General features: G+C 35.2%; 4 protein-coding genes and 1 long non-coding RNA gene across 24 annotated transcripts; all 5 read left to right on the forward strand.

The window, feature by feature from the left end:
- The first annotated feature begins 14,682 nt into the window (after positions 1-14,682).
- LOC18447863 (ABC transporter G family member 34-like) lies at positions 14,683-31,744 on the forward strand. 4 transcript variants are annotated; one of them, XM_088846249.1, is made up of 17 exons: positions 14,683-15,382; positions 15,709-15,799; positions 16,667-16,967; positions 21,275-21,636; positions 22,119-22,355; positions 23,335-23,495; positions 23,619-23,722; positions 23,986-24,151; positions 24,979-25,163; positions 25,250-25,582; positions 27,019-27,309; positions 27,402-27,485; positions 29,537-29,670; positions 29,739-29,966; positions 30,131-30,302; positions 31,019-31,273; positions 31,375-31,744. In XM_088846249.1, exons 3-17 carry the CDS (start codon positions 16,749-16,751, stop codon positions 31,642-31,644), a joined length of 3,201 nt encoding a protein of 1,066 aa, XP_088702375.1. In that variant the 5' UTR covers positions 14,683-15,382; positions 15,709-15,799; positions 16,667-16,748; the 3' UTR covers positions 31,645-31,744. The 4 variants fall into 4 exon arrangements, with proteins under 4 accessions (XP_088702375.1, XP_088702377.1, XP_088702376.1 ...); XM_088846250.1 differs by lacking the exon at positions 14,683-15,382 and adding an exon at positions 15,483-15,502; XM_088846248.1 differs by lacking the exons at positions 14,683-15,382; positions 15,709-15,799; positions 27,402-27,485 and having other exon boundaries at positions 16,725-16,967.
- A 7,990-nt stretch (positions 31,745-39,734) lies between these two features.
- LOC18447859 (ABC transporter G family member 39) lies at positions 39,735-60,745 on the forward strand. Of its 15 annotated transcripts, none has more exons than XR_016040404.1 (26): positions 39,735-39,853; positions 40,834-40,861; positions 44,281-44,496; positions 44,715-44,835; positions 44,972-45,060; positions 45,174-45,258; positions 45,571-45,730; positions 49,338-49,414; positions 49,527-49,580; positions 49,786-49,876; positions 51,504-51,805; positions 52,793-53,154; positions 53,720-53,956; positions 54,492-54,652; positions 54,812-54,915; positions 55,218-55,383; positions 56,192-56,376; positions 56,473-56,640; positions 56,735-56,802; positions 57,040-57,330; positions 57,432-57,515; positions 58,609-58,742; positions 58,844-59,071; positions 59,220-59,391; positions 60,119-60,373; positions 60,462-60,745. XR_016040404.1 is itself a non-coding variant. In XM_088846258.1 (26 exons), the coding sequence occupies exons 3-26, from the start codon at positions 44,306-44,308 to the stop codon at positions 60,729-60,731; spliced, it is 4,032 nt and encodes a 1,343-aa protein (XP_088702384.1). In that variant the 5' UTR covers positions 39,735-39,853; positions 40,834-40,861; positions 44,281-44,305; the 3' UTR covers positions 60,732-60,745. The 15 variants fall into 15 exon arrangements, 13 of the variants coding, with proteins under 13 accessions (XP_088702384.1, XP_011628423.2, XP_020531339.2 ...); XM_088846258.1 differs by having other exon boundaries at positions 56,192-56,353; XM_088846252.1 differs by adding an exon at positions 43,802-43,891 and having other exon boundaries at positions 39,749-39,853; positions 56,473-56,802.
- Positions 60,746-65,474: 4,729 nt separating this feature from the next.
- On the forward strand, positions 65,475-77,562 carry PRH75 (DEAD box RNA helicase (PRH75)). 2 transcript variants are annotated; one of them, XM_006857944.4, is made up of 14 exons: positions 65,475-66,219; positions 67,239-67,373; positions 67,521-67,661; positions 67,972-68,083; positions 71,299-71,369; positions 71,540-71,694; positions 72,082-72,193; positions 73,820-73,921; positions 74,024-74,084; positions 74,169-74,340; positions 75,187-75,283; positions 75,368-75,462; positions 75,897-76,030; positions 77,121-77,562. In XM_006857944.4, exons 1-14 carry the CDS (start codon positions 65,668-65,670, stop codon positions 77,348-77,350), a joined length of 2,169 nt encoding a protein of 722 aa, XP_006858006.1. In that variant the 5' UTR covers positions 65,475-65,667; the 3' UTR covers positions 77,351-77,562. The 2 variants fall into 2 exon arrangements, with proteins under 2 accessions (XP_006858006.1, XP_088702388.1); XM_088846262.1 differs by lacking the exon at positions 67,972-68,083.
- A 3,611-nt stretch (positions 77,563-81,173) lies between these two features.
- Positions 81,174-88,347, forward strand: LOC18447857 (obscurin-like protein). 2 transcript variants are annotated; one of them, XR_002283323.2, is made up of 7 exons: positions 81,234-81,251; positions 81,378-83,042; positions 83,181-83,331; positions 84,055-84,202; positions 84,449-84,502; positions 84,594-84,694; positions 87,858-88,347. XR_002283323.2 is itself a non-coding variant. In XM_006857943.4 (6 exons), exons 2-6 carry the CDS (start codon positions 81,389-81,391, stop codon positions 88,164-88,166), a joined length of 2,508 nt encoding a protein of 835 aa, XP_006858005.2. In that variant the 5' UTR covers positions 81,174-81,251; positions 81,378-81,388; the 3' UTR covers positions 88,167-88,347. The 2 variants fall into 2 exon arrangements, 1 of the variants encoding a protein (XP_006858005.2); XM_006857943.4 differs by having other exon boundaries at positions 81,174-81,251; positions 84,449-84,694.
- Positions 88,348-92,560: 4,213 nt separating this feature from the next.
- Positions 92,561-95,687, forward strand: LOC148780664 (uncharacterized). The gene is made up of 3 exons (XR_016040406.1): positions 92,561-94,540; positions 94,667-94,711; positions 95,436-95,687. It is a non-coding gene; the product is annotated as an uncharacterized LOC148780664 (long non-coding RNA).
- Positions 95,688-101,278: the final 5,591 nt, after the last annotated feature.

Consider the following 101,278-nt stretch of genomic DNA (forward strand, 5'->3'; position numbering starts at 1 on the left):
ATAACGGGGAAAGTTTGTTGGGTAACTGGGCGATCCAAACTGACCAGATCGGTTGGTCCCCCTACACACTTATTTTTATTATTTATTTGTTTATTATTTTTTTAAAGATTTTTTTGGTACTGTTTCTCAAAGCAAAGAATTGATTTAATTTGCCAATCTAAATTGGTTTAATGGATCGCCGAGCTGATCCAATTTTCTAAACACTGACCAAGAGTATCAGTAGTCTCATTGTACACAATCACATTGCTGCCACAGGTGTATTTCGTAACGTGCCGAGAGAAAAGTTGCAATTATTAGATGGCGGAGGTTTTTAACTTTTTGAATGTGGGACATTATTTGGTAAGGCTGCGGCAGCATATAGTTGTGACTGAAATTTCACTTGAAATACTAGTCATGGTGCCATAAACTTTGCAAATCCATTATCTCTACCTTGAAAAACATGGTTAAGCAAAAAAACCAAATATATATATATATATATATATATATATATATATATATATATATATATATATATAAATAAATAAAATAAAATCTGGCTATAAGAATGGTTTGTATTACACGTCTTATTTGGATGATCTATTTCAAGTTTTCACATACCTGCCAAATCTAAACCATTTCTGATTTCCAACTTCTATAGTTTGTGCAAAATAGATTTGCATGCCACCGCATTGTTTTCCAGCACCAAGTATGAATTTACAAGAAGGGTTTTGAGATGAGGCAACATACAGCCGCGGCCCTACCAAAGACATTGCAGCATTCCTAGTGGTACTTGTTCTAGAAGAGTTGAAGCCTTTAACCTTATTTTATCTTTTTACTTGTTCTCCTCTCAATGAATGTAATCATACGTATGGTACGTTGCCTCTATTCTTGCCCTTTAAGAATGTTGGGGATTTAGTTAACAGCTCCATGTGAGGTAACTATTTGCCATCTAATAATTTCTCTTGACCTTTATTAATGGTAGTTTACATTTTAAGTTTTAAGGAAACTTATGCATGCACCCAATTAATTCTAGGGATTGTATAATGGTCCATGTTTTAGGACATTTTATTTGAGGTCTAAAATTTTTGAATTTTTTGTCGTCATTTTATTTCAGACATGCCAATATGCAAGAAAAACCTTAATATTTGTATGGTTCTAAATTTTGACTTCTTAATATCTCAAAACATATAAAAAAAATGTTTGGGTAGTTTGAAAGTTGGACTTTCAAACTACCCAAACACAAAAAAGATTAAGTAGTTGGATGGCTCGAATGTTGGACTTGTGAACTACTTTAATGTTTGAATTTAGGCAGTTTAAGAGTTAAACATTTGAATTACCCAAACACTTCGGGCGTGTTTTATTGCTGGAATATAAATGTTCCTTGAAAACATGAAGTTTTTCTTTGCTGAGAAGTGAAATGCTATTTCTAAAAAGTTTAAAGAAATTACGGGTTCATGTGTTTGGTAACTTGCCAAAGTGTTAAAGAAGTTTTGGGTACTTGTGTTTAATTCACCCTACAACTTTTGAACCATAAATACGTTAATGACCTAGTTTGAACCGTTTGTTCTTTTTTTTTTTTAGTGATATAAGACTGATATGTCATGTATGAAGGAGATAGTTATGACATTTCTAATATTAAACGTATCCAATGAAATGACGTTCCAGATGTAGTGTATAACGAGTTTGTTGTGCTCTCCCTCTCCCACTCCCAAAAACGATGCCTTTATAATGTGGCCTTTATACAATACATGGCATTGAAAGGATGATAGGTTTTACTCTTGTAAATTTTTTTTTTGTGAATGACAAAAAATTGATAATGTGATAACAACCATGAACTGTCAACTCATGTTACCATAACAAAAGCCTCAATGTTGTTTGTTAATAATATGATGAAATACTTAATCTTCATTTCCTTTCCAATATGACATTTATTTAGTCATTTTTTACTAAGTTGATATTAATCTCAATATATTGGAAATGTCTCGAATACTTTTATTTTTATTTTTTATAGCTCATCGAAAATGTCTCAAATCTTATAAGAGCGCACTATTTTCAAATGAGGCTCTAAACCATCAAAGTAAGGTGCGCCTTCAAATAGGGTATCATTTTAATACTGGAAATCTTTGTGATGGCTTGAAAATATATTTCATATCTAATTACAGAATTTAAAACTTATCGAACAGATCTATTAATACTTGAAAATTGACAGTCCAAAACTACATTACAAGATTCACTATTTCCAAGACTTGAAATCGATTTTTTTGTCTTGTCCATAAATATTGAGGTTGAGATGATCAATTTGAGGAAATTTGGGCTTAGAAATAACCTTTTCTAATGAATTTTTGAGGTGCGCTTTAATTTGATTGTTTAGAGCATCGCCCTTGTATACTTTTTTTCCATATATGTGTGTGTGTATGTATTCGGGTCGGGTCCTATTCGAGTCGACTTGGACCTGGATTCGACAAGAGTCCTCCAAACCTCGATCGGGGTTGACCCGCCAAGTCGTTGGGTCGACCAACTGAATTGCCACTCCTAAGTAAAGGCAGAGTCGGTGGGCTCAACTGGATCGACCCAACCCGCTTGCACCCCCTCCCTAGAGCCCAGATTTTGTTAAAGTGAAGCATCTTACGACATTATTGTTAGTGATGTTATGACATTTTGTGAGCCGTGGGATTCGAACCTAAGCCGTTGAGGCATTTACCATTCACTGAACCGTCCATTATGCATCTAATTTTATCAAATTTACTTTTGGAAAGTCCTACCATGGAAGGCAACCAAGTGGGAAATTAACTTTATATTCATCCACTCCCCTAAAAAAGCGATCTCACATTTACGGAAAAAGACTGTATAAGGTTGCAACTTTAAAATATAGAATTATGGTGCACCTAAAAAATCCATCATACAATGTTGTTTTGATGTTGAAAAACTCTCTAATTGATCATCTCGACATCGCGATTTATGAAAATATGAAAAGAAAAAAAGATTTCGAGTCCTAAAAATAGTGTATTTTGCAACACATTATTTGGACCGTTCATTTTCGAGGTTTTAAGATGTTCATAGATCTACTTGATGAAACACATTTAGAGTTTAAATTTTGTTAATTAGATATGAAATAGATTGTCAAGCCAATCCTATAAAGTTTTTACACTAAAATTATATTTATAATAAAATCTGGAGCTGCGCCTTAATCTGATTGTTCAAGTTGCAACCTAATACAAACCACACCACACATTGACAACATTTTAAATTTGTGATAGGGCCTCTAACCACCTAATTTACGAAAGGAAACATGTATTTATAAACCAATTGCATGAGGGATTAATACTCAAACCCAAGATTCCCACCTTAAAGAGCCCACACGGGAAAAGTATACAATAGAATTATCGGAAATTTATCCAACTACCTATAGAGATGCAATATTTATCATTTTACATATTTGCAACTATTCCAACTCATAATCATTTATTTTTTTATGAGTATTTTGAAATTAATCGAACTATATTCGTAAAATGGTGAACAGTCAATCTCTCATGTGTATTTTGATGAATTTCCCCTAGAATTAGTTGCCTTCAGTCAACAAGGAATCTATAGTCACCCTTGGCATTAGAAGGAAAATCAGGTGGTTGGAGGTGTGCTATTACCGGATTCAAAATCCAAACGAAAATCTAAAACTTGTAACACATTCCCATTGTTAAATTTTCAATTTGATATAGTGATGGGTAATGATGATTGTGAGTACCAAAGATAAAGGGATTTCTATGGTATACAATCAAAAGAAACTAATGTTTAAAAAAGCAAATCGGTGACTTGGATCAACCATCCCAAAAACCAGTCGCAATTGGCAATTTGGATTGGTGGATCAGCCTGATCTGGTCTAAAAAAATTTCAAGAAGATATTAAAAATTGTTATAAATATTATATTTTGAGTTTCTAAAAATATGGTGGTTGTGCAATATGGACTTTCAATATTTTGCAAAAGTGTTTCTTGTATGAGTGTCTATTGAAAGTAATTTTGATACTAATTTTTTATATAGTACTTGTACAAAACATTTACACTCATCTTGTGATTTTTTAGTGAGGAAATGAGGAAAAAAGTGATCTCTTCAGATACTAATTTCGTGGTACTGGTTGTTATATTTTGTGTGGTTTCTCTCTCTCACATACTCATGTACAAAGACATTGGGCATCTCTCTCTCTTGCACAAAAACACATTGGACACATCTGTCTCACACAAACCATCCATTTCACTTTTGAAGCTTCATTTAGGAAGAGGTCATATTTTTTTTTTACTAGAATTTAGGAAGAGGTCATATTGATATAGGAATCTTTGTCAAATTACCATATAGATGATGACTGGACCATTTTGCCCAATGGCAAGGGAAATTAAATCAAAAGATACAGGTAAAATGTTAAATTATTCATCTCTTGTGACTAATTCGATAAATTTCCCTTCATTTTTTTAGCAAATTGATAAGAATATCAAAGTAACGCCCATTTTTAGATCAAGGCACATGCAATGGGTTGGGTTGAGTCTGGGTCTGGCCGGACCCAAACTTGACCCAAAAATATATTGTGAGACCCCGGACTTAGATCCGAATAGTATTTTTGGACACAAACCAGACCTGCCGGATCCATTTTTTGGACCCATACCCGAAGCCGGATCGGTTCTACCCCTCGGGACCCAGGTCGGGTCCGGGTCCATTGCTATCCTTACATGCAATAAGCGGCATTTTGCATTCTATTTGGAAAGGACGACGGCACACGCAATAAGCTGCAATTTGCATTCTATTTGGATTACGGAGCCCTGCAAAACAAGACATTTGCCATTAAATCTAGAAAATTTTTTATATAGAGCCGAGGTTCTAAACAATCAAATTAGAGTGCACATCAAAAATTTCACTAGAAGGGGTTGTTTTGATGCGCAAATATCTTCAAATTGATCATCTCGACATCAAGATGCATCGATATAGAAAAAAATGGATTTCAAGTTTTGAAAATAATGCATTTTACAGCGCATTTTTGGACCGTCAATTTTCAAGATATTCAAGCTTTCATAGATCTGTTCAATCTACACTATTTTTAAAGCTTTAAATTTTATAAATAAAGATAAAACTATATTTTAAAGCTGTCACAAAGATTTTCAGTATTGAAACCACATTTCTTGACACTATTAGAAGGTGTGCTGTATTTTGATTATTTAGAGTCCAGACTCTATATAAGCTGTACCCTTCATTTATTTTCTTCTTTGTTTCTAACATTTTCAAGCCCGTCAATTTTTTAGGTGCACTCTAATTTGATGTGTTATCTAATTAATATCAAATTCGCTTCGTTTTGGCCTCTAACACAAGAACAATGTTATGTGTTATCTATACAAACCGTCAATTTTCAAGATTTTCAAGCTTTCATAGATCTACTCAGTCTACAATATTTTTAAAGCTTTAAATTTTATAAATAAAGATAAAATTATATTTTAAAACTATCATAAAGATTTAGCCACATTGATCGTTTAGAGTTGAGGCTCTATACGAACCGCACCCTTCATTTATTTTCTTCTTTGTTTCTAACATTTTCTTGTGACTTTGGTATTTTCTCATTTACTGCTGTCCCACTATTATTGACTTCTCAAGGCTACTTTCGAATCGAAGAAACAACTGTAATAGTAGTCAATAATATTGTGCGCACTTTGACTAAAATGGCAGCATTTGGATAACTATAACCGGTGCAGGTGGCATCGGAGGCTTATTTGGTTTGGTTAGAAAAAGGAAGCAATTGGTTGCTTTGGCCGATTTGGGATAAGACTTTCGAATTTTTTAAAAAAATTAATATGGAATAATATACATTACAATAATAAAAATTTAAAAATAAAAAATTATGTGCTTCGGCCAAATAGGTGGAAGTGGCCTAAAGCAGGTCAAAGTAGATGCACCAGAGCTGCTTTTTCCCTCGATCTAAGGCAAAAATTTGAAGAGCTTGGCCTTTTCGGCCAAAACGAAGCGAATCTAATAACAAATAACATTGTTCTCGTGTTTTATTTTCACATTATTTATATAGATAGTTCGTGTTATATTTCCTTTATGGGGATTATAGGCCCCCCTATTTCAAATAGGGAAAATTGCGATAATTCTTGAACTTGTATTTTCTAGACAACCTCCCCAACCAATTTTTTTATTACAATTTTTACTCCAAAACATACTTTGCTAGCAAATACCCTTCAAATAAAAAATCATAGTTATTTAGACCAAAATGCCCATATTCACACAAGCTCACATCACATCCCTGTAGGATGCATAATGACCAAAGGTTAACTGTTGGACTGCGGTAAAAAACCGTTGGATCGATATAATAAAACTACTGTTGGTCCCCAATGCGCAGTTGCTGGACCGTGTGAACAATATGCCGGACCATAGTAAACAACTGTCGAATCGATACCCATGTCAAAAGACCAGTCCCTAATACAACCAATTCCAGTAGGTTAAGTGCCGGACCGATGTCACCTTGTGTTAGGCCGAGGTAAAAACACTATCGGACCCCATTGCATATTTGTCAGACCGAGGGTACCTTGGGCCTGACAGCGTGCACACTATGCCGGCAAAGAATACAATGCCAGAACGACAATTGGAAGTGCCTGACCAAGTGTACCTCATGCCGGGCTGCCTTTCCTATTGCCGGACCGACAGCCTAAACAAAAAGACCATGGCTGGACAGACATTTGGTAGTGTATGGACAATGGCATTTTGGTCCAAATAACTATGATATTTTTACTTGAGGAGTATTTGTTAAAAAAATGGGTCTTGGGGTAACAGTTGCAATTAAAAAGTTAGTTGGGAAGAGATTGTAAACGAAAGATGAGTCAATGGGATTTTTTGATAATTTTTCATTTCAAATATGTTTTCGTAATAAGACAAACCGCAAAACTAGTTAGGTCAAAGATAAAATCGGTCCAACATTTGGTCTTGGTTAGATTGTATTTTAGAAAAATAAAGAATTTAGTAAAAGGATTAGCTTAAAATATAAAATATGTTGACAAATAAAATTGCCCAACAATAGTTAAACCCATCTTTGAAAGCCATTCCAATTAGCTGAAATCGGTCACATATTCAACCAAGCTTGAATTTTGCTTTAGACCATACTTCATAACACCAATTGGTGGTCCCACCTGCTTCTCTCTACTCTCTCAAGGCACCAATTGGTGGTCAAGACCAGCTTCTCTCTCTCATAAATTAAATCTTCCCCGCATGTTAATTGCTCTACTTATGCATTTGTGTAAAATTGACACAAGTGAGATGGCTCCAAGAAGAGCCTATCCAAATGCATTAACTCTTCATTATGAAAAGTGAACATGCATTGCTACACATATGCTGATTCAAAATTTCTCTCTCATTGTGATATATTAGAAAAGATTAAGAGAGAGAGAGAAACTTTTTTTTTATTGCAGAAGATTGTTTGAAAGTTCAGTGCTCAGTAGAATAATGGATGAGCAAGGTAGATACAGGGCAAGTAGAGACATTGTTAGCCCCAGTAGTTCCTTTGGTGGTGAACAGCAGGTTGTGGAGCACGTCGATGTCACCCGCTGCATTCGTCGCGAGGAGAGGCTAGTGCACGGATTGCTGAGGGCAGACCATGGATCACTTCTTCGCGAAAAGAGGAGAAGGATTGACAGGCAAGAGAGAGAGAGAGAGAGAGAGGAGGAGGAAAGGGGGTCAGTGTATATGTTCTACTCATTGAGGAAGAGAGGGGCTCACTGTATGTTTCACTCATATAAGAGAGAGATCTACTCGAGAGAGGAACTGTTTATATCACTGTTAGAGGTCTCGCCCGATCTATTAGGACGCGGTCTAGTAATTAGGCCTCACCGTATGAGTAAGCCGAGCAACCTTGAGTTGTGTGTAGAATTAGATTATATAAGAATTTTAAAAAAAAACTAAAAAAATTGTAAAAAGTGGAGGATTGTTCTATAAATCTTTTGTATATGATATAGATGTTTTTGGTAAAGATTGGTAAGTTTTTTTGTCATCATCTCTTCTTCTTTTTCTTTTTTTTTTTATGGTTTTTTTTAAAATATTTCCAACTATAAATTAATTTAATTCTTATATACTTTTTTAAGCTTATTTGGATTTTTAAGGCATTTTATTTTAATTTTACTACATCTTTTATGTTTCTTATTTTTTAAAAATTTATCTATGAACAAGATTTGGCCAAATAACTCGCCTCAGCCAAGGGCTATATCCCTTGGAAGAGGTGAGTTCCTAAACTCTGGTTTATATATGGGGGAAGAGCGGGGAGGGACTGCGTATGTTTCACTCAAGCACACTGGTTTATATATGGGGAAGAGCAGGGGGAGGGACTGCACATGTTTCACTCAAGGAGAGAGAGAGAGAGTATACATGAGTATGGACATGATTTTGAGAGAGAGAGTGTACATGTGTATGGATATGATGTTAATGTTCTCATGTGGAGACCTTGCGATTGCATGCAATGAGGCCATTTATATCTGAGACAAGGTGGTCGCAATTACTTATAACTATTCGATGTAAAATTTGATAGCTTGGGTATATCATAAAGTTTGAGAAAATTCTCGATTTCACATCCAATGGTCAAAATTAATTGTGACCACTTTGTAGTAAAGGTAAATGGCATATATATATATATATATATATATATATATATATATATATATATATATATATATATAAGTAAATCTTACAATAGTTGGACAACTATAATGAATAGTAATATAGGTGGAATGGGAGCCGTCATGTGGTTCAAAATACATATTACTGTATGAATTTTAATATTTTTTCTAGAAATCCGATCATAATGAAATTTTAGACGTGTGTACTAAAAAATAAGGTGCACAATTAAAAAATATGTAAATTTTTTTTTAAAAAATATAAAATGATCGAAATACCCATGAAAAATGACAAGGGTAATTTGATCATTTTAAATTATTGAAAATAATATTTTTATGTTTTTATATGGTGTGCAATAGTGTTAGGTATACACATTCAAAATTTCATCTTAATCAAATTTATAGAAAAAAAATTAAAATTAAAATAATGAAATGTATTTTGAACCACTCGATGAAGATCTGACAACTGAGATTCCACCTATATTATTACTAATCATTATAGCTATTCAGCTATTGTATGTGTTTGTATGTATGCGCATTTTGTACTTATATTACCTTGGCATATTGCTTGTGTAGGGTGGGAGTCAATATTCCTAAAATTGAGGTTCGCTTTGGACAATTATGTGTAGAGGCTAATGCACACATGGGGAGAAGGGCTCTTCCCACATTAGTGAATGCCACAATCAATACCTTGGAGGTCTTTTTTTCTCTTTTGAATTGAAATAATGTCCTTTATTTTTTTCATATAAATCACATATTCTGTTTGAAATCTTATTTCTTTTAAAAACTTTCATGTTTATAATATCGTGTATGATATTTGTATTATTAGGACATGTTAAGCTTTATTGGCCTCTCAACCTCAAAAAAAACAAAATTTAATATTCTCAAAGGGGTAAGCGGTATTGTAAAGCCCTCAAGGTATGTTCTATTACAGTTTCTTATTTTTCATTTTTGTCTTAGTATTTCCAATAATGGTGATGAATTCTTTGCTATAATCACATTTTCTATTTGTCCATTACCTAATTTTAGGATGACTCTTGTCCTTGGGCCTCCAAGCTCTGGTAAGACAACATTGCTACTTGCCCTTGCTGGAAAACTTGATCCTGGGTTAAAGGTTAGTATGCTTATTATGATTAAAGTATGACTAAAGTTTATGTCAAATGGATGGGGAATCAGTTTGGGTTGACTCGAAATCACCCGAGTCAACTCGGATCTAGGACATCTTGATTTTAGATAATCTCGAACAGGGGAACCACCCAGGATGTCTGTAATTGGTCGGTTCACTACAATGAACCGCTTGACTTACAGTAGTGAATCACCTAGTTCATTGTAGGGATTGTGACAGTTCCCCAGTTAGTTATTTAGGTTTTTGTTTTTTGTTGTTTTTTTTAATATTTCTCTTTTTATGATTATTTTCCTTTTTCCCTTTTTCACCATTTAGGCTGACATGCCTGGAATATGTGAACTTAACTTGAAAATTGGCTAGATGACTCAGATCGACAAGTTACCGAGTTGACACTGGGTTCCTGTCTTTTTAACCTTATTTTTAGGGACGCGGTTAGCATGCGGCCAGCCCGCGTATTGTAGAAATGAGGGCTTGGCAATAATTATATTTTTTAAATATAATTGGTTCCTAATTTTTAGAGAATATATGATCTTTAACATCGTGATTGTGAATATGAAAAATAAATAAATTAAAAACTAAAAATAATAATTATATTAAAAAAACATTTGGACTGCTACTTAAAATTGTTCTTAGATGGATCACCTATTTGCATCCATCCATAGTAGAAATGCGATCCAGCCCGCATCAAACAATTGTTCTATTTTTAACTTACTATTTGAAATGTTGATAGGTTAGTGGTAAAGTAGCATATAATGGCAAAGACTTGAAGGATTTCTTCCCGTTAAGGATTTGCTCTTACGTGGGCCAACAAGATCTGCATCTTGGAGAAATGACGGTAAGAGAGACACTGGATTTTTCGTGCCGTTTATTCGGCAACGAGACCAAATCAGGTAATCATATCTTAATACTTCCCTGCAATGATTTAAAAATCGGTGATTGGTATTGGAATCAGAATCGCTTGATCTAGATTGAGAACCAATAGCAGCCTAGTCAATTCTCAATTAAAAATAGGAATCGGCCGGTTGCCCATAAAATCAAATGGTTTTCTTTGACATAATTGTGAAAAAAAAGTATATATCGTCCACCAAATTAATATAGAATGCATATATTGTAATGGATTGTATACAATGAGACCATTTATATTTGTTTCAAGAATGTCGCAATCATTCATATACATGAGAACGGTAGGTACAATATATTGTATTTTGTGGTAAGTTTCGGTATAGTATTGGTGTTTGTAATTTATTTTTATTTTGTCATTTGTATTTATCTATAGAAGATATGTTGGTATATTCATATTGATCAATGACATCGAGAGTCGAGAGAACTAAGACTTCGTCACAAGAACCTACCGGTTCTATTAAGAAATTGGGTGATTGGTCGGGGCAGATGGCCCTTGTCCCACATTTTTTATTTTTTATTTTTTTAACTCCTAAGTTTTATTTCAATTTTTTATTTTTTTGGCCGATTCTCTCGGCCGGATCGGTGCAAACTGATTTTACGTATGGCCAATTCAGTGACATATCTAGGTTTTTAAACAATGCTTTCATGTCGCATACACAATATATGCAATAGTTGGTGTTTTTCGTGAACTTATGTAGTAGTTATGGTTGCAATGATTTTAGGACCTGAACATCTCAAATTACAATAAATCCATTATTTCCCTAAATCTATGAATTTGGAGCTCCATAAATAGTGTAGATTTATGAGAATGAGGTCTAAAAAACAAATAAAAGATAGATGTTCAATATCATCATCTGAACCTTATCCCAACTATTTGGATCAGCTATAAGAATAATGCTCCACTATTTTGCTCTATAAAGGGTCATACCCTCAGGATGGGGCCATAAGTTACCGTATTTTTTCTCATTATTTTCATCTATGTCCTTTTAAGCCTTCTTTTCGCCCTTTTATAGCCTTCCACTTGAACCAAATTCTACCTCCTAACCAATGTTGTATTAGGCCTATTCTATACATAAATTCCCTTGAATATTTGTTCAGATTTCTATTATTTCTTGTCTTGCAACTCATATATATCGACATCTTCATCTTATATACACTCATCCTATATGTATGTTGTTTCTTAACCACCATTATGTCTCATAGAGTATGGTTGGTCTTACAGCTGTCCTATAGAACCTGCCCTTCAGTTTTATTGGTATGTGGTGATCGCATAATAATCCGGGTGGGTATCTCCACTTTGTCCACCTAACTCTAATTTTATGCGCGACATCTTCATCAATCTCACCATTCTACTGATTATACCCGAGATATCGAAAATAATCTCTTGTAGGTATTTCATGGCCATCGATCTTAACTACTTCCTTGTTTCTACTCCTATTATTACTAAACTTGCATTCTATATATTTGTCTTAGTCCTACTAATTTTAAAATCTTTAGATTTACTAAATTTGCATTCTATATATTTTGTCTTAGTCCTATTAATTTTAAAACTTTTATATTTTAGAGTATCCCTCTATAAGTTCTACTTTGCGATAGACAATATGTCAGTTCTGATTTGCAAAGAGTAGTGACACATTCCAATTGTCAATTTCTTTGAATTGGACAGTTGAAAGATGATGTTAGGATCAATATTTAAAAACTCAGATCGGTAGGTCGAACCGGTCACCCATTTGTTTTGGATAGACTAGTTGAATAACTTAGTTGTCTCGGTTGGTCTTTGAAAACAAAAACAAAAAAGAGAAAATAAAGAAAAATAGAAATAGTAAAAATAAAGAATCAAATATTAAAAAACAAATACTTCTTATAAAAGGAGATATAAATCATATCAAAATAAAAAATTAATATAAAAACAATTTGGGAAGAAAATGGCAGAAAATGGCTGGAAGAAAACTAGAAGTAGATCTTTGCGATTTCTGATTTTGATTTAAAGAAACTTTGTTGCGGATTTTGCAAATCAATGTGATAGGAATATTTTGGGATAAATTTCGAATGAATTTGTTGAAACATGAGAGCAAAACCAAAGATTTTTCAAATTTAGGTTTTTAAAACCCTTGGATTTGGAATCTTGATCTTTTTTTATTTTGCTTTGTAATCTAATAAATTGTTGTAAGGTTCTGTTAAGGCCTCTAATAACAACATTCTGAATCAAATTACAAATGATTAGGTTGATGAATGGGTGAGAAATTGCAAGTAGGGCTTATTGGGTTTTAGGGCTAAAAAATGACTAGATTTTCATGAAAACTCTTAACCAAAATGCATTTTTTATCGAAAGAAATAGTTTTTGTCTAAATTGATTAAAATGCATGCAAGTGATAAATTATGGTTTAAAAAATAAAGCAAACAATGGGAGAAATTATTTTTTACCTACTTTTCAAGTGAAAAAGGGGAAGCAAGCGACTCAGCTAGAGCTTGGGTAATTGCCCGGTAGGCTCGAGTCTTGCTAGCATGGTTGCAGTATGAAAAGAGGATGGTAGAGAGGGTATTATTTAGCCAAAAAAATTTATACTCACGTTGGAGTATACTATATATTTACTATCTCAAGTAAAATCCAATATAAGAGTAATTTCGTGACCCTACAATTTGAGAATGTAACCTGTTCGTTCTATAGACTACCTTAGTAAAATAATATTTCCAAATTGAACTCGTACTAGAAAAATATAATGTTTCAAAAACTCAAAATTCAAAATTCAAAATTTTGTTTTTTAAATTATCATCTAATAATTATGTGTGCTTTCCAAAATTTTAGATTGAAAAAATCCTCAGAAGCAGGCATTTGGCTGAGGGATTGTTTGTACTATATGCTCAAGTGGGAGCATATATATGTTCTCGGTGTAGTCTTACGGTCACTTTTTTTTTTTTTTATAGCACAAACTTCACCCTTCCTTATGGAATAAGGTTAACTTAGGAAAAATATACAAAGTGGCCATTTGCTTTTATGGATTGCCATACGAAGTGATTATTTCTTTTTAACACGAGGAGATCGCAATTATTCTTACTCATTAGATGATAAATTAAATGGCTTAAGGTGAACCGAGGTCAAGATTTTTTTTTTTTGGAACTTTGTGCTTAATCAAGGCCACTCTTACATCTACCCATTTGGAAATCTAAAGAACATGAATAATTGTCACCTTCTTATGCAAAAGGTAAATGGTCCCCTTATAGATAATCCCTTACTAATTTGACATCTAATGGATTGTAGAAGTTTGATATTCTTGTACGAAAGATAAATAGTCTGGTAATATACAATCTCACTTACTTGCACTAGATTAGTACGGTGCATCTCAAAAAGTGCATCTCAAAAATATACTTACTTACACTAGAGAAGTACGGTGCATCTCAAAAATATACTTACTTACACTAAAGAAGTATGGCGCATCTCAAAAATCATATAATAGAATATTTCGAAGTTGGAAAGTTTTCTAATTGATCATCTAGATTTCGAATTAGAAAACCTTCCAATTCAGATGATCCCGAGATATATGGATATAAAAAAAATAAAAAATTAAGTTCTAAAAATAATATATAGTGTAACAAATTATTTGGACCATCAGTTGAATGAAGTTTTTATAATGCATAGGCTTTATGAAAACAAAATAATGCCTCATTTCAAATCCTTATCCAAAAAGTACTTTTGGCAAAATAAATTTCCATTATGTTTTAAAACAATTTCCAACATGGACAATAAAATTTGAAACTAAAAAAAGTCCAAATATCTAGTGGATCTATCAACACTTATTTTTAGGGCGACATGGATGTTCTAAATAATTTGTTATAATATACACTACTTTTAGAGCTAAAATTCTAAATTTTTTTCACATGTTAAAAACTGAGATGATCAATATAAAGATTTTCTAATGCCTGAACTGCAGTTTTTAATGAGTTATGAGGTGAGGCTATACTTATTTTCATGGGGCTGCAGCCCTATCGAACTATTTTCCAAGTTTTCAACCATGATCTATTCGCTCTGTACTATTTTTAAAATTTAAAATTCCACCATTGATTTTCTGAACCATGATAATCCTCGGAGCAAAGGACCAGCAATTACAGGCGGGCAAGCTCAACAGAGAGAGAGACGGGGAGAGGGGCGAGAGAGAGATAGAGAGAGTTTAAGGCTGAAGAAATCTGTGGTCATGGAGTTGGGAGTTTGTCCCAGAGATTTATTACTCAGAAGATGTTTCCATACTGATATCAAAATAACGTGCAACCTGAGTAGCACCTCACTTTACTCAGTTTTCATGTTAATTTGATATTAGTAAGGTTTACCAAGGATTATTTCAATAGAAAACTATGGGGAATCTCAATAATATTAAGAATTTCAGAACTTTTTGGAACCCTAGGATATGAATCCATCGACTGAAATTGAGCTTGAATTACCTCTTTCTTTTCTTGGATCACATTTAGCCTTCTCTGGTTCATCTTAATTGTGTCTGTTTGTTTGTGTGTGTAATAGAGAGAGAGAGAGAGAGAGAGAGAGAGAGAGAGAGAGAGAGAGAGAGAGAGAGAGAGAGAGAGAGAGAGAGAGAGAGAGGCAGCAATGGGTGACATTTATCTGGAAGTCTTCCCCTAAAGCCTCACTCTAATGACTTTATCTGAACTTGTGTGCACTAGAGATGCTAGCTGAGATATGCAGGAGAGAGAAGGCCCTAGGTATCACACCAGACCCAGAGATTGACACATTTATGAAGGTCAGCATTTCTTTATAATTCACTGTTCTTAAGCTTCACTTCTAATTTCAATTGTTCTTTATTTTAATTGAAGAAAAGGTTTTTAAAGTTGAACTTTTATTGATTGATTATATTCTCAAGGTATTGGTCAAGAAGACCACTTCATTCTTTCTAATGGCTCCCATAGTAATCTTTTCAAGAAATGAATAGAAAAACCTATTCTTTATTTTTTGTTCTATGTTTTTATTTCATGTTTTGACAAAAGGGTTCACAAGAAAAAAGCAAAGAAAATGAATTTGATAATCTTTATGTGCTCTAATCGAGATTTTTTTATTGATAAAAAACAGACTCTGGATTTGGAAAATTGTGCTGATACGATAGTGGGTAATGAGATGCGAAGAGGTATTTCTGGAGGCCAAAAGAAAAGGCTTACAATTGGTAAAACCCAAAATTTACTTTAACCACTTCTACACATGCTAAATTCCTGTCTCTTTTGGCTTTGTGTATCTTAAAACTATAAAATTGCTTTTTATAGTGAATTATTGTTTACCATCCAATGACAACGGGATTGTAGTATTGTACACAACCAAAATGTATCAAATTGAGTTGGTGAAAGTTTTGGAACTCCACCAACTGGAAAGCAAAAATAATTTGATATCATTGAAACAGAAATAATATTAGAGCAAGAAAGACTTACATAAATCAGTCTACTTAATTATTGCTGGAACCATAATGGATGTGACTGGGGCATGCTGCTGCTTTTTTCTGATAAGATTTTCTTAGGTAGGTATGTTTGGTTTACATGGAGCACAAATGGTTAAGGATAAGGAATAAAAAGAACGAGAGAAGTATCCACAAGCAAAACTTAAATACCTTATGGAACACAAACAGTACAATTGTAATTAATAGAACATTTATATCTTGATTGTTTATGAAAAGAAATATCAAATAGCTCACCAACTGCCCAACAGGATATTGTGTCGAAATGTGAAAGTATGGGTATGTAGTGTGGCTAGTGCCACGACATGCATGCAATCTATCTAGAAAGTCCAATTAATTACCATGTAATCCTCTTTAATTATGCCATCATCATCTGATCCTTATCACAACTATTTGGGGTTGGCATCCTTTTTAATAATGAAACATTTCACATGAAATGCATCATGAATTCTAGGAAGCATAGCAACACTCATTGCTTGTGCATTTAACAAGTTGGCCTTGACTTTAACTTTTGCATAATCCTTTTCTTTATTTGTAACTTGGCAAAGTTTTTGATTTCAACCTTCCTCATTGAACTCATGGTAGGGGAGATGTTGGTTGGGCCAGCAAGAGTATTTTTCATGGATGAGATATCGACAGGATTAGATAGTTCGACACCTTTCAGATTATGGAGAACTTACATCAACTCGTTCACAATATGGATGTGACGATGGTCATATCGTTGTTGCAACCTACTCCTGAGACGTTCGAACTTTTTGATGAAATCATCCTTATGAGTGAAGGTCAAATTGCTTACCAAGGCCCTCGTGAAAAGATTTTAGATTTCTTCGAGTTTATGGGATTCAGGTGTCCAAATAGAAAAAGCACTGCAGACTTTCTCCAAGAGGTATTGCTGAACCGATCAAGATGTTACAATTGTTTTGAAAATTCTCTTTTAGAATTGGGTCTTTTGTTAGAACTTGGCAAAAGATAATTGGGTGTTTTTTGAACTTAAATATTGATTTTTATTCCCTCTGGAAACATAGTTTCTGTTGATCTGTGAATTGATTGATATAAAGCAATGGGGGATCTTTAAGAGTATCAAGTTGGTTTGGGGAATCTCTAAGAGTGTCAAGTTGGTTTGATTCGTAAATGTGTCAATTAGGTCGGATTTATGATAATTTCTAACATTGCTGTAACATTTGGTCATTTCCTCAAACTTAGGCATGGCTCCCAAATGTTTGGGACTTCTCGATATTTCCGAAATTAGCAGATGCATGTGCACATGATTTCCTAGACAGTCATTTGAAAGTTGGGTGAACTATGTGTTGTATTTCTTCATTCTCTTGACCTTATTGATTATCTTGTCAGATGGCCAAAGCTTAAAATCTAAACATGCCATTTCAGGCCCAATCTTAATTTGCTTATCGGAACTTATCCGAGCATAAAGGAAAATCAAAGTTTCGACTTTGGTTGAATATGAATACAAAACCTTAATATTCATGTCATTTGTGTGTGTGTGTGTCTAGCAATGATTCAAAAAGCGGACCGCCCAATGCTTGGGCGGCCGCCTAGGAGGTCCGAAAGGCTTGGGCGCATCGCCCAGGCCTAGGCGGCCAATCTGGGCGGTCGATCCCTGGGCGGCCGCCTAGGTGGTACGGAACCCGCTTAGGCAGGCGTCCAGCGCTCAGCCCTAGGCAGCAGCCCAAGGCCTGCGCCTTGCCTAGGGGCGGAAATTATTTTCGGTGGGGGCAATTTTGGTTTTTTTTGTTTTTGTTTTTAAGGGCAAAAAATTAGGGCTTAGATTCATTTGAACCCTAAAACTTGTTAGAGCCAATTTTAGAGAGAGAAAGCCCCCAAAAATTTAGTTTTTGATGAATTTTTTAGGATCAGAGGGTTTTTCAAAGTTAGCAAAAATTGATCAAAACATCACCCATTGATATTAAATTTACTTTTTGATGTTTTGCAAAGTTATTAGAGGGTTTTTTAGAAGATTTTGAGTATTTAGAAACATCTTTGAGGTGGAAGTTTGAAGATTGAGCAATCAAACTCAAAGTAAGTGATTTTTTTTATTGTTTTAGTAATTTGCATTAATTTTGAGATGTCTTTTTCGGGATCTAATAGGAGTGGTGATCCCGGTTGGAAATATGACTATAACTTAGATCCTAGTGATAAAAATTGCATAAGATACATAAACCGGTTCAAGAAACATCTTACCGGTATCAGGGGGAATGTTGCCCCATGTAAAGAGACTCCTAATGCTGTTAAAGAGGAAATCAACAATTTTTTAAACATGGTGAAAATGAAAAAAGATGAGAGATTTGCCTCTATAGTAGAGATTAGGTCTGGGGTTCGGGTCAATTTTGATGATGATGATAGTGATGATGAAATGGAGGGATATCAAGAGTCTGAGCAATTCATTATTAAGGGAAAGGGGAAGGGAGTTGTAATTGCTTCTGGTTCTGGAACTAAGAAGTCTCCGATTAGAGGCCCTATGGATAGGTTTTTACCTCGGCCTGACCCTGAGGTTGTAGGAGAGAAAACAAAAAAACAAACCACCATTGAAAATAGAATCAAGAAGGAAGAGAGAGATAGAGCTGCGTATTATCTTGCTACATGATTTTATGAGGCGGGTATTCCTTTCAATACCGCTCGCTTAAGCAGCTTTTATGCTGCGATAGAGGCAGTTGGCCAATTTGGCGCAGGGTAGAAACCCCCAACCCCATATGAGCTTTCAGAGCCTTTTTTAAAAAAGGCAGTGAGTGCCACGAAGGAAGCTGTAGAACTTAAGAAGGATGCATGGGTTCAATATGGGGTTTCTATTATGACTGATGCTTGGAGTAATAGGAAGAGACGAAGTCAGATGAATTTGCTTGTGAATTGTCCTGCAGGGACTGTCTTTTTGAGGTCTATTGATGCCTCTGATCATATCCATCGCATTACATATTTTAAGTGATAGAGAAGGGAATCAAGGAGGTTGGGGAGCATCTTATTGTACAGGTTGTCACATATAATGCTGCTTCTAATGTTGCTGCATCTAATTTGTTGCGTATAGCTTATCCTAGAATCTTTTGGACACCATGTGCAACACATTATATAGACCTTATGCTTGAGGCTCTTGGCGGTTTAACTGAGATATCAGGTGCAGGCCAAGTTAGTTACAAATTTCATTTATAGCCACCATTTCACCCTCAGCATGATGCGTACTTTTACAAGAAGAAAGAGATTGTGGGGCTTGGGGTTACGAGATTTGCTACCTGGTACTTATGTGTAGATAGCATACATTCGAGGAGAGTGCAGTTGAGGCAAATATTTATCTCAGATGAGTGGAGAGCATGCAAGTGGTCTAAGGATCAGGTTGGGAAGAAGGTGAGAGATATTATACTTTCTAAGGCTTTTTGGAGAGGGGTGAAGGGCATTTTGAAGGTATTTTTTCCTCTTGTCAAAGTCATTCGCATGGTTGATAGCGACAAGCTTTCTATGGGCTACATATATGATGCTATGGAGAAATGCAAAAGAGAGATAGCCCAAAATTTCAATGATGAAGAAACTCGCTACAAGCCTGTTTTTGAGATTATTGATGAGAAGTGGGATAGGCAGCTACATTGGCCATTGCATGCAGCTGGTTATTATTTGAACACAGCTTTTTTTATATTGACAAGGATATACAAACAAATTACACAATTATGAATGGATTTAATGAGTGTGTAGGTGCTAGACCCTGATCTTGATATGCAGGATATTATATGCACTGATGAGCGGATAAATTACAAGTGCTCATTAAAGTCTTTTGGAAGTTCAATGGCAATGAGGCAAAGGGCCAAAATTGATCCAGGAATGAATATTATTCTTAAGTTCAAACTGTTCAAGTAATCAAGTAATTCTATTATTTATTTATGATTTTATTCTATATCTTTGCAGTCCATTGGTGGAGCCAACATGGGTTTAGTTCTCCAAATTTACAAAAGTTGGCCATTCGGATCTTAAACCTAACCACTTCTTCATCCGGTTGTGAGCGCAATTGGAGTACTTTTGAAGGGGTAAGGCTGTAAGGGTAGTTTGTATAATTTTATAAATAATACATGAACCATAGATATTATATTTTAATTAGTTTCATTTGATTTTGTTAGATTCATACAAAGAAAAAAACAGGCTTGAATCAAAGAGGCTCAATGACCTAGTCTATGTCAAGTACAATTGATTCTTGAAGGACAAGTTTGCTAAGAGAGATAAGAGAGACCCCATCAGATCAAAAAATGTGGACCATGCTATGGAGTGGTTATTTGATGATGATGAGGTCGAGATGCATGAAGGATTGACATGGGGCATAGTCATGGATGCTTCAGGGACATCAGCTGACCCTCCTAGGGCCATTAGATCTTCTGCACATAGAACAAGGATGGAGGAAGAGGAGGCTGATTCAGAAGAGACGGAGGAGGACGGGGGTGACCAATATATCGAGGAGGGTGACAACTCCGTCGACTCCGATGAATATGATACTAATGCAGTTAACCCAAGATTTTCTGATGATGAATGAATGATGAATGTTGATTGTTGAATAATTATTAAACTTTGAAGTTTGAATTTTGATTGAAGTATTGTGTATTGAACTGTTGAAGATTCTTTTGAGTCTTCAAGTATTACTTTCATAGTTTCATAATTCAATTTTGTTTTCTTCCTCATGGTGGTGTACTGCAGTACTGGTGTGATACTATTTGATAACTTGGTTTGATAATTTGGTTGGTTGGTTGTAAAGTTTAAGTTTTAATTGGATTATAGATATAGAGTATGAACCGACTTATGGATTATGGTTATGGTTATGGAGTGTGTGCTAAATGCTAATATGTAATATAATTTGAATTATGTACTACAATACATATAACTGATACTGACATAACTGCACTGCAGAATCCTTATTTGGATTCAACTGGACCGCCCAAGTTCTGGGCGGCCTGGACCCCCCAGGCCGCCTAGCACTTTTTGAAACACTGGTGTCTAGCATAAGCAATGATCTACTGAAATTTGGCATTTGGAACTTTGTTTTTCCATAAATTTGCAAAATTTTTTAAATGTTGAGACATTATACCATTTGAATTTTATGATGGGATGAAAATTGTTTTCCCTCTTAATTAAATCTTTAGTGTGATAATTATGGGAAAGAATATCAACAGTATTGAACATAATTACACGATCATTGGGTGTTTATATAATCAGGTGATGTCTAAGATGGATCAAGAGCAGTATTGGGCCGACTCAACTTGCCCCTATAAATATGTTCCTGTATCGACGTTTGCAGAGGCCTTCCAATCATTTCACGTGGGAGAGCTTCTAACTGAGGAGTTGCAAAGTCCCTATGACTTTTCAAAAAGCCACCCTTCTGCCCTAGTCTCAGGGAAACATGGCCTTCGGAGGTGGCAGCTCTTTGTTGCATGCTTTTGGAGGGAATGGTTACTAATGAAGAGAAACTCCTTTGTGCACATCTTCAAGATGTTCCAAATCTGTATCATGGCCTCCATTGTTACCACTGTATTCTTGAGGACTGCGATGAAACAAGGTTCCATCACTGATGGCAACAGGTGTAGTTCTTTCTTCTCGAAATTTTATTTAATTTCATTTTTTTCCTTTTGCACTTTCGAGAAAATTTTGATAGGAATTTTCCCTTCACCTTCTTCTTGTTAATTGAAGTAAAATTAAATTCTGCCTCTCAGATCTTTTTTTATTTTTATTTAAAATAAAAAGAAAGGAACTTAGTTTTACCTCAATAGCTAGAGCAAAAATGTGAGGTATAGGAATGAGAAACTATAATTTTGATTATTTGCTTCTTTCTGCAGTTTTTCTTTTTTATTTGCAAATGATAGCCCCCCCCAAGAGAAACGTATGCCTAATGAGAATTTCATTTTTCATAAAGGAGCATCCATAAACTATGTGGCTTAACCAATATTGTTTTTATCAATAGGGCTTCTAAATTGAATCAGACTATCCAAAAGTGTGTAGGTGAAGTTGTGACAAATGGTCGTATACCTTGAAATCTAAACTAATTCAAAATAGTGATTTGCAGGTATCTTGGGGCAATATTTTGTGGAGTGGTGGTTGTCATGTTCAATGGAATGACAGAGCTTACTATGACTGTCTTACGTTTGCCAGTATTTTATAAGCAAAGGGACCTCCAACTTTATCCAGGATGGGTCTTCTTGTTGCCCATCTTTGTGCTTCAGTTGCCTGTCTCATTGGCTGAGTCTGGTATATGGGTTGCCTTGACATATCATGCGATTGGGTTTGCCCCATCTGTTTCTAGGTACAACTCTTGGGGCCTGTTTGGATGACAATTGTGTTTTTTTAGAATAGACAATCTAATCTAAAATTAATATATACTTGACATAATATTATCTTGTTATCTATGTGGTACGTATCTTGTAATATGTATAATGTTATTTAGTTATGTAAATTTTTCGATGATACAACTATTTTTAGCTATTTATGACAAAAACATGTTTCCTCAGTAAATTACTGTGAATAAAGTAAAAACAGGTTTTCATAATGATAAACTTATAAACGTCCTAAAAATAAAAAAGAATACTGCTAAACTTATATATAAAACTGCCTATAAGTTTATCTCAAATAACTTTATAATGAATTCCGCCAAACTAGAAATAATTCTTTGCAAGGAGTAATTTTATTGAAATAGTGAATTGTCAGTGTCAACAAGTATATCCAAACAAACCCTTGGTGGATTTAGAAATACTACCAAACCATCCTTAGACTTGTGCAGATATAATTTATGCTTCTAATCCTACCGTCAAAAGATTGCATCCATCTTAAACAAACAATTTTCTATGAAATGATGGGAGTTAATGCTTTAGGGTGGTTAATGTATGGCAGCAGCCTCATCTAGCCTGGCTTATAATCTTTTGTTTTCGTTCATTTTTTTGGTTGCTTTACCGTGGATTTTGCGTATCATAGATTTCTTTATTGTTGATGTTAATTCTTTAGTCTGTTAGATAGATACATCTAGTTATAGTGTTAGAGAAGTACATTTAGTTATGTGGTTACAATGTTTACCTTTCTCTTTTCCAATAAAGATGATATGTTGCCACTTTGAAACTGTTTCAAAATGCTTTAGGGCCTATGTGTTGACATCCAGGCATTTGGGGGTTTCAGCACAACATACTGGAACGTGCTTCATTTATGTTGATGATTCGTGGGACTTTTCAGCAGTAGCATAAATAAAATTCATGACTTTTGTTGATTCCATTTTGACAACTGTTCTTTTGCAGGTTTTTTCGACAATTTCTTGTATTCTTTTCTATACACCAGATGTCAATAGGACTCTTCCGTTTCATAGCTGCGGTTGGAAGGACACAGGTTGTTGCTAACACATTCGGAACTGCTCTCCTCATTGCAATTTATGTCCTTGGGGGTTTTGTTATATCCAAAGGTCTTCCTCCATCTTATTTTTCCACCCTTCATAAATTTTAGAAAGAAGTGGGTTATAATCACTAAACCATCTCTCTCTCCCCATAATTTTTAATGGATGAGTGCTGTTTTCTTTTTGTCTCAGATACTATTCCTTCATGGTGGGTTTGGGGTTATTGGGTTTCTCCAATGACATATTCCCAGAATGGTGTCGCCCTTAATGAATTCTTGGATGAGAGATGGAGCCTGGTAAGATCCAATGCAATTTCACAGGGTGGTTTGGTGGAAATGCAATTTCTTCTTTTGGGTGATTATGCTAGGACATGATGCGTTACAGTCATATACATCAATCGATAATACCCTGGGGTAGTTTAATGTCTTGAAAGTAAGAGGGATATGTTTGCATAGAGTTTAACTTGTTGCATGCCATATGTACCTCTTTCATAATTTTGATCACTTACAACTTATCACAAGGTCATCGACTAACCATATATGTGTGGTATTTGTCATAGCCAAAGAACGACATGAACATCAATGCAGGCACAGTGGGGAAGGCCTTCCTTAAATCAAGGGGAATGTTTTCTGGGGAATATTGGTTTTGGATATGTGTAGGAGCTCTAGCTGGCTTTTCTTTGCTCTTTAATGTTTTATGTATCCTAGCCTTGGGATATTTTCAAGGTACATCATTGACCCTCTCTCTCACTTTCTTCTCCTTTTTTCCACGTTCCTTTGAATATTTACAGGAGGAACTCTCAGAATATCCGCTGATTATAGCAGAGGCTATCCCATATTTCTATGTACAGAGGAGGACATTTGATACCCAACATGGGTGTCTTTTGGAATCTGATTTTCATTCAGCCCCTTTAATTGTTTCTTTTTTAGACCCATTTTAAGGTACAGAGCTACGAAGGTCTTCGCTGCCTTACAGTTTATCAAGAGCTTAATTTTGCCAAAATTTAACCAAAAATTGGAGGAACTTTTAAATTCCCCCAATAAAATGTGGCATATTTTAAAAATATTATGGTAGTACAAGATCAAACCCATACCCCAGTTAAACTCTCAAGAAATGGTTAGTAAAATTTCTATTTCCAGATGTTCTGATAATCACATAAGAAGTTAAAAGAAAAAGCCACCAATGCCAATTATATACCTGTCTTGCTAGATTTCAAATCAATGACAAAAGGCATCACAATTCCAACAACACCAACCAAACCCACCCCACCCCCTGCCCCCCCAAAAAAAAAAAAAGAAAGGAAAACAGAAGGCCTTTTTGCCTTTTCCCTGCTCCTACTTTGACTATCTTAGATATGTAATAGTTGTCTAAATTTTTAAATTGTTGATTGATTCCCTATAGCTACAAATCTACACCTGAAGAGGAGGGAAACAGCTTTAAATGGAGTAGGGGAGAGTAGATCACTCCTCTTACCTACATAAGTTATTTTAATACAATGATATCCCCTTCACATGCTTTGTGTCATGGCTCACCAGTTATTGAATGGTTTCAGCTCCTCGAAAGCGCCAAGTTAGTGCCCCAGTTCAATCCAATGAAAATGAGGAAAGTCTGTCTTATGGCATATGTGTGGATCATTCAGCAACGACTTTGGGGGCTGGTGAGAGAGGCATGGTGCTACCTTTCCAACCATTCTCCCTCACATTCAACCATATAAATTACTATGTCGACATGCCAGCTGTAAAACCTCTATCTTTCTCCCTCTCCATCTCCCTCCTCCCCAACATGCAATGACACTGAAGCTTACACAAGTTTGTTTATATCAGGAGGTGAAAAAGTATGGGGTTCGGGAGAAAAGATTACAACTGCTCAAGGATGTGAGTGGGTCTTTCAGACCAGGAGTTTTAACAGCATTAATGGGGGTAACTGGTGCAGGCAAAACCACGTTAATGGATGTACTGGCGGGAAGGAAAACTGGGGGTTATATAGAAGGAAACATTAGTATTTCTGGGTACCCAAAAAACCAGGAAACCTTTGCTAGAATTTCTGGCTATTGTGAACAAATCAACATCCATTCTCCATTTGTCACCGTCTACGAATCCTTGCTTTACTCTGCATGGCTTCGTCTCCCTCGACATATTGAACCCTCTACTCAGAATGTAAGTGCACCATTTATGAAATATGAACTTCAAAATTCATTTTAGAATAATGCAAAGAAAAGTGATTTGTGGTCAGGAAACTCCTAAAATGTATATATGTCATGTGCATTTTGTGTGGAAAATGTTGGAGAGAGAGAGAGAGAGAGAGAGAGAGAGAGAGAGAGAGAGAGAGAAAGAGAGAGCATATTTATGGGGAGCATTTTCCCTAGGGTTGGGGACTATCCCGCTCCAGGAACATGGTTCCGTGTTCCTTGAGTTATTCATTCGTGGGAGCTTATTCTTGACTATATGAGACATGGATCCTACTTAGATGGGATCCTGAATCCATTTAATACGGAATTATGATCCATCATGATTAGATATATGACTAGATTATTTGTTTTTTTTCGAGAATATCAGGGGTCAAAACCTATTAGAAAATCATAAAAGGGCTCAATGGATCCCAATTAATTTATTTTTTAATTTTCATTTTATTCAAGTAGCACTAAAAAAAGAAATATGTTTAAAACTGCCCAAATTGCCCGCGTTCAGTATTGGAAATATTGAACAAGCAGGGGAATTTCAGTTATTTGACTTAACTTGAGCAAATAGCGGTACTCTCGTTGTTTGGATGGGGCCTATGAGGTGGGTTAAATTACTAAAATACCCCTGCTTGTTCAGGGTTTGCAAGCTTGAATAGGTACAAGTTAGGCATTTTAGAAAATATTTTTTGAGAAGTTATCTGAGTGAAATGAAAATTAAAAGTCGATCCTCTAACGTTAATTGGTATGTTTTGACTCCTTAAATGGTATTTTCCGTTTTTTTGATAAATGCTATATGATTGGATAAATTGTCAATTCTAACTACAAGAGCACCCCTATTTGACATATTTTCTGAGCTATATTACACAGACACTACATTTTGGTTGAAGCTTCACGTTTTGACACTTTCAAGCATGGGGATATTAAAAAAAATGTTTAGAGCACAAGGGTGGGGTTTGAACCCAAGACATCCAGTGCTAAGTTTATGTGGTCCAATGTTGTGCCAACCACATTTGTGTCATAAATGTGAACCCTTTTTACATATGTCAAGAGTATTATTTTACTATAAAATTCTAACCGCGTGGACGTGTCTTTTTGTATTGGCTTTCTATGCCAAAGTACTAAACACATAAACATGCATTGGATCTGGACGCCCATGTCTATGTCTGGGTAAGTAGGTTTCCTAGTACATATGATATAAAATACATATTTTCTAGGGGTGATGCTAAAGCAATCCTTAAAAGTGATCCCAGGCACTCTTGAGGTAGGCAGGAAAGATCCCCCCCAACCCCCCCTCCCCCAAAAAAAAAAAAAAAGAGAGAGATAGAGAGAGCTCTTTATCAATTTAAAAACTGCCAGGCATTCTCATGGCCTTCCACTAATTGGTTAATTGGTTCTCTCTTTCATCTTACGTAGATGTTCATGGAGGAGGTAATGTGTCTCATGGAATTGAAACCATTAAGGAACTCATTGGTTGGTATCCCTGGACTTTCTGGCCTATCCACTGAGCAGAGGAAAAGGCTGACTATTGCTGTTGAGTTGGTGGCAAACCCTTCGATCATATTCATGGATGAGCCCACATCTGGGCTTGATGCAAGGGCAGCTGCCATTGTTATGAGGACGGTGAGGAACACTGTTGACACAGGCCGCACTGTGGTCTGCACCATACATCAGCCGGGTATTGATATATTTGAAGCTTTCGATGAGGTATATAAAGATGGATAGGGTTGTGTATCATTGATTATTTCCCGATGTTTGTGTTTCATACCTTGGTTTGAAGTTGTAATTTGTTTTTGCAGCTATTACTAATGAGAAAAGGTGGGCAGGTCATATATGGGGGACCCTTGGGTCATTTCTCTCAAAAGCTGATTCATTATTTTGAGGTGCATTCTATCTCACTATAATAAGATCATTTTTTTCAATATTTTAAATATTTCGAATATGATTTCAATGGACCTGGACCTGAATCGGAACCCGATGGGTTGACCCGACCGGGGTCCGGGTCATCATCATCATCATCATTTTACCCTTTTCCCAATTAATTAGGGTCGGTTACATGAATCCTGGTTCTCCATTCTTCTCCATTAAAGGCCATATCCTCAGACAGGCCATAAGTCCCTGTATCTTTTTCGACTACTTCGGGTTCAGATCCAAATCTTGGACCCGAACACTATTTGAGTCTTGGTATGGTTGGGTCCGGGCCCCATATTATATTTTTGGTTCCCAATTTATGAAATATATTTAAAGATATGGATTTTTGAGTTTTGGGTCAGGTCCAAATGGCAGGTCCCACATTAGGGTCTGAATCTGGGTCCAATTCTGGTGACTTTGGGTCCAGTCTAGTCTGGGTCCCATAATATTTTTTGGGATCCAGGTCCGGGTCCGACTGTTTACTTCTACTTCGGTCTGGTTTGGAAGAATGTTCTCTTCATTGTGTTCTAAATATGGAAAATTGAAATTGTTTTAGGTTTTCTAAGTACTTGAAAGATGTTTATTAGTTGGATAAATTGGGGATTCGTTTTAATGTTCAAGGCTAATTTGTATAGTTTGTTGATTTCATTATTAGTTGGATGATCAATAGAGTTATTAGCTTTCCCTCAAAAGAAACCTATTTATTCCTTGAAGTTAATAGGGTGTAAAAATTAGGGTTTGGACTCTATGTATGAAATTAGGGTTTCAAAGGATTTTATTTATGGTTAATTCTAGGGACGACCTTTGGGTTACTTTAAGATTTTAGTGGAATTTTAATGCCAAGTTTTTACTAGTTTGGAAGATTATGAAAAGAACAAAGTTTAAAGAAGAAAAAAAATAGAAAAAATAAGGGAGAAAGAGAACAATAATAAAGGATAAAGGATTCAAAGAAAGAAAAGAAGTAAGAAGGGAAAGAAAATGATAGAAAAGAAGTAAATGGGGAAGAAAATGAAAGAAAAGATAGAAGAAGGGAAAAGTGGAAGAAAAGGGAAGAAATGAGGAGAACAAATGAGAAAGAAGAAAAGAAGAAACGTAAGAGTATCTTGGAAGGGAAGACCCTGGAGGTGCAACCGAGCCACCTCTATGGCTTTCAATCAATTAGTTCAGGAATTTCTTCTCGAGTTATTTATTTATTTTTCACAAAGTTCTAAAAAAGTAAACATCCTAGGAACTGGACATCCTTCTCTCCCCTTTTTAATCAAGTTTTCTCAAGCATAGTGAACTAAAATACCCTAATTAAATAAAATAATAAAGGACTAAACTACCCTAGATTCTTTCCAAGTCTAAAAGACATAAATACCTGGTACAAAATAAATTCATCATCATCATCAGAGCCTTATCCCAACTATTTGGGGTTGGCTATACGAATCATGTTCTGCCATTCTGCTCTAGCAAGGGCTATACCCTCAGTACTTCTATCCATGTCCCCATATTTTTTTTCAGTACTTCCATCCATGTCTTTTTAGTGCCTTCTACTTGAATCAAATCACATCTCCTAACCGGCACTGTAATGGGTCTATGCCGTACATGACCAGCCCACCTATGTCTACTTTCCCTCATCTTGTCACCTATTGAAATCTACTGCATGATACCTTCCACACATTGGAATGTCTTAGTTATAATCTATGATTTGGTGAAAATGGGGAGTATTTTTGGAAATTATTGCTTTCTTGTTTTCAAGGTTTCAACTGAGACATGGAATCATGGTGATCATCCTAGTTTTATTGACAAAATTTTGGTGTAAGATAAAACTACTTTTAGCTTTTGTTCTTTTTTGTTTTTTGAATTTTCCTTTGTACTATAATTTAAGATCCTTTCAATCTCTTGCACTGTGTATGAAAAATTTCTACTATAGAGTCCATGAAGTGAACTTTGTGATGTATTGGGAGAAAATTCCCCATAATAATATATTTCTTTAGACCTGAATCATAAACTTGCTGAAAGTTTTTCAATTTATTTTCAGGCTCTTCCAGGGATTCCTAAGATAAAGGATGGTTACAATCCAGCAGCTTGGATGTTGGACATAACTTCATTTTCCATGGAGACTAATCTTAACGTGGATTTTGCTCAAGTTTACCATAACTCCTGTTTATATGGGTATGTTATTCCTATCTTGAAAATATGTATAGATTCCGAATTCTTATTGACTGTCTTTTGACTGCCAGGAAATACCAGCAAATCATAGAGGGATTGAGTAGGCCTTCAACAGGTTCAAAAGACCTTTGTCTCGATTGCATGCATTCTCACGGCTTCTTGACTCAGTGCATGGCATGCTTATGGAAACAACATTGGTCCTATTGGAGGAACCCTGAACACAATGCCATCCGCTTCCTCATCACAGTCACTGTATCTGTTCTATTTGGAACCATATTTAGGGGTGTTGCTTTGGACCTGTGAGTTTAATTTACCAACACAATACTCGGTGGATTTTAATATTACTTTTACATCAAATGGTTGCTCTTTATTTTAGGTTACACTAACCAATATATCATTGTCCTTTGTTTTTAGGAGTGATTATCATTGTCATATATCATTCTTATTCTTTGTTCATATATAGAAGCAAGCAACAAGATCTCCTGAACACTCTTGGTGCAACATATGCGTCGGCTTTATTCTTAGGCTTCACGAACACTACTGCAGTTCAACCCATAGTCGGGCTGGGGAGAACAGTTTTCTATCGTGAGAGATCAGCCGGAATGTATTCAGCCATGCCTTATACCATTGCTCAGGTATGATCACTTAGAAAATCATTCCTTTGTGATAAAATCAAGAAAGTGCTCAGAGATGTGATTAAATGGGCATGTTTGTCATAGCTTGGGAATCTGAGATGCAAACCACATAAGTGAGGACGGAGCATTATCTCCTTGTTAGAGTTTGACCAATATGCATTTTGCATTTTCTTTTTGGTCAATATGCAGTTTTTTCATTTTACCAAGAATCCTAATCTTATGAAAATGCTTGAGACTGGTAAGTTCTTCATTGTTGAGAAACAACCTGTTTGCCCTTCTTAACAACGAAGAACAACCTGTTTGCCACCTTCCTAGACTTAACCTCATTCCCTCTTCCATCCTCCGTCCTTTAAGATGGGTATTCTCAAGCTCTTATGATTAAATTCTTCTATGATATAGCCTGCAAAATGAAAAAATGAAGCATTTTAAATTCTTTGAATTTAAACCATTGACTATTTTTTTACAAGATATATGGTCATTTCAATTATTTCTGCACATTCTGTAAAACGTGATGGGAACATTGTGTGAAAGCTGTGAACTAGGTGTCTCTATTCCATCAAAGAAGAATTTCGAAGGGATTTGTTTCTATCCATTGTTTCATTGGGTTATTGGCCATGGAATGCATATTAACCTATGCATATTTTGTAATCTTTAGATAGTTTTGAATTTAGAAATTCTAGAATGATCAAGGAGACTAGATTCTTTTGTTTTTGCAGGTGGTCATTGAGATCCCATATATTGTGATCCAAGTTCAAGTCTTTGTCTTGATCATATACCCGTTGATTGGTTTCTCTTGGATGTTGGCAAAGTTCTTATGGTTTACCTTCTTTGTACTACTAAGCGTCTTGTACCTCACTCTTTTTGGGATGACGGCTGTAGCATTAACTCCAACACAAGAGTTGGCCGCCCTGATCTCCTTCTTCTTCTTTATCTTATGGAACATTTTCTCTGGCTTTTTCATTGCGAGGCCTGTAAGTGGTTGTATGTATGTGTGTGCGCGCTCGCGCGCTTGTTTGTGTGGGTGTATTTATTTGTTTTTGAGATTCTTATAATTAGATTGGTCATTTTGCAGATGATTCCTCTGTGGTGGAGATGGTTTTATTGGGTTAATCCTGCAGCTTGGACTGTTTACGGTTTGATGGTTTCTCAGTTGGGAGATCGAACTGAGACAATCAATATACCTGGGCAAGCAAGCCAGAGCGTCAAAGAGTTTCTTGAAGTTTACTTCGGACTTGAAGCTAATTTTCTAGGTATAGCTGTTGCAGTTCAGTTTATCTTTATTTTTCTGTTTTTGTTTGTTTTCTGTTTATGCACCAAATATTTGAATTTCCAGAGGAGGTGATACTTCCTAATCATATTCTTATGAGTTCTACTTCTCTGATGAAGTATACAACTGCTTGTACCTTTACCTTATTCTTAAATTATTAACTTGAGGTTCAACACGCCTTGCAGTTTCTGTATGGCTTACGCTACATATCGGGATATAGCTAATACTAAATTATTTACAATCTGGTTATCAATATGTTGGTGGTGAACCAAATAGCGTTTGCCAGTGCTATCTGCATTGGAATAAGTAATGAAAACCTTTTTACAAGGAAAGATGAGACCCTAATATTTGTAAGGGATTATAGACTATGAGACTATTTATTTTTGATACAAGGAGGTCGCAATCATTTTTAACCATTGGATGTGAAATCCAATCGGTAAAAGTGTATAACATTCAAGAAATTTTATGGACTTTCCGCCTAATCAACAACACATTCTCGATCGCCTGATTTCAAATCTTTTTTCCTTTTATTAGAGAGAAACAATGGAATGAGTAAATGTATCCAAATGATCATGAGAATGTGTTTCATTTAAAAGAGTTGGTTGGTGTTAATTTATAGTGAGAAACAGATAGAACTGAAAATGATTTTTTATAGCTAGAACTCAAAATGTTAGGCTGCAATCTCTGTGATTCTGTGAAGACCTGCAATAAGAAAGAATAGGGGGACCAATATGTGAGAAAAAGATAGTGGTCTAATAGATTGAGGTCTAATAGATTGAGGGAGGTATTACCTACTCTGATTGATTTCAAGCAAGCTACTTTTTTAAAGGGGAGATTGTTCACAGATAATATATTGATGGCCAATGAGCTTATTTCATTATGTTATAAATACTCAATCAATCTTAAGATGTGTTTGTAGTTGGATCTAAGTAGTGCCTATGATCGGGTTTCTTGGGATTTTGTTCTTGCGAAGTTATATGCTTTGGGTTTCCCAGATCTTTTTGTTTCTTGGATTCGTCATTTTATTATTGCTCCTTCATTCTCGGTGTTGCATAATGGTTCCCCAATGGGATATTTTAGAGGAAAACGAGGCTTACGGCAGGAGGACCTTCTATCTCCGTATCTTTTTTTGTTGGTAATGGATTTCATAAGTAAGCAGTTGGATCAGGCAATACTACAAGATACTATTCGTATGGCTTTTCCTTCTGGTTGTGACTATGGGGTATCACATCTATTTTATGCCGATGATGCAGTTATTTTCTGTGAGGCTTCTTTAACAGCTACAAAACAGATGAATTCTATTCTATGTCTGTTTGGAAATACCACATGGCAAAAATTGAATGGAACTAAAAGTAAGGTTTTCTTTTTTGGAGTTTCCATGAATGCAAAACATTTGATCTTGAAGGAATTGGGGTTTGGTGAGGGTTCTCTTCGAGGAAGATACTTGGGAATGCCTCTGTTCCGTAGTAACTTAAAGCACCATAATTGTCAGAATCTCGTGGGGAAATTCATTAACAAGATAGGAACATGGCAGGCTTTATCCCTCTCTTATGCAGGTCAGTTACAATTGTTGAGATCAGTGCTAAGTTCATCAGCCATTTTTTGGGTTATATCATTTATATTGTCAAAGCGCATATGCAGTATGTTAGAGCGGCTTCAGAGAAATTTTTTATGGGCTAGTACAGCTCAAGGGGTTCACCTGGTAAAGTGGAAAAATGTATGTTTGCCAATGAAAGAGGGGGGACTTGGAATTCATGATATTATGAGTTCAATAATGCATGCATGATGAAGTTGGCATGGAGGATTCTGGCTAAGCCGTCTTCTCTTATAGCTCACTTCTTTAGGCACAGGTACTTCAGAAATTGTTCAATTTGGGAAGTTGATAGGAAGTCATGCTCCTATGCATAGAAAGACATTCAAATGGGGTTGTCTCTCTCGCGCTACAATGTTCGACGGATTATTGGGAATGGAAGGACAATTAATTTTTGGACAGATCCATGGTTATCAGAAAAATCCATTTTAGAATCTTATGGTTCTCGTATTCGTAACGACTTGGGAAGTTTTGTCAACTCAAGGGTTGTAGACTACTTAAATGGTTCTCCACAATCCTGGTGTTTCCATACCGCTACACCAGGACCAGCTCTTAGAACCTGGAATCAATAGATCAAAATTTGGAAGGAAGTAGAGGTTGCCTCAATCCCCCTAAAACCTTAACCTGAATTTTTTGGTATGTATTCACTCTGCAAATGGAATGTTTTCTGTTAAAGAGACACGCAATTGATCCGGATCGGTTTTGCATATCGGTTTCCCAGACTACCAGTTCGCCCGGTCGATCTAGGTTTCATGGCACTGTGAAGCATTAACAATTTAAAAAGAATGGCTAATGAAGTATAACAATTTAAAAAGAATGGCTAATAAAAGGTAGATCAGCTGCCATACACTCTAGTCACCAAAGTATGAAAATGCCCTACCCAAAAATTAGCGAGATTTTTTTTCCCCAGGAAAACTTCACCCGAATGACTTGAAACCCATTCTATAGGCAATCGAATAAGATTTTCAATCGTCCATGTCTCACCGCAGATCTTATCAATTGTTTAAAAGTTACATCCATTTTACAATATCGCACCGCAGATCTTATGAATTGTTTAAAAGTTACATCCATTTTATAATATAAAAAAGGGTGTGGTTTGCTTGCAACTTCCACAACCAACTTAAAATGTAGAATTAAGGATGCACCTCAAAAATCTGTAGAAAGAAATTGTTTTAATGTTGAAAAACTCTCTAATTGATCATCGAGATGTATGAATGTGAAAAGGAAAAAAGATTTTGAGTCCTAGAAATAATGCATACAACACTTTATCTAGACCGTCTATTTTCAAGATTTTCATATGTTTATAAATCTACTTAATTTTAACTTTATTTGGAGTTCAAAATTTTATAATTAGATATGAAAATAGATTTTCGGATAACCTTAAGAATTTTTTATGCCAAAATTACATGTTATAATAAAATGTGGAGGTGTGCCTTAATTGGATTGTTTAAGGTTGCAACCTTACAGAAACCACACCCATCAAAGAAATATGCACCTCTAAACTTTATCATGAGATGTAATTTTGGTGTAAAAAATTCTTAAGATGGTGTAAGAATCTATTTTTATCTCTAACTATAAGATTTTAAATTCCAAAACTTGTTCAAATCAAGCATATCTATAAAAGCATCACACTCTTGAAAATGGGTGGTCCAAATAATATGTTGCAAAGGTGCACCATTTTTAGGACTTGAAATCTCTTTTTTACTCCATATTTATAACATTAATTCTACTTTTTAATGATCATCATCATCATCCAAGCCTTATCCCATTCAGCTACATTAATCTTGCTCCTAAAGTAAGAAACAAGTGTATCTGAAAACCAATTTGATCGATGAGACCTAAAACGACTAAGGCTAAAACGAGTGTATCTGAAAACCAATTTGGTTTTTTAGCAGGAAGGTCGACTATTGAGGCTATTTTCCTACTTAAAAAATTGATTGAGAAGTTTAGGGCGAAGGCAAAACATTTACACATGGTCTTTATTGATCTAGAGAAAACTTATGATAGAGTACCTCGAGATTTGATTTGGCAGGTGTGAGAAGAGTAAAGAGTTTTTAAACACTACATCAACTTGGTGAGAGATATGTACAATGAAGCGCTAAATAGTGTATGAACAATTAGTGAAAAACGAATGAGTTTTCCGTAACAATAGGTCTACATCAAGGGTTAGTATGGAGCATGTAACTATTTGTCTTAATGAAGGACGACTTTACTGGACGCCTACAGGATGAGGTACCGTGGTACATGTTGTGCCTAGATGACATAGTTTTGATCGATGAGACTCAAAACGGTTTTTACTACAAAGTTAGAACTTTGGAAGGATGTTCTAAAATCCAAAGGTTTTAAAATTAGCCAAACTAAGAAAGTATATGGAATGCAAGTTTAGTAACAATAGAAGTAGAGACGATGAAGTAGTTAAGATTGACGGTCAGGAAGTACAAAAAAAAATCGCACTTTCAATATGCTAAGTTGATAATCCAGGAAAATGAAAAAATTGGGAAAGATGTCACACATAGAGTTAGAGCTGGGTGGGTGGAGTAGAGATGTGCAATTGGAATTTTATGTGATTGTCATATACCAATGAAGCTGAATGACACATTCTATAGGACATTTGTGAGACCATCTTTGCTCTATAGGTAGATAAAAAACAATATACCCATAAAATGAGTGTAACAGATATGAGGATGTTGAGATGGATGAGTGGCAAGACAAGAAGAGATAGAATTCAAAATGAATCCATTCGAGAGAATTTAGCTGTGGCACCAATAGGTGATAAGATGACTGAGAGAGAGCATACTTAGTTGGGCTGATCATGTGTAGCGCCGACTAAATACAACACTTGTTACAAGGTGCGAGTTAGTTCAAATAGAAGGACTGAAAAGGGAAAGGGGTAGGGGCCAAAAAGACGTGGTTTGAAATAGTCCGAAAAGATATGGGGACTTATGGCCTCACTGAGAGTATGGCCCATAATAGCGCAGAATGGCGGACAATGATTTGTGTAGCCAACCCCAATTAATTGGGAAAAAGTTATAAAATCTTGCTCCTCTATTCTTTTTTAATTCTACTTTTTAATGTGTCAATCTTATATAAACTTTTTTTTATAAAAAAAATACCATGATGCAAATTTGACGAACATGTGCCATATACAGCATATCTTGTGTCAATCAGGGGTATTTTTATCATTTGTCTATTCTACTCACGTAGGGCTAAAGAACCAAAATGCCCCTATTTATTTAGTGTTCTCAATCCTAAACAAAAGCAATTTTGATTTTTTTCATTATATTTATTTTCCACTAAGGTACCTCTTAAAAAGTATGATAAAAAGTGGCCAATTTGTCTCTATCAGCATTAGGAACCTTGAATAAGTATAGTCATTTTGATAATTTATCCCCACTTAAGAGGCCCAAGTTAAATGACAAAAATACCCCTTATTGTTTAAAGTTAGTAGCGAATGACTGTCAATGATGAAAATTGCTCCTAGTTGATCAAGGTTGGCAATACTAAACTCACTCTTTTCATCATAAATCATTATTCTATGTTGCTAACTCTAAACAACCATGGTCCGTCATTGGCTCGAGCCACTAAAGTGGTGTTAAGTTACTAAAATGCCCCTATTTGTTCACGGTTCCTAATTCTTAATATGGGCAATTTGTTTATTTTTACAATATTTTAGGAGTTATTAGTGAAATGGAACTTGAAAAGCTACACTCCTAATATTAAATATGATGATTTGACACATTTAATGATTTTTTAAATTAATTTGACCCTTTGATAGATACTTTACCCCCAAAAAAAAAATTGAACCATGAAATTAGTTTTATCTTGCAACATGTGCTGTGGATTTCCATTTCAAATCCACGAGATCTGCATTATTATTGCCGTTTCAAATTCTTCAATCCAAGACAAAAGTCGATTCGCAGTCAATCACAATGTTTTTTTTAGACCCACAACACCATTTTCCAATGTGGAATAGAGTCGTGGCTTTATTCAAATATCCTAAGGTCAGGGCCCTATAGAAACTGCACCTTATTTTGATCTACTATCAACAATAGTCACATCTAAACCCGCAATTATTCAAGCTCATGGGAGTTTGGAGTCTTTGACCCAACTCTAAACTTCAATTAACCCACATGCTGATATTTCCTTTTGACAAAGAAAAAAAAAAAAACTAAGAAAAAAGAGGAGAATATCTTTGGGTTTGGGAATGGGTCGGATCGACCTATACCTAGGCCCAACTCAACTACGTTTAGGTTGGACCCGACCTAGACAGGACCCAACCCCTGTTTGGGTTCAGATCAAGAAATAAAAAGATATCAAAAAGTTTATTGGATATTTTATAATACTTAAATACTAGGTCGGGTTGAGCCCAGTTGATTGAATACATACGATTATAACAGTACTTAGTCAACTCCTAGGTTGTATACCTCAGTGTTCATATCCTCGTAAACTTACAATAAATTATCTCAAAATGATGCATTTTAATTAATTATTTTTATATTTTTTATTGTTTTATTTTTACCAAACTGCTCTCATTTTTTACTTTCAAAATCTAAAGTCTTAATTCGTATAATAATTTCAAATCCTGAAGAGATGAGAGTGAGCCAGTTGATTGAATGCATTCCATTACATGGGTACTTAGCCTATGCTGTATACCTCAGTGCTCCTATCCAAAAAAACTACATTAAATTATCTCAAAATTTTGTATTTTATGTTGATATCTTTTATTATTTATTTATTTTTTTAATTAATTGCCCTCATTTTGCACTTTTAAGATCTAAAGTCCTCCCTTGGCTTCGGTCTTTGTAAGGAAGGTCTTAAACTCGTGTCACAAAAACTTCAAAAGAAATCATTTATAGCAAGAAACTAACTTTGAGAGAAACCATGAAAGACTTATCCGGAAAGAGACTTCAAAGACTTTTCTTGAGAAAAAGGAAGGCCTAGAAAAGCCTTTTCCTCCTAAAATTGTTTGGCTTTCCCAATTAGAAAGGAGTTATCTCTTTGCCATGATCCACGTATCACTCAACATTTTCGAACAAGATAAAAAGTAACATCAAGCACCGAACTTCTGGCGAAATTCCTGCACAAAGAGACAGTTCCCCAATGAAGTGTAGAAATCTAATCACCCAAAAAAGCTTTCGGAAAATTGTTTCATGGACCACGTTTCTACATTTGCGGTCCCAGAGGTACAAAGCATCCATTTTAAAGATAGATGTAAATAGATGGTCCATATGAAAACAATTGAAACTAACAAGCATCCATTTTAAAGATAGATGTAAATAGATGGTCCATATGAAAACAATTGAAACTAACGGTCCAAATATTTTTTTAATAGAATTATTATTTTTAATTGTCAAATTTTATTTATTTTTTCATATTCATGAACTCCATGTTAGAAATTACATGTCTTTAAAAATTAGATTCAAAAATCCATCTCAAAAATAGATTTCTAATAAATGACTAATTTCTACATGGACTCATAGAAACCGTGTCCTTCTCTAATTTCTCATAAACTCTTCTGCTAAATACCATGTTCCTTATTTTCGAAATCCTTTTGCATACTTGATTGAGGGATTGTGCACTATAAGATCATATGTTACTCATGTTATAAGAGTATTTGCCTTTAACATGCGGAGGCCACAATCATCTCTAGCCAGATATTATAAAATTGGGAAGCTAAGCGTACACATAAACTTCGGATGTGGTCAAATGGAAAATCCCCACCTCTGGTTTCAAATCTGATGGCTGAAGATCTTTAATGAAGAGTACTTGTTGTATGCTTCCTCTTTGGTTGCACGATTTTGATACTAAATAGCATGCTCCCGCGGGAGCATACTGTTATCAACTCCCTCTAGCAAATGAGTTATTTGGGAGAAATCTTTTAGTTTTAAGTTTTTGATCTACCTAAGAATTATTAAATGATTATTTTCTGGATTTTGAGTTCATAAATATTCGATTTTGTCCTCCGAAATTTTCGGACGGCCCCTTTTCAATTTTAGGATATTGGTTTTTTTTTCAACCACATGGAGTTCAAGTTAAGAACTTTTTTTCTTGGTCATCGGGTTCTAAAAGTTACATCCCTGAGCCAAAGAATATTCCTAACTTAAGTTGCACCCGAGGGAGCAAATGAACACTATGCTCGGTCCGAGCAGCATTTTCATGCCATATGGCTGCTATTTTTGCTCTATTGTTATAGGTGGCAATGGGTGGGGTTGGGTATGGCTCGACTTGGACCTGAACCCGACTCAGACCCAACTCGGATCCAGGGTTTTGGACATAAAGGGTCCAACCCTTAAACACAGGCCCACACACCCAGATCGTGTCGGCCGGACCCAATTGCCACCCCTATCTATTTTAGGGAAGGCCCACACGCCCAGATCGTGTCGGCCGGACCCAATTGCCACCCTGTCGGCCGGACCCAATTGCCAACCCTATCTATTATAGGGAACTTAACCACGTTTGCACCTCTTTTTGAATCCCCAAAACCTCGAACTTTCTTCCAAATCCCAAAATCAACTAAAACACACTCTCTCTCTTTCTCATTGACTCCTTTTAAATACTTGCTGTCAACTTCCTTTCTCTCCCTCGCTCTCTAACATTCTTGCTCTCGTTCTCTCTCTCTCTATAAATACTCTCTTATTCTCTTACAAAATCGCTCTCATAAGCTCTCTCTCTTCATCAGCGCTCTACCTCTCAGTAAGTTCATCTTTCACTTTTCTTCCTTGCTTTTTTTTTTGTGTTTTTTGGAATTGACAGTAGGAGAATTTCAAGCGAAACCTTGAAGTTTCATGTCCTTTTATCTCTTTCATGTTCAATTCAGTATAAGAAATGAAGGATCATGGCTCATCTCATGTAGAAGAGAGCTAGAGAAACCATGAGCATAAGATGCGCATCAGGCTGTCCAAAATGATCATCGTATTATCTTAAACTGAAACTGTAGTTTTCTTCCAATATGTTGCTCTTTTTCTTGATAAAAATGGAAAATGGCCTCTAATTTCGTCAGGTGGACACCTAGGACATAAAGAGCTTGAATAGCTTTGTTTGTCGGGTCGGTCCAATATGAGAGATATATAAGACCGGCCTATGTTGCTTTTCCATATCCATTAGATAGCATCACCTTGGTACTGCAATCTCCAATCCTCGTCCAATCTATTGATTGGATGGTGATGCTCGCATGATCGAATGTTTCATGTGGTCTCTTGGATCATGATAAGCTCTCTCAATACCAAATAATAGCGATTGCTCGATCTTGTTTTGTACAGTGTTACTCTCAAACAGAGGAGAGAGGGTCATATTCATTTAAAGAAATTTACATAAGGCCAGGCCAGGCCAGGTTTCATGATATAGAAGACACCGTTAAACATTTTTTTTTTAAAAATTATTTGGAAAGATACAAAAGTTGGAAAGTTACAAAAAATGATAAAAGATAAATATGAAAGAAAGAAAGGGACAAGGGGCAGGGAGAAAGAGGAAAAGGATGGGGATAGAGAAAGAGACGAAATAAAGAAGAGGGGGTGTGATTCGCGGTAAATTATTCTGATAAACTTTGAGGTTAATCTAGGAATCAAGAGAAAAAAAATACGGACAACTGGAGATTATTTCAAAATCTTAGAAGCTTGAGATTGGTTGAAAAACCGTTCAAAATTAATATTTGACCGTTCTTACTTGTCCAACAGGCTGATTTAGAAGACCAGCTGTAAAAAGGTGAGCAACTTTTCTTTAGATTAGATTCAATATTTTAAAATTATTATTTATAGTTTCTTTGTATTTTTAAAATCATGTCTTAACTAATCCAATACTTCAAAAATGGAACAAGCAAATGATGAAAATACCTTTGGTGGCAATATAGAATTCACATTTTATATCATAAATCCTCGTTCTATGTTACTAACTTTAAACAATAGAGGGTATTTTGTCATTTGCTCAAACTACTTAAATCGGGCTAAATAGCCGCTACCCCAAGTTGCTTAGGGTTCTCAATCCTACAAGAACAATTTGGGCATTTTTCATTATATTTTGGTTTCACTAAGATACCCCATAAAAAGCATCAATCCTACAAGGGCAATTTGGGTATTTTTAATCATATTTTTGTTCTACTATGATACCTTTTGCAAAGTATAAAAAAAAAATGGTCAATTTGTCTTTATTGCCATTAGGAATCTTGAATAAGCAAAGCCATTTTAATAAAGGGTAATCTAAACTTTACATCCTTTCAAATTACAAAGGTTCAAGATAGAGAGAGTTGTGCAGGGTGGATTTATTAATTTTATAGTATATTTTTAAAAAAAAATTACTTTTTTTGGAGCGATGTTGTAAATATTATTACAACATAAAGGATAAAATTGAAATTTTAACTAAAAGACAAGGGCTCTACAAATAAAATTTCAAGATACTAACTTCCAAAATACTATTATATTTTTGTAAAAATTTTAAATTTGCTTTTGCTTGATAGTAAAGTTATCTATTTAAATAAAATTTTTTAATAAAAGAATAATGATTGTTTTGATAAATACACCCATCACAATTCTTTCTAATTTGAACCTTTGTACTTTAAGAGGACGTTAACTCTAGAATTTTAATAATTAATATCCGTGGCTAAAGCTAAATTACAAGAATACCCCTAGAGCTACCAATGAAGAAAATGCCCCTAGTTGATTAAGTTGGAAACACTAAACTCACTGTTTTCATCATAAATCCTTATTCTATGTCGCTAACTCTGAACAACCATGGTATTGCATCATTTGCTCAAGCCACTCAAGTGGGGCCAAGTTACCAAAATGCCCTTATTTGTTTAAGGTTCCTAATTCTAAATCCAAGTAATTTTGTTTATTTTTACTGTATTTTAAAACTTACTTTTGTGAAATGAAACTTTAAAATCTATATTCCTAATGTTAAATAGGATGATTTGACACCTATAATGATTTTGTAAATTAATTTGACCCTTTAAGAGATACTTTCTCCAAAATAAAATTCAACCATGAAATTAGTTTTATCTTGCCACATGTACCGTGGGTTTCCCTTTCAACTCCACGAGACGTGCATTATTATCGCAGGTTCAAATTCTACACTTTGAGACAAAAGTCAATCTTCAATCAATCACAAGGTTTTTTAGAGCTACACAGCATTTTTCAATGTGGAATTGAGTCATGGCTTTATGCAAATATCCTAAGGTCGTTGCACTATAGAAACCGCACCCTATTCTGATCTACCATCCACAATAGTCACATTTAAACCCGCAATTATTCAAGCTGAGTTTGGAGTCTTTGACCCAACTCTAAACTTCAATCAACCCACAAGCTGATATTTTCGTTTCACCAAAAAAAAAAAAAAGGGAAAAAAAAAAGAAAGAAAGAAAGAGGAGGACATCTTTAGGGCTGGGAATGGGTCGGGTCGACCTAGACCCTGACCCGGACCCAACTCAACTATATTTAGTTGACCTGACCCGAACCTTGATTCAACTCAACTATGTCTAGGATGGCCCTGACCTGGCCCAACCCGGGTTTGAGTCTAGGTCTAGGTCAAGAAACAAAAAAACATAAAAAAGTAAATTAAATATTTTCTAATACATGTTACCAAATTTTATATGTACGTTATGCATATAAATACTAGGTCGGGTTAACCCCGATCTAGACTCAACCCGACCCAATAAGGTCTAAATCGGACCTGGACCCAGATCCACCGAGTTGGGTCTATTATCTAGGTCGAGACCCGGGCCTGGTTGGGTTAACCGGGTCCATGACCCGACCCATTAACCACGATTATCAAATCTTGATTTGATTATTAAAAGGAAAACTTAATTGTGCGTGCATGAAGACACCTTGATATTTGATAGATTCTGGTATGCAATTTATCCTGAATCACTTTTAATGCAATTTTTGTGATCCATAGTTTTGTAGCTTTTAAAATAGTGCAAATTTGATGATTTGCAAAGAATTAAAATGGTAGTTGAAAATAAATATTCAAAATGAATAATTTTAAAAGAATTTTATTATTTATTTCCCATATTCATGATCGTGGTGGTCACTTGTGAAACTTTGGATTCAAAATCTATTTCTAAGATAGAAGATACATTTAAATTGGTGGATCGACTTACGCACCAAAACCCTACGCCACGTTAATCCCAGCGTTGGAAAAGTCGACTCGGGCCGACTGCTCAGCCTATTGCCGAGCTGAGTACTAGCCCGCGTCCGTGTAACTCGGCCCAGAGCGCCGCATACTGTACCACCTGAAAATTACTCAAAATAAATAAAAATACCAAAAAATGTAAAAGAAATGAAAAAAATATATTCAAAATAAACTTTAACGAAACACAGTTATTTGTGGTTAAAAAAGTACAAAAAAATATATATATAAAAGATGAGTTTGTTATTGAGGGTATTTTTGAAATTTCCTAAAAAAAGGAAAAAAGTAAAAAGTATAAAAATAAGTATTTACGGCCAAAATACTTTTTAATCTTTGCCAACATAATAGAAAACACAAATAAATATTCTACAAATATATTTCTTATTTTTTTAGGAGTTTTTATAATTTTTTGTAGATCCCGGAGTTGGACCTCTATCTTGGGATAACTCGTTCTCGGCAAGGGCCCAAGTAACCACTCGGCCAGCTTAGAGATCGTGAACTAATCCATTAATGTATTTTCAGGTAAATTGGATGATAATAGAAAAAGAGCATGAGCTTAATTGGTTAGCACTAGCCGGTTTGCAACACTAATTCCTACGCTCAATCCCAGAGGTAGCGGCCCTCTCTTCACTCTGATTCACCCAAAAAAAAAGTTATAATATATTAAATTTTCGTAGTTATTTTGGATTCTTATATACTTAGGTTTGCCCATCAAAAAATTGGACGGTCAATTTGATGACTTGGGTCCCTACTGAACTTCGCCATTGCTTTCAGTAATCTTTGCTAATATCCACCATGGACGAAGCTTATTATGTACTAAATTCCATTACTAACGAAGCTTATTATGTACTAAAATCCGCCATTAACGAAGCATATAATATGAATTGAAACACATTTCTAAGATTATGGAGAGATTGTTTCAATATAATATGCTATATCAGAAAAATTTAACTTAAAAAAGAAATAAAATTTAAAATTCTACAGCTTTCTTTTGGTTGCAGAAGATTGTTTGAAAGTTTAGTAATAATGCATCATCAAGAGGGATGGAAGGCAAGTAGTGACATTCTTAAGCCTTCTGATTCCTCTGAGGAAGAAGGGGATGCCATGGAGTGTGTCGATGTGTCCCACCAACTTTACCATGAGGAGCGGCTAGTGCACGGGATGCTAAGGACTGACAATGGATGGTTTCTTCGCGAAATGAGGAGAAGGATCGACAGGTAAGAATTCTTACATACACCACATGCACACATACACACAGAGAAAGCGGGAACTACGTGAAATTCATAGTGGTAGACCTCTTTGCGAGAATAACTTACATTAAGAGTAAGAGAGTCTGCGTTTATGACTCACAGAGTGATAGATATGTGTATGCATGTGTGAGAGAGAAAATGTATGTGTTTTGTACTCATGTTACTTTGATATGTTGCTTTTGTAGGGTTGGAATCAATATTCCTAAAATTGAGGTCCGCTTTGAGCGATTATGTGTGGAGGCTGATGCACACATTGGAAGAAGGGCTCTTCCCACACTAGTGAATGCCACAATCAATACTTTGGAGGTTTTCTTTTCTATTTTTTTTACTTTTTATTTTGGAGCAATGTTCCTTTTTTCATATAAATTATATACTTTCTAAGTTGATTTCCTTTAAAAAAAAATCGTGTTCATAATATCATATATGATACTTGTTTTATTAGGACATGCTAGGCTTCATAGGCCTCTCACCCTCAAATAAAGCAAAATTGAATATTCTCAAACGGGTGAATGGCATTGTAAAGCCCTCAAGGTATGTTCTACTACATTTTATTTTTTCTTCTTCATATTTCCAAAATTGGTGTTAAGTTCATCTCTACAATCAATCACAAATTTTTTATCCCTTTTTTTTTTTTTTTTTTTAAGGATGACTCTGGTTCTTGGGCCTCCAAGCTCTGGTAAAACAACATTGTTACAAGCCCTTGCCGGAAAACTTGATCCTAATTTAAGGGTGAGTAAGCTTATTATAAACAAAGTTAAGGAAATACTTACAATAAGACTGTTTAGCTCTGGTACAAAAAAGAACGCAAGCATTTATAGCTGTCAAAAATGAAATTGAATGGCTCAAGATGTTTCATTGATCATCTCTCGAACCTTGTGACTACCTTTACATGCTTAATTTGATAAATCATATTTGATGACTAGGTTTGATGTGAGCTTCTTTGTATCAAGGGTAAGTAATCTAACAGTATAAAATCCCTATAGTTAATGTTAAATGTGGGAGGAAAATTTATGTCTTTTTAACTAACTGAATTTTTGATAGGTTCGTGGTAAAGTGACATATAATGGCAAAGACTTGAGGGATTTCGAACCGTTAAGGACTTGCTCTTATGTAGGTCAACATGATCTTCACAATGGGCGAATGACAGTGAGAGAGACATTGGATTTTTCATGCCGTTTATTGGGCAATGAGACCCAATCAGGTAATCTTATGCTAACATTTATATTGGAAGTCTTCTTCTAGGTATTGTGGTAGATAGTATTGTACATGGGTAGGGGTGACAATTGACTGGATGGTTCGGATCGGCCCAGTCCTAAAAAACTACGACCTAGGTCACAAAATATGGCCTGAGAGCAGGCCATGTCCCAGCCATCACGGCCTGAGGGTAGGACTAGGCCACGGTGGGCTTGGCCCTGGGCCATGACAACACCAGTCTAGTTTGGCTCTTGTTTTCTTTTGTTTTTTTCCTTTATTTTTCTTTGATTCTATTTGGCCCAGCCTAGCTGGGCCTGACCCGAATAAGGACACAGCCAAGTCTGGGCCAGCGCTAAGGCCTTTTTGGCAAGGTTCGGGCTAGACCGGGCTTGGGCTTGCCCTGTGGAGACTAGGGCCAAGCTAAGGCCAGGGGTGGGCCAACTCAGGCCGGGCTCATTGCCAGCCCTCATGCAAGAGGGGAAGTTTGAAAAGCAAAAATAATGTATTCCCAAAGGAACACAGTGTGTGCTTACCCCCTAGGGCAAATTAGGAAGAATTTTTTAAATCAAAATTTATATATTTAGAATGATTATTTTAGAAATGAAATAGAGAGTTTTGAGTTTTTAAATACTTAGGTATGACTAGTAGTTCAAAGCCTACAATTTTCGATTTGGATAGGAATCGGTAAGGACTGAACCACTTCCACGATAGTACAATTTTCGATATGGATGGGAATTGGTCAAGATCAATTCCCCCTTAGAACCCAAACTTATAATTTTTTTCTTTTTTCACCTTATTTAATATATTTTTAGGTACCTATATATCCCCACCTTATAAACCCCAATTTTAATAGTTATTTTATTTTATTTTATTTATTTTTAACAGTTTTCTAGATCAGCAATTCGGTCCCATCCAATTTTATATGCATCATAAGCTTTCTCTTTTGGGAAAAGTTTATTTAGAGCAGAGGCTCTAAACAATCAAATTAGAGCCTACCAAAAAACTTTCACTAGAAGAGATTGTTTTGATGCCCAAATATCCTCAAATTGATCATCTGGAAATCAAGATGCATGGACATGAAAAAAAAATGGATTTCAAGGGTTGGAAATAGTGTATTTTATAACACATTTTTGCACCATCAATTTTTAATATTTTCAAATTTTCATAGATATGTCGATCTACACTATTTTTGAAGCTTTAAACTTTATAAATAAAGATTAAAACATATTTTTAAGTGATCACAAAGATTTTTAGTATTGAAACCACATTTCTAGACACTATTTGAAGATATGCTTTAATTTGATCGTTTAGAGCCTAGGCTCTATGCAAACCACACCCTTTTCTTTTTGGAAACGGACCCTAAGCCTAATCATTCCCAAAGTTAAGCACTACCAGTCCACTGATTATCTAAAGTGTACTGATTACAGTAATTCATCAAACATAGAAAGTCTCTCTCTCTCTCTCTCTCTCTCTCCCCTTTGCCCCTAAAATACATTAACAGAATGGTCAAGAAAGGGTTTCTCAAAAGATTACTATTTTAAATAAGGGATTTGTAAACAAAGTATTGTTTGTGTTGTACTGTAGAAAATGGAGGTAAAAAGGAGCAAAAAAATCACTTAGTGCCAAAAAAAGGCCTTGACAAAAAAAAAAAAAAACAATTAAAACAACAAATAATTAATCATCATTAAGACCGTGCTATTTTTAACTAGTAAACTAAAACAGATTAAAGTAAACCATAGCAGGTATGAAGAGCAAGTTTCATAATAAGGTTTTGGCAGATCAAATGTAAAAGCAAAATAAAATTTGGACGCGGAGAGAATAAGAATCCGTCAAATTTGCTTTGCTTCATTCTAAGCCTGATGCTGCCGCTTCGGTTAGATTCGGGCCACTTCGGGTCTGCTTTGAGATGATTCGGCCAAAGCTTCGGATGAAACAAAGAAATATCTATATAAAAATACTTTTTATTTTTTTGAAATTTTATTTTGAAATTTTCTATTATTTTTATATATTTTAGAGTGATTTACATAAGGTTCCTAAAATTTTAAGTAAAATACGAACTGCTCCATTTATATGTGGAAATTACAAAGAATTTCTCCCACTTTTTTTCCCAAAATTACTCTTCGGTCAACACAGTTTTATTTTTTATTTTTTGTTAGTAGGGCAATGCCTTAAAGCTTGGGGCATTACCCTACTAATGAAAAAAACTAAAAAAATAATAATCAAAATTTAGGTTGACTCAAGAGGCAATTTTAGAAAAAAGGGGTTGACTGACCATCTTTGTAATTTCTACATATAAACGGAGCATTTCGTATTTTACCTAAAACTTTAGGGTCCATACATAAATCACTCTATATTTTATATACAAATATTTAAGGGAAATTTATTTAAAACCCTGGGACTTTCTAGGCACTTTACCCGTAACCTTACTTTTCTTAACAACTCCTCTCAACAAACGATGTTTCTTAACAAATAATCTCTAATACAAAAAAAAAATTATTTTTTTTGACGAAAATATCCTTCCCATACCTAGCAAATTATTTTAGCTGAAGAGGGCAGTCTGACTATTATTTTGATGGGTAGGCAGTCCGGCATGGGATTTGCTATTGGAAAAATGGGTGGTACTGTGTTTTGAAAATAGCGATCTGGAATTTTGAAGAGGCAGTCAGGCATTTTGAAGTGGCGGTACGACATTTTGAAGGGGCAGTTCGTCGTTTTGAAGTAAGCGACTTAGCTTTGTATAAGAGCGGTGCGGTGTTTCTTTTTATTGGGATTTGAAAATGATTTGTTACGTACGAAAAGGATATTTTCATTCAAAAAAAACTTTTTATATTAGGGTGTTAGCTAAAAAAGTTAGATTCGGACAAAAATATGTTAAAACAAATTAGACCGGATAAAGCAAAAAGTTTATATTTGAGGGTTTTCCCCATATTTAATTTATTTATAAATAAAAAAATCCAGAGTTTTCCCGCAAATCAAACACTCATTTTTCTAACCAAACGGAACAAATGCTCCGAAGCGAAACGGACAACATTGCGGGTATTGCTCCAACCAAACTCTAGAATAAAACTTGGACGGCAAACACATTTCAAATGAAGGCTTTCGGCCTTCAAGGGCGGCCCACCCGAAACAGATATGAATGATGTAAAATGTGTAGTGGCAGGAAGAGAGGAGAGATGGATGATGCAATTTTCGCTGAGGCAGAGAGAGGAAATGGTTAGGGTTGAAGTAGTGAATTGAGAAATGCCTTCCTACTAATACCGAACTAACATGCAATCTGAGTGACAGCTCTCTTTACTCAGATTTCCTGTTATGTTGATATTAATAAGATCGATTTTTCAATGGAAAATATGGGGAGTCTCAAGAATTTCACTGGTAATGTTAAAAATTTTAGAATCTTTGGAACCTGGTTTGTGACACCATGGACTGAAATTGAGCTAAAAGGTATCTTTTCCTTATGATGGAGCATATTTAGCTCCTTCTGGTTCACCCTGAAACATGAGAGAGAGAGAGAGAGAGAGAGAGAAAGAGAGAGAGAGCAATGAATGACATTTATCTGGGATTTTTGCCCTTAAAAAACTCACACTAATGACTTTCTCTGAACTTGTGTGTGCTAGAGATGCTAGCTGAGATATGCAGGAGAGAGAAGGCTCTAGGTATTACACCACACCCAGAGATTGACACATTTATGAAGGTCACTCTTTCTGCTTCATTTCTTACTCTTTTGATGGAAGAGCTTTACTGTGATTTTTCTTTAATGGAAGAAAGGTTTTCAAATGTCTACTCTTATTGAGTTATTGCTTCAGGCTAACTTGGAGGAAGACAAAGGAAGATCCCTTGTGATTGATCATATTCTTAAGGTATTGCACAAGAATATTGCTACATCATTTGTAATTAATGGCTCTCATAACAATAATCTTTTGAAGAAATGAATTATGACCCAATTATCTACTTTTGTGCCATGTTCTTTCTTTCAGATTTTGACCAAAGGGGATACATGAAAAAAAAAAAAATGTTAATATTTGCTTCATCCTCTAATTGGGATTTTCTTACTGATAAAAACAGGTCCTAGGATTGGAAAATTGTGCTGATACGATAGTGGGTGATCAAATGCAAAGAGGGATTTCTGGTGGCCAAAAGAAAAGACTTACAATCGGTAAAACTTCAAAATCACTGAACACCTTCTAAATATGCCAAGTCCCTGTCTCTTTTGCTTTTGTGTATTTCTAGAACTATGACCAGTGTTTTTGTATTGAATTATTGTTTATTTTTCACTGGGAAATGCGTTGCACGAAACTAAAATGATCAATTTGAGATACTAGAAGTTTTGGAAAACCACCAATTAGAAAGCAAAAATTATTTGATAAAAGGAAAAATAAGATTAGAACAATAAAGACTCACATAAATTGTTATGTTCAATTAATTCTAGAACCATAATGAATGTGAAGGAGGGTATGTAGCTAAATTTTTGCTGAGCTTCTTGGGTAGTTTTGCTTGGTTTACCTGAAAGACAAGTGGGTAGTTTTGCTTGGTTAGGAGAAGCACGTTTCCATGTGAGTTAATTATAATAAGGGAGAAATAGAATGAGATAAAATTTTAAAACAAATTTTAAACTTTCAAAACATAAACATTACAGTTGTAAAACTTTTAGATGGGAAAACATTTGGTGTACTCAAGGGCGGAGCGCTACAGTGGTCCACCTTCCCTTGTTTTGGGGTCCTATGGGCATTTGTTTCGCCCTAAATTTGAGATCCACAATCTCTTGGACTAAGTGAAGAAGTCCATGTAAAACATTTTTAAAAAAAATTAGGAAAATGGTTTTCTTGAACTCGGGGAGCAAGAGCCGTCCATGAAATAGACCTTTCATCATCATCAGTACCTTTTCCCAACTATTTGGGATATGCTAGAAGAATCTTGGTCAGCCATTCTGCTCTAGCAAGGGCCATAAACTCAGTGGTCTAAGTAGGGACTCTAAAACTTCCATTTAATTTGTCCGAGCCGAGATAAAGGAGGTGGGTTGTGTTAGGAAGGCAGCCAACGTAAAACTTTGTCAAAAGTTTATATTAATCCTGAATCTACATTATAAATCCAACCCTTTAAGAACTCGAAATCAATCTTTCTTTCCTTTTTAAAATTCTTCATGTTGTGATGATGATGCAATCTACAAAATTTGGGGTCAAAGAAATCTCCTTAGGGCCTCTATCTAACACCATTTTTTCTTTCCTGAAATGGGTGTCCACATTCACTACATTCTCTCTGTCCACAAAAAGAGCCCTTCTCTAGTTTTTTCAGTTTTTTTTTAACATATTTGCCAAGTCAAAAGAATATGAGTGCCAAATTTGAGCCGAAACAACTTGCCCCAGGCCCCAAAAATGCGGAGGGCAGACAATGTAATGGTCCTTAATTGGGCTCCCTTTTTTGAAATTAAGTGTGTCTTGATTGTTTTTGAAAAGAAATGCTAAATACTACTATACAAGTAGTTGACTCACTGTCTCAACAGAATATTGTGTAATGTCAATGGCTGATTAATGATTATAGTGTATTTAGAGCCATGATAAGCATGCAAACTATCTTGACGGATCATTTGATTACCCTGTCAATCATAAATTCCTATTATAGTGATAGTTTCACATGAATTGCGCAATGAATTAAGCTAAGAAGAATATTGACATGCATCACTTGTACATTCACGGCTTTAAATTTTGAATAGTCCTTTTTTTGTTAGTATCTTGGCAAAGCTTTCGCTATGATTTCAATCCTCTTCATTAAATTTCACATGGTAGGGGAGATGTTGGTTGGGTCAGCAAGAGTGTTCTTCATGGACGAGATATCTACAGGTTTAGATAGTTTGACCATTTTTCAGATTGTGGAGTACTTACATCAGTTCGTTCACACGATGGATGTAACCATGGTTATATCAATGATACAACCTACCCCTGAGACCTTCCAACTCTTTGATGAAGTTATCCTCATGAATGAAGGTCAAATTGCTTACCAAGGCCCTCGTGAAAAGATTTTAGATTTCTTCAAGTTCATGGGATTCAGTTGTCCCAGTAGAAAGAACATTGCAGACTTTCTCCAAGAGGTATTTGCTCAACCTATCTAGATGTTTACAATTGTTTTTTAAAGTTCTCTTTTAGAACTGTCTTTTGTTTAGGCTACAAGTTCTTTAAAATGGATGAATCATTTCTTGTCAATAGAATTTGGCAAAAGATCAAGGGGTCTGAATGTTTTTTGAATTACGAGCTGGATTTTGCTCTCTCTGGAAACATAGTCCTATGATCAAGGAATTGATTGATATAGAGAAAGAGGGGATATCTTATTTAAAAGTTGGTTTGACTTGTGATACATGTCAAGTTGGTGTGATTTAGGGTTATTCCTAACATTGCTGTAACATTTTTGTCATTCCTCAATCTAAGGCATGGCTTCCAAATGATTGGGTCTTCATGATGTCTTCAAATTCATTAAAGGCATGATTATGTAATTTCCAAGGTGGTCATTTCACAGTTGGGTGACAAAAAGATTCTATAAGCCGCATAAGGTGGTGAGCATGTGGTCCAAAATCATGAACGTCTATTGCATTAGATAAATTTGTAATCCTCATTTCAGACATTGTTTCATTTTCTTAATTTGAGCCATACGTTGTGTTGCTAAATTCAGTAGTCCTTCTTGATTCTCATGGCCAGATGGCCAAAGTTTAAATTATGGCATTTCATCTCCAACCTTGATTTGACAGTAAGGAAGTTATCTGAGTGAAGAGAGGTTTAGACTTTGATTGAATCTAAATGCAAAACTTTAGTGTGTGTGTCGTGTGTGTGTGTGTGTGTGTGCACGAGCGTGCGTGCGTGTCTGTGTAGCGTAGATTTTTCTTTTGGCTGAAATTTGGCATTGGGCACTTTGTTTTTTCAAAAGTTTGGAAAATCACTAATGGTACTGTCATTATACCATCTCAGTTATTATCATGTGCTGAAACCTAATTCCATCCTAATTGACCATTGAATGTGATAAATTTGGGAAAGAATATCAACAAGTTTGAGCAAATTTATATAACCGTAGGTGTTCGTATAACCAGGTGATGTCTAAGATGGATCAAGAACAATATTCGGCTGACATGACTCGCCCCTATAAATATGTTCCTATAAAGACATTTGCGAGGGCCTTCCAGTCCTTTTATGTGGGCCAGCTTTTAAACCAGGAATTGCATATTCCCTGTGACTTGTCAAAAGCCTGCCCTTTTGCCCTAGCCTCCGAGAAGTATGGCCTTTCCAGGTGGCAGCTCTTCGTTGCATGCTTTTGGAGGGAATGGTTACTAATGAAAAGAAACTCCTTTCTGCACATCTTCAAGATGGTCCAAATCTCCATCATGGCCTTAATAGTTATGACTGTATTCTTGAGGACTGGAACGAAACAAGGTTCCATTACTGACGGCAACAGGTGTTATTTCTTTCTTTCAAAATTTACTGTGTTTTTATTTGATTATCTAGTGACAAGTTCTGGTTAAAGTGTTTGTAGTAAATAATGCATTTGGACATATCTAACCAATAAATTTTAAATATACTTATAGTGAACCTGCCTTTTTCTTCCATTTTTGTAGTTAAAGTGAATAGAAATAATCATAATTTTTCCTCTTTGACTACTGGTAAAATGCTGGTATGGCTTTAAAACAAAAAATTTTCTTGGATATTGAAGAGAAACTTAGTTTTGCCCCTTAGTTCCAAAGAAAGGAATGAAACTTAGTTTTGCCTCAATTGCAAATACAGAAGTGGAAGATTTTGGAACAATATATTTAGGATTATTTTCTGCTTTATGTAGTTTTCTTTTTTAGCATTCGCTTAAATATCTATTTAATTATTGATGAGCATCCATAAACAGTGTGCTAACTTGACAAATATTGTTGTCATCGCTAAGGCCTCTAAATTATATCAGTTTATCCAAAAGTGTGCAGGTCAAGTTATAGTCCCTAAAAAAATCCAAACTAATGCAAAATAGTGGTTAACAGATATCTTGGGGCATTATATTCTGGAGTGGTGGTTGTTACATTCAATGGCATGACAGAGCTTACCATGACCATCTTACGTTTGCCAGTATTTTACAAGCAAAGGGACCTGCAACTCTATCCAGGATGGGCCTTCTTGCTGCCTATCTTTGTGCTTCACTTGCCTATGTCATTCTTTGAATCTGGGATGTGGGTTTGCTCAACATATTATGTGATTGGCTTTGCCCCATCTGTTACTAGGTGAGACACTTGGTGGATTTGAAAATACTACGTAAGTGTCCTTAGAGAGAGTTGTAGAGAAAATTTATGCTACAATTCCTGCTGGTCCATACATTGTCTTCATCTTAACAAACTGTTTAATTTTGGTATCAACATTGATATCTATGAAATGGTAGGAGACTATTCTTTAGTGCGGTTAATGTAGGGCATCAACTTCATCTAACTTTCCAATATTCTTTCTTTTGCATTACGGCTATGGTAGATTTGTTTATTGTTAACATTCTTTGATCTGTTAGATTCGAGAAATACGTGCTGTTTATTTAGTTATAGTAATTATGTTTTCCAATAAAGATGATAGATCTCCACTCTGAAATAATTCTACCAAGCAGCTTCTCAAACCCCTTTAGAGTCTATATGTTGTTGCCTAGGCTATATGGGTTCAAACACAACATACCGGACATACTTTACTTACCTTGACGATTCACAAGATTTTTTAGTCCAAGAGTAAATACAAGTGATCGTTGTTGATTTATTGTCTGAAGATTTATCTTTGCAGGTTTCTTCGACAATTTCTTGTACTCTTTTGTATGCACCAAATGTCAATGGGACTCTTCCGTCTCATAGCTGCGGTTGGAAGGACAGCAGTTGTTGCCAACTCATTTGCAATTGCTATCCTCATTGCAATTAACATCCTTGGTGGTTTTATTATATCTAAAGGTCCTTTCTCATCTTATTTTTTCACTCTTATAAATTTTGGAAGAGGTGGGCTATCGTCACTAGCCTACTCTCTCTCTCTCTCTCTCTCTCTCCCAACAAAAAAAAAAAACACAAACCATAATTGTTTGAGAGATGTGGGCTATTTTCTTTTGTCTCCAGATGATATTCCTTCATGGTGGGTCTGGGGTTATTGGGTCTCTCCTATGACATATTCCCAGAATGGTGTTGCCCTTAATGAATTCTTGGACAAGAGATGGAGCCTGGTAAGCTCCAACCCAGTTTCACAGGGTGGTTAGCAGAAATTCATATTTTTCCTCTCTTTGGGTGGGTATGCTATGATTTGATGTGTAACAGTCATACATCAATTCATAATACCATAAGGTAACTTGCGGTAGTTTAATGTCTTAAAGGAAAAGGGCTGGTGGAAATTTTGTTCTACCATGCACATGGAGTGTGCACTCCTTGTTTCATGTTACTTGAACTTCTTCTATAATTTTGGTCTCTTACTACTTATCATAAGAACAAGCCATTGACTAACCATATATGTGTGTGGTATTTGTCATAGCCAAACATTGATGTGGCCAGCAATGCAGGCACGGTGGGGAAGGCCTTCCTTAAATCAAGGGGAATGTTTTCCGAGGAATATTGGTTCTGGATATGCATAGGAGCTGTAGCTGGCTTTTCTTTGCTCTTTAATGTTTTATGTATCCTAGCCTTGGGATATCTTAGTGGTACATCCTTGACACTGCTACTTTTTTCCTTTGGATGTTTACAAGAAGGCCCGGGATATTCTTTAAATACAACCGAGGGTATCCCTGTTTCTATCCACAGAGGAGGACATTTGACCACCTACAAAGATAGATATCTATTGGGATCCGATTTCATTCTGCCTCTTTAATCGTTTCCTTCTTTTTTTTTTGGACCCATTTTATGGGACATGGCTGTGAAAGTCTGGTCTGCTCTCTCGCTTCATAATTTTTTGAGGAGCTTAGTTTGGTCAAACTTTAATCAGAACTTAAATGAACTTTTAAATCTCGGTTAAGTTTCCAAATAAAATGTCACATCTTTAATAAATAATTATTGTAGGGCAAGATTCAATTTTGGATTTTCCAGTTGAACTCCCAAGAGATAGCTGGTGTGAAATTTGTAATTCCTAATATTTAATAACCATAGAAAGCCAACAATCCCAATTATGACACCTGTCTTGCAGATTTCATATGGATTACAAAGAACAACTGCATTTTCTTAGAAACATCACAAAAAACACTTCCATTACCAACCCATTCCCAGGCCTTCTTTCTTTTCTGCCTGCACCTATTTTTTCTATTTTAGAGATTTACAAGTTTTCTAAATTTTGGAAACTATTGATTGATTCATTAAGTTACAAAATTTACACCCTAAGAGGGGGTAAACAGTTTCAGTTGGAGTAGGGGACAGTGAACCAATCCTCTGATACCTACTTAGTTTATGATAGTATTAAAAAATCTCCCCCATTCCTATGATTTGTGTCATGGCTCACTAGTTGTTCAATGGTTTCAGCTCCCCGAAAGCACCAGGCTTGTGGCCCAGTTCAATCTGATAAAAATGAGGAAAACCCATTTTATAGCATGGGTGCTGATCATCCAGTAACAACTTTGGCAGTTCATGAGAGAGGCATGGTGCTACCTTTCCAGCCCTTCTCCCTTGCATTCAACCACATAAGTTACTACATCAACATGCCTGCTGTAAAATCTATCTCTCTTTCTCTCTCTCGATCTCTCTCTCAGGGTGTGTGGGTGTGTGCAATGACACAGAAGCTTATATAATTTCGTTTTCATCAGGAGATGAAGGAAGTGGTTTCGGAGAAACGATTACGACTGCTCAAGGATGTGAGTGGAGCTTTCAGACCACAAATTTTAACAGCAGTAATGGGGGTCTCTGGCGCAGGCAAAACCACATTGATGGATGTACTGGCTGGAAGAAAAACTGGGGGTTATATAGAAGGAAATGTTAGTGTTTCTGGGTACCCAAAAAACCAGGAAACCTTTGCTAGAATTTCTGGTTATTGTGAACAAATTGACATCCATTCACCATTTGTTACAGTCTATGAGTCCCTGCTCTTCTCTGCATGGCTTCGTCTCCCCCGACATATTGAGCCCTCTACTAGGAAAGTAAGTGCACTGTTTGTGAACTCCATAATTTAATTCTCAATAAATGAGCCAAAGAAAATTGATTTGTGGTCAGGAAGCTCCTGAAATGTGATATATTCTCTCCTTTCTCCACTGTGGAAAATATTGGACAGAGAGAGAGAGAGAGCTTTATAATCTTAGGAAACCACTACTACTATCATGGTGTTTCTCTAATTGATTCTATGTTTTGTCTTATTTTGATTGGCTCTAACGTTTCAGATGTTTGTGGAGGAGGTAATGGATCTCGTGGAACTGAAAGCATTAAGGAACTCATTGGTTGGTGTCCCTGGGCTTTCTGGCCTATCCACTGAGCAGAGAAAGAGGCTGACTATTGCTGTTGAGTTGGTGGCAAACCCTTCGATCATATTCATGGACGAGCCCACATCTGGGCTTGATGCAAGGGCAGCTGCCATTGTCATGAGGGTGGTGAGGAACACTGTTGACACAGGTCGCACCGTGGTCTGCACCATACACCAGCCGAGTATTGATATCTTTGAAGCTTTTGATGAGGTATCCAAGATGGATAGGGTTGTGTATCTTCAGTTAATTTTTAAATTTTCCAGTGTTTGTCTTTTAAGCCTTGGTTTGAAGTTCTAATTTTGTTTTTGCAGCTACTACTAATGAAAAAAGGTGGGCAGCTCATATATGAAGGACCACTGGGTCATTTCTCTCAGAACCTGATTCAGTACTTCGAGGTGTATTCTCTATCAATTTTCTTAGTATCTTTTGTGCAATGTTTTGAATTTCTCACATATGACTTCTACTGAAAGACATATCTCCAAGACTTTGATTAGTTCAACAAATTGGGTATTCGTTTTAATTTTTGTGTCTAATATTGTAGTCCATAATTCTGTATGATTTCACCATTATTTTGACAATCAATAGAATTATTAGCCTTCTCTCAAAGAGAAACATTTTCATGATTTTATGATTTTTGTTTTCCGTTCCCAAAAACAGAACATTAATTTTTCTTCATTTCTTTACAAATCTTCATGTGCTGCAGGTGTTGCCAACTAGTATTATTAAGCCAAGATATCTATTTAGCAATTTTCTATTGAAAATATAAGGTTATCTATATTCTCGTAAGTACATATACATAAGAAGTCCATTTAGCCCAATGCCTCTTCCATATGGTTTCCTAATGCTATTTGGATGCTCTTAATATCAATGATTCTCCACAAAGAGTTTCCTTTCTTGTAATACTTCTAGAAGTAGAATATAACATAATGAGTTGTTGAAGATGGAAAAGACATTTTTGTCCATTAGGAGACTATTGGAAGTCACAATAGTGGCAAACTAATGGAAAATATTCTTGAGAAAGTATTTTCAGAAAAATGAAGTGGCCATATATGGCAGTGATTTAGCTTTAAGATTTGATCTTTAGTTAGTTTTGTCTGCATATTGTATACAGACATGAATGGTGAGAGGGTAATTGGGTATGCTGGAAAAGGTTGAGTTATTAATATAATCTAAAGATAATATGGCGGACTTCAGTCATTTTTGGAATCTACTATGTGATGCCTCCAACTAGTCGAAATGGTCACCTTAGTGATAATCCATGATTTAGTGAAATGGTAAACATTTTTGGAGATTATTGCTAGCCTGTTTTTAAGTTTTTCAACTAAGATGTGGAATCATGATGGTCATTTATCCACAAATAGTCAGCGTAAGATAAAATTAATTCTAGAAATTGCCTTTTTTGCTTTTTGAAAAGTTGCTTATTTTCTTGGACTGCAATGAAAAATTTGAACTTCTTAAAGTCATAAATTTACTGTGTGCTGTTTTCAGGCTATTCCAGGGATTCCTAAAATAAAGGATGGTTATAATCCAGCAGCTTGGATGTTGGACATTACTTCTTCTGCCATGGAGACTGATCTCGCTGTAGATTTTGCTCAAGTTTATTGCAACTCCTGTTTATACAAGTATGTTCTTCCCATCACGGAACCTTGTATTTTCTCAATATAAAAAAGAAAGGGGAAAAAAAAAACTATGTACTCCATAGTGACTGTCTTTTGATTGCCAGGGAAAACCAGCAACTCATAGAGGAATTGAGTAGGCCTTCAACAGTTTCAAAAGACCTTAGCTTCGAATCCTTGCCCTCTCAGAACTTCTTGACTCAGTGTATGGTATGCTTGTGGAAACAGCATTGGTCCTATTGGAGGAATCCCCAATACAATGCCATCCGTTTCCTCATCACAATCACAATATCGGTTCTCTTTGCAACCATATTCTGGGGCATTGCTTTGGACCTGTGAGTCTCTACTTGGTAGATTTTAATCTTATTTTTGCATCATCCTAATTGCTCTTTATTTTAGTTACTGTAAAGAATATATCCTAGTCATTTATTTTTGGGAGTGATTATCGTTTGCATTTATTGTTTTTTTTCTTTATGCATACAGGAGCAAGCAGCAAGATTTTTTTAACGCTCTTGGTGCAATCTATTCTTTAGCATTCTTCTTGGGCTTCACAAACACAACTGCAGTTCAACCCATTGTAGGCCTAGAGAGAATGGTTTTATATCGTGAGAAATCAGCCGGAATGTATTCGGCCATGCCTTATGCCATTGCTCAGGTACGTTAACTTATAGACACATTCCTTGTATAATAAAAGTCAAGGAGGTGTGCATAGGTGAGTTTACACGTGCACGTTGTCATGCCTTGCGAATCCAAGATATAGTGGGAGAATTACCCCTTGTTAGTGTTTCATCAAATATGCTTTTACAATTTTTAGGTGAATATGTACTTTCATCCTAATCTTACGAAATTATTGAGATTAGAAATTATTCCTTGTTAAACAAACTGTTTGAAACAGGTATTCTCAAGCTATTTTATTAAATTCCTCACATCTTGCAAAGTGAGGGGGAAAAAAAAGGACATATAACTCTGAATTTATGCATTGTTGACTGTTCTTTGCAATATTTATGGTCATTTTAATTATTTCTGCACATTCGCTAGCAACATGATTTGGACATTGTGAGGATGTTGTAAATCAGGTACTTGTATTCCATCGGAGAGAAGTTTCACAATATTTTATGTTCATTTTAATTATTTCTGCATATCTGCGAAAAACATGATTTGGACATTGTGAGAATGTTGTAAACCAGGGACCTGTATTCCATCAAAAAAAAGTTTCAAAGGGATGTGGGATTTGTTTCTATCCAGTGTTTCACTTGGTTATTGGCTGCGGAATGCCTGCATAGCATGCGCATATTTTATAATCTTTCAATAGTTGATTGACTTTAGAAATTCCACAATGATCGAGAAAACTTGATACTTCATTTTCTTTTTCTCTTTTGTAGGTGGTCATTGAGATCCCATATATTGTGATCCAAGTACTACTCTTTGTCTTAATCGTATACCCGATGATCGGTTTTTCTTGGATGGGGGCAAAGTTCTTGTGGTTCACTTTGTTTATGTTACTAAGTATCATCTACTTCACTCTCTTTGGGATGATGACAGTAGCTTTAACTCCAACCCAAGAGTTGGCTGGCATTCTCTCTTTCTTAGTGTTTATCTTATGGAACATTTTCTCTGGTTTCTACATTGCTAGACCAGTAAGTAAAATTCATCTCTCTCTCTCTCTCTCTCTCTCTCTCTCTCTCGCTCTCTCTCTCTCTAATACTTAGGTTGGTTATGCTGTAGATGATTCCTCTTTGGTGGAGATGGTTTTATTGGGTTAATCCTGCGGCTTGGACTATTTATGGTTTGATGGTTTCTCAGTTGGGAGATTGTACTGAGACAATCAATCTACCTGGCCAAGCAAGCAAGAGTGTCAAAGACGTTCTTGAAGATTATTTTGGAATTGAAGCCTACTTTCTAAGTACTGCCGTTGCAGTTCACATTGTGTTTATTTTTCTTTTCTTGTTTGTTTTTTGTTTGTGTACCAAATATTTGAATTTCCAAAGGAGGTGATGCCTTTCTCTTAACAACCGCTTGAAAATTTCACCTTGTTCTCCCAGCCAGCTTGTTACTGCCCTAGCCAGCTCGAAATAGTGGGGGACCGGGGTCTCCTGTAGAATAGAGACACAGAATCATTCACCCAAAATGTAATTTTTTTTATAGGTAATATGTCAAAGAAACATTGTTTTTGGATTGATTTGAGAATTCCAAACCCTGTTTAAATGTTTTGAACAACTTTAAGATCCAAATTTCACATTCTTTGTTTTTTCTTTTTTTCTTAATTTGGTAGTGTTGGCCTATCCTAAACTAGTACCGGTTTGGCTTACCGGTCCGATTTTTAAAATGCCAAAGGGAGACATTAGACATTAAGTTGTTAAAAATACATTTGCCATCGGCTTGAATGCTCCCACCTTCTAAATCGTTAATGCTTCATTCGCATCAGGGTTGAAGCATAACACTGCAAAAATTTTAAAGAATGTTGGACCCAAGAAAAACACAGTTTTTAATAGCATAAATTGATTTGTGTTATTTCTATGGACACCTCCTTTGAGTACGGTCTCAGGGAATTGTCAGAAACCTGTAATCTTGAATCATCAGGGACCATACTAGTCAGGAAAATCCTAATACACCATAATCATAGTCAATAATCCCTAGGAAATCCTTAAAAGTATCCTAAATTTATCCAAATCTGTTCAAGTCTTATCTGAAATGGATAGCTCCCAGGATTCATAGGAAGAAAATCCGAATTAGAAAAATGTACATATCGAATTCAAGTCACCACCAAAAGCCATCATGGGGCATCTGGTGGTTGCCCTATAAATACCCCTCCGGTGTGATTCCAGGGGATTAGACACAAAACCTGAGATCACGAGTTTCTCTGAAACCCGAAACCTCTACCTTTCAAATCCTATAAACCCCGGAACCGTAAGCCTTTGAACCTTAACTCTCTGCAATTATAGCAACCATTGAACCTTAAACCGGAGTAACCTCTCAGCTATGAACACCTAAGCCTTGACACTAGTTCAAGAAAAAACCCTAGGCAAACCCAAGTCTAAAATCCTCTTTCAAGGGATTTTTTAGCATTGAATAGCTTAAATTTCTAGCTTATTTCTTTTTTAAGCTCAAATTTCTCTTTCAAATAAAATGTTTCTTTCTTATTTTAAGCTTAAATTTCTAGCTTAGATCAGTACTTTAGCTTTTAAACTTGCTTGGGTGCATAAAGCTCAGCCTTACAGGCGGTTCATAGAGAGTTGATCTTCCAAGATCAAATGTCTTAAAACTGTAATTTCGCCGATCCCTACGATCTTTACCGATCATAAATTTTAACCATTTAAAGCATAAATTTTGAGATATGTCATTGGAGATCTCTTCAAATTTAGTTGTAAACAAATATCTATATGTCACATAAAATTTGACTAGTTTGGTTATTGATTGCAAAAATCCTATGTTGGATCACATATAGTCCCAAAACACCTATAGATGCTTTCATATATATATATCCCAGTTTCACCAAATTATCATAATACCCTTAAAACCTGCAAAAAAATAAAAATAAATAAATAAATAAATACCAGAAAAAGTAATGATCATATGAGTACTAAAGTTTTTTTTAGGCAAATCAAGAGCTTTTCAATGGTTCAAGTCAGAACTAAATTAGCTATACCATTTGGAAGTTATAACCATTTTTATTAAACTAAGGTATAAATTTAACAACCTTGCCATGTCTTCCACGCATCTTGTGCCACAGATGTACACCTCATGTACCGCACCACATAAGATGTCTTGCACTCCATATGAAATTATACGGGCTTATACACATAGCCTAGAATTATAGTATAGAACTAAGGAGCACCTCTAAATTTTACTTAGAGATGTCTTTCTAGTGTCGAAATTCTTATGATGGCTTGAAAATCTATTTCATCATTATTTTAACTTTTTTTCTAATTAATTGAAGTCGGCTACATGAATACTGGTTCTCCATTCTGCTCTATTAAATGTCATATTCTCAATGAAGTCATATGGCTTGAAAAATTATTTCATCTTTAGTTATAAAATTTAATATTTAAAAAAAGTTACATATCGAGTAGATCAAAGAACACTTTAAAATCTTGAAAATAGGCAATCTGGATAACTTCTAACAAGACACCATTTTTTTATTGGAATTCTTTTTTTCTTACTTAATGTCTATACATCTCGAGGTCGAAATAATTTGTTCGAGAGTTCTCTAACACCAGAAAACTCTCTTCTGTAGATTTTTTAGGTGCATTCAACGCTGCAACTTAATATAAAATTTTTCCTTTACCATGTCCATAGTGGAAAGTCTACTTTTCCCTAACCTCTTGCTCAACCAAATCCCCTCATGTAGACCCTCTCTAACCCAGCTACACTTCCTTACCCTAGTAAGCTGTCAACCTATTGTGGACACCTCATTTTTGTTGTTTTGGGTTCCTAGAGGTTCTAAACTGTAAAAACAAAGCCATGAACCTAAAAAATACCCTAATCCATTGATATAGTACCCTTTAAATGGCATTTCTACAAAAAACTGTAATTAACAAAATCCTTGGAACCTTAATCGCTTCTTAAGTAGCCAAAGGCCTCCAACCTTCAACCCCATCGAAGTTCTGATTAAACTCTTTAGTCTCAATACAAATTAAATTTCAAGAAACATTTAAGTAAGAGGACTGATTTTTACTCGTCATGCAAATCTAGGCCCCAACTTCACGTGCCGGGCTTATGGGCCCTACTTCATAATTTTTTACCTTTTATCTTGATTTTGCCATTTTTATTATTTCTTTCATACTTTTTGTTCTATTAATTTATTAATTACCATTTGATTTTTAATCTCCATTATCATGTTCCCATCATTAGATATGCTTTAGATTTAATTTTATCCAAGGCTTTGGATGGTCCTCAATGAGATGGAACATAGCAGAGAGGAATCTATGGGATCAACTTTCCATGGGTTGTAATTTGCCTGTCCCTTAATCTTTTTATTTTCTCTATGCTAAGGATTAATATTAGTCTAAATTAATAATATTATAGGGGAGGGATCATCTTCATTGTCACGGATTTGTGTATAAACAAATCTCTTTAGAATTTAGAATTGGGATTACATATCGCATGGCCGTTTATTCTTGTCACATGAAAATCGCAATCACTCATAGCCATCAAGTGTAAAATCAATCGGTCAAAGGCGTATCACAAAGTTTGAGAAAATAACAGTTTTATATAAACAATTTCTTTTTATTTTTCTTGTACCTTATATTGATACTTATCCGATTTTAAATTTGACAAACAAAAATGATTGTAAGTAGTATTAAAAGTAAATAGTCTCTTTATATACTTTCCCACAATTTATTGTCTTAAACAAGATAAAACATAGGGATGTAATAGATATGTTTTCTATTTATACAAGCCTTATGTTTTCAAGGTCAAGCACGACAAACCATAATCACCATTTCCGTGCTTTTTAGGGCTTTCTACTTTTTTTAACAAAAAGTGTCTAAAAATAAAATAAAGCTTCACCTCAAATCCTCCTCCGGAAAGCACTTTCGACAAAATAAATATCTATGATGTCTCTAAAATAAATTTCCAACACCAAAAGAATTTTGAAACTAAAAAAATGATACAGATCTTGCAGATATGTGAACACTTATTTTTATGGCGAAATAAACGGTTTAGATATTTTGATACAATTTACACTGTTTTTAGAACTTGAAATCCTAATTCATTTTGACAACCGTAATGTTCAAGTGAAGATGATCGATGCAGAGTGTTCATGCCACGGTTTAATTATTATATAATCAAACTATCTTTGAAAACCACGTTAGGGCAATTTATTTGACTTCAACTTTTAAATATATGCTATTTTAATTCCAATGAACAAATATAAAAAAGAAAAAAAAAATGTTTTTTGCCCCAATTAATATAGGCCTTTCATTTTAATGAGAGGCTTAGATCTAGGCCCTATAATGATTTTTTTTCTTTTCAAAATTTTTGGATTATATTCTTATCATTACATCAATATTAAAAAAGGAAAAATTGGTTTTGAATTTGTAAAGGCCTAGATATTGAAATTCATCAAATAGATGGTCTAGATTCATATTAGAGGGAACTCATTTTGACTAAGGGTGCAAATTGATTTTTATTTTTCTTTAGATTGATTATTAAGATGAAGGTAGTGCGTATGCAAAATTTGGAGTAAAAAAAATGCCATAAACATGTTGTTTTAGAACTATGCTTTCCTTATATTATAATGACACTGTGACAAGATATCATTCCCCGATGTAAAAGTTTTTCACTGCTTGAATTGTAATTTGAAAAATTGTTTGGTGCGGTATGCAAGCCGAAGATCTACCTCGTTCACCAAAACCAAGTCCTTTTGTATTAATCATCCAAAGAAAAAATAAAATCAATGGTTCAAATATTTTTTCCAAAAAATATTATTTTTAATTTTTAAAATTTATTTATTTCTACCTATTAACAATCTCAATGTTAAAAGATTATATTATATAATCCCAAAAATTAGAATCAAATTCTATCTCAAAAATAAATTATTAAGGAGCCCGTATTTCTACATGTGGGTCGGTTGCCCGCACGCTAACGGCGTCCCTGTAATTTTGGAAGAGGTGAAGCTTGAATGCTTTGATAGGGCCGCCGCCCTATCAAACCATTTTCCCAAAAAGTGACTTTGTGTTGCCCTCTCTAGGGTTTCATTTTATGCATAAAACCGCAACGCGTCGCGTTCCGCTCTTTGCTCTCTCCCCTGCCGCGCCTCCTCTGGCATAAGACCCTTTTGCAGGGGAAGCAGCCATCCCTCCTCTCTCTCTCTCTCTCTCTCTCTCTCTCTCTAAAACTCCTGTACTTTCTTTTCCCTCTCTCTCTAAATCCTCTCCTCTCTCTCCCACTTCCTGTGGTGAAAAACCCTTTGATTTTTTCTCTCTAGACCATGCCATCTCTCAAGATCTCTGACCCCTTAGACGACATGTTTGGCTGTGCAATTGAAAAGATGAAGAAGAAGAAGGAGAAGAAAACCAGAGCTATGGATTATGATCCTGAAGGAAGTGAAGTTAACAGTGAGTTTGAAGAGGAATTGTCGCATAAGAAGAAGAGCAAGAAGAAAGGAAGTGAAATTAACAGTGATTCGGGAGAGGATTTGTCGCATAAGAAGAAGAGCAAGAAGAAGAGGAAGGCTGTGGAGGAAGAGGATAATGGAGAGACGACCTCTGAATCAGACGAGACAGTGAAGAAGAAGGTTGGAAGCAGCAAGAAATTGTCGAAGAAGCAGAAGGTTAGTGATGAAGAGGGGGAGACAATTGATGGGGAGCTGGTCTCTGATGGCGAAGCAAACCCTAACGCAGTTGTTAATTTCAATATCTCCAAGGTATTGAGAGAGAAGCTGAAATCGAAGGGGATTGAGTCGCTTTTCCCAATCCAGGCCATGACTTTTGATACCATATTTGGAGGTACGGACTTGGTGGGTCGAGCTCGCACTGGTCAGGTATAAAACTCTCTCTCTCTCTCTCTATCTCAATAAAAGTTGGTTTTTTTTTACTATTACAGTGGGGATTTATGGGCTTTTAGGCCTTTAGTATTTACATGTTAATTGAAATTGATATCTGAGAGTTGCTAAGTAGAAATAATAATATGGGATTTTTTTTCATTCTTGGTCTAGATTAGACTGCGAGTGAAAAAGTAATCTTGTTGCCCGTGTTTTGGTTTTATGATTACTGGTCCTTATGATTGTTGTGGTTCCATATGTTTCATGCATATGTCAACCTCCTGATTTTCCTTTTGGATAAATGAATCTCATCACTTATGAACTTGATGATTCCTTGAAAACACATTGGTAGTTTTTTGTCTAATAGTGCAGTACCTGAATGTATTATGTTGGCAGTTTCCCATTATGATAAAGTCATTTTTTTTATATTTATAGGTTATGGAGTAAATCTGTTGTGGGTTTTATTCACTTCCTTGAAATTGTACAGATTCAATGTAAAATTTAACTTTTGTGCATTTATTTGGATCATTTGACCAGCTTTTTGGTCTTAAGTTGTTTTACGATGCCCTTTACCCATCCGCCCAGAAGTTGAATTTTATGTTGATCAACTTGAACTCTCTGCTACCATGAAAAATAATGCTCAGCTTGATAGCATGTCTATTTCAGCATCTTTTGCTGCCATTGATACTAATTAGGTTTAAAGGTGCACAATAAGGGAGATATTTAGCCAATCGAAAAAACAACAAAATAAGAAATACTAATTATGGGGAGGCAAATAATAGCTTTATTGAACTGTTATGTTTTCTCTTCAAGCTGATCATACATTTTGGTGTTGCTTCCTTCTAATGGTGAAAAACACACTTTGAAGTGCTAATTGGCACACCATCCTCTTATTGATAAATTGGTGCATTCCTTTGGTCATCCATCACTTTTACTTTCATCGGTGTTTCATCTGAACATAAGCATTTGGTTATACTTTTTTAGCCATATTTTTGATGTGGCTTTACTATTATTTATAGGGTAAAACACTGGCATTTGTTCTTCCCATTCTAGAATCTTTGACCAGGCCCCGTGATGGAGAATCTAGGAAAACTGGTTATGGAAGATCACCCAGTGTCCTGGTCCTAGCCCCTACCAGGGAGTTGGCTAAACAGGTACATTTTTTTTTAAGCTGTATTTTACTTTAATTTTTTATGAATTAAGAAGATGCTTTTGTTTTGCTTGTAAGATTTGTAATTTGGGCTATATAGGTTCATTTACTGCAATTGTTTGTCTTTCTCTCTTTATTTTTTTTTTTTTAGGTATTTGCAGACTTTGAGTTTTATGGCGGGTCTGTGGGTTTAACTTCATGCTGCGTGTATGGTGGAGCCCCATATCGCCCTCAGGAAATTTCACTTAAAAGGGGTGTTGATATAGTTGTTGGAACACCAGGTCGCATTAAGGTAAACTTAAGTTTTTCCTGTGGTATTTTTTATTGCATATTGTAACAGGATATTAATCTCTCTCTCTCTCTCTGTCTCTGTCTCTCTCTTTCTTTCCCTCCCTCCCTTTCCCTCGCTCTCTCTCCCTCCCTCCCTCCCTCTCCCTCCCTCTTCCTCACTTCCCCCCACCCTCTCTCTCTCTCTCTTTCTCTACCCCAGTACTTTTTATCAGTAGTTCTGTAAATTTTCGCACTATATTCTATTGAATTAAAAGTTGCTCTAGAAGACATTGGGCCTTCTGCTGGCGAATAACTTGTTCTCTTTGATTTAGGATCATATCGAGAGAAACAATATTGACTTGAAGTCTTTGAGATTCCGTGTTCTTGATGAGGCTGATGAAATGCTTAATATGGGATTTGTTGATGACGTTGAAAATATTCTTGGTATGGGTTTCATACTTTTTTCTCTCAAAAGTGATTGGTCTTTGGGCACCTCTTGTGCCCCATTTTATGCTTAACCAGTTTGGCATGTTATGAACTGTCCATGCTTATGGTGGATTCATGGAATGTGTTTATCTCAGGGTTTGAAAACTCGGTCGCCCGGTTCGACTCGGGAATCGGTAGACCCCATGTCGGTTCCACTACAATACAGGGAATCGCCCGTGTATAGAGAGAACCGGGCGATTCCCAATAGTGAATCGCCGAGTTTCAACAGTGACTTGTCCAAGAACACAGGCTGCACAGTGTTCTTCACGATTGTCATGGTTTTTTGTCATTTTTTTTTATCATTTTTTCATCTTTTTCAGCTTTATAATCGAATCTTGCAGGCTTTATTTTAAATTTTTCAGCCATTTCAGTCAATAAAAAGTAGTAAAAATCACCGATTTTGATCAAAAAAATTTGGATCTGTGAAGAACCTTAAAAACGTTTTAGGGTTCAACCATTTCTTAGATTTCAAGCAAAAGAGGGCTTCATTTTTTGTAAAATCTGAGGGTTATTGATCGTAAGAGTGTTGTTCAAAAGTTTTTGTTCATAATTGGTGAGTATTTTGGATGAATACATATCAAATTTGAATTTGAAGGCCATGTGTGCACGAAAAACAGGTAAGAACTGCGTTTTGTTTTTTTTTTTCCGCCATTCTATCAAATTCACTCTATATTTTGCAAATAATATGTTAAATTTATAGGCTTTTGATTCGTTATAGTGTTGTTTATCATCACATGTATTCAATTTGATTTTATTTATTCAATTTAAGTTTGATTGTTGAGAAAAAAAGACTGATGTCTGTGAAGAAAAAATGGACTGCGTTTTTTTTTTTTTTCCGCCATTCTATCAATTTCACTCAATATTTTGCAAATAATGTGTTAAATTTATAGGGTTTTGATTCATTATAGTGTTGTTTATCATCACATGTATTTAATTTGAGCTTGATTTTTGAGAAAAAAAATACTGATGTCTGTGAAGAAAAAATGGACTGCCGTTTTTTTTTCCCCGCCATTCTATCAATTTTACTCAATATTTTGCAAATAATGTGTTAAATTTATAGGGTTTTGATTCGTTATAGTGTTCTTTATCATCACATGTATTCAATTTGATCTGATTTATTCAATTTGAGTTTGATTTTTTAGATTGAATGACTGATGTCTGTGAAGAACTGCGTTTTTTTTTTCCCCTCAATTCAATCGATTTTATTTAATATTTTGATAATAATGTGCTAATATTATAGGGCTTTGATTCCTTATAGTGTTGTTTATCAAAACATGTATTCAATTTGATGTAATTTATTCGATTTGAGGCAGATTTTTGAGTTGGAATGACTGATGTTAGGTGGGTGTGTGAAGAACTGTGTTTTTTTTTTTAATTCATGATCGATTTTTTGCAAAATCGTGATTTTCTGCGAAATTGTGACCAGATTTTTATTATCATGAGGAATTAAACAATATTTTAAATTTTTAGTTCAAAAAATTGCATGGTAATAGATTATTTATGCAAAAAATACATGCTATTATATTTTTAATGCAAAACTGTATTTTTTAATTTGTTGTTAATGCAAAAAAATATATTAACAAATCCATGCTGTTAAACTGTATTTTATTTTTAATGCAGTTTTGCATTAAAAATGTATTTTTAATTTTTAAAATTTTTAATGCAAAAAATACATGTTATAAAACTGTATTATCACGAGGAATTAAACTGAATATCATTGTAAAAAAATCGTGGCATGTATGATAATTATATTATCTTGCATTTTTCAATTTTATTATTAAATTTTTAATGCAAAAAATGTATGTTCTTGATAATTGAGTTGTAGCCATGTTTAGAGCTTGCATTTTTTATTATATTATCTTGCATATATGTAATTGAGATGTACGACTATTTGTGATCATTTCAATTGAGTTGGGATTGTGCCCGCTATATCATTGTAAATTTTATTTGTAGCATTGTGAATGACTATATCATTGTAAATGGTTTTTGTGTCAAATATACGTGTAGTGGCATTATGGTTGACTATATTACTGTAATTTTTTTCATGATTCTAAGTGTGACTTATACAGACTTTTTTTTATCTATAATGTTGCATAAATATTTTTTTTTCTCAGTAGGAACTAATTCATGTTTGTCGAAATGAAGATTTGTGACAAGTCCATATGTATTGGCATTGTGAATTACTATACCATTGTAAATATATTTTTTATTGATACTATATCAATGTAAATTTTTTGTTCTATACCATTGATCTTCCTTGAGGTTTTGTTCTATACCATTGATCTTCTTTGACGCTATCGGTGAGGAAGATCTTGAAGAAGGTGATGAGCAGCCTGAAAGAGGAAGCAGCCCACCAACATATCCACAATTCCTCAGAGATGTTGGTGATATTGCACCTAATGAGGGAGAGTGGAAAGGGGGTCTAAGGGAAAATAAGAGAGATGATGATTCTGAGGCCACCCGATCCCAGCTATATTATTCACATATCAAGTCCCAACAACAAGAGGGTAGGGATGAGCACGATAGTGTAGGTGAGCATGAATGATGGACAATCTTTGGGGATTTTGGATTAGGAACACAACAAAACACTAACACTCAGGGATTTGGGTATAGTCAGGTGCCCACTAATTTGGATGATTCGTTTTTAGAACGAGTCAATGAATTGTCATGCGAATTCAATCAATGGCACCAGCGTGACCAAGATGAAGAACGACGTCGTCTGTCATTTTATTTTTAGATCGTATGTTACGAATTGTATGTTTTATTGTAGTCCATGTATGATGATATACTTAATCCATGATAATTGTATATTTATCCTTTTGTGTTATGTAAATTAAATGGTAAATAGTAGTTTATGCAGGGAAAGAACATATCAATATTCTCATATTCATGCAAAGAAATGAAAATTCTTAATGGAGTACCCTCATTTGTTATTGAATTCTTAAAAAATAACATTTATAATGAATTTTAATAATTTTTTCGGATTTTTTTTAAGGTTTGAACCGACCGATTCAGCCGATTCCCGATCCGGATCGCCGATTCGTTGATTCGGGTCACTGATCTGCTTTTTAAACCACTGGTTTATCTTAAAATGGAATTCAGCGACGCATGCTTGAGTCTGACTAAGCTTTGTTTATTGGTATTGGAGTTGACCTTATTATGTGAATCTGTAGGGAGAGTTGAAGATGCAAGCAAGGTCCAAACCCTTCTTTTCAGTGCCACAATGCCTGACTGGGTGAAGAAGGTATAAATTTAGTTTTTAGTGCTATTTAAGCTTGTACTATGCTGCTGCTGATCATTATGATATGCTTGTGTCCTAATTTTTGAAGTTTGAAGCCTTACCTGCTGAGTTTCATTTCTATTAAGTTCCCATTGCTTTCTCCATTGTTTTGTGTTCTTGTTATGCATTTGCAGATTGCTGCCAGGTTTTTTAAACCCGACAGGAAAGTGGCAGATCTTGTTGGTGACGATAAAATGAAGGCTAGTGCAAGTGTTAGACATATTGTCCTTCCATGCTTCTTTTCAGCTAGGGCCCAGCTCATTCCGGATATAATCCGTTGTTATAGCAGGTTTGTTTGAATGTTCCTGTTGTCTAATCTTTTCATATTTGCATGTATCTTTGTTGTATGGGAAAAGGTATCATGCCAACCTGGTGTATTGTATCATGCCAACCTGGTGTATTGTATATGGTACTTGGTGACATCCATTTTCTATACCCTGTGATGGAGGATGAAGATTGTAGGGCTCACTACTACTTAACAGTCTCCAAGGTACAATTAATCTCCCCCATTCATCATTGTGAATGGATGGTGGATGCCTTGGCTGCTTATCAATATAGCATACTTAGGCTGTGTATGGTATGGGCCTTCCTTTGTTATATTGCTTATCGGTTATTTGATTTTGCTTATTTTTGTGCGGTAGTAATGCTTATGAGTGATATATTTGAGCATGTCCAGTGGGGGACGCACAATTGTTTTCACTGAGACAAAGAATTCAGCATCTGAACTTGCTGGAGCCCTACCAGGAGCACGAGCTTTGCATGGGGACATACAACAATCACAACGCGAAGTAAGCTGCCATTATTCAACTATATATCTGGATTTGCATTATATTAAAAGTAAGAACTAACGGTATTTGAGTTGTGTGAATACCGAGGATCGAATCTGAACTTGTAAAACCTCAAAAATAATTGGAAAGTGCTATCTTAATTTGAAAAACAATTAGTGGCATGGAATGGCGAAGCATGCCATATTTGAATAGAGTTTGGTTACCCATAATCCATTGGGTCTTTGCCTCTCACAGTGGATAATAACACACAAAGGTGGTCATAAGGGAAGGGATAGGGGTGGGGGCCATATGTTGTTTTGTGAATGTGTGTATGTGTTTGGTGTGTGTGCGTGTGTGTTGTATGTGTTTAGTGTTTGTATGCATGCGCATGTATGTGTGTGTGTGAGGTCTCGCATGAAATTCTTAAAGATCATCCTCTTTTTTTTTCTTTTGGGTCTGTATCTGTGTCTGTGAGACACTTGGTCAATATGGGGGGAGAGAGAGAGAGAGAGAGAGAGAGAGAGAGAGAGGGACCTCGCATCGAACACTGGGAGGTCATCTTCTTTTCCTTTTTCTCTTATGTAGAGAGCACATGGACCCGAGAGAGAGAAGGGCAATACTAGGCTTATTTTTATTTGGGTGGATTTGAATTTCCTTATTTATTTATTTAAGGGATAGCACTAGGTGGGCACCCAGACCGCCTTGAGCCCGCCTTAGCATGCCTGTGACAGTTTGTCGGCGAGGCAGCTGGGCGACTGAATTTTTGTTCACAGGTTTTGATAGACTGAACCATCATTATCATCATCCAAGCCTTATCCCAATTATTTGGGTCGGCTTGTTGTAGTGCGTTGCTTCGGGGGAACGCCCTAGTTAACTCTTACTCATTTCTCACTGCACCTGGGTATCGGTACAACACGTGCTTCGAGGAACGCCCTCGCTAACCCTTGCTTATTTCTTGTTGCACCAGGGTGGTGCAGTGCGTTGCTTAACGGGAACGCCCTAGCACGAGCATATAACATGGGATTAGGATTTATGATACGATGTGACAAGTTTTACGTTTGATGCGTACCTAGCGCAACCACCTCCTTTACCTAGGCTTATTAGATGACTTTGATAGACTAGACCATGTTGAGAATTATAGACTGCTTCTAATTTTACCTTCTTAGAAAATGGAAATAGAAATGGATTTATGAAACTATTTTCTACTATATTAAAAATTATTTGATGCCAGGGGTATATAGTTATGATATTACGAAAGCATGAGCAGCAGTAAACTATGATTTTAGTTGGAAATCTGTAGGGAATAAACGAATAGGAACTATCCAAAAGGAGATTGGCAATTGGTTATGATGTCTGTATGTTACTCAGCCACCTTTGAGAAACAAAGTTAATCCTTTCTAGTTGCAGATCCTATGGTCTGGCAAAGCAAAGAGTAACATGACAATCAAGAGCAAAACAAGTGTTAGCCTGGAAATATTATGAGAGCAAATGTTTTTTGTGATACCCTGTTTTACTTTTTGTTATTCCCAAGTGGAAAGTACCTAAAATTGTAATTTTTTCCCTCCCTTCTCAATCAAGAAATTCAATAACTTGAGGATGAAAAGAAAAAAGTTAAAAGTTTCTTGTACATGGAAATCTTTCTTGCAGGTCACCCTTGCTGGATTTCGATCGGGCAAGTTCTCTGTCTTGGTGGCCACGGATGTGGCGGCACGTGGCCTGGACATCAATGATGTGCAATTAATTATTCAGGTTTTGTTTCTTTAGTATTTCTCAGGAGATTGCTATGAACTCAAGAAAACATAGATCGTAAACAAATGTTTTCAAGTTTTTAACACAGTTAGCATTCTGCAGTGTGATCCCCCACGAGATGTGGAAACTTACATTCATCGATCTGGTCGTACTGGAAGAGCTGGTAAGTTAGTGGCCCATCAACAATTATTTTTGCATTTTTCTTGCTTAAAAATTTCTTCCAATGACTAATAGAGAACATTTTCAGGCAATACTGGAGTAGCTGTAATGCTCTATGACAGAAGGAAATCATATATGGTCTCTCAGATAGAGCGTTCATCCGGTGTCAAATTCGAGCACGTTTCTGCTCCTCAGCCTGCAGACATTGCCCAATCTGCAGGCTCAGGGGCTGCTGAAACCATTTCCCAAGTCTCCGATAGGTAATGTTTATTTCTTCTAGGGGTTTTCTGAAAGGGGTTGGTTTGCATAAGGTTGCAATCTTAAACAATCAAAGTAAGGTGATTGCTCGAGAAGTAATTTTGTTGTAAAAAATTCTTAGGATTGCCTGAGAATCTATTTTCATCTCTAGTTATAAAATTTTAAACTCCAAAAATGGTTCAAATCAAGTAGAATTATAAACTTGAAAGTGGACAGTCCAGATAATATGTTACAAGAGGCACTGTTTTGGGACTCAAAATCTTCTTTTTTCCACATCCATACATCTCGATGTCAAGACGATCAATTAGAGGGTTTTCCCAACATCAAAACAGCCTTTTCCGATAGGTTTTTGAGGTGCACTTGAATTCTATAGTTTAATGTTGCAACCTTATATAAATTGTTTCTTTCTGAAAAGATTATTATCCCTTTTATTCTTGTGGTTGAAATAATACTTTGCTCTAGTGTTTTATCAGCTTTCTGTCCACTAAGTAGAAAGGGGTTGTTACTTGTACACATATTTTTACTATAAGAACTTTTCTACATCAGCGGACTATCCTGTGTTGGTTTTGGCATTTCCACCCATGTTTTGGGTATGAATAGAAACGGTGGCAAAAGTGATCCCCAAAAAGAATTTTCTATTTTTTTATTGAGAGGAATTGCATATTTTTACTATAAGAACTTTTCTACATCAGCGGACTATCCTGTGTTGGTTTTGGCATTTCCACCCATGTTCTGGGTATGAATAGAAACGGTGGCAAAAGTGATCCCCAAAAAGAATTTTCTATTTTTTTATTGAGAGGAATTGTCGTTGTACTTGTATGCTAACAGCTGCTACACAATGAATGCAGTGTGGTGCCTGTTTTTAGAGCAAAAGCTGAAGAATTATTGAAATCCGGTGGTCTTCCGGCAGTGGACATTGTTGCCAAAGCTTTAGCGAAAATTGCTGTAAGTTGAAATTTAAGTGAAGTGAAAATTTATTAACAGAAACATTTGTGGTTCATTTATTATTGAGTGTTTTATATCAAACAGGGTTATACCGAAATAAAGAGGAGGTCGCTTCTTACTTGCCAGGACAACTTTACCACTGTTCATCTTCAGACTGGGAGAGTGATGTATACACCATCGTAAGTATCAGTAATTTTCTCTCTGTTTATAATTGAAATATAGGAAACAATGGCTCTTTGAACCAAGAAAGGGGAGAAAACCAATAGGAAACAGCATGAATTTCTCATATTCAAAACTCATAATTCAAAACCAGTGACATAATACTGAGATCCTTAAGAAAGAACCTAAATGCCTGTATTGTTTTGAATGTTATTCTCTTGTAAATTTAACTTGATCTTTTGTCTTGTTTACTTGGATTCCATACATAGTATAAAACAATATTTCTCCGTGTACACAAGTTCTTAATTAAATTCTACGTAGCCTGGGATTTTGTTGATGACTTGTTGAATCATTCTACTAACTTGTCAATGTCATTTAGTGACTGTTCATTTGTGATCATATCTGAACTGCCTATTAAATAGATTAGCCTGATTTGTTGCCAACTTTAATGTAGGTTTGCTTTCAGCGTCTTGAGGAGGTTCATGCCTGAGGAAAAATTATCTGCGATCAAGGGTCTCTCTCTTACTGCTGATGGTCAAGGTGCAGTGTTTGATGTGCCTAGTGAAGATTTGGACATGTTCCTTGCGGGTATGTATATTAAGGCAGTTTGGAATTACAGGTTTGATTGTACCTTGTTTTCTGTGAGCAATGCCTCAGTTAATTATTATTATTGTTATTTTGTTTCAGTTAGAAAAACAATAAATTTCTAGGCCTAGTTAGGGATCAATTGGGATATATTGAGGTTCTTTTCATGAAATGAAGTAACCATTTTATGTCTAGCAAACCTTTTTGTTGGGTTTAATGGCATTGCTCATAGGGGATCAGGTTTTCTATTACAAAATAGTCTTTTGGAAGATATCAAGATATAATGGAAGCAAGATAGCTGAATTATTGATTTGCAGTTGCTCTGCATTGTTCAAGATTTCAATCAATAGAGGAAGTCATAATGTCTTTATAAATTTACAATTGGCAGTTGATCCGTAGCCAATGGAGTCTTCCCTTTTAAAGGAAAAAGTAACCAGGGAATCTTAGGACCATTTTATAGTTTTGATTCTGATTAATACGAAATGGGTGGTGTATGGTTTATGGCAGTGTTTCAAAAAGCGCTAGGGGGGTTGGGGGCCAGTAGAAATTTTTTTCTTTTTGGGTTTCTCTCACTAAAATAGTCGGGGGTAGTCAAGTGCCAAAAATTTTTTCTTTTTGGGTTTTCTCTTCTTAAAATAGTCTGGGTTTTAGGTTTCAAATGAACTTAAAACTCACAATTTTGCCCCTTTTGTATTCCTTTAGTGGGCGGGTGCGGCACAGGCCTTGGGTGGGCGCCCAGGGGTATCCACCTAATTTGGGGTATCTGCCTAATTTGGCCTTCTAAGCCTGTGTGATGGCGTCATGCCTTGGGTGGTCTGCTTTTTAAAACACTGCTTTATGGTACTTCTCAAGAGCATCCCCCATCTGTCCCCAACAATGAATGGTAAAGACAAACGTTAGTTCCATGTGACGTTCACCAGCATAAAACAATCTCCACCATCCATCATCAGGAACTGATGGTGAATAACCTCCATGGTGTACCATATAACTCCATGTCCCTGGTGTAGGGATTTTCCCTAGTCAAATAATCCATTTGGAAATGGAAATATTTTTTCTTCTTTTTTTTTTTTTTTTTAATGTGATAACTTTGCAGGTCAAGAAAATGCAGACATGGTCAGTGTTGAGGTATTGGACAAGCTGCCGCCTTTGCAAGAAACTAACAGGGACAGAGGTGGTAGTAATAATGGATGGCGTGGAGGAGGAAGAGGCGGCGGATTTTCAGGTAGAAGTGGGGGTGGGGGTCGTGGAAGAGGAGGGTTCTTCGCTAGGAGTGGTGGCGGAGGAGGAAGAGGTGGAAATCGAAGCTTTTCGAGAAGGAATTAAATGTGGGGTGTTTTTTTCTTATCCCTGAAAAAAGGATGGCGAAATTCCTTTATTGAAGAGAGGGAGGGCGTAGTAGTAGTTCAATATGTTGGCGAAATTGTATTATTTAAGGAAGAGCTCTATGTTTTGTTCAAGTTTTGGATGGTTTTTGAGGGCACATTGCTGATTATATTACGTATGAATGCAGCAGGCTTTTTGAGTTAGTGAGAAAAGTATTTTCTCAATTTTCTTTTGTTTTTGTACAAATTCGCTGGTTGCTCTGTCTCTCTCTTATACACAATTGAAGCCTCAAATCCAGTGTTCACTTGACGGGTTTAATATGTGGTGGGTTTGTATAAGGTACCTCGTTATATCGTAGTAAGGCACATCTTCACATTTTGCTCGGTGATTTAGTTTTAGTGCCGGAAAATTGTGCTAGATGAAGTTTTGGGGACTTGTGATGGGTTGAAAATTTATTTCATACTTAGTTGTGAAATTTAAAGTTATAAAGGTAATCTAGGTCAGTTACTTCTATATACACTTAAAAATCTTGAGAACGGACTGTCCAAATAAATTGTCATAAGATGTATGTCTTTAAGGGTTTGAAATTATTTTTGTGTTTATGCATCTCGAGGTTGAGATGATTAGTTAAAGAGGGTTTTTCAACATCGGAACACTGTTATGAGGATTTTAAGGTGCGCTTTAGCTCAATAGAATTAGGTTGGCACCTTATATAACCTTTTCACTTTGATTTATGTTTCTAACCCTAAATACATTCAACATTATTACAAATCCATTTTTCTTCAAATCCAGCTTCAAATACATGAATTAGGAGGCACAAATAGACTTATTTTTAGTATAATAGGAGTTTCAATCACTCATGTCTATCATATTTCAAATTGAGTAGTTGAGTGGTTGTGAGTGTTGATTAGGTTCAAAATTCAAAGAAATTTTTTTGAAGTTCATGATGCATCTTAAAGTGTCCAATTTGAAATCGGATGGCTAGATGTGTTTGTGACCTCATTGTAATAGAAGTACATGGTCTCGTAGTATAAAATCTTGCTCTAAAAAGATCAAAGGATATCTACAAAGTTCATTTTGGGGTATTTATAATTTTCCCTTGGTTAAAAATTAGGATTCCATATTTGGTAAAAAAAAAATTATTTTATGTTTTGAAGTTGGTTTTATGTAGTTCACCATCATCATTATAGCTTTTTCTCAATTAATTGAGGTCGGTTACAGGAATCTTGGTACGCCATTCTGTTTTATTCAAGGTTGTACTCTCAGTGAGGCCAAAAGTCTCTATAATTTTTAATATTCCTTCTAACCATTTCCTTTTGGGCCGACTTTTTGTCCTTTTCAATTCTTCTACTTGAACTAACTCGCACCTTCTAACAATTGTACTGAGTCGGCGCCACACATGGTCAGCCCACCCAAGTCTACTTTCTCTCAGCTTATTACCTATTGGTACCACACCTAAATGTTCCCATATGGATTCATTTCGAATTCTGCCTTTTTTTATTTTGTCGCTCATCCATCTTTGCTACACTCATTCTATGGGTATATTGTTATTTGTTGACCTAACATTCCACCCCATAGAGCACAGCTGATCTCATAGCTGTCCAATAGAACTTGCCTTTTAACTTCATTAATATGCGGCGATCATATAAAATTCCAGTTGCACATCTCCACTTCGTTCATCCAGCTTTAATCTTATGTGCGACATCTTCCTTAATCTCTCTATTTCCCAAGATTATCAACCCAATATATTGAAAGTATGAGATTTCTTGTACTTCCTAGTAATCAATCTTAACTACTTTATTGTTACTCTTATTATTACTAAACTTGCATTCTACATGCTTTATCTTAGTTTGATTAATTTTAAAGCATTTGGATTCTAGAGCATCTCTCCAAAGTTCTAACTTTGTGTTGATGTCGTTTCGGGTCTGATCAATCAAAACTATGTCATATATGAACAACATGCACCGTGGTACTTCATCTTGTAGGTGCCTAGTTAAGTTGTCAATAACTAAGACACAAAGGTATATGCTCAATGCTGACCTTTAATGTAGACCTGTTGTCACTGAAAACTCACTCGTCTTACTACTAGTTGTTCGTACACTAGTTAGCGCTCCATTGTACATGTCTCTCACCAAGTTAGTGTAATTTCTAAATACTCATTTTTTTTCCAACACCAGCCAAATCATATATCGAGGTACTCCATCACAAGCTTCTTTATATCAATAAAGACTATGTAAATCAATTGCTTAAGTAGAAAAATAGCATTGTTTGTTAACCTTACTGGCATAAAACTAAATTAGTTTTCAAATACGTTTGTTTCATGCCTTAATCGTTGCTCAATCACTCTCTCTTAGAATTTTATAGTTTGAGCAAATAAAATTCTCAAGCTTTATTGGTTTGGTTTTCTATAGTTTGAGTAAATAAATTTCTCTCTCAATATTACAATGGCTCTTTATCGGGTTTCACTCAATTGCATCCATATCCGCTGAGTTATAATGTCTCCTTGTTATGATCCGTATAAGATTAACTTGATGGCGCTCAAATATCATATTGTTAAGAAACTTAGGCCCAATAAATTTGCTTGTTATTTTGGACACCTTAAGCGACTCATAAGTCCTACATTGTTTGATACAATTCTAATGTATTGACATTAATAAAATCTTTGGAACGTAAGAAAACAATATATTAGCATACAATGAAAGGAACAATATAAAAACTAAGGATTTCATCATACAAACAAGGAAGAAGTTTATATAAGGTATCAACCTTAGGGGCAAGCTTTTTATGCTTCTCCTACAGCATAGAAGTTCTATCGTTCTCCTTATCCAACCGTCCAATTCTGAATAGAGGGCTAACATTTCCCCAATCACAATGTCATGTATCTACACTATTTTATTTTTAATGTTTTTTCGATAAACTATTTTGACACCAAATGTTGGACGCCCATTCCTCTATTAAACTCAAACTAGCGAAAAATATATAAAAAAATATTTTCAATAAAATAAAATGACCAAAATACTCTTGAAAGTTTCAATGGGTATTTTGGTTGTTATATTTTATCGAAAAATTATTTTTAATATTTTTTATAGGTGCGCCCCAATGAGAAAATGGTACATACCAAATTTCATATTCATACAATTTGTATAAAAAAAACTAAAAATAAAATACTTTGAGATGTCGGATCAAAGATCAAACGGTGAGTGACTCTCTTGATCAAAATTGGACGGCTGGATGGTAGGAGGATAAAATTTCTATGACGTAGGGGAAGCATAGAAACCTTTCACTTAACATTATACTATAGAAGTAAGGTACACCTCAAAAACCCATCGAAAAAGGTAGTTTTATCACTATAAAATTTTTCAATTGATCATCTTGATATATTGATATGAAAGAAAAAAATGAATTTCAAGTCTTAAAAATAGTACATATTGTAATACATTATTTAGATCGTTTATTTTCAAGATTTTCGAGTGCTCATTAATTTATTAGATTTGCACTATTTTTTAAGCTTTCAATTACATTATAGGGTGAAAAATAGATTTTTAGGAATGATAATAGTTTTGGCACCAAAAATATATCTTTTAATGAAATTTTGAGACTGTGATTGTTTAAGGTTGACACCTTATACAAACCTAACCCAAAAAACAATAGTAAAGTTAACTCAAAAAACAATAGTAAAGTTTGAAATGAATGTGAGAAGTTAATTAATATAACTTAAAATTAAATATAGGATAAAAATAAAAAAATTGCAAAAAACTTTTCATAGATTCACATCTTTTGTCAATCTAAGTGGACTTGCATATTCCATGTTTCTTTACAGGGGCTATCTAATCAGGACACCCCGGACACAAGCCCATCCCGAGAGGCCTCTCATATACGCAAAAATGCATTTTCTTGCTATGTATTCTTCATACCAAAAATGATTTTTCATATGTATAATTCATCAAAAAGAAAGATTTTTAATATGTATAAAATACAGGAAATTTCTTTTCTGATATAAAGTACAGTTTGATATTTGTTATTGCAGTGCTCAGAAAAATGCAGAACCCGAAGCCCGTATTTTTGGAAGATTGGCTAAGAAACTGCCTCCCTCTCTCTCATCCCCCATTGCCTCAACCCTCTTCAGCCAGAGATATTGTTCACGCATGGTCTCACCTGAGACTTTCTCTCTCTAACAAAGCCTTTCAAAAAGAGCACCTCAATTCACTTGAAACACTTCAACTTTTTCTCTCCTCTCTGCATGTCGCCGACCCACAAGCCAAACTCCTCCTTGCCATTCTCTCTCTACCCATACCCCAAGAACTGAGACCCCGTGCTTTCCAAATCATACTGAGAATCCTTTCTTTATGGGTGAGAAAAGCTTCCAATCCGTCTTTAACTTTGCTGGAGTCCGCTGTTTCAGAGACCCAAAAGCTTCTTGGTGGTGGCCATGGCGGTCGGAAGGGGCTCATTCCAGTTGGTATTCTTCTTCTTGGGGTAATGGCTTCTATACCCAATTTGTCAGAAAGGTCGAAGGTGGGTTGTTTAGAACTTGTGTGCGAACTTTTACAGGGAGAGCATGAAGAGATTGGCGAGCAGCAAGGTATGATTCCTGAAGTTTTAGCTGGTGTTGGGTATTCTCTCTCTTCTTTGGATGATGGGTTTTTCTTTGATCGGATTTTGGGCTTATTGTTGGGCCTGTGGGTGGTCGAAGATGGGCCATGTGTTTCAGTTCCTCATGGACTCATGGTTTTGCATTTGATCGAATGGTTGGTCTCTGGTTTTCTTCAAGTTCGTAAATATGACAATATTGAATCAATCTGTAGAAGAATCGAGACATCACAGAGAAAAAGTAGTGCTCTGGGTTCTCAATTTGTCTCAGTCATGGCTGCTTCCGGTGCTCTTAGGGCCTTCAATTTGGATAAAAGTGGAAATATTGGAATAAGAATTCTACTGGAAGGTGTAATAGATTTAGTTGCAGGAGATTGGGTTTTGAAAACTGATATAATTTCCAACTTGGATCAGAGCCTAATTCCTAAATATGATAAATTTGCAAGCCTTCTACTTCAATGCATCTCAATTGGGGTTTCTCGAATTGATCATGTTTCGTTCCATCCCCACTTGTTCATATGCCTGGCTCTCTCCTTATTGTTTGAAACCTTCCCTCTTCTCAGTCTATATCAGAGGATAACTGAGAATTATAAGGGGGAATTCGTTGTTTTCATGCCTGATCTAGTGAGAGAAACTATGGCTAGTATAGTGTTTAGAGAAGCTGGGGCTACTACTAGAGCCTTTTGCAACCAGTATGTATTAGCTGGAGAGGAACACAGGTTGATGGTGGAGAATTTGATTTTGGATTATTGCCAGAGCGTTTATTCTTATCATAGAAGGATTGTTTTCATGTTTAGAGAGAGAAAGGAAATGCTCGAAGCTTTGGGGAAGATCGCCCAAGATGCATTCTTGATGATTGTTGTTTTTCTTTCTACTGCATCAAAGCATAAGATCTCCCCAAGCTTTTCTAATGAAATTCAGGCCGATATATCAGTGAAGACCCTTATGGCCTTTTCTTGTATGGAGTATTTTAGGCGAGTTCGGTTGGCTGAGTATACAGATACAATTCGCCGCACTGTGTTGTGCATTCAGGAAAATGAAACTGCTCTCACCTCTTTTATCAATTCAGTACCACCTTATGATGAGTTGACGAATCATAGAGGTTTCTCTTTCCCTTAAATTCACTCTTAAATTTTTTTCCTGTGCATTTTTCTTTTTTTGATTTCAACTTTGTTTTTGTTATTCATTAGTTTTAGCCGAGCTTAGGTTATTGATGCAGCAATTTTATCTGGTCTTTTAGGTTGCTTATGTTTGGAGGGAACAGATTATTCTTGGTCTCAAGATGATGTGCAGACTGCTCGTGTCTTCTTCTATTTGAGGGTTCTTTCGACTTGCATGGGGCACACCCCTGTGTCTGCATTCAAGAAATCTGTAGTTCCAACAATGTTCCTGTATCCTTCATTACATGTTACTTGTTTTTTTCCCACCGGATTTCTCTTTTTTTAAAAGGTACCCATTAGTTCTTTTCAAAGAAAAGGTCCCTGTTCAAAGAAAAATGTCTGGTGCAAAAACAGAGGATATCAAGTACTGCTTTGGCAAATTGATTTCATTTTCTGATTTCCTTTTGTGTTTGAATTTAGAAGATTTACTCACTTTCTTCTTCTCCTTTTATGATGAAATTATTGAAAATAATACATACAGAATGCATATTATAATCAAATGGGCTTTGGAAAGCCTAGCCCATTAGGTGTTCATGTTTGTCCTATGGATTGCACATTTATAGAGACAGTTAATCATGTAGTATTTCATAGGATCTTATTCTCTTCTTCTCCTTTTATGATGAAATTATTGAAAATAATACATAGAGAATGCATATTATAATCGAATGGGGTTTGGAAATCCTAGCCCATTAGGTGTTCATATTTGTCCTACGGATTGCACATTTATGGAAACAGTTGATCATGTAGTATTTCATTGGATTTTATTCTCTCTCCATCACCATCCATAACTTCATTGGACAATCATGACCCCATGGAACTATTCTTCCATTGCCAATTCATGAATTTGGCTATATTATATGTTCCAATTATTAGTGGATGGATAATTTTTGTTGTTTCTTATTTCTGATGGTGCAACCATCGAACTTTGGTCTTCCTTATTGTAGTTTTACTTAGATACATGCAACACCCAGCTAACAGAGTGGCTCGGGCTTCACATTCGCTATTCGTAGCTTTTATATCAACAGAGAAGGAAACTGACCAGGATCAGAGAACCCAACTGAAGGAGCGAGTTGCTTTCTATTATATGCAAAGAACTTTAGAGGTGCGTATGCAGGGGTAAAAGCATATGCTATAACGAAATGGAGTATGGTATGAGTTAGGAATTCCAAAGGTACAATAATGGACAGTGGAGGTAGGTGTTCCTTTGGAGTACCTACCTAATGCCATGTTCCATTAGATTATCTGATGCCATGTTCCATTGGATTATGGTGCAGTTTTCCATTTTCTTGTACTTAATTATATCTTACCCCAAAATTTTAGAAATTCTTTTTCTCTATTGTGATGATAGGCTTATCCAGCCATTACTCCGATGGAGGGGCTGAGTTCTGGTGTTATAGCCTTGGTCCGTCACCTACCACCTGGAAATCCAGCAATATTTTATGGCATTCATAGCCTTTTTGATAAGACATATGAACTTTGTATTGAATCCACAGTCCAAAGCAACAATAATGAGGAGAATAAGAAAGAAGTAAAAGAGCTTGGGATGGAATTAACAGAGTTGATTCTGCGGCTTATGTTCTTGGTGGATATTCAGGTATTAGTTATGCTTTTCAAGAAATCTGTGGAACATGCTTTCTATTATTTGCTACTCTCATTTTGCTTAGCATTTAGTATTCCTCAAATTATCTGTTTATCATGTCTTATGAATGCGGCAACTATAGTATAAATACATAAAGACATGTATAACACATACATGTGTTCATGCAAATGAGTTTGTGGACGTACATATGTATGTTTAGACATTTCGAGATGCACAAGCTGATGCATCAGCCAATTGACTAGTGGGAGGTGTCAACCCCCGACAGCATGTGCATTGGTTGCTAAGTTAAAATCAAGTTTTCAAACTAGGCTTGGGCTCAGGACTTGGTCCTTGCCCGAGCTGAGCAACTCGGGTAAGTCCAAGTGGACACGCCCAAGTTCTGCCCAAGCCCAAAAAGGGCCAAAAAGAAAAGGGCAATAATACAAAAAATTGGGGAAAATAGGAAAAAAAAAGAAAAAGAAAATGTATATGAAACATGAAATAAAAAAATTGATGTTATGGCTTATAAAATAATGCAAATTATGAAAAAAAGTAAAAATAGGAAAAAAGAGAATTAATAAAAAATCCAAAACTAAGATCTGTAAATTCCATTTTAAAAAGAAAAATTTGTGGATGAACTAGCCTATGCGTGGATCAAGAACACAAAGATGATTCTAGGCTTCAATTTTCATAAAAGATCAGCACCAAAATCGAAAAAATTGGCATGTCCAAAATCAGGCAAAAAAAAACCCAATTTTCTGAACTTCAAAATGTGAAAAATATAACTACTTTTTGTAAGATCTAGTGCTCCTAGTTGTTAGATCTAGTGATTTTTAGTTAAATCTAAAATTTTGGCACAAAGGACTCATCTTGGTGCTCCCTTAATGAAGTTTTTATAAATGCGGGCCCAAGGCTTTAAAAAACACTAGCCGGTCCCTAGGCGGCAGGCCTAGCACCCAGAACGTCAAGGGCTTTGTCGTATATATATATATATATATATATATATATAAGGGGTTGTGATGGGTGTATTTATCAAAACAATGATTACTTTTTTATTGTTATTCAATGGCATTTTGGAAGTTAGTGTCTTGAAACTTTATTTGTAGAATGCCTTTGTCATTTAGTTAAAATTTGAATTTTACCCCTTTTGTAGATAACAAAAGTACCAATTGTCTTGTAGTAATATTTACAAAATTGCCCCACAAAAGTGACGTTTTTAAAAAAAAAGACTACAAAAATAATAAATCCACCCTTCACAGCTCTCTCTATCTTGAACTTTTGTAATTAGAAGGGTTGTGAAGTTTAGATTATCCCATATATATATATATATATATATATATATATATATATATATATATATATATATATATATATATATATATATAAATGCGGGCCCAAGGTTTTAAAAAACACTAGCCAGTCCGTAAGCGGCTGGCCTGGTGCCCAGAACCTCATTTGTAGTGTAGATTCTTTATATATATATATATATATATATATATATATATATATATTTAGATATGGGAAAAGTTTATATAGAGCCGAGGCTCTAAACAATCAAATTCGAACCTACCTAAAAAATTTCACTAGAAGAGATTGTTTTGATGCCTAAATTTCCTCAAATTGATCATCTCGACATCAAGATGCACGGACATAAGACAAAAATGGATTTCAAGTTTTGGAAATAGTGTATTTTGTAACGCATTTTTGGACCGTCAAGTTTAAAGATTTTCAAGTTTTCATACATCTCTCGATCTACACTATAGGTATAGCTAAGAGATTGAGGCCTTATGGAACTGTCGTTGGGCGCCCACTCAGAACTAAGCGCTGGGTGCCCACCAAGTACAACCGCTAGAATGGGGCGCCCAGGTCTAGGCGTGCTGCCAGAGGTGTCTTGGGTGCCTAGGCGCCAGGCAGACCATTTTTTTAGAATATTGTGCGCGTCAGATTTCCATCCCCTTTTTACATTGAATCACACTGTGCAGTTACTCAGGTGAGTACTTTACGGATTGACCCTAGTATTGTAGAACTCAGGCGAGTCAGCCCAAGTGCTAGAGTGCTTGGGCTAGTCCGGCGGTATTCACTCAGCATGTATTGTAAGCTTTCCCATGTTCCGGAGTGGGTACATTGGAGCTTGGCTAGTGGCTAGGGACACGGCAACTTGCCTCGGCCACTAGCTAGGCTGAGTAGGCCAAGTCCGAACACTGGTTAAAATGACAGTTCATATCGCATGTGCGAGCGTGCCCTTATTTAAGGACAATGCAATAGAATTTTTAGTACTACATTCATCAGTTATCTGGTTTTTTATTGAAGGTTTTCGCTCTTCAGTCTTGTTGTTTATGAACTCTTTCTTTGTTTCTCGCTTAGAATATTGCTGCCATTTTTGTCTACACTGAGAAGATGACGGTTTGAGCGAGTCACTGATTCTACCCGCAACATTTGCAATTAAAAGAAGAAAAAATATTTGCTTTTCATGCTGGTCTAGTATCCTGCATGACCCTCCCTGCACCGGTCTCTTATCAATTTTTTGAACATTTTGTGTTGAAGTCTCACATTATTGATTGTCAATTTGTTCTAATCGTATTAAAAAGTTATTGCTGAAAACTTGGGTTTGGAAAAGAAAAAGGTCATTAAAGATTATTGTTACTTTTACTCAGAGTACTTTTGATAGAATGGCTCTTATTTAGAGCAGATTTTTATTTAGAAAACCCCTAGGGGTAAATAGTTTTGATTGTTTTCCTTGGGAGGTTTGTAAGTTTTTTATTATAAAATGGAGAAATTAAGACATGGATTTGGACGTTCAGCACTCTCTTCCTCTTGGATTTTTGCTCTTGCTACATTTCTCATTATTTCCCATGGTTTTATATTGTTTTCGTACATCAAAACTTCTCATAATGCTACCTTATAAACACCACTAACACCAGATCATTGTATTCCTTAATTGTCTAGTTTTCTATGAACTGATGGCATGCCTTGTCTGGAGAATGCTTTATTTGTTTACATTTAGATCTATCATCATCATCATCATCCAAATCTTATCACAATGATGTTTACATTTTGATCCGTCAACAATAAATATAAACTGATGGATCCATCTTTGAGGATAATCAGTATATTTATGTAGGTTGGATACTATTAGGTGTTAATGGCGTAATGCTTCATTTATTTCCATACATTCCAGGTACTCCCTGATCTGTTAAAGCGCTTAGCACAGTTTGTCGTTCAACTTGCAGCAGAAAGGCAGATTATGGTGCTTAACGAGATATATTCGCAAGTTGCAAGTTCTGATGATGTTGTGAGAAAACCCATATTAGTTCCATGGCTACATTCAGTTACTTATTTATGTTCCCCCAATAAGAAAATATCAGGTATAGGTAATTCTGCTTCAAATTCAGGAGGTGAGCTTGGGAAAATGTCTGTATGTAATGTTGGAAATTCGAGCGAAAACCAGACAGAGTCAAGCTCTTTAATTCATGTATCTAGACTGTGAGGCTCATTTGCCCTCTTGAAATTTTCGTTGATTTGCACTTGCCATGATAATTTTTATTTTATTTTATTTTAAGTTTCATGTAGCCACATAATCTGAAATATGCCACATAAACATAAATGAAGGAGACAGAGAATAGGCATACATTTGTAATAAAGTAAAAAGGTCTGGAATTTCTCAAAAACTGATGGCAAGGTAATGAAATGTCTTATTTGTTTATGGGATTATCTACGAAGGGACCGTTTATTTTTTGTATAATGAGGTTACAATCATTTTTATCTCTTAGATTTCAAAATGGGTGGTTGTAAGAGTGTCATTCATTAGATACAGTTTCAAAAAGAAATTCTCAGATTTGATGATTCATCCCAAGCCATCCAATTTGACATCCAATTTGAGAATAACTATGACCTCATTGTACAAAAAGTAAATGGGCTCTTTGTAGACAATTTTTTGTTTATTCTACATGTGGTGGTACATGTTATTTTGAGATAAATATTTGTTTATTATTTATAAGAAGGTTGTTTATATTTATAAGAAGGTTATTGTTCTTTTGATGGAAATATTTTTATGATTGTTTATTGGAATGAAAAGAGTCTATATTTAAAAATTGAGATTAAACGAATGGCAATGACATGGTTTTTTTTTAATATTGTTTCATTATATTATTAGACGACCGTTGTATGAAATCATTTCTCATATATATATATATATATATATATATATATATATATCAGTTCGAATAAGAAACTTTTGATTGAGAATATCATTTTGAAATTTGGTAACGCAATAGACAATTGCAAGTAATTCTTTTTTTACCATAGAATAGTTTTGTTGGGTTAGATTCCAAGCTTTAGAGGTATACCTAAGTAGTTGTTCATAACCATCTATTCGTTGTTTGAGGATGCCCCCGAATCCCAACTCTGAGGCGTCACATTCAATTATTTTGAAAGCAGTAGGATGAGGAAGAGCAAGGCAAACAAGAGTTTTGACTTTTTGTTTGATTATTTGGACTGCATTGGTATAAATATCCGTCCAAGGTAGAGGATTCTTTTTTAATCTAGCATGTAAAGGTTTAGCATCTATAGCAAGATTGGGATAGAAATCACTAACATAATTTAGGCATCCTAAGAACCTTTGAAGTTCTTTTTTATCTAGTATTTGATCAGAAAATTTATCAGCAAATTGTATGGATCGATCTATAGGAATAATAGTACCATGATGGATATTATGTCCTAGAAATCTAATAGTTGTTTTGAATAAAGTAATTTTTCTTACATATACTACTAAGCCAGCATTCTGGACTGCATGAATAAAAATGTTAATATGTTTAATATGTTCATCTATGGATTCAGAAAAAATCAGGACATCATCAATATAAACTTATCATGAATTGATAATAAGCATTGAATGTATCATTCATTATTTTCCGAAATTCTGATCATTTTTTAGGCCAAATGGCATTACATTCCATTCGTATTGTCCAAATGGTACATTAAATGCTGTTTTATATTTATCTTTTTCTTGGATTTGTATTTGTCAATATTCTGACTTCATGTCAAATTTAGAAAATATACAAGCATTGGCTACTCGATCTAGTAAATCTTTTTTATTGGGAATAGGATATCTGATCCATTGTAAAACTTTATTTAGAGGTTTATAATTAATGACTAATCTTGGAATTCCTTGTTCTTTTTCAGTATTTTTATTGACATAGAAAGCTACACAACTCCATGGTGATGCGCTTGGTCTTATTAGCTTTTTTGTTTGGAGTTCAGCAATTTCTTTTCTACACATGTCTAATAAAATAGTATTCATTTGTATTGGTCGAGCTTTAGCAGGGATTTGTTTTTCATCAAATTCAGGTTCATATGGTAGACTAATACTATGTTTTTTCATTTCCCAAAAAGCATTGGAATGCTCACTATAGATAGAGATTTCTATCTATTGTTGAATGTATTGAATCTTTTGTTGGATCAAAGGATTCTGTATTTGTTCTTCCACATATTTATATTTAATTTCTTGTTTTAAAGTACAATTTTTTTTTGTTTTTTTGTAATTGATTTTTGATACTATTGATTTCTTTTAATTTTGGTTTATGAATAAAATCAAAATGTATTGGTACATGTTGATAATTAGAAGATATTCCTGTCTGATCTATCGATAAGGGATATAGTAATGTAAGAAATGGGACTCCAAGAATAACAGCTTGGCTTAATCCTTTGACCATGATGAATGGTGTGTTGATACATTGATGATTATTACAAACAGAAGCATTAGATAATTTATAATTGATAAAGAGTCTACTGCCATCTGCAGTATTTAGGATTTGAGTTGTTTTGTCAAAATATTTTGTTGGTACTAATCCTTCATTGATGCAATTAAGATCAGCACCTAAATCTATTAAAGCTGGTGTTTGAAATCGATAATCTTCAGCAACTATAATAGTGACTTGAACAAACCATTTTTGAATCATAATTTTATCTATCAGATTCACAGAAAAAATTTGTTCTGTGATCAGAAATAGTTTAGCTTCTGAGGTTTCTGGTATATCTTCTGGTGGATCAGGACTATATGTTGTGACTAGATGATTGAAGTCAATTTCATCTGTATCTGAATTTTGATAAGATAAATTTTGTAATTCTAGTATTTTAATTCTATTTTTTAATTGATGAACCTCTTTTTTAACTTCGTTGATTTCATGTTTAAGTTCGGAAATAGAAGGTTCTTTTTGTTTAGTGAGTTGTTGTTCACTAACTCTTTTCATAATAGAGGCAAAATTATATTCATCAGGTGTTTTACTAATAAGAGGTGTTTTTGCTTTTGTTTTGGCTAAATTAATAAAATTGGTAATCACAGATCTTTTTTCTTCTGGATCTGTAATATGTTCTATGAGATCTAAGATTAAATTATCTTCTTGGATAAGCATATGAAAATTATGTGAGGGTATAGGACAAGTGCAAGTGGATTCTTCCATTTGATGAGATGATTCTGTATTAGTAGAAGAATCTGAAGAATCAGATGACTCTGTCTATATTACGTCGTCATCTTCGATATTTCCTATAATTGATTCAGTAGAATTTGAGGAGGTTGTATCATAATTGATTATATTATATAATTTTGATTTGATTGATTCATCTAGGTGTAATGCTTCTATTTTCTTTTTTAATTTGCATTGGTGTTTGTAATAGCTAACTTTTCCACATTTATAACATACTGGAAGTTTCTTTTTATGTTTAGTATTTGGAGAAAACTTTTTTATAAATTTTTGTTTAGATTTTTTATATTTATGTATTTTATCTGATCTATTTTTTTCTTTCTTGTATTTTTTCTTTTTCTTATATAACTTTTCAGGTTTATTATTTTTTCTATCTAAATGATATCCAAATTGTTCAATAAAATCATCAAGTTCTTTACGCTTAGTAATTTATTGTTTATCAAGTTGTCTTTTGAGTTTAAGATCAGTACATAAGGCTAATCCTTCAATACATATTTCTGCTGAGAATTCACCAAGTGTATATGCAGAGTATATGATAACTCCATTATATTTCTTTCTTAGTCTCTCTTTGACTTTTTCTGCAAATAGGTATGGTAGACCAGCAATAAATTTTTAGCTTCTGAGGTTTCTGGTATATCTTCTGGTGGATCAGGACTATATGTTGTGACTAGATGATTGAAGTCAATTTCATCTGTATCTGAATTTTGATAAGATAAATTTTGTAATTCTAGTATTTTAATTCTATTTTTTAATTGATGAACCTCTTTTTTAACTTCGTTGATTTCATGTTTAAGTTCGGAAATAGAAGGTTCTTTTTGTTTAGTGAGTTGTTGTTCACTAACTCTTTTCATAATAGAGGCAAAATTATATTCATCAGGTGTTTTACTAATAGGAGGTGTTTTTGCTTTTGTTTTGGCTAAATTAATAAAATTGGTAATCACAGATCTTTTTTCTTCTGGATCTGTAATATGTTCTATGAGATCTAAGATTAAATTATCTTCTTGGATAAGCATATGAAGATTATGTGAGGGTATAGGACAAGTGCAAGTGGATTCTTCCATTTGATGAGATGATTCTGTATTAGTAGAAGAATCTGAAGAATCAGATGACTCTGTCCATATTACGTCGTCATCTTCGATATTTCCTATAAGCGATTCAGTAGAATTTGAGGAGGTTGTATCATAATTGATTATATTATATAATTTTGATTTGATTGATTCATCTAGGTGTAATGCTTCTATTTTCTTTTTTAATTTGCATTGGTGTTTGTAATAGCTAACTTTTCCACATTTATAACATACTGGAAGTTTCTTTTTATGTTTAGTATTTGGAGAAAACTTTTTTATAAATTTTTGTTTAGATTTTTTATATTTATGTATTTTATCTGATCTATTTTTTTCTTTCTTGTATTTTTTCTTTTTCTTATATAACTTTTCAGGTTTATTATTTTTTCTATCTAAATGATATCCAAATTGTTCAATAAAATCATCAAGTTCTTTACGCTTAGTAATTTGTTGTTTATCAAGTTGTCTTTTGAGTTTAAGATCAGTACATAAGGCTAATCCTTCAATACATATTTCTGCTGAGAATTCACCAAGTGTATATGCAGAGTATATGATAACTCCATTATATTTCTTTCTTAGTCTCTCTTTGATTTTTTCTGCAAATAGGTATGGTAGACCAGCAATAAATTTTTCTTTCCAATGGTCTAACTGACAATCTTCTCGTATAAGTAATCTTGAGAAAAAGACATCCTTATACCATTTATAATGGGATAAAGTAGGACAGCGAAGGTTGGACAGCAGATCTTCTGATCTTGCTGCTAATAGGGCTGTACTTCCTACGAAATATAGCGTAATAGTATATATGAAGGTGTTTACTGCATCACTTTCAGTATAAATTATTTCTTGATTTTGTTCATTTCTAGCAGTCCATTGTCTTGTATTGGTGAGGATTCTGTTTTTGGTTTCATCATCAACATAGAAATCCTACCAGCTTCTTAACCAACCAGTGAATCCATTCACTATTGCTTTGGCAACCTCTTGGTCTGGATTGCCTGTCATATTGTTTGCTGAAGCAAACATTGTCATATGTCTCATGGCATCTAATATTTTTAGTTCTGATAAACCTTCTATTGTCCAGTTGACTATTGATCTTCTTGAATAGGAAACAGCCTTTTGTATGGCATCCTCTTTGAGTTGTACGTCAACAGGTATAGGTCTCTTATAGTATGGTAAAGCTGTGATTGGTTTCCATGTTTTATCATATGCTATCCTATTTAAATCAGTGGGTGAAGTATCCATAAAAGCAGATTCTTGGTTTTGTATGGTATCTTCTATAATTGGTTGCTCTTCTTGGAGCATCATAGTCTCATGCTCTGGAATCTTTGTTTTTTCTCTATCTGAAGATTCTGGGATAGTAGGTAAAGGTACAGAAATACTGGGTATTGGTATAGGAATACTAAGTTTGGGAGAAGGGATTACTTTGATATTTAATTGGGCTAATTTAGATATTAACTGGTCCATTAATGTTTTATTATCTTCTTCTATATGAAATTTAGTTTTATTCAGTTCTGGAGGAGGTTTGAACAAAATCGCTTTAGGAATAGAATTTAGTTTTATTAAGTTCTGGGGAGTAGCTAATCTTTCTATACGTTCTGCTTGTTTCCCTAAAGATTGCATATATAAATTGGTATAATTGTGTTGTTCTACTATGTGAGGTATTAGTTCTTGCTTTTTACCTATTTCTTTTGGTAGAACTTTATATGGTGTTGCAATAATATCATATAAGGATTGTGGTGGTTCTCCTTTGTTTAATGGGGTTATTACACCCTTTAGTATTATACTTTTCTCAGGAGGGTGTGTACTAGCAGTAGTAGTACCATCCGTACTGATATATGTTTTCTCTTCTATTGTTTGAATAGTATTGAATTGAGGAATGTTAATCTTATATTGAGTACATACTTCTTGTAACCATATAACAAATCTTTTTGTTTCTCTTTCCTTTTTCAATAATTTATTATATTTTTTATGGAATAATTCTACTAACCTAGGTTAGAATGTTTTAAAATACCATTCTCTAATACCTTGATTTTTTGGAGCAAGATAATCTTGTTGTATATAGGCAATATCTATTTTTCTCTTTTTTCTTGCTAATTTAGCAGCTAAATATTCTTCCATATATGTATCATTATTTATATCATCTTCCACTTGTAATGTTAGTATTTGAAATTCAGCTATGTCAGGTTCAGATGTATACGTGGGAATGACTACGTGATCAGCTGTTCGTTTGACTCCTTGTAATTGGAAGTCTGAAGATGTAGGTATTGATGGAGAATGAAGTATTATAACATCGGGAGTGGTATGACAAGATTTTTTAGCAGGTACTAATGGTTTTTTATTTCATTTCCTATTAATATCTATATCATCCTATACTATAGGCTGTTGAAATTTTATTTCAATATTTCCATCTTGATATTCTATTATTTGATTGGGCATATTATTCACAGGTACTTCCTTGGGCTGGTTTGCATTTTGCAATGACCATGATTGAGGTAGAATAATTTCGGACCAAATTATGGTTTTAGGTATAATCGTATTTGATTTTTCTATATTAGTTTGGAATAATATAGTTTGATCCTTCTTATCGGTTTGCATAATATTAGGACAGAGAGTATTCATTACTTTATAATAAATTCTATATACTATTGCTAAATTTTGAGAACCATGCGTCATATTGAATCCATGAGTTTTCAAATTTATAGTTAATATATCTAATATATTTGGGTCTGTTAATGAAACAGAAAATTTTGGAAAACAATTAAAATAAATGGGTCCACTACATAGACTGGATTCAACCATGCCTAGGAGTCAGTCTGAAAACTTATTGTGTCTTGTATCTCTTAGGCATACAAGCACTGAGGTGTTTAACCCTAGACGAGTTAATGGTTTAATGGCTATTTGTATTAATCCAATGTGTAAATATTTATAATTATTTTTTTTATGTTTTTCAATAATTTTTCTTGATAATAGTTGAAAGTCTTCTTGATTTTGAGTTACTGATAAACTTTCTTCTACTGTTTTTATAGCATAACCTAATTTGAATTTGAATGTTCCTTTTTGATAAATATCTTTTATCGGTACTTTAGGAATATTCCAATTTTGTATATAATGTTCAATATCATTTATGATGATCTCTTCCTTATTTTTAACTTTTAAGGTTTTAGAATGAGTTGCTGTATTACCTTTAAGATTCCTAATTAAATTTGCCATCTGTAGGTTGCGGATAATCACAATCTGGATGATCAAGGGTCCAGCGTGTTCCCCTCTTCCTGGCCTTGACGGGTACTTTGCCTAGACTTTTCCTTTCGTCTCTTGCCTTAACTCTCAGACCTACTTTCTTAGATGTAAATTTAGTTAGGTTTCTACAGTAATACTGTAACTTTTAACTCTTACCAGTTTACTATTTTCACTGTCTGGCTCTGATACCAAAACGCGCCCGGATCTACAGCGAAAACTTTTGATATTGTTTACAATAAGTATGTGAATATTAAGCTATTATACTTTACTATTTCTTGTAAAATTTTATAATAATTGCGACAGAATAGGAGTATGCAAATGAAGGGTATGACTGATATATATATTACTAACCACTGGGTGTGGTTGTGATTGCCTATTTTGATACTAAATACTATTTTGAATTGCATCAGATAGCAACACACTCTTATATAGACATTTATACATCAATTTGTACAGAGTAGTACATCGGAAAGAAGACTGTAAAAATACACTTATACAAACTGTATACAGACAAATTAAAAACAAACTGTAAAAGTAACAAACTGTAAAAGTAAGTTAAAGCAAACTTACATACAAACTTACTGTGTACACATGCAATAACTGGAAAAGAGTTTCCAGTGTTGAGGGCAATATGAAGGGAGAGAGTGAAGATTAGAATCACACATGCTAGGAATATTTAGAAGGAGGAGAAGATAGAACCTGGAATTTAAGGTAAATTTTGTGACCTGGTATTCATGAGCTATGAGGTCAGGATAGCTGTTGCAGTAGATGGAGCAGGTAGAAGACAGAAGTGTAAATTCTGAGAGAGAGAGAGAGAACTTCTGAGAGGGATCAGAAGAGAAGAGAACTTCTGAGAAGGAGCTCCCGAGCGACCTGCCTTCTTTGAGGAAGGGGAAGGCCTTATATAGGCGAGAAGAGATTTCTTCATTGCGAAGGAAGCAAAAAAGGGCAAGGTCAAGACAAAAGGCGAAAAGAAGGCGAGACGTAAAGAAAGATGCTGTCGGAGGAAGAAAACAAAATTCAAAAAGAAAAGCAAAAAGTTTTTTTGTCTTTGTCGGCGGAAGTGAACAAAAGAGCATCGAGGAATAGTAAGTCTTTTGGCACCACATGTTGCTACAGTGTCGGCAACTTTGTCGTTTTATGTCGGTGGGCACAGTAATGGCATCCTGGAATAGTATTGGCTTGTCGTTTATGTCGGTGGAATGGCATCTTGGAACAGTAGTGGTTTGTCGTATATTGATGAGTCTTGTCGGTCATAATCTTGGCAGCAACTGGTCATGGTCTTTGGCTGCATTCATCTGGATCATCTTCTTCTTCGGGGTCTGTTTCATCCAGGAGAAAGTATCTATTGTTATGAGCTGGTGATGATTGTACGGTCTCATCTGATGAGACCGGCTTTCTTCCTTCTTCTGTAAAGATTTCCTTCATTTGTTGTTCAAGGATTTCTTTGGAGGCATTAGGGTTTGTTTGTAGCATATTTCTCAAATATGTGGGGAAGTCAAAGGAAGTATTGGCCGTATTATGTCCACTTGGACTGGGGTTATATATAGGTTTTTGTGGAGGTATGCGTTTGGGAACTATAGTTGTGGGATCCATATTAAAGATATCCCACCATTTTACTGAGATGGTTTTTTAAAGGCGTGGGATATAGGAATGGTCAGTTGTATTATTGACAGAGATTGAGTATTCCCACTTCATAATCCATGGGAGTTGGTATAGTGCAACAAAGTACAGGTGATTGTCTGTATTATTATCACTATTATTTAATATAACAATTTGTTCCTGCACTTTTTGGAAAGCAGGAGGTAAAATTGCAGTAAAATTGAATATACCAGCTATGAGTGTTATTTGGATTTTGGTAATAAAACATTTTATGCCAGGCTTCTATGTACTCGGCATACTTGTAATATTTGTACAAAAAATCAGGATTATGTAATTTTTTGCCCTAAGCAGGATTGCAACCCCACTCCTCATAAGAAAGCAATTTCTTGATCTGTATTTTTTAATATGCAATTATTCTAGTATTTTGCTGGTAGTAATGGACAATAGAGATGGACCATGTTTCTATAAGAATGGTTTCATAATATTCACGAGTTTTGACTCCATTGGTTGGATTCAAATGGTTTATAAGATATAATGGAGCAAGTTTGATAGGATCCATACTAGTATGATGGTCATCTATTGTAATATCCATGAGATATGCTCTTTCAATAAATGAAGAACGAGGAACATTAGGCTTTTGGGTTGGTTTTGATTGAGTTGGAGTGTAGGCTGAAGTGGATGTATTATTGTCTGGATAAGTGATTTGGTGAATAGGTGAAATGGAAGGTGAAAGGGTAGCCAAAGGCGGGTTATCACCTTCAAATAGTATTATTGTCAAAGGGCGTTTCTCATTGCGAGAGGAATTGCTACAAGAGCCCATGAGAGTAGGTGGATTGGACAAAGTATTATTTTGATTAACTGCAAAGAGCTGTAGTGCAAGTGATAGTGGTGTGTCGTCGTTGGCGTCAGTGTTGCCCCCTGCAAAAATTCACGGGTTAAAAAATCAGGAAGGGAATTAGAAGACCCGGGAAGGTGTTCAATAGTAAAATCAAAAGCAGAAAGGATAGCCTGCCAGCGAGCAAATATTTGTTTGGCAACAAGGTTTTGAATATCTTTTTGCAGAATGTCTTTGGTGGCTTTGCAATCAGTTCGAATAAGAAACTGATGCTTGAGAATATCACTTTGAAATTTGGTAACGTAACGGACAATTGCAAGTAATTCCTTCTTTACCATAGAATAGTTTTGTTGGGTTGGATTACAAGCTTTAGAGGTATACCTGAGTAGTTGTTCACAACCATCTATTCGTTGTTTGAGGATGCCCCCTAATCCCAACTCTAAGGCGTCACATTCAATTATTTTGAAAGCAGTAGGATGAGAAAGAGAAAGGCAAACAAGGGTTTTGACTTTCTGTTTGATTATTTGGACTGCATTGGTATGAATATCCGTCCAAGGTGGAGGATTCTTTTTTAATCTATCATGTAAAGGCTTAGCATTTATAGCAAGATTGGGATAGAAATCACTAACATAATTTAGGCATCTTAAGAACCTTTGAGGTTCTTTTTTATCTAGTATTTGATCAGGAAATTTATCAGCAAATTGTATGGATCGATCTATAGGAATAATAGTGCCATGATGGATATTATGTCTTAGAAATCTAATGGTTGTTTTGAATAAAGTAATCTTTCTTACAGATACTACTAAGCCAGCATTCTGGTCTAACATGAATAAAAATGTTAATATGTTTAATATGTCCATCTATGGATTCAGAAAAAATCAGGACATCATCAATATAAACTATCATGAATTGATAATAAGCATCGAATACATCATTCATTATTTTCTGAAATTCTGATAGAGCATTTTTTAGGCCAAACGGCATTACATTCCATTTGTATTGTCCAAAGGGTACTTTGCCAAGCAAGATTGGGATAGAAATCACTAACATAATTTAGGCATCCGAAGAACCTTTGCAGAGGGGGCAACACTGACGCCAACGATGACACACCACTATCACTTGCACTACAGCTCTTTGCAGCTAATCAAAATAATACTTTGTCCAATCCACCTACTCTCATGGGCTCTCGTAGCAATTCCTCTCGCAATGAGAAACGCCATTTGACAATAATATTATTTGAAGGTGATAACTTGCCTTTGGCTACCCTTTCACCTTCCATTTCACATATTCACCAAATCACTTATCCAGACAATAATACATCCACTCCAGCCTATACTCCAGCTCAATTAAAACCAACCCAAAGGCTTAATGTTCCTCGTTCTTCATTTATTGAAAGAGCATATCTCATGGATATTACAATAGATGACCATCATACTAGTATGGATCCTATCAAACTTGCTCCATTATATCTTATAAATCATTTGAATCCAACCAATGGAGTCAAAACTCGTGAATATTATGAAGCCATTCTTATGGAAACAGGGTCTATCTCTGTTGTCCATTACTACCAGCAAAATACCAGAATAATTGCATATTAAAAAATACAGATCAAGAAATTGCTTTCTTATGAGGAGTGGGGTTGCAATCCTGCTCAGGGTAAAAAATTACATAATCCTGATTTTTCGTACAAATATTACAAGTATGCCGAGTACATAGAAGCTTGGCATAAAATGTTTTATTACCAAAATCCAAATAACACTCATAGCTGGTATATTCAATTTCGATTACCCATTTTCGAACGGTTCCCCAATTGGTTTAAAAATTGGTTTTTAGTTTGGGGATCAACTACTGCAATTTTACCTCCTGCTTTCCAAAAAGTGCAGGAACAATTTGTTATATTCAATAGTAGTGATAATAATACAGGCAATCACATGTACTTTGTTGCACTATACTAACTCCCATGGATTATGAAGTGGGAATACTCAATCTCTGTCAATAGTACAACTGACCATACCTATATCCCACGCCTTTAAAAAACCATCTCAGTAAAATGGTGGGATATCTTCAATATGGATCCCACAACTATAGTTCCCAAACGCATACCTCCACAAAAACCTATATATAACGCCAGTCCAAGTGGACATAATACGGCCAATACTTCTTTTGACTTCCCTACATATTTGAGAAATATGCTACAAACAAACCCTAATGCCTCCAAAGAAATCCTTGAACAACAAATGAAGGAAATCTTTGCAGAAGCAGGAAGAAAGCCGGTCTCATCAGATGAGACCGTACAGTCATCACCAGCTCATAACAATAGATACTTTCCCCTAGACGAAACGGACCCCGAAGAAGAAGATGATCTAGATGAATGCAGCCAAAGACCATGACCAGTTGCTGCCAAAATTATGATCGACAAGATTCACCAATATACGACAAACCACTACTGTTCCAAGATGCCTATCCACCGACATAAACAACAAGCCAATACTATTCCAGGATGCCATTACTGTGCCCACCGACATAAAACGACAAAGTTGCCGACACTGTAGCAACATGTGGTGCCAAAAGACTTATTATTCCTCGATGCTCTTTTGTCCACTTCCGCCGACAAAGACAAAAAAACTTTTTGCTTTTCTTTTTGAATTTTGTTTTCTTCCTCCGACAGCATCTTTCTTTACGTCTCGCCTTCTTTTCGCCTTTTGTCTTGACCTTGCCCTTTTTTGCTTCCTTCGCAATGAAGAAATCTCCTCTCGCCTATATAAGGCCTTCCCCTTCCTCAAAAAAGGTAGGTCGCTCGGGAGCTCCTTCTCAGAAGTTCTCTTCTCTTCTGATCCCTCTCAGAAGTTCTCTCTCTCTCTCAGAATTTACACTTCTGTCTTCTACCTGCTCCATCGACTGCAACAACTATCCTGACCTCATAGCTCATGAATATCAGGTCACAAAATTTACCTTAAATTCCAGGTTCTATCTTCTCCTCCTTCTAAATATTCCTAGCATGTGTGATTGTAATCTTCACTCTCTCCCTTCATATTGCCCTCAACACTGGAAACTCTTTTCCAGTTATTGCATATGTACACAGTAAGTTTGTATGTAAGTTTGCTTTAATTTACTTTTACAGTTTGTTTTTTATTTGTCTGTATACAGTTTGTATAAGTGTATTTTTACAGTCTTCTTTCCGATGTACTACTCTGTACAAATTGATGTATAAATGTCTATATAAGAGTGTGGTGCTATCTGATGCAATTCAAAATAGTATTTAGTATCAAAATAGGCCATCACAACCACACCCAGTGGTTAGTAATATATATATCAGTCATACCCTTCATTTGCATACTCCTATTCTGTCTCAATTATTATAAAATTTTACAAGAAATAGTAAAGT

This window comes from Amborella trichopoda, chromosome 9 (genome assembly GCF_054954075.1).
Source record: "Amborella trichopoda isolate Santa Cruz 75 chromosome 9, AtrichopodaSantaCruz75HAP2 v2.0, whole genome shotgun sequence".
NCBI lineage: Eukaryota > Viridiplantae > Streptophyta > Magnoliopsida > Amborellales > Amborellaceae > Amborella > Amborella trichopoda.

Bases quoted from the DNA above. Each gene is read 5' to 3' on its own strand.
- LOC18447863 (XM_088846249.1), top strand. From the start codon at position 16,749: ATGGAGAACTTACATCAACTCGTTCACAATATGGATGTGACGATGGTC. The intron at 23,723-23,985 runs GTAAGATCCAAT...TATTTGTCATAG, and splicing joins TGGATGAGAGATGGAGCCTG to CCAAAGAACGACATGAACAT. The intron at 29,671-29,738 runs GTATGTTATTCC...TTTGACTGCCAG, and splicing joins CATAACTCCTGTTTATATGG to GAAATACCAGCAAATCATAG.
- PRH75 (XM_006857944.4), top strand. From the start codon at position 65,668: ATGCCATCTCTCAAGATCTCTGACCCCTTAGACGACATGTTTGGCTGT. The intron at 71,370-71,539 runs GTATAAATTTAG...ATGCATTTGCAG, and splicing joins TGCCTGACTGGGTGAAGAAG to ATTGCTGCCAGGTTTTTTAA. The intron at 74,085-74,168 runs GTAAGTTAGTGG...GAACATTTTCAG, and splicing joins TGGTCGTACTGGAAGAGCTG to GCAATACTGGAGTAGCTGTA.
- LOC18447859 (XM_011630121.3), top strand. From the start codon at position 44,306: ATGCATCATCAAGAGGGATGGAAGGCAAGTAGTGACATTCTTAAGCCT. The intron at 45,259-45,570 runs GTGAGTAAGCTT...AATTTTTGATAG, and splicing joins AACTTGATCCTAATTTAAGG to GTTCGTGGTAAAGTGACATA. The intron at 54,916-55,217 runs GTAAGCTCCAAC...TATTTGTCATAG, and splicing joins TGGACAAGAGATGGAGCCTG to CCAAACATTGATGTGGCCAG.
- LOC18447857 (XM_006857943.4), top strand. From the start codon at position 81,389: ATGCAGAACCCGAAGCCCGTATTTTTGGAAGATTGGCTAAGAAACTGC. The intron at 84,203-84,448 runs GTGCGTATGCAG...TTGTGATGATAG, and splicing joins ATATGCAAAGAACTTTAGAG to GCTTATCCAGCCATTACTCC. The intron at 84,695-87,857 runs GTATTAGTTATG...CATACATTCCAG, and splicing joins TGTTCTTGGTGGATATTCAG to GTACTCCCTGATCTGTTAAA.